A 129,179-nucleotide genomic window follows, 5' to 3' on the forward strand; every position below is an offset into this window, starting at 1 on the left:
TAATCATTAAATATAATTATTAAATATTAATTATTTATTATTACTATTATTGAATATTAATTATTTATTATTACTATTATTAAATATTAATTATTTTTTATTATTAAATATTAATTAATTATTATTATTATTAATTACTTAGTAATTATTGTCTTTAAATATTAGTTATTATCTTTAAATATTAATTTTTGTTATAAAAATCAATTATTATTTTTTTATTAATAATAATTATTATTATCATTATTATTATTATTAATTATTACTATTGTTATAACTATTAAATTTTAATTATTTATTATTATTATAATAATTCAATATTAATTATTATTTTTAAGTAGAGCAGGATAAAGCAAAGCAGAGCAGAGCAGAGCAGATTGAAGTAGAGCAGAGCAGAGCAAGACTCAACCGAGCAGAGCAGCTCTAAGGAACAGGGTCATAGCGTATTATAAATGGTTGCAAAAGTGTTATAAAAAATTGTAATGGTACTTAAATTATTACAGTGGTACACTAAAATTAGTGACAAAATGTAGTTTCATCACCTTTTATTATTGTATTAAATTACCATTCTATCTTTGTTATGTACAAACAAATTAAATACATAACAATACTTTCTTTATAATTCCCTGGAGGGTCGAAATAGATTAGTTGAGTATGTCACTTTATTTGAATAAGTTGAAAATCTCAACCTTAATAGCCCACTATTTTAGGGTTAGTACTCTATTAATTAATTAGATTGACCACTAAATTTGAACTTTTATATTACTCATACACCCTTTAAACCATTGTGATATGTAATTAAAGAAAAATATAGTTATATGAGATTATATTATATTCATCTTGATGCATAAAAATAAATATTAATCTTTTGTAACTTTCACTATAGATGATTAATAATATAAGTATATAACAGGTCAAAATTGTGCATTAACAAATTAAACAAAAATTCCATAGATATCACATGGATCACTTTAAATTAAAATTTTGGTGGCAGCTTGAAAAGTAAAACCTATCTATAACAAGTAATTAAGAAGAAGCTAAGGTAAATAACTTGTATTGCTAAAAACAATAGTTGAGTCGGTCTTGAGTGTAAGAAAGATCAAAGGAAAAGTATTACACCATGTTAAAGGGTGAAGTGAGTCAAATGGAGGGAGTGCCAATACTAATGATTAAGTAGCTTAGTTAAGTGGTAAAACAATTTGAAAATTCTTCCTTAGGAAGGTACATACGGCATTTCTCTACTAGAATTTTAGTATGCTATCAATCAAGTACTTCCCACCACTAATTTACCATTTTGGTCTAACACCACTAAACTGCCACATCACTTTATATCAAAAATAATAACTCGAAATATTATCTAGAAATTCTAACTTTCTTTCTTCCTTCCTTTCTTTTGTTCACGACTTGATTTGAGAACTGTGTAATTAGATATATAACTCCTTGTAATTTAGGTTGAAATGGACATATGCCTACAAGAAAATATGAAAAAAAATAAATTGGGTGAGTCGGACTCACATTGAGTCTAATATATTTGACAATCAATCAATAACTATATAATAAATGACACACAAAAAATGACACGTGTCATTTTCTGGTGTGTCCCTTAGTTTTTTTTTTTAGGAAACAAATCTTATACGAAGTACATAAATAAAATATTTAAAAAGATTTAATGTATCCTTCCACAGTATATGTTAATATCATAAAGTAAGTTTAAAAAAATCAAATTCTTAACAAAAATTGTGACATATATAGTGTTATGTCCTACTTTACCATTAATAAAACAAGGATTTTTGAAAAGATTTAATGTATCATTCGGTCCTTCCACAATATATGTTGATACCATAAAGTAAGGCCCTATTCTCTTCACCTTAATTTTACTGAATTGAAATTATTTTTACTGCACTGAAATTATTTTTGCTGAACTTAAATTAATTTTACTGAACTGAAATTATTTTTGCTGAACTGAAATTATTTTTACTGATATTATAATTCTTCTTTAAGAAAACTGAATTTTATTGAACTGGACTTATTTTTACTGAACTGAAATTATTTTTACTGAACTGAAATTAATTTTACTCAACTGAACTTATTTTTACTGAACTGAAATTATTTTTACTTAATATTATTTTTTTTAAGGTGAATAGAACAGGGCCTAAGTTTAAAAAAATCAAATTCTTAACAAAAATTGTGACATATATAGTGTTATGAACTACTTTACCATTAATAAAACAAAGATATTTTTTTTTAAAAAAAAAAGGGATTTTGTATTTAATTGTGTATGAAAAACTTGCCCATAAAGATTTTAAAAAATACTTTAAGTCATTTGATTATTGGGAAAAAAAATAACTACATAAGAGAGAATGAATAATATATAGTGTGCAAAAAAGAAATCTATTTACGGGTTACATACAAAGAAAAAAGAAATTTATTTACGGGGTAAATACATATTGTGAAAATATTTATTTAATTAACAAAAAGAAAATGATATAAATTTGTTGGTAAAATATTATATATAAATATACATACATATGTATTCAAAATATTTATTTTGCTAATAATAGACTTTTTATAATTAACTCATTATACAAATTAATAACTTAATTTTTTTTTTAATGATTAAATATAGTGTTAATTATAGAATAGCTATTAAAAGTTATCGTGCATGGCACGGGACCTAACCTAGTAATAATATAATATCTGACAATAATATTATAATATATGACATTGATATATATTCAAATATCTGAGATTAATAATCTATTATCTGACATTAGATTATTAATGTCAGATATTAGATTATTAATATCATATATTGAATATAATTGTCAGATATTAGAATATTAATGCCATATATTAAAATATTATTGTCAGGTATATGGACTCACGGTGATGAATCCGGTCATATGCAAAAGCTTATCAGAAAATATAAAGAGTCACCGAGATATGGGTTTAAATCTTATCTCTTCATGCGTAGTTCTTTGTGACTAAATTATGGGCGTGTTCGGCGCAAGCTTTTGAATAGCTTTTAGTGGTTTGACCAAGTCAAATCACTACTTGACAAAAAATGTGAGTGTTTGGCAAATTAGTGGTTAGGGTAGCTTTTAGTGGTGGAGGTAGCTTTTATGAAAAGTTAGAAAGATTAGCTTTTGAAATAAGAGGTAGCTGTTGAAAATTTAGTCTATAGTTTTAAAAATAAAATGTTGATTTATATATGTAACAACTAGTCAACCGCTACTTTACCGAACCCTCATATCTAAATTATTTATCTTCACAACTAACAGCTTGTTGACAGCTAACAGCTACATACACAGCTCACAACTATCTCTACAGCTACAGCTACCTTCACAGCTATATTTTGTCGAACATACCCTATATTGAAAGAAATCAATATTTGTTAACATGCTCGTGTAAAATGTCCTTAATTTTTTTTAGGGAAATTCTACATGGTGGCCTCAAGGATTTAGTTTTTCTACGTGGAAGACGAAGTTTTTTCCAACTCTCTTAAGTGGCCCAAGGTTTTGAAGAATTATGAATAGTGTCCAATTTTTAATATTTTGGCTAACTTTTTAAATTTTTGGTTAACCATACTAATTAAAAAAAAATTTTAAAAAATTATTTAAAAAAAAAAAAAAAGAAACACCAGCCAGCAGCCACCCACGGCAGTAGGCACCTGCCGAACCCACCACCCCGTCCATACCCCCTCCCCCAGTGTCGGCAACCCTTGCCGACGACCTTACCCCCTCATTTCCCTAGCAGCCCGACACCCCCACACTCATTTTTCCCCCACCACCACCACGACCCTATCTCCTCTCCTTCACTTTCTTCTTCTCTCTCATTCGCCCTACGCCTCCCTCGTTCCACCCCTTCATCGTCGTCGGCTATCAATTTGGGCTAGGGTTAGGGTTTCAAGGGTGGTGGTTGGGTTTCAAAAGGTTAATCTGGGTTTTCGAGTGGTTGGGTTTCAGAAGGTGGCTAAGTTTTGGGTGGTGGGTATTTTACAGGTGGCTAGGGTGTCGGTGTTGGCTGGCAGGGAGGAGGGGGTACTGGTTGGCGTTAGGGTTTCGAGTGTTTGGGGAGGGGCTGAATGTTACGGTGGTTTGAGAAGGGGAAGTGCGGGAGTTCGGGGTGGCGTCAGACACTTTGGAGGGGTCTTGGCCGCGCCGACACCGGGGGAGGGAGTTTGGGCGCGCTGGCGATGGGGGAAGCGGGTCCGGCAAGTGCTGGCTAGTGGCTACCATGGTGGGCGGTGGCTGTTGGCTGGTAGTTATTTATTTATTATTTTTTTTAATTACATGTGGTTAACCAAAAATTAAAAAAGTTAGCCAAAAAATAAAAAATTGGGCATTATGCATAATTCTTCAAAACCTTGAGGCCACTTAAGAGAGTTGGAAAAAACTTCGTCTCCCACGTAGAAAAACTGAATCCTTGAGGCCACCATGTAGAATTTCCCTTTTTTTTATTGTTCGACGGAAATTAGACATGCCTCTTATATACAAGTGCAATATATATAGTTATAAGCAAGAGCCCTTTTAATAATATTGGAAAACACGCAAATTCCCAAAATACAGCCGATCTTTTTTTTAATTCCCACTGTACCGTTCACATCATCTAAGGAAAACAAACCGTTTTTTTTTTTTTTTTTTTCTCGGTCCAGCAACAAACCGCTACTTCAAGTAGCGGTGTTAAGAAAATAAACCGCTACTTGAAGTAGCGGTTTTAATTTCATACACCGCTACTTGAAGTGGCGGTTTTCCTCAAAACACCGCTACTTGAAGTAGCGGTTATGATTTTGCTGAATAATTTTACAAGGGAAAAGGGGAAAGTGATTTTGTTAAAAAAAAAAATACTTAGTAAATACAAACCACTACTTCAAGCAGCGGAAGTGGCGGTTTTTTATAGCACACCGCTACTTGAAGTAGCGGTTTTCTAATGAACCCGTTTTAAAACAAACTTCTCACTGAACCGGTGACGTGGACGGTACGGTGAGAATTAAAAAAAAGATTAGCTGTAATTTGGGAATTAGATAATTTCCCAACATTATTTAGGGAAAGGGCTCTATAAGCAAATGTAGAATATATTTGTTCTAAGGGTGAATCGGTTTTTGAGAAAATATGGTGACTTTAATTTAATTTAATGAGTTATTATTATGTCAACAAATATCTCTCATGAGATTTTCTTTCAATAGATCTTATAATGAGAAATTAGTGTTGTGCGTGACTCAATGTCTCAGATTTTTACTAAATTTTTTTTAAAATAAATTATATTTGAGTTTGAAAATAAAAAACTACGCCATGAAAATTAGCAAGCTATACCTTGAGAACTTTTTTTTATTTATTATTTTTTTTTAAAAAAAAGGCAGAATATGAACACCATACCCTTAATCCATGTTGGGTTATTTGAATTGAGTATGAAATAATGAAAGCATAATAAAAAGTATCAAATGGTGATATATATGTGTCGTATACATTCTCTTTTCGGTATATTAGTATAGATATTGTTAATTAGATATAGTGACTTTAGCGGTCTTATTAAAAAATGACTTGATAAAATTTGTGTAACATATGCCACCCTTGATGATACGTTTTAAAAATCCTCTACTATTTGTTCGATATTCTGCTTGACTGCCTTTTGATGTCATGAAAATGAGTTAAGATTCAAATGCATGTGTACAGAATATTAAGCAAAGCTTTCAAAACATATAAGCATTCAGCTCATTTGGACACAATTTTTTAGTTGTCTTTAGTCATTAGTCACTGGTCAGCACCAGTCAAAAAGTCTTTACAGCCTAACATTGCATCTTATATTAGCGACATCTTCTAACTTTTTATGGAGTTTTATCAAAGGGAAAAACTAGCTAACACATGCTCTATATAATAATACGGCTAAAAATAAATTAATTAATTATAATATAAATAAGATAAGCTCTTCTAGAAAGTAAAATTATAATATATATGATAATAATAAGTGTGCTTGTGTGAATAATTATATATAATATATAATGATATGCGAAGTATGTTATATTATGTATGTATTTTGAGTTTTAAAGTGTTGTATTAGTTGACAAGCTAGCTTATGTTGGAGCTTTATCTAGTGCCTTTAATAATGTAATAAACTTAATTGTTAACTCATGTTTTTAGTAGTTAAAGAGAAACTTTAAGTTTGATTCACTTCATTTAATTTTCTCTTTTTTTAAGAACAAGTTTAGATAAAAGGTAGTTAATTTAAATAAGCTTAGAGAAAGAAAAAAAAAAATCAATAAAAGTTGATAAGGACAAAACAATTTACTACTATTTTTTTTTAGAGGAACAATTTACTACTTAAATAAACTCAATAAGCTCAAATAAGCAAAATTTAGGTGAATAAAAAGCACTCTCTTCTAACTTTGTGCTATATTTGATTATTTTTCGTTTAAATTTACTTCATATACTATTTGTATTATTTTAAATTTATAATTATTAAGGATGACATGAAGTTTTAAATACAATCCTGTACTTGTATTGTATGTAATACTTTGTAAAAAAAAATTCATGATGAAATTTGAAATCAAATGTTTAAAAAATTTACACATTTTTTTAATTGATCAATACAATATTAAACTAAAACTAACTTCAACGTGCAATTTCTTTATTTGATTTCTCAGCAAGTTTTTGTTTTTGAAAAAAAAAAAAATTTAAATTACAACATTTTGAAGTTCAAACGATCACAGAAATAATTCATAACTTATGAATTTTTTTTAATTATAAAAAATTAATTAATCTAACAATATCTCACATAAATTCAGAGGGGTTACTAATCTTACTATATATATACTTTAGAGGGAGGGAGGATAATAAGCTTATTATCACTTTATCATTTAAATGCAGCTGAAATCAGTTACTGCCTATTTCAACAACTACAACTCTACAAATGCAAAAAGGCATGCTGCTTTTTAATAAGTTATAGTCGTATTTTTGATAATGCATAGTAGACCTTATATTAATACGCATAAGCTAAGAAACTACCATAACTATAAATATAAATAAGATCTTCATATCATATATATAATCACAATTAAAGAATTTGACTTGTATTCCTCCCTTGGTGGACGGGTTGGTCTAAGCACATCCACTCAAATAAAATTATAAATAAATAATTCTCCCGTTTTTGAATACTTGCAATAATTTTACCATACTTTCCATTACATAAATTTTACTTTATATGTATAAAATTTAGTATTAGCAAACGTTATACATAGTTTATAAAGAAAGTATTCATTGAAACCAATTCATCAACGACATACTACAGAGTAACATTTGATTTTTATAAACCAATAAGAAAATATAGTCAAAGCTAAATTTCTTCATATTCATATCTATATCCTATACTAAATTAAATTTTTTTTTTTTGGAGGGAGTTTTCCTTTTTTTTTTTTTTTTTTTGGGCAAAATCATTAATTTATTTATAAACTTAATTATTTATTTATTTATGGTTGACTATTGACTTAGATTAAATAGAGACTTTTATAAATATAGAGACCTCTATAATTCAATTACTACTCTGTAATTTTTAAAACCGAGCATAATTGAAGCATTATCTAGTATAAATATAAATATTATAAAAGTCTAATTGTCGTAGGAATTCGAAAATTTTGAAAGTACGTCACGAAATCAACCCCGAAAATATTATTAAACCAAAGTCTACTCACAAGTCATCCATAGCAAAATGGTATGTCCCATCTAGATCTATGATTCTCTGGCCTTCCCTTTCTATGTCATCAGTCCTTTTCCCTTTCAAATATAAAACTTTTACCATTGCACACTTCAACAGGCCCCCCTTAGTTACTTTCCTATATAGCCATCACTTAATCCAGAGAACCAACATATGAAACTTCCCTTGTAACTTAAATGTCAATGGAAGCTCCTAGGAAGGTTTCACTGATGTATTAAGCGCGAATATCTTGCACATTATATGTATGCTGCTACTTCTGTTATTTGACAATGGCAAGCAACGTATACGTTTCGTGTTTCGTTCCTTATCCGACCCTCCCATCCCTTGCATACCTCAACAACAACAACAACAACAACAACAACAACAACCTTATGACAACTACTACTAACACTTTCAGTTCACTAGAGTCCTCAGGAAGTGATCATTTTTTCGAGCAGAGTACTGATTTCGAGGTTTCAGACTTCTTTTCCTTTGAAGGTTGGGGGAACGAGCAGCAATCCATGGATTTTGGTTCACAGGGTACTCAGAATTATGGGTATCAAGGAACTGAGTTTTATGATATTGGGGGAAGCAGCAACATCCAAAATGAGGGAGAGAACAGCAGTAAGCAAGTTCAACTATACCGCCTTTTCCCTCTTTTTATGATTGCTTGGCTATACTTGGATGATATAGCATGCATAAATATATTCATTCTGAATTTTAATTTTTCCACTCACTATTATTAGCAGGATCGGTTAGAAATGGCAAAGAGAAGAAGGAAAGGGTTGCATTCAGAATGAAATCGGAGATTGATGTCGTTGATGATGGTTACAAATGGAGAAAGTATGGCAAGAAGATGGTCAAAAACAGTCCAAACCCAAGGTAACTTAACTCCCACAAAGCCTATTTTCAGCATAATAATATGAACAACACATTACCAAGTTTAATGTACTAGTTTACTGCTACTAGCCTACTACTGCAGCTGATCTTTCTTCGAAACATATGTATATGCAGGAACTACTACAGGTGTGCTGTAGACAGTTGTCCTGTAAAGAAGAGAGTAGAGCGAGACAGGGATGACATGAAATACGTAATAACAACATATGAAGGCAATCATATCCATGACGCCCCAAAGTAGTTAACTTCGAGGATGTTGTCAGAGCTCTATGCTCTGCAAGTACTTGTCAGCTGCAAGGAATTTCAGTTTCCTCCTTCAGAGCTTGGTGGGTTGGTTGCAGACCACATGGGATCAGCAAAAGTTTTTTCTCCACATACTGTCATGTGTTTCACTTTTGTCAGGAGACCCGAGATCTGTAAATTAATACTGCAGTAACAAATTGAACACAATAAACACTAGTCATCTTAGGCTTGTTAGATGTAGTGTGCCATTTTCTGTTTTAACAGCAGTAGTATATAAAGAGTTTACTTTATTTCATATATATTTTTCAGTCACAAATATTATGGTGATGTCTTGACTGTAAAGAGAAAAATAAACAGTGAGGCAACCCCATTGAACTATGTAAATCAGAAACTACAGCTGAATCTGGCAGTCTGAAATCATATTTCTAGTCCGGAACAGCTTGTAAGATAATTATCCATTTGAATGAAGTCGAATATTCAGATACATATCATTTGAATGTAGCAGAACAAGTACTTATAATTGGACCTATTTTGACAGAATAATTGCATGTTGTCAAGACTGTGTACTCAGTACCATTCTTTCTATTAGGCTAACCTAACAATATACGCCAATTATCCCAGGGTGAGGAGTCTATCATACCCTCCTTTCCTTAAGCAAAAGCTAGATGTAGTTTGGTTCATAGAGGAATATTTGGTAAATACATCCCTTGTTCAAAGCGCAACTTGTTAGACAAACACGACGTAAACATCAGGTACATGATTCAGTTTTGGGAACAGAGAAAAACATTTGACTAGATGTACTCAGAAAGATGATCAGGAATCAGAAACCAAGAACTAAGTTAACCAAGTTAATTCTATACAAGCAGCAGAATCAATTGCCTGACATACGTTTGAAAGTTTGAATAACTGTTAGGATAAGCAATGAGTGAACAATTAAGGCATTCTTCATTGTAAAGAAGATGATAGGTTTGGAATTCGCGGAAAATTACAGCTTCTACCTAGGAAGGAAGTTTCTTTCCCACTGCAAATAAGATGGTCTTCAAAGTATGACATGATAAACATGACAGCAAAGTTCTACAACTTTTCTGCCAGATAATAAGCCGTCTGAAGTCTAATATAAGCACATCAGCTTATACAAAATTACCTGGCAAACTTCCGTTTCTAAGCTACTACTTCTGCCCAAAAATATTTCTGATACTGTAGCAATTACCAAGCCTCATACTAAGAACTTGCCATGATTTCACCAACATACCCATGAAAATAGTCGTTGACTAGCTGTCTCATTCCCATCCTCAATCACTTGTCAGTTTTCGTAAAAATATGTTAGTAATATTTTAGTAAAACCGTGCATGATTTATTCCTAATTTTAGGAAGTGTGAGACAACCTACCCTGAAATTCTAATTTCTTAACAGCTCCAACATAGTGTACATCACTATTATTTTCGAACCGAGGGACTACTACTGTCATTAGTATAGCAACCCTGCCTTCAAGTTTAGGTAAGCTGAAAGCCACTGTAGTAAACAGAACAACCAAAAAACAGAACAGCCAGTGTTAGCACGAAAACTCACCTAGCCACCTAAGAGGCTGGGTCCCTTAAGAATGAGATTCTGAGAAACTTAACTTTTCTTATTCCTTAAGTATGATTTAAGCTTAAGCAGTGAAACATTACAAAGCGTTGTTACATCATCAACAAAAAATGAGTGTACGTCATGTAGGTTAAAATAAGTTACATTTACATCCACAAAACAAAAATCTTATCTTATTTAGTCACAAAAAAGCTATATGATTGGCCTAAAAAGAATTCAAAAGACACTCCAATATGTACCACTAATATTTCATTGACTAATTGACTAATTACAAACCATTACCCTGTTTAGAGCAAAAACAAGTCAGAAGTCACCATCCTTAAGCAATATACAGCAAAAACAGTTGAACAAATTGTAATTCTAGTATCATATCATAGTTACAAAACAACTGTAAAAGACGCAAAAATATGATTTGATATACTTGCGCTTCAAGTTCCTAAAGGAGGGAATAGTAGTCTCTTCAAGGTAACATGTTTCTTATCATGGGATTCAAACAGTCATTTGAGGGAATATAACGTCAGCGTTGCGAGTGAGTGGGTTCAGAGGGTCAGCTTCAACTTCATGAATGGGGTGTGAAAGACTCCAAATGAAGTTTCGTGTCCATGGTTTTCTAAGCACTTGTGAGGAGATTCTTATTATTGACTTTGACTTTGAAAACCGAGAATTACAGTTCTTGGTCAAACCACTAGCAAGCAACCACCGAGATCCTGATTGTTTGTGTCTCCTAGAAGACCATGTTTCTAGATTGTCGGATTCAATATTCAATCCTGCAACATGAGCTTCGTCTAATCTGAACCTGGAAACCCTGCCTTCTCCCACTTTGTCATCTTCCAGTGCTAGAGTCACAGGTTCAATTAGTCTCTTGACTTGAATTAGACAGAGCATTGGGCCACCAACTGGTTCATAGTTTCGGAGTGGATCTCTGAGCTGCATCATCATAACTAGTGTAAGATTATCTCCCAAAATCCCGCAATTTCTCGATTCATTCTCTGTGTTATTTTCTCCTGCTGATTTGTTGTTAAAATAGCTACACTTGGCATGATGAGCTCTTAGCACATTCATTGTACTCTTATCATCCTGATTTTCATCACCTGACATTCCAGCATCCAGCCTTAACCACTCAGCTAATGAAATAGAAAGATCCAACAATCCATTAACATAGTCGGAAGAGTCATCAAAGTAGTCAATCCCGGGTTGATATCTGACCTCTTTTACAGATTTTACCCTGATGCTGGAAGGTGCATTGTGATCAGGCATGCCTGACTGTATTTTCAACCCTTCAATCATGAGGGCTTCTATCCTGTCAAGTGTCAACAAGGCCAGATCTTTAGCGGCCACATATTCTGACCTGATATCACTGCCAGTTGACCTTGAACTAAAGTAATTACAACCCTGAACATATGGAGGACTCTCTACCTCAATCTTGACATTAGATTCATACTGAGGAGAGGCAGACCTATGGCAGCAATTGGAAACAAGTTAGCAATTAAAACAAGATAAGATAGCATTTCTAGGCCTTGTGTGGCTTAATCCCAGTAGTAAGAATAAATGTAAATCCATCAAACTTGTTTTTTCCATCCCCTACCAACAAGTTAAGTATACTGAAATAAAAATTCATGTATCATAGATGTGTAGCTTCATGAAAAGTCATGTCACAAAGTAGATTCGTTTGGTTCATAAAACAACTTCCACATTATAAATGTAAAAGACTAATTAATTATTGGCAAAAAAAAAGGGTATCAATTTTGAGGGGAAAAACTTTTGTTAAGAGATATCATGGGAAGTCCACCAACCCTCTCTTGGTAAGCAGCTTTCCATGTTCTAAAGCAACTAACTTCAGAAACACAAGAATCATTAAGTTCCATGGAAGCTAACCAAACAAATGAACTTGAAGTTTTATGGGAATTTCACAAGCCTCCCAAACCAAACAAGGCCTAGATACATGTAATGAGCAAGCAAAGCATCAACAAGCATTTCACAAACCTTTCAGACACCTCAGCATAGCACGAAGCCTCCCATGCTATTTGCTGCATAATTTTTCCAGAGAGATCTTCCATAGGCAGTAAATTATGCATTTTCTTGGACAGTCTCTCATAGCCAACTGATGCCAGATACTGCAATATCTCCATGATATCAGAACCCAATTCTGTGGGTAGCACGAGAGTCTTTGAGGTTTGCATGATCAAGCTCCCACAATTATTAGCATTTTTGAAAAGCAAAGGGCTCATAGAACGCAAATAACCCCCATCCTTTAAGTGAAGCAATGATTCCAAGCCTTCTGCAAGAGGAGGCAATCCTATTGGTTCTTCAGCTGGTACAAAAACAGGACTCCCAAATCCACCAGTGCTATAATAAGGGGAGCTCTGGAAGGCTTCCTCATTCAAACCCCATCTTTGCATCAAGGTCTGAGTTTCCAAGCGTTCAAGGCTTTTTGCTTTCAGTTTATTTCTCAATGACTGTTGAAAACTTTCATTCGCTTCAAGTCCTGCAGTATCAATGAAAGGCGAGAGATCTACACTCTCAACATTATATTCTAAAGAGGATACACCAGAAGCTGCAAAGTCATAATCAGACACATCATCTTGTACATCAGCACCCAAGAAGAGGCTACCTGAAGTCATCATATCTTCTTCAAACTGTTTTAAAAGGCGTTCTCGAGGAGATTCAAGCCCGCCATTGAAACTCCGGTTTGAGGGAGTACGCAAGTCTTGCAACAGATTACAGAAATCATCTGCCACAGTTCTTTCAAAGTCATTTAAGCTCAATGATTTGACCAGATTACTTCCTTTATGCTTGGCCTTAATCTCAACAGACATATCATCCTCTGACATTTCTAATTCATCAGACTGTGAAATAAACATCTTAAGCAAATCTAAAGCCTCTTCTTCAAGATCTGACTCTTTAGTATCAACACTGTATTTATCTATAGGAGCCTCTTCTGAAACACAATTCAAGGCTTCATCCCAATGATCAACCTTTGTCTCCTCCTCTGAGCATATCTCTTCACCCTTGAAAATGTCAGCCACATCAATTATTTCTACAGCTGAGGCTTCCAAATCTGCAGGGATACATTCATCCAACTTTTTTGCTTCCTTGGGGGAGCACTCTGATTCTACTCCCTTTTCTATCACTGTAAACTCTGCATCATCATGTTTGGTTCCACAAAAATCTTTTACAGAACTAGATAATGAGTTTGGACTCAACTGAATCGACTCCAACTGTTCAAGAACCTTGTCAAACTTTGTCAGACTATCAACCCTCCCTTCCTCAAGCTTACCATATAGCATATCAATGGAATTTGAGAAATCATATTCATCCTTCGGCCCACCAATCTTTGCATCCAAACATTGAGATGAATAACAAGAAGCATTATTTAAGCTACTCGGAACACTCCCCACCCGCCTAAGTGAGGTATTGCCTCTGACAGAACCAGAATCAACAGAGCTCGTCCTGTTCAATTCATTTCCCTCCAAGCTAAGAGCAAGCTGTGGTTTTATGCAACTACCTGATTCAGCTAATCCATCCTTTGTAACCAAAAACCCAAAACTAACATGCAAAGTAGCACCATTCGCCTTGCCTGCAAGCTTAAAGCTCGTCGACCATTTCCCTGAACATCTATCTTGCTCCAACTCCTCCAAAGTAAGAGGAAGCAATCTTGTAAGATCAACCCAATGCTTTCCAATTTCTAACCCTTCTGCCCCAACAATCGACACATATAGCAAAAAATGCTTAGGTTCATACTTCACAAAACCCCCATGCCCATTTTTAGAACCACTAACAGTACATTTACTCATCAATGTCTCCTCAAACTCAACCATTCCATTCGAAACCCTCGACGGACGGGTCTTAAGCACAACATCCTTCCTCTTCCAATGCACACTCATACAAACATCCTTAAATTCCAGCATCAAATTCTCAATACAATGAACATGACAAAAGAAATAGCAAGTAAATTTCCTCTGCCTAATAATGTGGGACAATGCTTTAAAGGGTTTCCAACCCCAAATAGATGAATGCTGCTTATGCTCCTCTTTCAACCATTCTTCCTCCCTATCAAACCCCGGTTTTGGGTTCGGTTTTGGTACACTAAAATGCGATTTAGGTCCATAATTAGAGTAAGAAATCACAGAATTTTCATGGGTTTTGTTCATTGAATAAAGGGCATTACTAATCTCTTCAATATCACGCAACAATTCACCATCACTTGAATCATTATGTATAGAAAACCCAGATTCAAACATCTCTTCTCCCATGAAACAAAATCTTTAAACTACCCAGAAAAGCATACATGTAATTATCAATCAAATCTTCAAAGTACCACAAAAAATATGTACCAAAACTTTGGATTATACAGTGAAAAAGAGAGAAAAAGATGCTTACTTGAAATGGGTCCAAATTTGAGAGCAAATTTAGAATGAGAGAGACTTTTTTGGAGTAAGGTAGGTGGAAGGTTCCGATTCTTCTAGCTTTGGGGGCTTTAATCTAGGTGGATGATTAATTTATTGAAGAAGCTTTAATGTCATGTTTTATGTGATTAAATCCAGGAATTAGTGCTTAAGTTCATAGAATTAATTATTTTTTTTGCAAAGTAGCAAGATCAGTGATTCAGTATACTGCTAGAGAATAGAAGTTTTGTCTTTGCTTTAGCTTTTATTTCTTTCTTTATAATGAATATTATTATATAATTTTGAAAGTTTTTTGATTAATTAATTAGGAGTAATTTGATAGTTTTTGGTAAAAGTAAGTGGATGGTCGGCAATCAACACCTACTTTTTATTTCTTTTCCTTTTTATTTGGGACATGAAAATGTCAATAGTCGATATTAATTTACTTAATCAAGCTTTAAAACATCCAAATTAAACTAACATCATACCTAATACCTTATGGCACCTCTTAAATCCAAATTCTCACTCAATCAATAGTGAATTACGGATTCCTCAAAAAAAAAAAAAAAAAAAAAAAAAGTGAATTACGGAGTACTAATTGAGTAATTGGTTCTCTTATAATCGTTTAAAGAAATGTCAAGTTCATAGCAATTAGTTTAAGGACGATTTGGTATGTAGGAAACTAAGGGCCTGTTCTCTTCAGTTCATTTCAGTTCAGTTCATCTCTTAATTTACGTCTAATGATATTGCTAATGATATAAAGCCAAATTTCATTCTTTTAAGCTCTTATTATTACAACGACGACGACGACGACAACAACAACAACAACAACAACAACAATAATAATAATAATATTAACAACAACAACAACAACAATAATAATAATAATAATAATAATAATAATCAATAAGTAATAAATAATAATAATAATAATAACCAATAAATAATAATAATAATAATAACAATAATAATTGAAATAATAATAATCAATAAATAATAATAATAATCATCAATAAATAATAATAATAATAATAATAATAATAATAGTAATAATAATAATAATAATAATAACAATAATAATAATAATAATACTAATAATAGTAATCAATAAATAATAATAATAATAATAATAATCAATAATTAATAATAATAATAATAATAATAATAATAATATTATTATTATTATTATGTACATTTGTATATATACATATGTATAGTAATAAATAATCAAAGATCACTAATCCGTAGTTAAAAATCACTAATTAATAAGTTCAGTTCAGCTGAGTTCAGTCAATCGGAACATGCCCTAAGAATTTGGTGGGAGTGGGGGGTTGGAAAGTAGTATAATTATAATCCTTAATTCCTTATTAATTGCAATTATGGCACAACTCATGTTTATTACTTGTACAAAATATGTAGTAAGAGTTTCAAATTTTATTTCAAACTTGACCAAAAGCAATTATTATGCATTTATGGAATTTCCTCATTAAAAAAAAAAAAAAAAATTATTATGGTATTTGGGTTTATGATTTTAACTTTATGATCTCCCGACTAGTCTAATCCAAAACGTTTTAAAATCGAATTGATTTTTGGGCGGGCCCAAAACAAGGGCTAGAAAGGGGAGTTTAGTACATTGACAAAAGCCAATAACGTGGCCTGGTACATCACCACACTTATCTATCCAAACACCACAATTCTAAATTTCAATTCAGGCAACAAAAGATAAGAGATACAGAGAAACAAAGCAGTGAAAATACAAGAGAAAAAAAAAATGGAGGAAATGAAGCAAATGGCATACAAAGCAACTGCCAAGCTAATGCTAGGCGCACATGAAAGAAACTTGTTGCCTGATGCTCTTATTAGACGCCTTACTCGCCTTCTCTTAGCCAGTCGCCTTCGTTCTTCCTACAAATCTTCTTCTCAACTTCAACTCTCTGATCTTCTACACTTTGTTCATTGTAATGTTTTCTTACCACTTTTTTATTTATAATTTTGTAATAGCGGTTTAAATTACACTGTCAACGTGACTATTAATGATAGACGGAACGAAAAAAATGAAAAATGGCTGTCTAGCATATGTTTTTTTATACTGGTACATTTTCCAAATGATGGAGCTTTTGGTTATCTAACTGTAATTTGGAATGTGGGTGTTATGGATCTTTGGATGGTTAATCATGTAATAGAGGTAGTTAACAATTTTTGGATGATTGAATGTCTAACTATGAAAATAATATCCTCATTCTTGTATAGAGATAAGGCTAATGTGTAATGTCCATTAATCTCGTCTTTGCATTGCTTAGAGAAGAGTCTCAATTCCTCTATTGAGTCTGTTCGATTTTAATAGTCACATATACTATCCTTGCATTTTCTAATATGATGTGAGTTAAATGTTAATGAGGTGATATGTAACACACAAATTGACAAATTATGCTTGACTGAGGCTGCTAGGAATCTGATTAAATGACATTGAAGTTCAGATTATCTTTTGTAACACAATGTACCAATTTTGAAGGCAGGGTGTAGCTTTAAAAGAAGACTGCCCTAGCCTTCTTGTAGTTCTGCTTCCACCAATTTCGCAAAGTATGTGTCGAATTGCTGATCAATTAGGCAGTAATTAATCAACTATATCTCCTCTTGCAGCTTTAAGAGAAATGCCAATAGCAATTCAGACTGATAAGGCAAAAACTCAACACTATGAGCTCCCTACTTCCTTCTTCAAGCTTGTTCTAGGAAAGCATCTCAAATACAGGTAAAAATAATCAGTTTGCAATTTTGTATTCTTTTTTACATTGTAGTATTACTAGTATGGTAGTAGAACTACAATAATGTGCATCTTTGAATTGTTGATTATCGGTATTAATCTTTTCTGTTCTGCATTAATTTGTTCCGCCTCTTGTTTGCAGTTGCTGTTATTTTTCTGACAAGCAGACAAACCTAGATGATGCAGAGAAAGCAATGTTAGAATTATATTGTGAGAGGTCAGGGATACAAGATGGTCATACTGTTCTTGATGTTGGATGTGGCTGGGGATCGCTTGCTTTGTATATTGCACAAAAGTACAGTAACTGCAGGGTTACCGGAATTTGCAATTCAGTAACGCAGAAAGCACACATTGAGGATAGGTGCAGGTGCGTCTTTCATTCATCTTCATCTCACATACACATTTTCCTTGCAAATCTTTGTCCTGCAATTAAGTTAACATCTCTAAATAGTACAGATTAGATGTTAACAGGACGGAGGAGGGTATTTAACTAGAACAAGTTCTAAGGTGTGCATATTCTTATGTTTCAGGGATCTTCAGCTGGAAAACGTTGAGATCATAGTAGCAGATATAAGCACATTTGACATGGAGGGATCTTATGATCTGATACTGTCTATCGAAATGTTTGAGGTATGACTATAACAGTATTACCTAGGAATACTAGTACTATTCATCAGGAAGTTGGATATTTCTGAATAGCAAAGAATTGATATGATTTGTTGATGATTAATTCTACAGCACATGAAGAATTACAGAGATCTTCTAAAGAAGATATCCAATTGGATGAAACCTGATGGCCTTCTATTTGTGCATTATTTCTGTCATAAAGCTTTTGCATACCACTTTGAGGTATTTTCTTCTTGTCTAGACAGACTGTACTTTCCTGTATATACTTGCTGAGTTTCGATGACCTACTGCATGTTTGAGTCGGCTATGAAGTATTGAGAACTTTGTTCACACACTTGTATGCAGGATATTAATGATGATGACTGGATCACTCGGTACTTCTTCACCGGAGGCACAATGCCTGCTGCAAATCTGCTCCTGTACTTTCAGGTTAGCCTGTAAAAGCATCATAACTTACTGTTACTGCAACACAAATTATACTACCTTATTTGCAACATTTCTTTCGTTTAGATGCTCATTAGTTTCATTACTACTCGTATCATACTACCTTCCAGATTTTATCGTCAGATTGCTTAGTTGCCAACTTATATTACACTGTTATAACCGAGGGAACAATGATTTTCGGGAAAAGAGAGTATTAAGCATGAACTGATCTGTCTGATTAATGCCAATCCCTTGTCTCTCAATTGGAAATTATAATCAAATTACTGTTCGTCATTCAAACACCTCAATTTGTTTGGTTTCTGTCTGAAATTGCCATTTACCATCCTTTTAGCAACAGCAACCACCTAATACAGAGCTGTGCAGTCTTGAGACTTTGCAAACAACCCATTATGAATTCCAATATCCCATAGTCTCATCTTTATAAAACATTACACTGAGTCAATTATGTCTAGTTGCTTATGGGTGATCTCATTGCAGGATGATGTCTCTATTGTCAACCACTGGCTTGTAAATGGGAAACATTACGCGCAAACAAGGTGAGAAAGCAAGATTGATAATATTTAACCGCAGCTTAAGCCTACCAAACAATTTAACATGCCAAGTTTCATCACAAGTTGGCTTAGATTTATTAATTAAGATAAGTTGCATGTTGATAGACATTTTTATCCTTTTTTTCAGCGAGGAGTGGCTTAAAAGAATGGACCATAACTTGGCTTACATAAGGCCAATAATGGAGTCGACTTATGGCAGGGACTCAGCTCTAAAGTGGATAGTATATTGGAGAACCTTCTTCATAGCAGTGGCTGAGTTATTTGGGTACGACAATGGGGAAGAATGGATGGTTGCTCATTTCCTATTTAAGAAGAAATGAGGTTGATCATGCAGCTTTTATTCTCATCCCAGCAGCATCAATGAGCAATCATGGGAAACAGAAGAGAAAGCTGATTTTTTTTTTTTTTTTTTTCCTTAACATTGTAGTAAGATTTAACTTTTCTAAGAGTTTTCACATTGATTAGTTGCTATGTATGGGGGCTGGGAAAGGACCGGGGGTAGAAACAAGCGACTGGGGATGCATCCAATCAACTGACTTTATAAAGTATGGGGCTGCAAGATTGTAACAGGTGTTAGTAATGCTGCTCACTGTCAATGATTACCCTCTTGAATCTTGATTAGTGAATTAATCTCATTCTTCATCTACTCTGTTAATTGTTTTATTTATCGTTTCTGAATAAAAAGAATGCAGACGATTGGTAGACACAATTGAGTTGTTTGGCAGATTAATGCCACAGATTTGAATTGTGACAGCCCATGCTTTTGAATAATGATTGAATCAACTCAAATGAAGCGAATGGTAGCTTTTAGCTATAACTCAGTTCCTGTAAATGCAATTTATAGGATGATTAACAGAGAATATAGAACGATGTATGACTCCAGCATATGAATGTAGAACAAACACCAATTTCAGTATGTTCAGTATAATTTTCCAAGATCCAGTAAAAAAGTATATAGAACAAAGTCGGATCATAGCTAATGAAATAATATAAGACATCTATCTTCCAGAATTCCATAATGAATATAATGAATAACCAAATTAAAAGAAGCGATTTCATCTTCAGAAATCCCCTTAACATCTAATCTACTACCATCTGCAGATCTGAATAGCTGCTTATGCCCCTCCATAGACAATCAAACAGTATAAAATAATTGATATCCCAGTGATAAAATACCCTCAGAAAAGAGCAGCAGCAAATAATTCTAATCAAGGAATGAATTTTTTTTACTGCTCCCTATCTGCAAGTCATGCACCTCACATTCATCAGTCTTCCGCGTCTACCAAAAATGTACAGGCCACTTGTGCCAAAACAAGGAATCAGAAATCTGTCAAAACATTCTTTGCACCTTCAATCCTTCACAAAGATGAACTCTGTTTGATTGCAGCTTCACAATTCCCAAGAATTTCAAGAAAGCATTTGTTCATATTGCAATGGAGCACATACCTAATCATACCAGGCCTCTAAAGACCCAAATCACAGACAGACATAGACCCTGTGTATCGAAGTAATAGTTCTGCTTAACTAGCTGGTTAGTCTAGCCATCAACATAGAATCATATCGTCTTTTGTTAAAGCTTCTTAGAATTATTCCAGCCCAAGATTTCTCATCAACAAGCACATGCATAATTGACAAACATTGGAAATTAAGCTCAAGTAGATTATCAATGGGAAAAGAGAATTGTTGACACATACTTTTCTCTTTGAAATGAGGCAATGCATACAATATAGAATACTGTTGTGATTCACATCCTTGTGCCAAATCCTATTACCATGATTGAGCCCACCTCAAACTCCTAGACCAAAACACTGCTAAAGTGCCTAAGAAACACAGAAAAGAAAGTATTATTTCTGCCTACCTCAAACTTCTCGAATAAAAGGCCAGAACCCAAATATATGTAGAAGACTTGCTTCGCCAAGGCTACACTCTAACATGACATATGGTGGTTAGAAAATGCAATTGCTTCTCTATCCACACATTAGACTTTGACAAGCTCTGGATGAAAAATGAGCTTAAGAACATACACAGGTTGGAGAAAGTGGACAAAGAATTTTCTAGTCCCAAATCCACTGGTGATTACTGGATTCCATAAACATAATCTTAGATGAAAAGGAATTAATATGCTTCTCCAAATGTAGGACTTGATAGTGCAAGACTGTTAACTCAAAAGTTACACTATTACCATCAGTTATCTCTTTCAAGATTATGATATTTGTCCGTCAGAATTTTTCTACTACGTAAGTCACTTCATTAATGTGTAGTATCATCCTCAACATGTGGGATTGTTTTGGTCAGGTTATTTTTTTACCAAGGCTAATCTCTTGGAAAACATACAATAAAACAACAATATAACAAGAACAAGATTCCATAATTGGGAAATTAGAAGTGTATCACATATATTTTCTCGGAAAAACAACAGGTATAATAAAAGTTGACTATCAAAGTTGTTAGCAACTGCATCAGTATATACAACAAGAAATTACAACATTACTTGGTGCTGGCACCACCCATTGAAGCACCATCAACTGAACTCTTTCTATTGATTCGATCCATCGAAAACGGATTTTTATTAGCTTCAACTTCCAGAAACCTACTTAACTGCTTATCTTCCAAGTGTTGCTGTCAATTAACAATACAAACATCAAACCCCTAGACTAGCTATCACATTTCATGAGCAAAAACAGTCTAAAAATCAACATAAATTTGAACAATTTCTCCAAAAACAATATCATAAACTCAACCATGTAATAAAGATGATAAGATCAAATGAACATACAGAAAGGCATTCCCTGTATTTCTCCCACTCAACAACACATTCTTCCTTTTGCCATTGACCCTTGACAAATTTCTCTGCATACCACCTGAAAATTTTACATACCCACATCATAAAAACTGGAAATTAATTGAAATAAAGCAAATTTTATCATTCATTTTAATAAATATGTAAAGGGGTTCTAAAATTGACCCCAATTTGATTAGCTAATATACAGTTATACACTTAAATTGTTCTATATTAGGTAATTAGAAGAAATAGATGAGCAAGAAAATCACCTGTTGAAGCAGTTGTTGTAGGCGTTTCTGAGATCAGCACACGGAGAAGTTGAAGTGGGAGAAGAAGATGGGGAAGTTCGCTTGTCTCTCAGAATCCCCATTTTTTTACAAGTTCTAAGCTCCTTCCAACAAAAACTTAGCAAAAACCCAGATGACTTGAAATCCAATGGGTTTGGGGCTTTGGGCCAATAACTCTGGATCTTGCCAGGTTTGGGCACATATTTTTCGCTTTTTTTTTTAAAGGAAAGATACAAGAAATTAGGCTAGCATTTTCTCAAGAGTCAAGATTATAACCGAACTTATACTCCCTCCGTTTTAAAATATTTGCTCCATTTGCACTATTTATTTGTCTTATTTTGACTAATGTATGTGATTTATACATAAGAAAAAATATAGTCTTGTGGGTACTTGTTGGAATTATCTCAATGAATAGATTATTAATTTTCAATTGTTATAATTTAGACTTATTGATAATTAAAGATATTAGTGACCAAAGATTAGCATCGGCATGCATATCCAAGAGAAATGGAGTAACTATTTAAAAACGGAGGGAGTATTAAATAATAAAATAAAATAAAAATACTATCTAAAAAAGGATCAATATCCTGGTGCGTTTGCCTGAAATGACCATCATAATATGTTGCTTTATTGCCCTCTCTAGGCGGAAGAGAAAAGACGACGAAGGAGCTCTCTAATATCTTTCAGCAGTACTTGAATCTTCCACGAGCATTGAGCTTTACCCTGCAAAATATTAATTATAAGCAAGTTATTCCCTTCAATAAAAATGTGGGACATGGCAAGAGGCATGTCATTGCGAAGGGCAATAGCCTCGACAATAAGAGGCGTACTTGTACCAATATTATAAGACCGACTACAGATATGATTACCCAAGTAGTCTCTAATGACCACACCTGCAACATCCCTGAGCCACCACACACATAGCCATCAAAATTTATCTTAACAACAACATGATGAGGAGGAGACTAGGAAATCTGAATGGTCCAAGTATTAGCTTAAGAAGGAGAAGGAGCTAACTAATTGTCCATATAATCCAACAAGAGCGCAACTCCCATTCGTGGAAGATTTTGGGCACGGGATAAGATAGCCATAGAAGAGAAATTCATGTGTTTGAAAGACAATTGAACCTTGCATTATTCTTTACTATACTAGTTTTAGGATTTCTTCAATAAATAAATAAATACTAGTTTAGGATGTCTGTCACGCAAGGTTATTTCTATAACTTTTTTTAAAAAAATAGTTATTCTAAAACTTCTTTTTTATACTGAGTAACATACTTCCTCTGTTGAGAGTGAGAGATAGCTCAGTTTGTTAGAACTTCTCTCTCAATTTCAGGAGATTTCGAGATCGATTCTCATACTCTTGTGGCTCTTTAAACACACACCCACCCAAAAAATAAAAAATAAATAAATAAATAAATAAAATAAAATAAAATAAAAAACCTTCCTCTGTTCATGGAAGTGTTTTAGTATGACTATCATTTTTTTTAATTATCAATATGTATAAACCATAAAAGGATGACATTCGATAAATGTACATTGAGACGAAATCTAACGAGTACTTACATGACTATGTTTAATCTTATATATAAATCACAAACCGTGATTAAGATGTTATATATGAATATTGTAAAAGTCAAAACGGGGCTCTTCAGAGTACCAAAACTAAATGTTACTTAGTAATCAATTTTATATAAAATATTTTTGATTATTCAAATGTTTATTTCAATCTATAAATTTTTATTTAATTTTTATTGAAAACGGTTAAAGATATTAATGGTCAAAGTGATTGAAAAACTTAAAAGTCAAAGTGGTGAACTATATCTAAACAGAGGATGTATAAAAATTGATGAGCAACTTTTCTTTTTATTTTTTAATTTAACCACAACCCTTAAAAGCTCAATTATGAATCACAATATTGAATTTTTTTAGAGTTGTGATTTAAAGCTATAAAATCACTCAATTTATAGGAAAAATATACTTTAATAATCTCAACTATGGACGATTTATCTACAATAATCCCAACTATTAGGTCAGTTTTCCTCCAGCAGTCCCAAAAACCGGTTACTTGCTGAAAAGGTAAACTTTTTTTTTTGTTTTTTAAATGCCACATGTCAACACATGATTGGCTTAATAAAAAAAAATAAAAACAAAAATCAGCCCAAGCACCCCTCCTCCCTTTAGCCACCACAGCCAACCCTTCATTCCCAAATCCGACCACCGGGACACCGTCCCCTTCCCCAACCCCGTCCCCTCCTCCCTATCCTTATCGGGAAACCATCCTCCTTCCCCGGCCACAAGCCTGCAACCGTCTATCCTCGCCGCAAGCCCGCAACCACCAACCCAAATCTGCACCAACACCACCGTTGGATTCTCTCTCCTCCGCCGCAACCACCAACCCAGATCACCCTTGTTAAATTCGTCGGTTTCGGTGGTGAGAGAAGGGAGGAGGGGCAGTTATAGCGGCGGATTCAAGTAGGGGTAGGTTTCGAGGGTTGTTGTAGCTTAGGTTGGTGGTTTTCGGGGTTGGCGTGAGCTAGGTTGGTGGTTTCGGAGGTCGGGGGTGGGTTAGATGGGTGCTGCTGGTGCGATTTGGGTGGTTTGGCCGGTTTTGGGGGTGCGGCTGGGGGTCGTGGGTGCGGCTGGGGGTTTCGGTGGTGCGGTTGGGGGTAGTGGGAGTCGTTTCCGGCAGGAGATGGAGGTGGAGGTTAGGGTTGGAGGTGGTGGTTGGGCGGCAGGAGGTGGAGGTGGTGGTTAGGGTTGGCTGCCAGATTTATTTTTTTGGTTTTCTCTTTTTTTTTTTTTTTTTTTTTTTTTTTTAGAACCACTTACACACTGACACGTGTCAAACAACCTACAATAATAGGTTGTTGACTTTTGTTGACCGGTTTGGGACTGCTGGGGGAAAACTGACCTAATAGTTGGGATTATTGTAGAATAAACGATAGTTGGGATTATTTTAGGTAAATCGCCCATAGTTGGGATTATTAAAGTGTATTTTTTCCATTTATATTAGGGTAATATGAAGCATATGATTTCTAAGCATGACTTTTTTGAAATAATTTTTATTTTAGTTGATAAATTGGTTTGGATTTACCTTGCTTGGCCAATTCTTTTGAGCAATAATTGATGCAATTAAAGTTTTGTCCAATCCAATTTATAATTCAAGCCCACTTTTCAAAGACCGGTTCGATAACCTCTCCTCGTGTGGGCTTACTCGACATTATAGGGAGTTGTCTAATTATTGAAGAGCCTAACAACATGTACATTGGTACTTTTAGAATAGCCCTTTTAGGAATGAAAACTCCAAGAGTCTAACTCTTGCCTAACAATTATTGCTTTTAAAGTTGAAAGTTACCAAAAGCCATTAAATTTGTTTTGGAAAGCTACATCTAACTTAAGATTATATGTGATGGTTTATATTAGAAAATAAAAGTTTATTTCCTTGATTGCTAAACAAAATTAAGTTATTAAGTAGAAAAATTGTAAATATATTGACAACTTTTGATTAGATATGGACATCATAACTATTGATTTATTCATGAATATGTCATGTTAATTGAGCATTTTTTTAAAATTTATTAACAGATTCCTCAAATCATTTTAATTATATTTAATATTGCTTTTTGATAACGAAATATATTAGTGTGTTTTATAATACTACATACTACCTTTAGATCGTATTATATGCAATTTTGAAGTATTATTTGTGAGATATAAAAAATTTCAAAATTACATATAATACGATCCGAAGATAGGCCCTGTTTTATTCACCTTAATTTTGCTGAACTGAAATTATTTTTACTGAACTGAACTTATTTTTACTGAACTAAACTTAATTTTACTGAAGTGAAATTATTTTTATTGAACTTAAATTATTTTTACTGAACTGAAATTATTTTTAGTGATTTTCTATTATAATTCTTCTTTAAAAAAACTAAATTTTACTGAACTGAACTTATTTTTATTGAACTAAAATTATTTTTACTGAACTGAACTTATTTTTACTGAACTGAAATTATTTTTACTTAATATCATTTTTTTAAGGTGAAGAGAACAGGGCAATAGTATTACTTATGATTAAAATAAGAATATTCAAGATATTCTAGATCCATGGCATAAAATTGAGACTATTGACTGAAAATGAAAAAAGTCTTAACATTCCAAAAAGAAATTGAGTGGTTTAATCAAATTAAATAAAGAAAGAAAGAAATGAATAAAATAGAATGAACAACTTTAGTACACTTTACTTTGGGCGTGGCCCAGGATGGTAAGCATGGAAAGGGCGGTTTGGTCGGTCCAAATAGGCCGGCATTTTTGAGACTCATAAAACGAATCTTCATGCCTTGGCCCCACCTTTTATTGTCAATACTCCATTTTTTATTTTCTTTTTGGCTGACGGCTCCTATATTTTTCTCCTTCTCATTGTACACCAATTTTAGAAAATGTTCTTTCTTTTCCATACTATACTTGTACAATAATAAAATAGAATGTATACTGTTTTTTTTCAAGTGTCTCATTTTGATCGGTATATGTGGTCAATGTGAATTTTTGACAATATCTTTAATTATCAGCATAAATAATATAAAGTTGATATTTAAAATTTATACTTGTATATTGAGATTTTGAGACGATTCTAACAAAACCTTTACTATTATGTTGAATCTTATGTATAAAATTCAAAGACAAGTCAAAGATGTATATAAATAGTGTAAAAGTTAAATCGAAATATTTGTAAATAAATGAAAAGAGTACTTGGTTATAAGCTTGAAATTGTTTTACAATTGCTGACCCGATAACCCAACATATAATGAATTCGAAGTTGCTGTGAGAAACTCAAACCCGGACAATCAAATTTGACTTGATCTACTAATTTTTCACCATAGTTATCATAGGAGTTGGGTTGGGTTGGGTTAGACTTGATTTGGGCCAACAAAGCGGCTTAAAATGAAGAGTCAAGTTAGGCTCGTTTGGACTTTTATCCTTTTGAGTCTAATCGGTATTTGTGAAAACATCTCAAATGCTAAATTTTAAGGACTAGCTAGTAATTTCCGTAAATATTCAAACAGCTAGCTAACCATTGGAGCAAAGATTGGAAATCATGCATTTTCAAGAAATTATGTTGAAAACCTAAAATTATATTTTTATGCAACCCAATCAAATAAAATTGATAGATTATGTAAAATTGTAAATCGAGTGTACTCGAAGTTTGTATTTCTTTATGAAGAAAAATCAATATTCACATGAGAACGCCACTCCCCTTTTCTGAGTTGAAAAATATTTTCAAACAAAATTGGAAAAGAAAATGATGTGTTTTGAGAAAGGTAGCATTAACTAGTCCTATATTATATATGATCCACCTAACATCTAAGCATAGTATTTTAACATACCTACTACCTAAATTCCTACCCCTCGTAGAGTATTAAAATGTTCTTAATAAAGTTAATCCCATCATGTGTTTTTTTTTATACCATCTCATTTAATGATCCAAATATTTACATATATCCTAACCTATATTAGAAAATATATCAGATAATAAAATGTTAATTTGAACTACAACATTAATAACATAATATCTATCCACTAATCTATGTTATACTCCGTATCAAACTATTGTATTTCAAAACCAAAATTAAAGAATGACAATTGAAATGGAAAATGAAACGGAAAATGAATCGGATAATAATACTCCGTAATAATTATTATACTAATAAAAGTGAGATGATATACTCCATAATAAATGTAAGAGATTTTTTTTTTTATGATAGGGTGAATGGGGAGGAGATGTAATAAGAGAAATTATACTCCATAATAAATGTAAGAGATTTTTTTTTTTTTTTTTAAAAAAAAAAACAATAAATGTAAGAGATTTGTGATATAACCAGTATTATATTGAGTAGAAAAATATATTTGTGTAATATATTTTCCATATATGGAATAAAAATTTTAAAAAATATCTTTAGAATAAGGTGTTACCATATTAGGATTATTTCTTATGAGTATCTCTTGTATAGATTGTTAATAATCCATTCAAATAAAAACACATTTGTCCATCCCTATAATTAGATTACCCTCTCTTAAAATCCACCTAAGCAGCGGCTTACACTTTAAAACCTCACTCTTTTCAGCTGTCAATCATGCTCTCGTGTGTATAATCTAATAATCGGCAAAATAAAGAAGAAATAACATCAACAATAAATCGGTGGGAGGAAACGCTAAGAAAAGAGAAAAAAAGACAGCTAAGAAAACGGCAGGCGAATATGCACATATCAGCAAAAAAGTGGGTCCCAATCCCATTCTCTTAAGTCCCACTTTCCACTCTGTTTTGCTCTTATATTTGACCTTCTTTCCTTTCTCTCTCCTCAATCTCTCTCTCTCTTTCTTTCTCTCTCCTCTTCATCAAATTTCATCACCATTTCTGATTCCCAATATTATTCCTACTCTTTTTTTCTCAGGCAAGAATTCTCCCCTCTTTTTTTTTTTAAGAATTATGATTCTGTTTATTACTATTTGTTCTATTCTCTCTGTCTCTAAAAGTTCTTGGGTTTTTGTTATCAAACAGGAATAACTTTTAGAGAGGGAGGGAATACAAAAAATACTACTGTTGTTATATCATGATCATGTATTTTTTTTTTTTATAACCTGTCTGTTTACTGTGAAATCATGATCATTCATGTGCTTATTTATTTTAATCTGTCTGCTTAACACTTGTAATTTATCGATTAGTACAATATGAAATAGTTGTTAGTTTTTTTTTTAGAATCCCTGAAATTTTGAAATTTTCGTCTATTAACATTGATTATCTTAAATTAGCTCTTAATTATCTAAAAACGCTAAAAAATTTGAAAATAGTTGAGTTTAATTTGGTGGAAAAAGAAAAAAAAAAGTTTATTGGAATGCTTTTTATAAAGATTGAAATATGAATTTATAATGTTTAAAGCAAATTATGTGTTTGATTATGATGGTAAAAAGAAGAGAAAAACAAATATTAGTGAATGAAAAAGAAAGATCACGCGTTTTAAAGATATTGATGATTAAGATTTATGAATTACTCGTATGTCGAGAGATTGGACCCTCTTACCAAACCAATCGTTTTCTTTTTCCTATTTTGTACGATTCTGTTCTTTTTATGTTTTTATGTAATTATGTATGTATCACTGTTCCGATATCTGTCTTAATTTAATTGTCGCGTTTGATAGGACTAGTAATGTGATAACTAAGTTCGAACGAATGCAAGTAATTAAGGTTCTTTTGGTGGTAAGGGGTTAGAATGTTAGATAGTTGGTACTTTAGTACTTCTGATGTTAGGTTAGAGTACCTTGTTTTGAAATCGATCGTTGTTGATGTCACGTAAGTTTTAGTCCACGAATAAAGTCGGGATTTTTATTATGGAGTATTATAATTTTTAAGCATTAGTCGATTTTGGAAACAACCTCTATTGTACACTCTAGTAGTCAAGTGTACCTAAACAAATTGACGAGGTTTATTGTACACATTCCTATTATGCAGTGTGTGGAAGTCTAGCTTTGATGTGCTCTCTGCAAAATCTGATTTGCTCTACTCTCCTCTGCCCAAAAGCTCAAAAGAACACGGCCTTAGACTAGCTTAGTATTTGATATCTCATCGTTTAAACGTTACTGGTATAGTGGTATGGTAGCTAACATAAGAAGCTCTATGTTAAGTACTAGTGTTGCTAACATAAAGTGTATTTCTTTTTTTGAGTTATTTTAAAGAGGGTTAAATTCTGCTCATGTTGCCTTGTGTTTAATTTTTATCCAACTTCTTAGTAGCTGGTGTAACTCAGACACTCAGTTGGGAGGTTGTTCTATCAATGTGTATGTTTTTCCCCTGTGCTTTATGATTTAGACCTTCGATTTTGGCTTTTTCTCTTACATGTACGAAGTATAAGTTAGAAAAAGAGTCATTGTCATGTATGGATTACTTTTGTTCCTAGAGTTTACTGATCGTCGGTGGTCACAACTAACAAGCAGTTTCGTTTTTTAGATTTGAACTGCCTTACCTTGTCTATCTACTGCTTTTGGTGGTCACTATTTTTGTGTTTTTCACATTGTAAAATACAAATAGATTTAGATTCTGCTTGTCTTCAATAATCTTGTTTTAACTTAACAGCAGGGGTGAAGTTGAGCATTAATTCGTAGGTAAGACAAATCTGTTAAATTTCGGCCTAAGATTTAGGAATTAACCATGGTAGGTAATGTAGATATATTAAATGAGAAACTATGATATTGAGATTTAGATCTAATACACTGAAGACAGATATAGATTCAGCATTACTCGTTGCTATTTTTTTAATACTGGTACTTTCAAATAAGACACTCTTGAGTTGCCCTTCTTACTTACCTGTCTCCTATGTCTTTTGTGCATTCACCAAACAAGAGTACGCAATACATAATAGTTTAAGCATAAAATTATTCTCATTATCAGACAAACTCTGTTAAGCTTTCTGATGGACAGCAAGAAAGCTTTAAAAAATTGTAGGCCTACTTTAGAGATTTATTTATGTGCATTGTACTTATTTGATTGCCTAGATTAAAGTATAATGTCCGTATTATTGTTTCAAATCGATTGTGAATCTGCTAATTGGTTTGTTGTTGCAAAATGCACGTTGATCAGTTGATGCTTAAAACAGCCGTCTCATGTTGCACACATGTGATATTTTTGGATAACTAATCATTGCTTTGAATTTAAGATATGTGTCTGAATCAATGTTGCTCCCGAAGTGTTCACGAAATCACTGAATTCTAACACAATAAGGAAAATAATCTCTTTTTAGAAATGTTATCATAAAATGGATATTTATATTGCAATCCATTGATAGTTCATATCATATTATACGGAATAAGATTACATTAAAGTGATGCTAGTCCTAGAGAAACTTTTTTGAAGTGCTGGTAGCCTGGTACTATTGACCAAAACCTGTCTACAAGAAGGATATGTAGGAAGTATAACAATACTGTAAGCTTGCTGCAGAAATCAAAATTTCTTCATATGTGCACTATTAGATAAATTTTTTTTTTTTTCCGCATATAAAAGTGAGTGCACTATGAAATCCAGTTGGATATATGGTATTTAAATTATTAGAGCATGTAGCCTTAGATCTGTTGCGCCAGGGCTCTGTTCAACCAACCTGTCTTTGTGCATATTTTAGTACCATGATAAGAAAAAAGATACCTCATGAAAGCTACTTTCTTGATGTTCAAAATGTGAAAAAAATGCAATTTACAACAACTTTTTCCTTTTTTTTTTTTTTTTTTTTTTTTTTTTTTGTTGTTAGAATTTTGTAGCCTCTTCTTTACATGTAGTGCAAGTGCAACAGTGCAAGTGCTTGGGTTGACCTGTATGCAATAAGGTAGAAGTAGTCGATTTGTGGTTTTAAGCTTGTACATTTGTCTACCTCAGGTTAGAGGTCTAGTATTGTGATTATCAATGGAAGAAGAAACTCAAACGAATGTAGAGGTGCCAGTGGTGGAAGTCAAGGAGAAGCTTGCTAGTGTTACGGAGCCAATTCAGGTAGATTCGTGTTAAATACAGCTTAAGTATCTGCAATACCATTATTTATTTATTATTATTATTTTTTTTATTTTGTATATCTAACACTTGAATTTTTGATTTGCCACAGGAAAATGGGAATAAAGAAGAAAAAGAAAGCTCTTTGGATGATGGAGAGTTCATTAAGGTCGAAAGAGAACCTGTGGAAGTGAAAGATAGTTCTCGGGATGTTGAAGTAAATGTGGAAGAAAGCAAATCATCTGTTAGTGAATCTAGCAGAGAAGTCCTTGAAGCACAGGAGAAGATAACCGAGCTTGAGACTGAATTAGAAAGGGTGGCTGCTGCATTAAAGGATTCTGAGTCACAGAATACAAATTTAAAAAATGAGGCCTTATCGACTGAAGAAAAGCTGCAAGAAAGTGGGAAGAAGTATGAAACTCTTGAACTGAATCACAAGAAATTGCAAGAGGAGATGGTAGAGGCCGAAAATAACTTCAATGAAAAGCTGAAGTCTTTGCAAGATGCTTTGGAAGATCATGAAACTAAGCACAAAGAGTTTTCTGGCATTAAAGAATCATTTGAAAGTCTTAGTCTTGAGTCCGAGAACTCAAAGAAGAAAATCGAGGAGTTGGAGCAAGAATTACAATCTCGTGCAGCAGAATTGGAAGATGCAGTAAAATCTTCTCACTCCAAAATTGAGGATGCTGAGAAAAAGATGGGTGACCTTGAATCACTGCTGGAAGAAAAGAAGCAGAAAATAGAAGAGCTTGAAGTGAATATAAGTTCATTGGAGTCAAAATGTGGGGATGCTGAAGCTGAATCAAAAAAATATTCGGGCATGGTGTCTGAACTCACTGGAGAAATTGAGAAGTTCCGATCTTTAATGTTGAACCTTGAAAGTGCACTTCAAACAGCAAGTGAAAAGGAAGCAGGGCTGATGGAATCTTTGAATGTAATGAAAGAGGAGAAACAAAGTTCAGAAGAAGCATTAGAAAATTCCACTAAAAAGCTTCAGGAAGCTGAAAATTTGCTTGAATCATTGCGTGGTGAATTGTCTCTTACACAGGAGAAACTAGAAAGCATTGAAAATGATCTTAAGGGTTCTGGACTAAGGGAGGGTGAAATTATGGAAAAGCTGAAAGCTGCTGAGAATCAATTGGAGGAGCAAGGGAGAGCGATAGAGGAAGCAACTGCGAGTAAAATGCATTTTGAATCTTTACACGAGTCTTCTACTAGGGACTTTGAGGTAAAAATGCAAGAGACAATGGCAAATATCAGCGAAAAGGAGTCTGAGGCTAACTCATTGTCTGAGAAACTGAAAATTCTTGAAGACAAGGTACAAAGTTATGAAGAACAGGTTGGTGAAGCAGCTCTGAAGGTTGCATCTCTAACAGAAGAATTGCATCAGAGTGCTGCTAAGGTAGTTTCCTTAGAAGGCTCTAATGAAGAGCTTAAAAAGATGATTGAGGAAGCTGAGGGTAAAGTGGCACAATCTCTTTCAGAGAAGGAACTTTTGGTGGAAACAAACTCGCAGCTGAAGAACAAGGTTGATGAGCTTCAGGAATTGCTTAATTCGGCTGATGCAGAAAAAGAAGCCACTTCTCTTCAACTTGCCTCTCACATGAATACCATCACTGAGTTAACTGAGCAACACTCAAGATCTTTTGAGCAGCACTCTGCTGCTGAAGCTCGTCATTCACAGGCTGAGGAACAGTTGAAGGAAACAAGTGGTAAACTAGCTGAGAAGGAAAAGGAAGTCGAGGAGTTGGGTGCAAGGTTGAGTGCCCTTGAAAGCCAAGTGAAAGCATACGAGGAGGAGGCTCGTGAAGCATCTGGGATAGCCGAGTCTAGAAAGGCAGAAATTGAACAGTTAAAGGAGACTGTTGCTACATTAGCTGTTAAAGAGGCCGAAATCAAAGAACTCAGTGAAAAACTTGTAGCTCTTGAAGGCCAAGTTAAAAAGTACGAAGAGGAGGCTCATGAAGCAGAGGGAATTGCTGAATCAAGCAAAGTTGAAATTAGAGAGATGGCTGAAAAATTATCTCAGAAAGAGCTTGAAGTTACAGAATTGAAGGAGAAACTTGCTTCCATTGAAGGCCAAGTAAAGGTTTATGAAGAAAAGGCTGGTCAAGTATCTGGGATCGCTGATTCTAGAAAAGTTCAAATTGAAGACCTGGTTGAAAAATTAAGTCAGAAGGAGATTGAAATGAAGGAGTTGAATGAAAAGCTTACTTCACTTGAAGAGCAGCTGACAGTACATAAAGAAGCAGCTCTTGAAGCTTCTGGGATCGCTGAATCAAGAAAATCTAAAATTGAACAGTTGCAAGGATCAGTTGAGGCATTGGCTCAAAAAGAGTTAGAGATCAAGGATTTGAACGAAAAGATAAGCTCTCTTGAAGACCAGCTGAAGAAACACCAGGAAGAGGCTTTAGAGGTTTCAGGGATTGTTGAGTCTAGGAAAGTTGAACTTGAAGGCTTGACTGAAAAATTAGGACAAAAGGAAATGGAAGTGAAGGAATTGAATGAAAAGGTTATTTCTCTTGAAGGGCAAGTAATAGTACACCAGGATTCAGCTCGTGAAGCCTCTGGTATCGCTGAATCAAGAAAAACTGAGATTGAACAGCTGCAGGTTGCAGTTGAGACGTTAGCTCAAAGGGAGTTGGAGATCAAGGAGTTAAATGAAAAGTTAAGTTCTCTCGAAGAGGAGTTGAAGAAGTACCAGGAAGAGGCCCTTGAGGTTTCAGGGATTGCTGAATCTCGAAAACTGGAAGTTGAAGCTATGCTTTTGAAATTACAGGAGCAGGAAAAATTGGCTGATGAACAGCAGGTTCAGTTGGGGCAAATTGAGACGCGTAATGAGGCCTTGGCTGAGGCCAATATGAAACTCACTCAGGATCTGGCTTTGGCTGAGACTGAACAAAGTGATCTCCAAGCTAAATTATCACATGCTCGTGATGAGAAGGAAGATATTGCTGCAAAATGTTTCTTATCAGAGAAGGCGAATGAGGAGTTACGCCAGGAGCTAACTTCTGAAAAGGAACGGCTTCAGTCTGAGGTTTGTACCTTAAAAAACTTCATGTTATGTTTTATTTTCTAGTTCTTTTATTCAACATTATGTAACAATAAATTACCTCCTACAGATATCTGCAATTTTAAAGGAGAGCAGCCAGCTTCATGAAACCATTAAAGAACATCAAGCTATTGTGGTCCAACTAGAAGAGCAGCTTAAAGAATATAGAGGAAAAGAAGATGCTTCAAAGGCCGAGATTGATAATCTTAAGGTTGAAATAACTGAGAAATCTACCCTGCAAGCAAGGTTGAAGGAACTTGAAGAGCAATATCAGGCAACCGAGGCTCAATTGAAAGAAGAGGTTGGTGTTAAATGAATTTTGAACCTGAATTAAATCTGTTTGCTTATTTTAGAAAATACAAATAATTTCGTATTTTTTGTAGGTTAAAAGTCTCCAAACATCTGCTACCACAAGAGAGGTTGATTTGACTTCTCAGTTGGAAGATCATGTGCAAAAACTCCAAGATCGAGATATACTGAATGAAAAGGTTTTGAAACTAAACGAAGAGCTGCAGCTTGCAGAGGCCAACTTAACTAAGCTGGTTAGTTATCAATCTCCTTCATTACCTCTTATTATGATGCTGTTATGACAACCGTTTCAGACTTAAATATCATAAATTTGGCTTATATATGCTTATCTACTTTGCTGGTCAAACAGAAAGAGGAAAGTTCAGCAAAGGTCTCTGAATTGGAAGCTGCCAAGAATCGTACGTCTGAAGAGCTTGATGCCAAAAACAAAGAAATCATGCTTCTTGGAAATAAAATTGAGGAAGTCGAGCAAAAACTTCAGAAGGTTGTAGAAGCATCTAAACCAAAGGTCAGTCTTTTTTCCCCTACTTTTTGAAGCTTTAAATACAAGCCCCCCTAAAAGTATCTTATGGAAAGGGTTGAAATTATGCTTGCATTCATTATTAAGATAATTTTACCAACTTGATTGATGTTGTAATAGTAAACTTTGTTCGGTGATAATCATAATTAGAAAGGCTGATTACAATCAACGTATCAAGGCCATCCTTGGGGGTACGACCCTGGTAAAAGGAGCCTGATGGTCATATCAGGTCACCTGGATCATACCCTTCTGGGGTGTGTACGTCGTACCTTTGTACCCTTCCTACTTCTCACACACATTGGCCTCAATGCCTCATCATCTTACCTTTTACCCAAAATAAGCTACTGCAAGCCTTTTTTTGTCTTTGCAATAAGAAATCAAAGCTAACATTAGTCAGTTAATACTCTATTTTGCCTCGACTGTAATGTATGAAGATTGCAGTAAATGAGTACAAAGTAGCATGTGTTGAGTGATCTGCCTTTATTATTTACAGGTTGACGAAAGCATTGCTGATACCAAAGGAGAGGGTGAAACAGAAGTGAGGTCCAGAGATATCGGATCAATGATTTCTAGCCCAACAAAGCGTAAGAGCAAGAAATCAGAAAAATTGTCTGCACAAACCTCACCATCATCCTCAGTGGTTCAGACTCCAACAGCCGAAGCTTCTTCCAGCATGAACATCAAGTTTATCCTGGGAGTTGCATTGGTGTCCATAGTTCTTGGTGTGATCCTAGGGAAAAGATATTAACTTTAGCCTTATTATTATCTGATTGAATTCTTGCTTTATTTATTCAAGCTTGATAAATTTATATTATTTTGCTGTAAGTTGTTTATATAACTCAAGTCTTCAAATTGGTGGCTGTTAAGTTTTAGTTTAATGTCCACCAAGAAGCAGTTTTTGGTTATGTAATTATTACTTGGTTATTTAATGGTGGTGATTTTATTTTTATATTATTATTTTGGGTTGTAAAATTGTGAATTTTGGGAGTTGGAAGTGATTATCACTAATTTTCATTATTGCTTACAGATGTTTATACCTTTTAAAATTTGTTTTTGTTGTCCGCATGATTCAATAATCAAATAATAGCATTGTATAATGAAGCCACTGAAGGTCTGAAGTGACACTAGATTCAGTAAGGCAATAATCTCCTCAACACTCAGCTCTTACAAGACTACTGACTAGATGTGATGTAGCAGGATTTGTTTTGTCATCCAAAATCTTATTGCATTATTTTTTATTTTTCGGAAATCCATTTAAAACACTTCTTGAAAGACTTTGGCAAGAAAAAAGAAAATATTGATGTGAGTTAAGTTCAGTTCATAATAAGCTCATAAGATTTCAAGTAGAGGATACACACCCTTAAGAAAAGCTTTTGGTTTCTTAATTACTTTAGGATGCCCACCCGGTTCACGGGAGCTTAGCTTCGACTACATCCGGATCCAACTCGGGCAGCACACCTAAAAATAGGCTAAGCTTCGGTGAACCGGGTGGGCATCCTAAAATAGGCTAAGCTCTGGTGGATTTTCCGTCTATGGGCCCCATCTAACGCTTATTTTGAACCTTTTGACTTATTTTCCCCGGTTTTTCTCTTTAAAAACGCTCTCTATACTTTAATTTATATTTCCTTCACCAAATCTACCAAATTTTAAAGAGAAAAATGTGAGTTGAAGTTAGGAGAGCGTTTTTAAAGAGAAAAATCGGGGGAAAAAATCAGTCAAAATGTTCAAAATAAGCGTTAGATGGGGCCCACAGACGGAAAATCCACCAGATTTTTAAAATGGGTGGTAATATGAGCATTTATTTAATTTAAGGGGTAATAATTTAAAATAAAAAATTAAATGGGTGGTTAGTTTGAAAATGGTTATATTTTTGGGTGGTAATATAAAATTTTCCAAAAATAAATCACAATTACTTAATTAAAGTTAATCAATAAATTATCCTTCAAAAAAAAAATGTTGTAAATTGAAAGGGTCTAACATTAAAATAAAATACCGAGTCTCGCTCTGGCGATTTAGGGTTTGCCTAATTGCGGAGGTCTGAGTTGTTTCTCTTGCCCGTTCAAGCTTTGCTCCACCTCTTTGGGGGGCGCGTGTTCCTATTTTCTTTTTCCCATGGCTGAGGACATTACCGAGAGATGGTCGAATCTAAAAATAACAGAGGAGGAGGACGAAATTGCTGATTTAGGTGTTAATAGTAGCGAACCTTGTGACAATAAATTGGCCCTTTCCGTTGTCGGAAAACTTTTGACGGTGAGGTCCTTTAATTTCGAAGCTTTCCAGAATACTATGAAACAAACATGGTCATTGAATAAAGGAGTGGCTTTCAGAAAAATTGAGAACGATCTCTTTATTATTCAATTCTTTCATTGGAGGGATAAGGAGAAGGTTCTTGACGGGGCTCCATGGAATTTTGACAATCAATTACTTTTAATGAAAGAAATTCAGGGCGAAGAACAACCGGAGACGATTGAATTGAAATTCTGTCCATTCTGGATTAGGATTTATAATTTACCCTTGGATTGTCGCTCTACGGCTGATGTTAGGACGGTGGCTAAGAAATTGGGTGTGGTTATGGAGGTGGAGGAGGATGAACTGGGATGGGATAAGTCCCGGCGTGTGCGTGTGATGATTGATACTTCAAAGCCTCTATGCAGGATTCAGCGTATTCGAAATAAGAAAGGGGTCGTAGCCACAATCCAGTTCAAGTATGAGAGGCTGCCCACTTTTTGCTTCTGCTGTGGCATATTAAGGCATACGGAAAGGGATTGCTCTAATGATTCGGATGAAGAGAAGGAGGAGGAAAGACCATGGGGGTTATGGTTAAGGGCTTCGCCTCGTAAAGGAAGAGCTAAATTGAAGGAAGAGGTGTCGAATTTGCGCTCGAAGAAGAAATCCCTGCTGTTTGTTTTGAAGCCTGATAAACCAAAATTAAAGCTTAATGCAGGGGAGGAAGGTGAGGCAGAGCAGAACCACAACAAGGCTTTGTCTATTGATGATAATGATGTGAGAAGTCCGATGGAGGAAGGTTACATTGTGTCTGATAATCAGGGTGTAGGGAGTGTGTTGGCAAGTAGTGGGTCTGATGGTATGGTACAGGGAAAGAAGGCGGAGGTGAACAGGAGGTGGAAGCTACTTCCGAGGACTTCTAAGTCAGGTGGGGAAGTAGATATGACTGAGAGGTTGGGGTCTAAACGAGAGCGTGGTTTGGAGTTGGAATTAGAGGAGGAGGATGGTAGAGGTGTGAAGAGAACTTTGACTAATGACAGCGTAGTTGCTTTGGCGGAGGTTGGATTAGACCAACCCCGCCCACTCCAATGAGTATTCTGAGCCTTAACTGTAGAGGGTTGGGCAGCCCCTCTGCAGTTAGTTGCCTCCGTGATCTTATTCGGAGGGAGGCCCTGTCTATGATTTTCTTATCAGAGACGAAATTGAGTAGTATGGAGTTTAGTCGTATACAAGGGAGTTTAGGTGATTTTCATGGCTTAGCGGTTGATAGTGTTGGAAGATCAGGTGGCTTGGCTTTTCTTTGGCGTAAGGACTGGAAACTTGTGTTGCGTTCCATGACTATCCATCACATGGATTTTTTGGTCGAGGAAGGTCTTGGTGCTGCTGCGTGGAGGGTGATTAGCTTCTATGGTTGGCCGGAAGTCCAAAATAGACATCTTTCTTGGAGCTTGCTTGTTGAGCTTTCGAATCAACTTCAAGGGGCTTGGGTGTGCTTGGGGGATTTTAATGAAATTTTGAGTGATACGGATAAGAATGGAGGGGTGGATAGAGCTATGTGGCAAATGACAAATTTTCGAGAAACGGTTGATTTATGTGGATTCCGTGACGTTCCATTTGAGGGTTATGGTTTTACATGTGATAATGGGAGGGAGGGGATTGAAAATGTGCAATGTAGGTTGGATAAAGCGCTAGTCACGGAAGAATGGATGGCAAGCTTTCCTAGTGCTAAGCTTATTCATATAGACCAAGAGTGGTCGGATCATAGCCCTATTAAGCTGGTCATCGAGGGTAATTCGAGTGTGCTGGAGCGTAAGGAGAAACTGTTCCGATTTGAGCAGCTTTGGGTGGGACATGAAGGCTGTGAGGATGTAATTCGTGATGCTTGGTGCTTAGGGGGTAATGCGGTGCAAAAAATTCAGTTTTGTGGGGAGAGTCTCAAGTCGTGGGGTGAGCAGAATTTTGGGAAGTTATTCAAGGAGATTCGAAAGAAGCGTGAGAAGATAAAAATCTCAATCGTGGTGGTCTCTCTGCTGCCCAACTGGATAGAAGACGACGATTAGTTCGTGAGATTGAGGGGTTGGTTAGACAAGAAGAAGTTGTTTGGCGGCAAAGGTCTCGCATTTTATGGCTTGAAGCAGGAGATCGGAACACATCTTTTTTCCATAGCCGTGCGTCTGGAAGAAGGAGGAAAAATTCTATTAAACACCTTATTGATGATTCGGGGCAGAAATGTGTTGGGAATGAGAATGTTGGCAGGGTTTCTATGGAGTATTTTTCGGGGCTGTTCACGTCTGGTGGTGTGGAGAGGCTCGAGGATGCTCTGTGTGGAGTGGAAAATCGTGTTACTCCTGCTATGAATGATATTCTTGGGGCTGAGTACAAGGGTGATGAGGTTCGTGTAGCTCTTAGCCAAATGCATCCGATAAAGGCTCCGGGGCCGGATGGTATGTGTCCACTTTTTTTCCAAACTTATTGGCATATTGTGGGTCCTTCTATATGCAATTTAGTTTTGAGTATTTTGCGGGGTGGTCAAGTTCCGGAGAGTATGAACAAAACCTTTATTGTGCTCATTCCTAAGATTAAAAATGCGGAGAAAATGAAGGATTTCCGTCCTATAAGTCTATGCAACGTGGTTTACAAGCTTGTATCAAAAGTTCTTGCTAATAGACTTAAAATGTTTCTTGATGAGGTGATCTCGGTTAATCAAAGTGCTTTTACTCCCGGGCGCTTGATAACGGACAATGTGTTGGTAGCTTTTGAGATGTTTCATCATATGAAGTCTTCGCAAGCTCGTAAGGGTAATGTGGCATTGAAGTTAGATATGGCGAAGGCGTATGATAGAGTAGAATGGGACTTCCTTGAGGCTATCTTGAGACGTATGAATTTTCATGAAGGGTGGAGTAATAGGGTGATGGAATGTGTTAGGTCTGTGAGTTTTTCGGTGCTTATTAATGGAACCCCCACCACGGAGTTTTCTCCATCCCGAGGCTTGCGTCAAGGGGACCCTATCTCCCCTTACCTCTTTATTCTTGTGACGGAGTCGCTCTCGGGGCTGTTAAGGAACGCAATGGAAAATGAAGTTATTCATGGCATTCGAGTGTGTAGTGTTGCTCCCCCCATTACGCATCTTTTATTTGCTGACGATTGTGTAATTTTTGCAAGAGCCACGGTGGAGGAGGCAAATGCCATAAAAGATGTGTTGCACACATATGGAAAAGCTTCGGGTCAATTGGTGAATTTTGACAAGACCACCGTCTCTTTTAGTAAGGGGTGACTGCGAGTAGAAGGCTTGAAGTGAGCTTGGCTTTGGGGGTTAGAGAAGTGGATGTCCATGATCGTTATTTAGGACTTCCAACGGTGGTGGGAAGGTCTAAGAAAGTGTTGACGAGGGGTGTGAAGGAGAAATTATGGAAGAAATTGCAAGGATGGAAGGGTATGAGTCTTTCAAAAGCGGGTAGGGAAACCTTGATAAAGGCGGTGGCCCAATCTATTCCTACCTATGTGATGAGCGTGTTTAGACTCCCTTCTTCTTTTTGTGATGAGGTCCACTCTCTTATTTCACATTTTTGGTGGGGCAAAAAACAAGGCGAGAGGAAGATACATTGGTTAGCTTGGAAGAAAATATGTCGGCCGAAAGGGGAAGGGGGACTTGGCTTTCGTGATATGAAAATGTTTAATTGGGCACTTCTTGGGAAACAAGCATGGCGTTTGAGGAATAATAAGGGTTCCCTCCTCTTTCGAATCCTAAAAGCTCGTTATTTCCCTGAGGGCGAGTTCCTAAGTGCTAGATTGGGGTCAAATCCGAGCTATGCGTGGCGTGGAATATAGGAAGCAAGGTGGGTTGTGGAGAAGGGGATGTGCTGGCGCATTGGTAATGGTAGGCAAGTGAGTGTGTGGAAGGATAGGTGGATTCCCGGGACTCAGACACATAGAGTACTCTCCTCATGCCCGCAAGGATGTGATGATCTTAAAGTGAGTGATTTGATCCTGGATGATGGTAGTGGCTGGAAAGTGGACCGAGTTCGAGAGCTTTGCTTACCCTTTGAGTGTGATAGAATTCTTTCTATTCCTTTGAGCTCTCGGCTTCCTGATGATAGTGTGTACTGGGACCATGAAAATGATGGTATGTACTCGGTTCGATCAGCTTACAAGCTGATCTTTGGGGAGAATTCTGATGCGGCTAATAGCTCAAGTGATCAGGAGATGCGCAAGACTTGGAATATGGTGTGGGATGTTAATGTTCTTCCTCGAACTAAAGTTTTTTTCTGGAGATCGTGCCATGAGGCTTTGCCAACGAATAAGGGGCTGAATATTCGAGTGAATACGGTGTCAAACATGTGTAATTTGTGTGGGGTTGAGGAGGAGAGTGTGACTCATGCTGTGTTAGAATGCCCAAGGGCTAGGAGCATTTGGGAAGTGAGTGGGTTCGATTGGGTAGTTGATGGAAAGTGGCGGTGTTTCTTGGATTGGGTCCAACTTGTGTTCAAAGGGCTCGATGAGGAAAACCGAAGATGGGTTATGGTGCTTTGTTGGGCTATTTGGGGTGCTAGAAATAGGGGTTTGTTTGAAGGGGACTGGGATGATCCGGGGGACGTATGGAAGTATGTACAGAAGGTGATGCGGGAGCTGGAATCGGTGAAGGTTGAAGCAAAACCGAGGAATAATGATGGGAGTCAGGCTTGCTGGTCTCCTCCTACGGGTGATTGCATCAAAGTAAACGTGGATGCGGGTCTTTTGGGTGTTGTGGGTCTTGGGGTTGGTGTGGTGGCGAGGGATGGAAATGGCAAGGCTGTTTGGTGCGCTTCTGTAGTGCTACCTGGTTCGTGTGAGCCCAAGTTTGCTGAAGCTAGAGCTATCTTGGAGGGCTTGAAGCTTGCGGGGGAGTTTGGGGTGAGTAATGTGGTGGTGGAAAGCGATTTTGAGGTGGTGATTAATGCGCTCAAGAGACAAGACAAGGGGGGCAGCCCGTTTCATTTGATTCTTGAAGACATTTCTGCTTTAGCTTGTAGTTTTTCTTCTGTTTCGTGGTCTTGGATTAGGAGAGGTGGCAATAAGGTTGCACATGAGCTTGCTCATGCTCCTCCTTGGGTGCCTGGTAGGAAAGTTTGGCATGATAACTTTCCCCCTTCTATTTGTAACTTGCTGCATTCTGATATTAATATAAGTCTCTAAGTCCTGTTCTGGGACTTGCTTTCAAAAAAAAAAAAAAATGTTGTAAAATAGAGAGAAATATAAGAGAGATTGATAGAGAATATACCAGTGCATTTCTATTCCATATAATGGGGTATATATAAATACAATATATTAGGGTTTGAATGGATAAGAATATAAACCCTAGATCTAGATTGTTCCGGAATGGTATAAAGGAGGATAATGGATATCCACAAATATTTCATAACACTCCCCCTTGGATGTCCATTATCGAAGATTATGCCTCATTAAAACCTTACTACGAAAAACCCTGTGGGATAAAAACATAGTGAAGGAAAAAGAGTACATCATTCTTTGTAATACGCTCGAGATGCTGCCTCATTAAAAACCTTACCAGGAAAACCCAATATGGGACAAAACCATGGTCAAGGGAAAAAGAGTGCAGCGCGTATTTTCTCCCCCTGATGAATACATAACTTGAGATCTTCTAGTGCCGCAACAATGAATCCAATATGTTGGATATCTTTTAATAAGTTGGTAAAATATCACTTGTTGATTTTCGACTCTCCTAAGCTGAAGTTGCATCTTCAATTCTTCAAGTCTTCACGTGAACATGTGAAGTGTCTTCATTTCACCATATATGTGTTTATCTCTAATATCACCATTCCAAATCTCTATTTAATAGTTGATTAAAAAGGTTAAACTCATGCGGTTATGACTTCTTCAGGAAGTCGTTAATAATAAATATTGGTGATCATTATTTGATTTAACATTCATTAATAATAATTTGATGACAAAACTTGATGTTATTAATGTCATTCTTCAATCTCATATGAATTATAATATAACATATGTAATTATGTACGCTAATCATGATTCTTCTGGACCATGAGAAAACATTCTCGCGCATAAGTATTCCATTGATATTATTTAGATGTTTCATGATTGACATGATATCTCTCTTGTAAATACAAATAGTAAATCTTACTAACTCTCATATGCTCAAACTTCAGGTTGAGATGTCAATAATGTAATCACATAGACTTTTCAAGAGTTTGATAACAATTGCAATATTCAAGACATAAAAAATTGTAGGGTTGGGCATTTAATACGTCGTATATAAGTTCTTCAGGAACTCCTTTTATATGATTCATAACATGTTATTAAATAAGTGTCATCAATAATTTCATTACAATTATAAGCCCATTGGAATATAAATATCTCTTTCTAATTTTTCATCAAAGTTGTAAATATGTCTTACTATACTTTGAATGAACATTCACATACACCACATTGTAAGAAATTAATCCATGCAATATAACATATTAAACAAATTATACAATGAGTAATGCATCTAATTTCCTACATATGCAATAAACCATTAACCTATGACTCACATGCACATGAATATAAGACTCAAAATGATGCAAGACACTGTACAATGTTGATTTAAAAATCCATATTTCATTGGACTTCGGGTCCATGATAAACTTATGATCATTATCATTATGTCGACATCAAAATGTACATATATTTCAGATCCCTTATTTATTAGTCCATTCCATTATGCATATGCATATTATTCATCGGTTCCATTATGTACCGGTATCATAAAATTCCTTTAACTTACATTCCGCATGCTATTTTATTATGATATCTGAATACATTTCTCATTGGTACCATAATAAATTCTTACATCATAGGCCATCTATTATAATTAGGGGTGTTCATAAATCGGTCCGGACCGAAAAATGGACCGGACCACCCCGGACCGAACCCGGACCGGACCAGACCGAATTAATCGGTCCGGTCTTCGGGTCTTGAAATTCATTTTTCCGGTCTTCGGTCCGGTCCGGTCCAAAACCCTATAAAAACTGGTTTTGGACCGGACCGATTTTTTTATAAAAAATATGTGTAAAACCTTAAATAACGTTTAAAATTATCCTTAATAAGCTTAGAATACTTTAACTTTATAAGTTTTTTTGCACTAAACATACAAAAAAAGACGCAAAAATGACGTTACAATATCGTTTTTCCAATATTTTTTTTGTGTTTTCCTTGACTTTATTAAAAATTAATATTCTTTTTTAAAAAAATTCTTAAATCGGTCCAAAACGGTCCGGTTTGGGTTTTGGACCGATTCTTTCGATCCGGTCCGGGTTCGGTCCTAACTTAATCGGTCCGGTCTTCGGTTCTTAAAATTCTAATTTTCGGTTTTCGGTCTTATCCGGGTTAGTCCGGTCCGGTCCGGTCCGGTCCGGTCTTGGACCAATGAACAGCCCTAATTATAATAATTCAGATATCTATACCACTTTTAGGGTATTTCATACACTATGGTATTTATATACTATTACACTATTAGTGTCAACTGCACTATCTTGCCAAATATCATATCTATTAAACAAATCTTTATTTTGGAACCGGTCATATACTACCTACACTTCAGGTGTAGTGATTCAAGTACAATTGGCAAGATTTTATCTCAATGTATAAACATAATTAATATGACCAAAATGTATCTTCAACGCTATGCAACATGAGTCATAACTGAATACAAATCAAATCATAAATGTGCAACATATCTTGATAATATATATATATACAAAATTTGGCATATATATATAACTTTTCAAACTACCATTATAGGGATCATAAATATTCTTTATTTATTTAATATTTTTTTTTCGATTTTTCCAACTTTTGCTATTTCTTCTCCCCCAAAGTTGGTAAAATATCTCTTTTATAGGGGCGTATAATTCTATACCAACTTAGTATATAAATTTGCATTAAAATTCATTTCATTGGGAGGATCACAATTAAAATTTATCTCTTCTGGAGAACAATTTTGATAAAATATCATTTATTCATTAACTTTATATTTCATGTGCATTTATTATTAAATTTTTAATAATATTTTCTCTTCTGGAGATCAATGTCAATGGGGAGGCATATGTTGTGCAGTTGTACGTTTTTCTTTCTTCTCCTATTTCATATGTGCTGACATATAATAGCCCCAATCAAAAGAATTGTTATACAAGCATAGATCACTTGCTTGTAATTCTATTAGGTGGTGATCTTCTAGATCTTTAAAGCTTAAAATAATGTATTTGGTGAGCTTCTGGTTCTCTGATAGTTTACAATAATATATACGTTATTTTGGTGAACTTATGGTCACCCATTACTCCTTTTTATAACCTATTAACTCTTGAAATTTTCATCAATACAAATTAGTATGAATCACAATCCAAATATATATAGCTCAATCTCAATGTTATGTCTTGCCATTCAATTCATTTCATACATCTAACATTGAGAGAACGTCAGCACAGTATCAAATGAAACTTTAGGTTTCCATTACGGGTAATTATTATTAAACCCGGATGGCCTAATTTAATTATCACATCCAATCACTTCTCTAAATTTGAACTCTGGCAGTTTTCAACACTAGTGATCACTTTATTAAACTTACTATATGCATGGCCATGAATGTGATGTGATTTTAGAACACCAACATGTGTTTCTTTATACAATTGGCAAGACAATCAATTAATATTTTATCCAATAATTACTCATACTCTACTGGAGTTTAAACTATAAACTTGATACATGTTAATCTTGTTGGATATTTCATACTCTTCTGGAGTCATTTATATAATCATGAAACATATGAACTTTGCTAAAAGTGATTTCTTCTAGAAATGTAATGATACTTACCACTTCCTCAAATTTGTCATTGTCAATAGTGACTCCTTTCCTTTTCAAAGATACTTAATTATCTTTAGAACCTATTGATTTATCACGCTTCAGGCATGTTATAAGTTCATCAACAATTGATGTTGTATTCTTAGGACATCAATTTTAAATTAGAGCATTTACAACTAGTATATGATAAATGTCATTTGTTTATATCCATCTTCAGGATGGTATCATTTCAAAATATTTAATGAACATGTGGTCATTTTTATTAAATAAATCGTTGATATTTAAGTTATTGTATGTATCAAACTGACCATCAATATATTTTATTATTTATATGCAAGGGTTACATACAATCTCCCCCTAATCCTTGCATATGAGGGTATGGAATGAATCAATCCAACAACCTTTAAAATCCTTGCAACTTTTAAGCCATAAATTCTTTTGGCAATGTCATGTAACATGTTCCTTTTAGCAAAAACATGTTTATATAAAATTATACTTATAGAACACTTATCATGTTCCTCATGCCCAATTACATTCATCTTAAAAAAAACAAAACCTCTTATATTTATGGGCATAATAAAACGTTGATTATGTATAGTTTCTCACAATGTCATGTTTAATTACTTAAACTCATAACACACTTTTTGCTATATATTTAATTAATTAAAGAACTTCAAGTCCATGTGTACGAGAATATATACCAATCCATCTAAATTTTTTTAGAAAGAGAAGGTAAAAATAAGACATGACATAATCCATTCGAGCTTTAATCAAAACATACCTTATTCGATCCACTCAACTATACTAGCCAAATTAAAATTAATCTTTGGAAACATAAGTAAACATGACATTGTGTCTATAGAATCACGTTACTATGTAATGGATATCTAAGCAATATGCTTTAGCTTTGTAGATCATACACATTTCTTTGTATTATCCTTTAAGGGTTTTGAGCCATTTATATGTTCAAGCTAGTGTGAATACTCTTTATAAATATAAGGAAATTCAGGTCCGCACATCATATTCAATTTACATTCATTCCAATAATCTAACTTCAAGTAGGTACATAATACTATAATTGAATGAGAAGGTAAAAATATGAAAACCTACTACTTCACGCTTTAATAAAAACATACCTGAATCGATTGAATCAACTATACTATCGGATCAATTATATCAATATATTGCCTGGTAAAGCTTTATTAGAAAATAGAAACAAGCACATAAGCAACCAAAACTAACACGTTCACGTCAGTCGAAAACCACATGTTTCATATCATACTTGAAATATAAAAACATAATTCAATACATAAATTATAAATAGTTTCACATGTACCTTAGGCTTACTTCGTACAATTTACAAACATTTAAGGCATTAGACATAGGATTTCACAAACAAATTATAAGGGTAAATAATTGCTAAATCAAACCATTCATATTTGCTATCAAGCATAGAGAAATAACTATGTAATACAATTTCATGAAAACCATAAGTTCATAAAATTAACCCCAATAATAATTCTAAATACCCTTTTAGATTCAAACTAAACAAAACTCATAGTCAAAACAAAACTACTAATTAGTTATTCTGCATCAAATCCAACTATTCCCAAATTGCTCATTGAACTCCAAGAATAATAAAAATACGAAAATTTGGGAAACAATATAAACAAATTATGTAAAGGTTTAAAATTAACAATAACAGGATAGTTGAGAATGAACTTTCCTGATATAAAAACCTTTCCCACTATAAAAACTAGCCTTATCGTCAACTTCATGTTGTCAACGTCATCTGCTAGCCTGTAACTCATGAAAACGTCAATGAAAAGAAAATAAAGTATAGCTCTTGATTAAGGCTAATCTATTATAAAGTAGTTCCTTGTACCAAATTAATTAATGAGGATTGGGAATGATATGACATTCTTGAAACGTGTGATTTCAATTTTAAAAGATCAAAACCCATAATCAAGATTAATCTCCTTCTAATTTCTTCCCAACATGCGACACAACAAGATAATAATGAGTATAATTTAGCACATTCAGTATACAACGAAATAATCATTAACCTAAGAAATCAATAATAAAATTTACATATTGATTAGAGCTTTGGTGCTGATAACGTGTTGTAAAATAGAGAGAAATATAAGAGAGATTGATAGAGAATATACCAGTGCATTTCTATTCCATATAATGGGGGTATATATAAATACAATATATTAGGGTTTGAATAAGAATATAAACCCTAGATCTAGATTGTTCCGGAATAGTATAAAGGAGGATAATGGATATCCACAAATATTTCATAACAAAAAAAAGTTAATCAAAAATTAAATTTCTAAAATTAATTATTTTTATTTTTTTACAAAAATTAATATTTAAACCAATTACTCGAAGACATATGTCAAGGGCAACCGGTTTAACAAGTTACAAGTTTTTGTCTTGTTTAAAATTAAGACCCTCCAAAGATTGTAATATTTAGGTATAATCCAAAAGTTGTACGGAGTATTATTTAAAAAGAACGGGTCAAAGATTGTATTATTTTTGACAAATTTTTCTAAATTTTATTTTAATTGGTTTGAAATTTGAATAAAGAAGTTTTTAGCTTTCAAAATTATTTGTTTTTGTTGTCCACACGATTTGCAATTTTGTCATTTATAATTCAAATAATAAAACCTTATAATGGAGCCACACAAGTAACAATAGATTCAGTAAGACAATAATCTCAACACTCGGCATTTTTTTTTATTATTATTATTATTATTTTTTTTTGAGGAAAACGGTACTCGGCACTTACATGACTACGGACTAGATGTGATGTAGCAGGATTTGCTTGTCATCCAAAATCTTATTGCACTATTTTTTCTTTTTCGGAAATTTATTTAATATACGACTTGGTTTTCTTTAGCATGGAAAAAGAAAATATCGGCATGAATTAAGTTCAGTTCATATAACCTCATATGATTTCTCTTAGAGGAAACACACTACACATCCTTATGAAAAAGCTTTTGTTTTCTTAAATGAATTTGCATGAAATATGAAAATTTGGAAGATACGTGATGCTCCAATAAAGTATTCAAAGAGTATTCATGTGAGAAATATGATAAAGTACCCCTCCTTAACTTAAGCTAAGGAATGTTGCTACTACGCTATCATCCAACAAGCATCCAAATAGATGCATAGCAAAAGAAGCCAAGTAAGGCAAAAATGGTCCATATTAAAAGCATATACTTTGGTGGTGGTAGATGGAGAAGTTCCGCCATTTTGAAAGCCACATCCGATCATACAAATGTACGATTTTCAAATAACATATGAATTATAGGTCGATTATCACATTAGCTAGATCAAATTCGGGTCATGTACTAATGATGATGCCTTTTATAAACAAACTTTGTTATTCCGCATTTGGACTTAACATCAACATGCATGTGTACAACAATTTTGACACACCGAAAATAAGTTTATTGAGTCGATCTCAAGTTAGATCAAGATTCACCGGTTCTAGTCTAGATAAAAATAGCTAAGAGTAAAAACATGAAATACCCTTGAAACAAAAATCACTATATGTTGTAGATAGATTTGTAGTCTTCAATCTTCATTATTAGATGACAGTTCAAGTACACCCCCACATTCCCAGTTTCCCACTATGCATGTACACATTCAAACAATACAATTCAATCGTACAGATAATCATATCCAAATAAAAAGCATGTTTCATTTGAGTTTTCCTAGATTACAACTATTGTAAAGAACGAGAAAGAATCTCCAATAAGAACATCACAATAATGGCAGACAGCTAAATCAGAAATTGTTCACAAAATGTGTAATCAATACTATTTGGAAGAATCAATAATGTGGCTTTATTACAAACAAACAATGATTACTAGAATTAGTCTAAGTGTGTGACCATACCAATTCTTCTAGAGTCATACACATATAGAACTATAGAAGTAGCCAAATTGGCCCCCTGTGTTTTGAGCTGAGAAAAAGAAAACAGTTTAACTCGAGTTCGTGGTGAATGTAGGCCAACGAGCTAACAAGGTCTAGTTAGCCCCGATATATAACTATTGAGAGTCAATGTATGATACATAAGTTACCAATAAAGAAAAAAACGTGAGTTTGTAAAATCACTATTTTACCTTTGAATATTTATCTCCAAGATGCTTCTCATACGAAGAAAATACAATTAAATTCAAACCAAGCTTGAAAAGTGTTACTAACTTTTGATCACAAACTTTTTTAATAGGAGTACTAAAAAAAGAATCCAATTTCTCAAAAAGTAACATGTACCTTTCCTTTACTTCACCCCTCAATTATTGTCGAAAGATTTACACAAACTTTTGATCATCTTTTACTTTATGTACTTCTTCTCTATCACCCAATATTCATCCGATCCAATAATGCATAATCGTTCCAAACTTCCAATCAAACTTTGTAATATGAAAATATAATCATACTCTAATTCCTCATAATATTACTATTATTAGTAACACAACTATAATTAGAAGGCTGCCAAGCTGAGGCAGTAAGCAAAGGCATACCCTTCCACCCTAACGTTTCTATAAACCTCTCCAAAAACGACCCCGTTTCGAAAATTTCAATGTTTTGAGTGACCATTGTAACCAACTTAGGCTTTACTATACTCAATAACCTCAACATTCCAAAATTAGACCCAATCATATCATACAAATTATGATGCATACAATGCACCACCGTAGCCTCGTTCGCTCTCAAATCAATTCGGGTCAACTCTAGCTCAGACATGTCCCCGAACTTACCCTCAATTGGGTTAAACTTAAAGGGCAACCCGAGCGAGGCGGCGAACTCAGCGAGGCGAGAGCCAGTCTGATTGAGCAACTCCGAAGAAGGACCAAACCCAGTGAGTCTTACGGAGCTAACCTTCTTAGAACGAGAGGCTAGGATGTGGAACAATCCAGGCCATTGAAGACCCTGCATAACATCAAGATCAATAATGTGTACTCGATCGTATCCATGAACGGACTCAAAGATGGCTTGATTAGCGGTAAAATGGGAGAATTTCACAAAGGGTGCGAGAGAGTTAAACGTTTGTAAAGCGGAATGAAAGGATTTAAGTTGGGAAGACAAAGTGATGGATTTGATAAGGGGGTGAGGTGGAGGAGAGAGAAAATGGAGGAGGAGACGAGAGTGGAGAGAGTGAGCGAAGAATGCCGCGATACGGTCGGCGGGAGAGGCGGCGAAAGGGGAGGAGAGGTGGAAGATTTCGGGGAGGAGATCGGTGGCGGAGGCGGTGTTGTTGGCGGAGATGAGATGGGCGCATTTGAGGAGGAGGGAGAGGAGGTGGAGGGAGGGGGAGGAGGAGTTTGGTGGGGTGAGTGTGAGCATGATGATGATGAGGGGGATTTTATTTGAGTGAGGAGTAATGGCATGATTGGTACTCCCTCCGTCCCTAAATTACATTCCTCCTTTCTATTTTGGGTATTCCAAAATTACATTCTCCCTTTCTATTTTTAGTAAGTTTTTTTTTTTTTCTAAATAACCCAAATATACTCTCTTTTTCTGATATACTATTAATGAATATGTTATGTTTTCCAAAATTAATCTACTGCTTCTTTCTCTCTCCACTTGTTTTTCTGGGTTCTTCCACCAAGCTCTCTCTCTCCTCTCTTCTTCATCCGTCACTCTATCTCCTTCATTTTCATGGTTTCTTTGCTTCAAATCTTACGAAATTAACATGAATCCATCTGAAAAAGTCCCCTCTACAAAAGCCCCTTATTAATTTTACGCAATTTGCTTTGCTTTTTCGTAGATCTGAACTTGAATGAGTGGTTGTTCATTTTCTCTCTCCTAAAAAACCACCAGATCTAGTGTGAGCTTGTTCAATTGCTGATTTTCGACTCAATCCCTAGATTATTTAGAGGTAATTTTCGACAATCTTTAGCAAATTCTTTTCAAAAAATTTTCAGCCCTTCTCCTTATTTTTTGGCGACATAATGTCTAAGAATTCGAGTACTTCTCTTCCAAAACAACCAAATCCTCCAGTTTGGGATGAAAGGTTTGGTCCAGATCCTGAAATTTTGTTTCGTTTCAACAGTGAGGAGGATGGTGGGGATGATCTGCCTTACGAGTGCTCGGATCCTCGCTGTCACTGTCCGATGGACTGCAATGGAGAGCATTCTTACAGCTTAGATGTGTGGAGGAGTCGCTATGGTCGTTACCTCTACACTAGGGAAGAATACGAGTATTTTGGGTGGTCTTTTGGTGACGGTGGTGGTAAAACCCTAAGTGGTGAGGAGGTGACATCTAAATTGGGTGAGAAAAAAATAGATGTTGAAGTTAACTCCTCTACTGTTACTGAGAAAAAGTCCCCTGATGTTGAAAAAAAATTCCCTCTTGATGACAAAAAGTCCCCTGTTTCTGGTTATGTTAGTAACTCAAGCAATACTGTGTCACCTTCATCTCCAGTTCCTAATCACATCGTGGGCTATGTGAGTAACTCCAGCAACACTAATTCACCTTCAGACGACGGTAATGTTGGCGGCTACGTAAGTGATTCATGTGAATCACATAGCTAAGTATTCTTCCTCCCTATAAATCTCATTATTAACGCATTCTTTATTAGGTTAGATGTTGATGGTGTATGCCAGCAAGTGTGATCTCTTGCTGGCCCGGGGAATTATGTGTGCTTGGTTGAGGAGAATTGTGTTTAGCAGCATGTTAGGACTGATGTTTTATTTTTATTTTTGTTGATTTTGTTGAACATTATTTTAATTTATGTTGTGTGAAATATGCTATTACCTTATTTGCTTATGATGATGAGGTGCCTATGGTTTGATTTGTTTGATTAATTAGATTATGTGATAATGCTATTACTAAGTTGGATATGTGTTTGATGATGCTATGATTTGAAATTCTGTTGATGCTATGGTTTGATGATATGATTTCTGATGATTTGAATTTGGCTAAGTAATTGCTGATTTCAGTCTTTAAGTCCTACATTTGACTTGGTAAATGATGTCTTATTGATAAATTTTCGGTGTAGTACTTTATAAGATTATGCTATGTGACTCTTATTGTTTGATTAATTAGATTATGTGATAATGCTGTTACTAAGTTGGATATGTTTTTGATGATGCTACGATTTGAAATTCTGATGATGCTATGGTTTGATGATATGATTTCTGATGATTTGAAATTGGTTATGTTGTGTTTGATTAATTAGATTATTTGATAATGCTATTAGTAAGTTGGAATTGGTTTTGATGATGCTATGGTTTGCTATTGTTTCTGATCATGTGCTTGTGATATGAGTGAGTTGGGTTTTTTTGTTTCTTGTTTCCAACAATGATGAGACTCCGTAAAAATGAGATTACATATGCGAAAACGTGTCATTATTTTTTGCCATTAGATTCCACCTTCACATATGGGTGTTGAGACTTTTAGGCAGCTAATTTTGTGCTACGTTTGTGTATATGATCAATGATAATTGGGGACTTCTGAGATGAAAATTTATTTGTACATTTTGATGCATATGTGATGCCATGTGTTGGTTTTTTTGTTTCTTGTTTTCATCAATGATGAGACTCCGTAAAAATGAGATTACATACGCAAAAACGTGTCATTTTTTTTTGCCATTAGATTCCACCTTCACATATGGGTGTTGAGACTTTTAGGCAGCTAATTATGTGCTACGTTTGTGTATATAATCAATGATTATTGGGGACTTCTGAGATGAAAACAAAAGCTTATACTTTGCCTTTAAAAAAAAAAAACAGTGCACCATTGATTTATATATGATGACATAAACGTTTCATTGCATTGAGTCATTAATATAGTTACAAAAAGTTAAAATCTGATAGCATCACATTACTTTTTCTTTGATGTGCCGGCCTCATGGTCATTGTTGCAAATTGGAGTGCCATACTTTGAAAAACCTTGTGACTCTAGAAATTCTTCATTGTTTATTAATGACACCCAATGATGTAGTTCTTCAGTGTACTCACTGTAGTCGAACCACCTTAAATCCATGTTATCTGCTTCTTCTTCATGAATTTCTGTGTTGTATTCTGCCTGAATACCTGCAACTGTTTCTGGTGGTAGTTGATGCTCTGATTGTGTTATGTTTTCTGTTTCTTCATCTGGTTCTTCAAAAGTTGGATCACCCACATCCCCATAAACTGCCTCCCATGCCTTCAAAACAGCCCATGATGGCGCATCCATTCGCTCCTGTAACTTGCCTTCCCTTAACAGTTTTTCTTTATTAATGTGAGGCACGGTGAAGTCATTGCCACCTCCAACCTTGAGTATCTCATTCATGACTGTTTGCAAAGTACACCACACAAAACATAGTGTTTGTGGCTCAATCTCATAATATGCAGCTTTAACGGCCTTGAGTAGCTCATCAATGTCTTTTGGCATTTTTTTGTGTTGCAATGATTGTATGCTTCTGAAAAATCCCAAATCTAATATGTTAAGATCAGGGCTGTTTGGTGGTTGTTGTACCAAAATGAATGTGAAATCATCTTGTTTGTAGACTTGTTGCCACTCGGGATCATCTTGATTAATGTGTGTTCTGCAATTATCTTGTTGAATGTAAATAATCTTTGGCTGCCCATCATTTGGCCAATTTGCTTTTATTGCTGGTACAATTTGATCTATGAGCATCCGTCTTGTAGTTTCTTTTGTGATCGATTCAATGATTTTGGTGACCATAGTCCCCTTCTCCCTGTTTTTTGAGTTTCGCTTGGCTGGTTCTTGCTTTGTGAATGGGAATATTCCATGTCTTCCATCAAAATAGCAGTCCCCATTTTCATCAAACCTTGGCCTTGAAGTTGCTGCCATGAACATCGCCTTTGGTATTCTTGTGCTAGATTTTGCTGCCCTATGTTTGCCCCTTTCAGACTTTGACAAGTAATACCTCTGACTTTTTCTTGTTAAGTTGAACCATTTTTCATCTATATGAACAAAATCGTACATCGGAAAATATTTGTTCTTTGTCCAAGCTGTTGATCCCATCAACAACCCTAGGACCCACTGCAATCTTGCCAATTTGTTAGCTTCTGTCATTTTTGGCTTTAAGGCATTAGTGTGTGCCTTCAACTCCCCTCTTTGGATCATTCTAAACACTGTGCTTTTAGAGACGTTCAGCATGTGTGCCAAATCTCTAATGCATGACCTCTGACCAATGCTCAACTTTGTTACGTCTTCTTCTTGAATTTGGATCCTTTTCCTTCCTGCCATGTAGTACTTTGGGACTGGATTGTAACCTCCAATTTCAGCTTTCTGTTTTTTTGCATCATGCCATATTTGACTGACAGACCTGTTGCATATGTTGAACTTTGCTGCTGCTGCTGTTATTGCTCCTTTGTGTGGTTTGTCCCCTTTAATATTTTTCATGAGATACATGAGGACATTAAACCTCCCTTCAGTGCTGAGCCGATTGGCCTTTTTTCTTTGCCTTTGTGGAGCTTGTTCTTGCTGCTCATTCATTTGGACTTGTTGTTGCTGACCATTCATTTGGACTTGTTGTTGCTGCCTATTCATATGGACATTAACATGAACCTCATCATGCTCTGAATCAGACACTTCTACTATTTCTGGCTGCGTGTTTAAGTCGAAGAAAAGTCCCCTAATACCCCCACCAATGTTAGCTTCAGCAGGTCCATCTTCGTCTGGCGGCATGTTCAAATCGATTCCCGAAGGCATGGCTCAATTTGGCAATGATGCGAAAAAGTCCCCTATTTTCTCTGTTTTTTTTTTGGGTGAACAATGCTGTAAACTTAAATTATGAACAGTAATTATGGTGGAATTTTTTTGGCTTCTTTTGTTTATATACTCAGCCAGAATCGTAGAATTGTGTAAAATGGAGGGAAACTGAAATTTTCAGTCATCCTTTAATTTTGTCAGAATCCATGTGCCAAATTTCATTGAATGTGATTGGTTGAAAATTTTAAATTAATAGCATGTGATTGACCCTTTTTTTTTCAAGGGATTGATGACATGTCATGCATTATCACATTCTCTTTTTGTTTTACTCAAGGACATTATTTAATGTCTTGTACTTCCCATGACATTATCTAATCATTGCAACTTTGTCTTACTCCCTCCTCCTTAATTCCCGTGTAAATTACCAAACAGGAATGTAATTTAGGGACGGAGGGAGTAAAGAGTTGAGAAAGAGAATGGTGTTTATTAGGAATAATAAGGAGGTGGCTTTTTGGAATTTGGAGAGGAGAATTGACTATACTAGAGGTAGAGACAAGATTACTCTGTTTTCATTTGGACTTTGAGTGGTGTTTTTCTACAACAAGAATATTTACGCTGGTTTAGAGCAAGTTTAGTCCCAAGTCTTAAGACTTGGATGTGACATTGTTTTTGGTGGTTCCCATTGAAAATGATGTCATCAAATTCTTGTTAAGACTCACTAAGACTTGCACAAATTTATCACTTTAGCCCTAAGACTTAAATATTTGACATATTATATGTAGAAAAGTGTTAAAAAAAAAAGTGAAGTGGGTGAAGTGGGTCCCAATCTCAAGTCTTAAGAGCAAAGCCAATGGTTGCCCATTTAAGGTGGGCATCAAGAGAGAGAAAGAAAAAAAATATTTAAAAATTCAAAAGATGATACTTTAGGAGAGAGAAATCTAATGACCAGGTCATGGCCATGACCATTGGCAAAGGGTATGAGTGGAGTATATTTTTTTATTATTATTTTCTTAGTTAGTGATGAATATTATGATCATAAAAAATTAGAGGGCAACCAATGGGTATATGTGGGCATAATTGGGCAAATAATTGGGCATAGATGAGATGGAAGAGAGAGATATTAATAAAAAAGTTGATGACCACCATTGATTTGGGCAACCATTGGCTTTGCTCTAAGTTGAGTCTTGAAATTTCAAGACTCGACTTGAGACTTGCTTGAGATTTTTGAAGAAAAATGGGAAAAGTCTTCAGTATAAATCTTAAGACTTGGGGCTAAACTTGCTCTTAGTACCCCCTCCGATTTTAAATACTTGTTCCATTTCTCTTGGACACGAATGCCGATGTTAATTTTTGATTAATAATATTTTTAATTATCAATAAGTATAAATTCTAACAATTGAAAGTTAATAATTTATTTATTGAGACAATTTCAATATTTTTTCTTATGTGTAAATCATAAACATTAGTCAAAGTAGGATGAATGAATAGGGTAAAAAATAGAAATGGAGCAAGTATTTAAAAACGGAGGGAGTATCAACTTTTATTACTCCCTCTATTTTATTTTTTATTTTTTTTAATTTGGAAATTTTAGTTATTTGAATTACTTGTATGTATTTTGCAAATTCTAGCTACTACGTATTTTTTTAAAAAAAAAAATTGCAAATTGCATCCCAAAAGTGCTACATGCTAGTCTGCTACTTCTTCCGTTTTTAAATATTTGCTCTATTTCTCCATGCGCGGTGTTTTAGGAGAAATTGGAAAAAGTAATAAAATATGAAGGTAATAGGATTGGTGGAAGAATAAAAAATTGTAAAAAACCAAAAGTAGAGGAGAAAATTGAAAGAGAGAGCATATGGAATATTATTGTTGGGTTCACTTATTGGGAGAAATTAATTAAATATTGTAAAGCTTTCCAAATAATGAAATAGAGCAAGTATTTAAAAACGGCCGGAAAAAAAAAAAAAAAAAAAAAAGTGGAGCCAAAATTTAAAAATGGCCGGAAAAAAAGTGGAGCAAGTATTTAATAAAAAGGCCAATTCTTTATCCTTTCTTAGATACACATATAATCACTAAATGTTCAAATTTAACTCTACAAATCCCACAGTCAAAACTTTGTTAATTTTCATTTTTCAACTTCTTTATTTAAGTAAGCCGGAGAACAAGACACCCATTTATACATTCTAGCCGATATTACTGATATATGTTTATACCAAATTATCTTATTAACAAGATACTTCAATCTTAACTAATGGGATGAAATTGTACAGTTATTTACCCCCAAAAAAATACAAGTAATTCATTTTTGTAAATGACATTGTGTTTTTTTTTTTTAAAAAAAAAAACAAATTTTTAATGACAAAATGCCTTACTATTATATTTTTTGTTTTTAGTTTTTGAATAAAATTAAAATAGAAAAAAAAAACCAAATTAATTGTGTAAAAAAAAAAAAAAAAAAAAAAAAAACCAAACTAAGAAACTTTTTTCATTCGTCAAAAAAAAAAACCCTTTTTCTATCGTCCAAAATTTTGATCTTTCTCTTTCCACCACCTAAGTTCTTCCACTAGCTCACTACCTTAGTTCTTCCACTGTTTCAGTCTCATTTCAATCTTCTCAATCTTCAAAACTAATCTATTCTTCTTTTACTGCTAAGAATTTGCATTGCTCTCTCAAAGCTTCTCGAATCTGCATGTGCTGCTAACTATTTGCTCGTGAGATTTTCAATATTCTACGGTATGGCACCTAAACCTAGATTAGTTGATCTTTGTCAGAAAAATCTTGAAACACCTTATAAATCTGAACATAATATAGAATTTGACACTGATTCAATTTTTAATAATATAGTATTTCAATTATTCTTAAAATTAAAGTTGATTTTTGCAAGAGATATATGGATGTGGTTTATTTTTTGAGATTGCGGCTAACGGATGATGGAAACGTTGTCTATATAGAAAATATTCTAAATTTAGGTGTGGAGAACCTCATGGCTACTCTAATGGATATTTTATGATTGTAAATGTTTTTCCTAAGAAAAAAACTGAGCTTAATCTTTTGATATTTAAGCCCAATTTGTATAAACTTGTTGTATGTGTAGAAAATTATTGGTAGTATACTAACGATTTTCATATTCCTACCAAATTGAACTTTTCGAAATGGAATTTAATTGACTATAATAGTAGGTACAACAAAGTTCCTGAACAGTTCAATTTTAACATTCTAAATAGTTGTATATGAGATTAGGTAAATAATAAAGAAGTCTATGAAAATAAGTAAAAAATTGTTTTAAAAAAAAAGAAAACTATGCGTTTTCTTCAGTGAAACTACAAGATGTGATGAAATTGTTTATAAAATAGTTCCAGTAATGAAAAATTAACCAAATATGATTATGCACAATAATTAAAAAAAATGGGTTATTTCAAAGTTGCACGTAACATTTAAAGAAGCTAGTATTAGTTATTATACGATATGCAATATAATATACAATATATACACATATTTTTATATAATTTGTTAATTATAAATTTATTTTAATATAATTTGTTTTTTGCAACGTTTTATATTTTATTAACTAATTTATACTGCAATAAAAGATTTTTGTTTGGTTTTTTTTTTTTTAATCATCTAAATTTATCTCAAAATACTTTAACAAGTTTGGCGAATATATCTTCAATTTTAACATTGTTTCCCTCTTTAATAATCTACTATTAAAATGGAACAAGATGAATTCTTGATAATAGGAACAAATTGGCATAATATTTCATCAAAACGAGTCAGTTCACAGAAAAATACACACAATTTCTTAAACGAATATTCGGTTTTTTTTTTTATAGGTTATTGATCGTTTGTAAAATCCAAAATACAACCTTTCAACATCTCAAAACTGAATTATATCGGAAAAATATGATACCCAAGCAAATCATTATTTACACAATTAAAAATAGTATACTTGCAGAAATATTAAACAATATCACCATTTTTTTAGCAATGTTGCAAGTTAATATTACTTTGGCTTATAAGTAATTTCCCCAATAAATACATCAACTATCACAAACAACTCACTATAATCACATGATTCCCCATATCTAAATTCGGATAATATTCTATCTAAACAAAACTTTCAACCATTATTTAAAACAACATACCTTAAGAAATGAATAAGAGCAATGTAATTCTTGAAAAAATCAATATCAATCTCAATCATAATTAATGTTCTATTATTATCCAAAGGTTATTCCAAAGTTGGACATAACGTTTAACGGAGGTAGTATTAGTTATTATATGATATGCAATATAATATACCATATTTTATATAATTTGTTAATTTAAAAATTTATTTTAATATAATTTGTTTCAAGTAACGTTTTATGTTTTATTAACTAATTTATATCATAATGAGAGATTTTTGTTTGGCTCTCTCTATTTTTTTTTTCATCATCTAATTTTGTTCAAAAGACTAATATACTTCTTGAAAAAATCGACTTTAAATATTTGTTCCATTTCTCTTGAATTTTTTGGCTAAACTTGCTCTTAGTACCCCCTCCGAATACTTCTTAGGAGATAACACTAATATACTTCTTGAAAAAATCGACATCAATTTCAAGATTGATAGAAATTCTACTGTTTTCACAAACTGAATTAGGATCAAAGTCCTTCAATTTTTTATCGTTTTTACTCGATTTTTCTAGAATTTTCGGACTAACCTTTGGATTAATTGGCTTAGGAGCCATTCAGATAAAATTGATGACCTCAGTGGACGAGCAGATAGCCTCTTCAATGGGAGAATCAACTGGCGAAAATAAGAACCCTAAAATTTTAGGGAAACTTTTGTGAAATTAAAAGTGTCGATACTCGCAATATCCTTCTACTGTAGTATTAATTACCCGTATATGCGGTTTGGGGCGGGTTTACTATCCATTTTCGCAATGTTGTTTAAAAAAGTGAATTACTTGCCCATTTTTTTTTTAAAAGGAAAATTACGTGTACATTTTAATTTTGTTTAAAAAATGAATTACTTGTCCAATTTATTTATTTTTTTAAAAAAGGAAAATTACGTGTACCTTTTAAACATGTAGGGATTTGGGGAAAAAAAAAAGTGCTAATGTGGGATGTTTCCCCAAACACATCAACAATCAATCAATTATATACAGCTCACTATAATCATAAACACTCGTCCTAGAATTTTTTTTAGCTAAATGTGACCTCAAAATAGAATCTTAAAGGTTTAAATAACCCTCAAAACCTAACTAGTCCATTTTTTCAACATGCAAACCAAGGCATGCAAATCAAGATGTTTATGGTAATTAATTGTCAATGTGAACTTCAAATTGAATCTTTAGAATCAACACGAACCCCTAACAATAATTGATAAATTTTATGAAAAAATTGAAAAAAAAAATAAGGGTTTTTGTACTTAGTACCCCTGAGGTATTCACTTTTCTAAGCTATGTCCACCCATTTTTAAAATTCCACACTGTAACCCCAAGGTACCTTTAGTGTCTACGATGTAACCCCCCACTAATCCTAAAGTTAACAACGTTAACTTTTGTTAAAAAAAAAAAATAAATAAATAAAACCTCCCTCCTGCAAAACCACCCACGCACCACCAACTCTTCCCTCCTCCAAACCCACCCACCCAGCGAACCACCCACCGGACTTCACCCAAGCCACCGCACCCACCTTATGAAACGCACCCACCCTGCGAACCGCACCCAGCACAACGCACCGCCGAAACAACAACAGCAATTCGTTGCCGATTCGACCACCAAAAAGTTGATGCATGAACCCTAAAGGACGAAAAACTCCAATCCTTTACCCTTTCACCCTAAAGCACACAAATTGAGACATTTATAGTTTTTTTTTTTTTTTTTTTTTTTTTTTTGCCCAATTTTACCTCAATTTGGATCTTTTAGAGTTTTAGGGTCAAACTAAGCTATTTTCTCAGTGCATAAATTGAGATAGAGTTTCAAACACACAAATCGAGAAATTTCTAAATCTTTTTCCAACTTTGGCCTTAAATTGGATGTTTAAGGGCTAAAATGACTCAAAATCTTAAACAAGTCATTCTAATAATGCAAATCGAGATAATTTCAAGAAACGCAAATTGAGACATTAATTATAATGGAAGTTAAGATTAATTGGTTAGATAATGGTTAACGGACATATTACGCAACTAATCATCTAACAAGAGCGAGGTCATGCTAGCATGTCTTGTTTTGTATAGATTATTGATTGATTGGTAATTGAGAAGAAAAAATTGAGGAAAAGTAGCTTTAAATTTTAATTAAAATGAAATGCTAACCATTAAAAACACTATTTATTTTTAATCACTTTAAGCTAAAGAAGCTCAACTTATACTAATATTTTTTTTAAAAAAAAAAAGTTAGACAAACACAAACCATGTTGGTCAAACAAACTCGGACTAGTAAATAAACTTATACTAATACAGGACCCCCAATGATCAAGCCATGGTCAAACAAGCTCGAACCCGTATGTTTCAATTACAATTTTATTCTTGGGGTACCTTCCACCACTCCACCTGTTCCTTTCAAGACCGGGAGGCTGGACCGGAGCTCATCAATTCCTATGTGACAGTTCCTGCACAACTTGTGCAAAGTAATTGTCATTCTGAACAGCCTGAACCCACCTTGCATTAATTTGAACTCTCTCAAGACTCTGCTTCAAGGTTCTTGCAATCGTAGGCTTCATTCGACTTGAGAAAAATTCCTCGACTTCCTTTGCCTTTTCAAGTGTGGAGAACTGTGGAATTCCAAAGTGAATACTCGTCAGCAAATAACCAAAGCAAAAATATAGCAAATGCTCTGAGTGTGCAATTCCAAATCATATAAAAGAGAAAGAAAGAGACATACTGGTGACACAATTGCACTGATAAAGCGGGTGATCAGATAACCAGAGCCCCATGTTTTTGAAATGTAATCCCAGTTATCCTGTAAGCAGCATTGGTGAAAAAAAAAATGAGCTAAACATTTGGTAAAAATAATACATACACCAACACTTTGTAACCAAAATCAGAATTTCCTTTTTTTTTTTTTTTTTTTAAAGCAACGACAATTGTGGATTGCATTATGCATGCATGACCGTTGTCTAAACTAAACGAAGCCGTTCATACATAGTCACCACTCATAAACATAATCAAAGCGATCTATCAAATATTTCACAAATACACTGATTAGGAATAAGATTTCCAGTACTGTAGTATAGGAATAACCTGAAGCCATTTCCAAGCAGTTTCACGCCCTTCCTTGCTGACTGAGAGTCCGAAAATAGCATCTTGACTTCGAACCTTCACAATTTATGTTAAAACAATCAAGATCAAGATATTGCATCATTTGGAATCAGACATCAAAAGTTTAGGTTTAGTTTACCTCAGGAGACAACAAAAAGTTGAGAACTTCAAGAACAATACTTGGGTCTGGACATGAAGCCAGTGAACCTATGTTTCCCCCATGCCAAAAAAAAAGAAAAGAGAGAAGTCAATGAGTGAACTAGGTAGCCTCAAAATTATGCAACGAGGTGATATTATTACCTATTATACGTCCCTTCTCCTGGCTCAGATCAGTCTCTTTGTATACTTTTAAAAGAGCTTCATAACCTGACTTATTTGATGCATTGACTTTCTGCATCACAGCAGTATATGTAGCCTACACAATTCACAAAACACACAACCATTATGAGATCTTGAGCTTTAAATAGTAAGGCCAGGATTGGCAAAGGACATATATGTGACAAACATGTTCTAATTTGGCCCTAAAGATCTGATTCACCAAATACCTAATATATAGCAGATGAGACACAGAGAGCTAAGTGTTCATAATACAAGGACCGGCCATAAATGCAGATGTAAGGTAGAGCTAGGAAGTCCTTTAATAAATAATGTGATTTGATATAGATATGTCAGTTGTATAACGGTGTGTCAAGAAAGAAAAACACTACTCCCTCCAATCCTATTTGTCAATCTATTTCCCAATCAGGAAGGTTAAAAAATTCTTCTAATTTGGAAATTTTCCATATATGGTTATACTATTCCATCAATTTTCCTTAATTTCTTTGGTGAATGTACAAAAATATACCACCCTTCTCCTTTCCATACAATCTCTTAAACAATTTTCCACTAAATTGAATTTCCCCATGCATCATTCCAACATTTCCAATTTTTAATCATCATTCTCTCCTTCCAATGCATCATTCCAGAATACTTTTGAAAAGTCACAGATTATTATAGAATTAGAATCCCTATTGTTTTATTAGTATCACATTGAGATTCACTTTCCCTAATATACTCTTCGATTACAAATGGAAGGAACAAATAGGATTGGCACAGTGCTCATTTGCTTACTGGTTTTTCTTTACTTTATGGCAACTATTGGGTCGATTATACAAACTACTGAATGATATAGGGCTTAATGACCTCTAATGGACTTAGAGTGTGTTTTATTCAGCCGATTTTCACATACTTGGACTATCCTAACTGTAAATTGAGCATGGGTAGCCCTTATTTCCTCTTGTAGTTTCACTTATAATTTTATTCCAATGCTTTATCTTTGGTAGCACAGTTGTCAGATCAGGGTAAAAAGTAGATATAGGTTTCCATGGGCTTCACTTCTTTTCACCAATGTAACCCTAAGTTTGCCACAGTTTTTGGTCTTGTGCATTCTCCCTCCCGTCCAGAATTTGCTTTTTTACCCAAAAATATATACTCAGATGAAGTGATGAAAAAGTAAACAATCATAAAGCATCTTTTTATAAAATCATGTAAATGTGTTATTTCAAGCATTGGACGAGAGAGAGAGAGAGAGAGAGAGAGAGAGAATTATGGATACATACAAAGAAGTCAATTTTATGAGATAAAATACCTTTCTTGCATCAGGTGGTAGAAGCGGTGAATCCCTGTCAGCACAGAATGCATCAAAGCGCCTAATGGCTTCATTCAGGGTACTTTCATGCCCAAGCTCAGCAAGCACAGTTAGTAGCTCCCCTCTCAACATAGCATCCAAGTGGCTCTCACCTGACTTGGGCTCCCAGCCAAGTTTCCTACAATTTTTTATTTATTTTCTTAATATAGAATAATCAAGAAGAAAATAAGCAAAGCCACAATGGCAAAGGCAGAGTCAAAATCAAACTGCCATTAGTTCCCAAGCATTGGCAAGTTGACTAACAGTAACAACTAACAAGCATGGCACAAGACATATAAACAGAAAAAGATAAAGTTACAAACTAACAACTTCATATCTCAACGCATAATACCCCACAGGCCCACACATGCCGAAAAAAATCTTAGCAACATAGTAAATATTTTTACATTTAAAATAAAATTTAAAAAAAAAATAAAATAAAAACTTCACCATGGTTGCTCCACGCGACCACGCCTCCACCTATAGGCTATGCTCAAAAAGCAGCATATTTGTGACAGAGCATCAGGGCTCAGGCGGACAAATATTTCTCACTCTAAAAGCTACATATTTGGTGATAAACCTCTAGGGCTCAGTGCGCACAAAAAATCTCACTCTAATATTCTAAATGCTACATATTGAAATCAAACTTCAAGTCTGAAGTTATTGTCCATAAATCCTAGAGATATCAAACACAAGAAGGAACTTTAGCATCTGTGTGTAAATCATCCCAGTGTTTGTTGCTACAAGGTAGCCTAATTAACTAATGCTCAAAGAAATATTTTTTCCCCTCTTTACTACTAGATAATACCAATGTCTACTACTCTTCTACAATTTCGTCATCCATTTAACATAGTTGTTTATTTTAGTTAATCTCTCTGTTTTATTTTCCTTTTTCTTAGCTAACATAGATCCTTGAAGTATTATATTCCAAAAGCATTGAAATGACTAAAGATTCTAAATAGGACAATCAATTAAAAACAGAGGGAGTGTAAAGTTTTCCAAATAATTACACTGATAAGTCAAAACTCTACTTGCTTATGCATCATTTAAATCCTCCGGTTCCAACATTTATAATTCTTTACCTTCTAGATCTCTCACATATCAGAAAAGAGGCAAGACTATCTCTAAGAACTTCTCGTAGAATCAATTTTAGGGAAGAATGAGCCAGAAGAGCAATTTAAGGTCACCAGCTAGGACTGTTTACATCCTTAATCCTAAGACAAATATATTATAACCTATAGAAAAACAAATGGATAGCACAAAACAGATACAGCTTGATTAAATAGCTCCAACCAAATGCATAAGATTGTCATAAATGTAACAGTTGTTACCTGCATAAATAAATATACTCATTTTGATCTCATATAAAAGACACTAACCTTGCTGGATACTCAAAAAGGTTGATGAAGAACTTTCTGAGGTTATCAACTAATTCAGGTGTAGCATCAGCAACTATTCTCATAACTTTGTAGCTTATCTAAGGAAACAGAAATACAAAATAAGGGTTTTGCACAATTGAGTTGCTTCAATCACAAATGACTGTGAACTTACATTTATTAAATTGGAAAGAACAGTATATTCAGTTTCCTCTCTGAATGATGCAATCAAAGTCAACAAAGTTATCAGAGATTGCTGACCACTCATACACAGGGCAAACAAGTCATCCAAAACACCTGTTGGCAAGAATTTAAATGTCAAACATTGCAAAATTACTTCATTACTAGAAATGGCAAAATCAGGCCAGAATTATAACAATATCATACCAAATCTATCTGTTGCAGACAATTGGCCACTCTCTATAGCATGTCGAAGCTTAGCTCCAAGTTCTTCATCATATTTCACTCTATAAAACCCTGTTTGGTCTACATTAAGCTTAACCCAACCACCGTCTTTGATAACGAGACTTCCAGACTTCCCTTTCAGGAGATAACTATAACGGTTATCGTAAGATCCACAACATAAAGTGATTGGGACAATCCATTGGCTGTCACTAGGAGAACCGCTCAACAAAAAGTGTGACTGTCATCAATTGCACAATGTTAGCTCTAAAACCAATGCAAGAACAAACTACCTAATGCAAAACCTACATACTTCCTCCCATTTTATTTATAAGTGCAACATGTAGAGGTTGTACAGAGAGAGAGATAGAGAGAGACAAAAAAAGTGGTCCAATGCAATTAAAAGAGAGATAAGAAGAGAGTCAAGAGACTGTAGCAAAAAGTAGAAATGTTAACACTTATTATACAACTATTTAAAAAGAGGAAACGTTGCACTTTACAAAAAGAGGAGGAAGTATGAGGCAAACAAAGTAAATTCCAAGTGTAACACTAAAGAATTATTTAATTGCAAGCATTGCACCTGTTCTACATCCAGCTTTTGGTTTTTGACCCCCACAGAAACAACAGGATATCCTTTCTGTTGTGTCCATGAATTCATTAGTTCCTTTACCGGGTCGCCTGATACCTCCTCAAGAACAGCCCATAAGTCTTCAGTCTTTGCATTTGAGCAAGCATACTTCTTTATGTAGCATGCAAGAGCTCTCTGGTAGAAGCAATTAAGATAAACTTAAGCCAAACCATCCAACATTGAGCAACAATGAAAGTTGAAGACATATGGTAGTATAAAGGGCATATCATAATGTCTAACCAAGCAGCCATGTAAAAGAGACCAAAGAATACTTTTGATAGAACAAAACCACATTAGAAGGTCATGCAATAGCGAGGCAAAGTATAACAATCAAATCAGGTCTCTAGCAATCATAATCACAATAATAGAATGTCAGAACTACCTAACTAATATGAAATTACTCCATAGAGCATGTGAAGACAAATGATTCTTCATTTCTTCTATGCCAATTAATGCAACCCTATACTATTTTGGGGACCCTTGAGACAGTTGATGAATAAAGTAGAAATTAAAACGGTTACAAAGACAACAAAGAAGTAGAATTCAGATTCTAGAAGCATGATGGTCTGAGGCAAAACAACATAAACAACAGAAAACAAGAATTCAAAACAACATAAACATGAAGCTGATAACAACATGCAGTTCCAAAAACAAGAGAAAACAAAATAGCAAATTCAGAAATTATGTGGACACAACAGGACTGAACCTGAAATGTATCTGCACCAATATAACTTTGCAGCATCCTGATGACAGACGCGCCTTTCCTGTAACTGATGGCATCAAATATTTCATCGATTTCACTAGCATGATTAATCTCCACCTGGAAGTAAGACACAGTTTAGCATTATATGTTGAATTTCCAGACACTGTTACACCTAGAAAAGCAAACAATAAGCAAAACAAAACCTCAATAGGATGTGATTCAGAAAGACCGTCCAGCCTAAGCCCATCAGTAGTCTGGTCAAGAAATTGAGTCCAAATATTCCATTCTGGAAATATAGCATCAGCTGCTAAGTAGGACACCTGAAGACAGCCAATAATAGTTCAATATAATTAATACTAAAAAAACAATTTGTATTGCAGTATAAATAGAAAATTGCTTTGATTAGTTACAAATTTAGAATACCCATGTTGCAAATCCCTCGTTCAGCCATAAATGAGTCCACCATTCCATAGTCACGAGATTTCCAAACCATTGATGAGCCAATTCATGAGCAACTACAATAGCAACCTTAAAAGAAAAGAACTCTATCACTGAATATACAAGGGAAGTAATGCAATGAACAAGATCAAGTTATAGTGAATCAGTGATCATCCAGCTAAACAAATAAGTTACCCTTTGCTTATTAGCAGCGGCAGAGTGTTTCTCATCATACAACAATGCATTCTCACGGTATGTGACCAAACCATAGTTCTCCATGGCCCCGGCGGCAAAATCAGGAATAGCAATCATATCCAATTTGGGTAGGGCGTACGGCACATCAAAATACCTTTAAAAATGTTAAAAGGTAAATTAACACTAAAACAGAAGAAACATGGGAATATACATAGCTTGGAACCATCAAAGAAAAGAGAGAGTAGGGGCAAGTTACTTTTTATATAATTCAAGTGTCTTAACAGCGACCTCCAGAGCAAACTTCCCTTGGTCTGACTTGCCAACTTGACAATAACATCTAACTTTTATACCTTCACAATATGAAAGAAACATGGTCATATATAAAGGTCCATTGAAATGTAATTCATCAAAATCACTAGCAACAAAATGTCAGGTGTAGTATACCATCAGATGTGTGACTTTCAACAAAATCAAACGAACCCACAACTACAGCAACCAAGTATGTCGACATAATTGGTGACTCCTCAAAGTAAACTGTCTTAAGATCTCCTTCTTTCTTTTCTTCAATGACAGGCATATTAGAGAGTGCAACAAGATCTGATGGAACATCCAAGGTAATCTTGAATGTAGCCTAAACAGATGAGAGATGGATAAAGTCAGATGACAAGCCAAAGGCCACGGACACAAGTGAAAGCAAGTTACAACATGTCAAAATTGTTAAGACTTAACATGTCTGACAACTTGGTGTTCACCTACCCAATTATATCACTCTCAGTATGCAAATAACCAAAAAAAAAGTTCACAACAACATCAACAAACAATTAAACGCATTATTCAAATTGAAGGCAGTCATGGCAAAATCTAACTCCAAGTGTCAAAACAAGCTACTTTAAGGAAACTTTTTCTGATTAACCAAAGTGTCAAATAACACTAAGAATATCACAAACAATGCTTCAAATCACAACGAAAACCTAGCATAACACGTAAACATAGCAAACAGATTCAGATGGTGGTAAAACAAATCTAAGCAACCCTAATTACATCAGCACCCTAATGAAACAGAAAGAAAAAACCTTGGCAGCTGGTTCATCCCAGCACGGAAAACATCGCCGTGCATCAGCCGGTTCAAATTGAGTAACTGCCATGTTCTTCTTCTCCCCATTGATCTCGTACACACTGAGCAATTGAACATAACAACATACATAAATAAACTAAATCAAAGAATCAAAATTTAGCAGCCCAAAACAAAAACTAACAGTTCATAAGAAGCTAATGCAGTTCAATGGGTTGCCTAATTCAAAGTTCATAATAAAGGCCAACTAATCAAACACTTTCCTTGATTAACTATTTTATGATTTTTTTTTATTTTTCTTTTTGCTCTCAAAATTAAACAATCAGTAATGCAATAACAAATAATAACCCATTAAAACCATTTTTAATCAAAAAAAAAAAAAAAAAAAAAAAACCACCTTCGATAAAAGCCCTTCATTTGATCGTTTAGGGTTCCTTGAAAAGAAATATTCAAAGCCCCAATTCCAAGAGGAAGCTCTTCCGCAAATTCAACAACCAATAACTCATCTTCTTCAATCAATCCAACCCCAGAAGATCGAAATTCCTAAATTCAAAAAAAATCAAATCTTTATTAGCCCAAAAACTGAAAAATCAAATCTTTCAAAAAAAAACAAAATTAAAATGAAGTGGGATTAGATTATAACCTGAGAAGATGACTTATGATTAAAGGAAACAGAGGAAGAATCAACATTGAGATCAGCAGCATTGAGAACGAGGAGTTTAGTGGGTGAAACGACATCAACATCGATTAAAACGACACCGTCGAATTTGCAGGATTGAAGGTTGGGTTTAAGGCGGATATCGTAGCGTTTTGGGGAAGCAAATTTGGGAAGACGAGGTTTGCCTTTGAAGTCTGAGTAGGATGAAGATGCCATTGTTGTTGTTTCTTGTTTTTTTCACTTTTCTCTCTCTCTCTTCTTCAAGTCATTAACTAAGTAGTAGAACAGAGGGATTCTACGAGGTTACTTTATTTATACACTTTTAGTGAGTACAAATATTTCGTACTGTACAATTTGTTTTTGTGGAAAAAGAAAAAGAATATATTCCCTTAAAGAGTTAAAGGCTCTATATTCTTCACCTTATTCGAGTATTGTAATAGGTAAAATTATTTAGTAAAATTTAAGTTTATCAAAATAATTTTAATTCAATAAAAATATGTAACTTCAAAAAATTAATATACGTATAAATATAAAATCAATAAAAATAATCAATTAAAAAATATTTTATTTTAACAAAGTAAATTTAATTTTATATATAGTTTCTGTTTCAAAAAAAATTAAGAGTAGAGAACAAAGCCTAATTTTTGTTAATTAGTTATAAAAACTAATCAACAAATATATTTTTACTGCAAATTTGGATCATGGTCTTCTCTGTTCTCCCTATTATAATAAGTTGATTTTGGTATTAAAAAAATAAATAAAATAATAATGATGATTTAAATTCAACAAATATAATTTGATTTCAATAAAAATAATTTAAGTTAAACAAAAAAAAAGAGCCTAGAGTCATCAGACCCTTAACACTTGTGCTCTCAATTAGCACGTTATAATTAATCAAAAGACAACAGATTAATTATATGTTTTCTCTTTGTCAAAAAAAATTATATGTTTTCTCTACAAAAAAAAATGTTGAGTTTTTTAAAGAAGCTCCGGTTTCTCAATTACTCAATTAGAGAAACGATGAATGATAGTGGAAATTACGGTAAATAATACTCCCTCCGCTTTTAATTATTTGTTTCATTTCTCCATGCACGGAGTTTTAAGACAATTTGTAAAAAATAAAATAAAATATAGAGGTACGGAGTTTTAAGACAAATTTGTGAAAATAATAAAATATAGATGTATTGGGGTTAGTGGAAATGTGGAATGTAAATTGGAGGGAAGAGAATCTAAAAGTAATAAAATTAGGTCACTTGTTGAGAAAAATGAATTAAATACTATAAAAACTTTCCAAAAAAGGAAAATATAGCAAGTATTTAAAAACAGTCGCAAAAGGAAAGTGGAGCAAGTATTTAAAAACGAGAGAGCAGCAAACTTATCAATATCTTATTCTTCTTTTGTTGTTGACTCACTTTCTTCCTCTGTACCCTTCCGTGAGTTCCGTCTTCTTCAAAATCCCTTCTTCCTTTCTCATCATCAATGGCGGATGAAACCCAACACCACAATAAACACTATACCTAACAAGCCAACACCACCATCTCATTTAACAAAAACCCTAAAAAATACTCCCTCCGTCCCCGAAAGAAAGACTCATTTGGGTTGATTTCGCGGGTATTAAGAAACTTAATTTGCAAGTACAAATGTATGGGAAAACACATGTCAACAATAATTTGCAATTAACACCTAGAAAGATGGCACAAAGATCTGAAAAAATATAAGGGTAAATAGGGAGAATGAGCTACATGACAAAAATATTTGTGGATATATTTGTAATTTTGTGATTTTAATAGATGTTGGGAAAACAAATGGGTCAATTTTTTGGGACTAAATAAAATTAGCCTAAATGGATCGTTCTTACAGGGATGGAGGGAGTACATAAATTAAGAGCATGTTCCGATTTACTAAACTGAACTTATTGGGGTTGAACTGAACTGAATAAAGTTGAAATGAAACGTTTATGAGAGAAGGAATTTAGGAACTGAATAGAGCTAAAATGAATTATTTATGAAAGAAGGAAATTAGGAACTTAACTGAATTAAGCTAAATTGAACAGACCCTAAAGGCATAGTTTATCCTAATGGTAGGAGTTTATGAGCTTAACCTCCTCAGTTGATTTCCTTGACTTTATTTATTGAAGAATTCTCATGCTCCATTATTGAGTAGAGAAAATGGTGGGAAAGTAGGTTAACAATGTCTATCGATCTTCTATTTTCCTGAAATAACACAAATAACTCGACTTGTTTAGGAAAATGAAGATAAGATGGAAATTTTAAATTAGCGGTTATTAAATACCTTTTTTTTTTTTTTTTTTTTTTTTTTTTTTAACTCTGTATGTAATAAGTGAAAACGTTTTTTCGGAGTACGAATGCCAATACAAAACTTTGATTGATTGATAAGTATTAAAATCATAAATTAGTTGAGGAATAATAAAGGTATGTGATAGGTTGATTTGGTATTTGAATTTTTTTAATTGTAACTTTTAATACACAACTTAAACAAAAGTAGACAAAAAATCTTTTTTATTTTTTTTATTTTTTATTTTTTGCTGTAAAATAGGTCATAAATTATTTTAAGTAAATAATTCTGGTTTATAGTTGACAGATTTTTTTAGAAATATTTGTGAAATGTTTTTATTTTTAATACAATGATTATATTAATAATTATTATTAATATGATATTTATATAAAAAAAATACAAAGTATTAATTTTGTAAATGATTTGTTTCTTTATTAATTAACAGATTTACTTAATTAAAAAAAATAACTAAGGATATATCAGGAGATGACACGTTTCATTGCTGGTATGTTTTTCAGTTACATACTAGTTTTGGTCCCGTGCAATGCACGGATTTATAAAGTATGATTGATAATAATAATAGTAAATTGAAATAGAATTAATCAAAAAGAAAATTAAATGACTTATGTAACATTTTTTTTCTAAAAAAAAAAAAAAAAAAAAAAAAAAAAAAAAAAAAAAATTAGTCAGCCACGATTCCACGTAGTCCACATTCATCAAACATTTTACAATTTTTTCTTTGTAGCATAACTGTACTCCAATTCCATCTTAAAAAAACAGGTAAAAAATTCATAGTCCACATACACAAAAGTAACTCTATATCTTCAATCATTTTATACTTAAAACTAAACCTATATTTTTGAGGTTTAGGTACAAGATGTCTACGCCATATGCTCCTTTTATATATTTTACATCCATATTATTCTCGAAAGTGGAATGTGAAAGCCCGCATTATCAGATCGTTTGACATTCAAAATACGAGACACGGTCGAAAAATATGGAAACTAATTTTAATTGATGTTACTATAACCAATATTGGTTAATAAATTTGACTTTTCCCAAAATGCCCTTCTCAATTTCCAAATTTCTAATTCACATTTTTTAAAAATAAAATTATTCACAATTTTTTTTTATAACACTTTATTTGTTCTTTTTTTCCTCCCTAAAATAAAGTAAAATGTTTTTTTTAAAAAAAATCATAACTGCTATAATTAAATATTATATATTTTCCTAAATAACTACCCTTATTCCTGTAAAAAAAAACCACCCTTAAAACTAATTACTCATGCCAAAGAGAAAAAAAATAACCACCAATAAAAACTATATATCAATGTACAAACACTGTTTTTTTTTTTTTGTTAAAATTAAATTGTTTTTTTAAATTAAAAAATAATAATAACTATTCTCTTTAATCATACATATATCTTAGGAACAAATATAAAATGGTTCATAATAAAAAGGAACATGGATGATCTTTTAGCCATATTTAATTTTTAATTTTTATTATAAAAAAAGTTATTAATTTCTTTTTATATAGGCACTATTATTTACAGAAATAAAATTATAAAATAACGGTAAATAAAATTAATAAATTTTTATATTGTACGCGCGTAGCGTGTACCTCTTAACTTGTATAAGTTAAAATAATTTGATTTTTCTATCTTATCTTTTATAACGAATTATTATTTATTTTTTATGAAAAAAATGACAACAAAAAGAAATGTTTTTGGAGCGAAAATTTTTAATATGATGTTGACACGTGTAATCTAAGAATTATTTTGGGATTACTTTAGTATATCAGTATAGATAGATTAGTACGTACCTCGGGCGATGCCCCGAGTTCCCTCCATAATATATTTCCATAGGTTTTAAAAATCCTATATTAATTGACTACTTATATTTTACTAATGTTTTGTGGCTTTAAATGTTTATAAGTGGACGAATAATTTAATTTTACGATTTTTATTGTTATTTTAACAATTTTAGTACTCATATAATTTATTCAAAACCCATAGTTCGAAAGTAAGTCTTCAGCTTCTAGAATATTGGGATTTTTTTTTGAAACACGATTGCTTATTTGGAATTTTAACTCTGGTGGTGATGCCCGATTTGTTTAGAATTTTAAAATAAAATTTTATCTATGTGCCAAATTTTAAAACATATCATTGATATAAATATTATTATGTGAGAGGTGTATCCCTTTTGATTAAGGATATTCTGACGTAGGATATCATTAATTTTTGTAAGAGCGCGATTCATATTATATATAGAACTATACAGTTTTAAATTTTATTGAAAATAAAACTCTAAACTAAATTTTTATCTTATGAAATCTATTTAAATTTATCCCACACTTTTATCATACGTGTCATACTAATAAATGATTGTTACTACGTAGTAAAAAATTAAAATGCCAAGTATCTCTGTTCGTTGTCGGTTTAAAAGTTTAGCTTAACTAGTTTTGTGCTCCGTGCGATGCCCGGGTTGTTTATGGAATCATATAACTAATATATAAAGCTAAACTTTTAGCCAGACGACGAGATGGCGACACTTGACGTTCCAATTTTTCGCCAAGTGTCGCGCCACGTAAGATAGACTTATATAGAATTCAATTTGTAGGATAAAAAATTTAATTTTAGAATTCTATTTTCAATCAAATTTGGATAAAATTTTAGGATAAAATTTTTAATTTAGAATTTTATTTTCGATAAAATACCAATATTTCATATGTACAAATTAAATTATAATTTTATTAATCATAGTATTTTTTTGGAGCGAAGGAACTAACTCAAAATGCACCACATCCATTATTTATAATATATTATAATCAATTAAAACAATATACTCCAATCTAATATAATTTTATTACTGTGTGTAGACCTGTCAATCGGGTCGGGTCACGAGTCATTTCGGACAGGGTCATTATTTCAGGTTACGGGTCAAGAAATGTTTTTCACCAATGTTATTATTATTAGTCATTACATACTATATAGTTTAAATCATCACAAAAACACATCAATTCCTAACTAATTTTGTATCAATGATATGTTTTAAAATTTGACATGTAGATTAAAAATTTATCTTATTCAATAAACAACCCGGGCATCGCACGGGCACAAAACTAGTTTTAAGATAAAATTATATTATAATTCAATTTAATTGATTGAAAATAGAATTCTAAATTAACTTTTTTTTTTAAAAATGTTTATCTATATTTATCCAACGTGGTACGACACTTGGCGAAAAGTTAAAATACTATACGATGTTGTCTTGTGACCTAATTATAAGTTTATTATTTGGTATTTTATTGACTAAAATTCTATCTAATTTGATTGAAAAAAGAATTTTTAACTACCTTTTTTATTTTATGAATCTATTTAAATCTATTCAAGGTGGCGCGACACTTGACGAAAAGTTAGAATGCCAAGTGTCACCATTTCGTGACCTTGCTAAAAGTTTAGCTTTATATATTAGTTATATGATGATATGATATTAGTTATATGATACATTAGTTATAGTTATATGATATAATTATTGATGAGTATTGATATGTAAAAAAAATATGGTTTTATATATGTAAAAAAAATAAATAAATAAAAATACAACAATTAAATATTGAAAAAATCAATTTATAAAAGTAGACAATTATGATAAATCCAACAACATATCATAGGATCATATTTATATTTTTTTTGTTGGTAAAAAAAATTAAGTCAATGATGACATTTTAATAATAAAGTTCTCAAATCTAATGCCCTGTTTGATTTTCCTTAATTTTGCTGAACTAAAATTATTTTTACTGAACTGAACTTATTTTTATTGAACTGAACTTAATTTTACTGAACTGAAATTATTTTTTATTGAAATTAAATTATTTTTACTGAACTGAAATTATTTTTACTGAACTTAAATTATTTTTACTGATTTTCTATACTAATTTTTCTTTAAGAAAACTGAATTTTACTGAACTGAACTTATTTTTACTAAACTAAAATTATTTTTACTGAACTGAAATTAATTTTGCTGAACTGAACTTATTTTTACTGAACTGAAATTATTTTTACTTAATATTATTTTTTTAAGATGAAGAGAACAGGGCCTAACTTTTAAAAAATACGGAGAGAATACTCCGTAATATACTACGTATTATTCATTGATACGAGTACAATTTTAACAATTAACCACGATACTTGGATACTAAATCAAAACATTTCGCTTAACAAAACGGGGGGAGTATTACTGTATTAGGAGGGCCTTAAACAAAAGCAACACAAATTACAACAAGCTGCAAAATCCTCTCTCCTAAATTGATCGGAGTTAGCCGGAAACATGTCGACGATATACGTATTGGAGCCGCCGACGAAAGGGAAGGTCGTAATACACACAACATATGGACCCATTGACATCGAGCTTTGGCCTAAAGAAGCTCCTAAAGCTGTTCGAAACTTTGTTCAGCTTTGCCTTGAAGGTTACTATGATTCCACCATTTTTCATCGCATTATTAAGGGTTTTCTCATTCAGGGTGGAGACCCCACTTCAACTGGCCTCGGTATTTTGTCTTTTCTCCCTCTTTGTCTTCTTAATTTTTCAATTTCAACTTGTAATCATTGAATTAGGGGTTTATTGTTGTTTAGAGTAGTGTAACTGAGATGGGTTTTCAATTTTGTTGTTGATTATGAGAAAATGAGGTTTAATTTTGAATGGGTACCTGAAACTTGAGGGTTTTTGTGATTTTTGATCAAATTTACTTATTTTGAGCATGTAATGATTGAATTTGAGCTTTAAATTTGTTTATGTAGTAATACTGTGATGGGTTATTATTTGATCCAATTTACTTGTTTTGAGCATGTAAATATTGAATTAGGTGTTTAATTTTGTTTTGGTGGCAAAACTGTGATGGGGTTTCAATTGGATTGGTGGATATGAAGTTATCAGGCATTTGTTTGTAATGGGTACTCATAAAGTAGAGTGATTTTGGAGGATTTTGAATTCTTTAAGAGTGCATTTGAATCAGAGATCCACTTTGATGGTTGGATTGGAGAAATATTTGTACTGGGTAGCCTAAAATTTTGAACTTTATTATTTAAATTGTTTGCTTTTAGGGTTTGTGAATTTCAATATGATGTACTTCATGATCTTATAATTGCAGTATGCTTTCCTTTTTTTTTTTTATATTTATTTTATATTTATTTATTTTATTTATTTTTTTATTTTACGAGCAAGAACAAGCTGGTTTTAGTTCATGTTTGATGGTTTTAGGGGTAGAATAATATTTTCTTTTTTTGCTTGTTTAGGATGGAAATTGAAATTAGGAAAAATAAGTGCTACTTGTGTTTTTGTGAACTTGTGATTTCATTGTTTATATTCTTACTGGTTCTGCATTCAACATACTTGCCATTTTACTTCTTTTGGGCTCGCCATAAAGACGATTGCACCTTTAGAGAAGTATCAGAGCTTAAGCTGATATGTAAGTGAGCTGGCTTAAAAAAAAAGTTCAGACTACTTAAAATAATCTGTCATTACATCAAGGACTTGGCTTATAAAGTTATAATGAAAGTAGATTTTGGATAAATATGCCATGCAAAACATTCTCTTACATAATAAACTTCAGTTGCTGCATTGAGGATGTTGAGTTGCGTTCTTTATACATCTTAAAACAAATACTGTTAAGATACTGGCTCCAATAATGATGTTAAGATATGGAAATTATAAGGATTTTCATTTTCTTAAAATAATGGATGTTCCATCTATATGCTGTATATATCTATTAGTAGTGCTTAGTAAACGATTACTTGCTGTGTGCAGCTCTTGGATTTAATTTTGTATCATGCTGATTATCAATATCTTGATCAGCAATTTATTGTGGTTAGGTGGTGAAAGCATATATGGTGCAGCATTTTCTGATGAATTCCATTCTCGTCTACGTTTCAACCATAGGGGCTTGGTTGCGTGCGCAAATGCTGGTTCTCCACATACAAATGGAAGTCAATTTTTTATGACATTGGACCGTTGTGATTGGCTTGATAAGAAAAATACGATTTTTGGAAAGGTATGGTAATCTTTGCCTTTAATATTGTTATATTTATACTCGTAATTACGAAGAGACCGTTCTTGAGCACTGAGCCGCATTTTCTTCTTTATACAAATATTTCTTTTCCTCATTTGGTTGCCCTGGTTGTGGTTGGTTGGACACAAGGGAAGACGTATATTCAAAAAATAAAAAAAGGAAGAGATATCTGTTATTCTGTTGATACTTGATACTCCTACTTTTGAAGGAACTTGTGAGTTGAATTAAATGGAAACTTAGATGTAGGTTTTGTAGCATCTAGATAATCAACATATTGTACATTGATAACTTTAGGAGATGCAAGCATGATGCAGGAATAAAGTTATAAGCAACCTTTACAAAGATCAGATCTGAATTTAGTGGGTGACACCTGAAGTTGATATGCTGCATATATTTATGTTTTTTCTGGCTCTAGGGCCTCTAGCTGATGAGTCATTTGATAGCACACCCTTAATTTATCGATCTTAAATTATTAGAATGTCCCATGTTTGAATTTTGAATAGATCACTCCTTTAAATCTCTAGATTCCAGTTTCTTGGTACAAAGCAGATTATTTCTTGGCTGCCTTGCTTTGGCTATTTTAGTTTTTATGATTATCTCATTTAAGTACATGTCAATTAATTTTCTTACTGTTCATAGATCTAGTGACATGGTTCACTTGTTTTAACCTTAGGGGATAGTTATTCAATAAAAACAGCAGTAGTGTATGTTCCATCCTTGTGTTGGTTTTCAGAGCTCAAGAAGTATGATAATTACGCCATCTAATCAAGCCTAATAAAGAGGCTAAGTCATGTAAAAAAAAAGCATGTTAATTGAATGTTAGTCAGGCAGTCAGGGTGGCTTTTGAAGTTGGGAAGATAATTAGAAAAAAGATTTGCAACTGTTACCCTTGTGATTATATACCTTCATGCATCAGTTATTAATTGACAATAAGAGTTTTTTTGCATTAGAATGCTAGTCAGTCAAAAGTGACCAAATTTGTGGCTTTAAATGAGTTTCTTGGAGAAGAAATTATAGTGGTTTTTATATTGTACTTTATTACTACCATTCGACCCAATTGGAGATTTACTAGAGGTCCACTTAGAACATGCACAAAGTAAACAATTCATAGTCCATTTGCATGCTTTGTCAGAGAATTGAGAAGATACAAACCTACTAAGTTATAAGCTCATTTGGTCTTGTGATGCTTCATATATTTCATACACACCCCTGTAACCTATATATATCTATCTTGTTACCATCATGAAAAAGCCTTATGTCAGAAATTGCATAATCTTGTTTAACAAGAGAAGTGAATGATATCCTTGGTATTCCCAATTGTGAAATACTGACAGAGGTGTTGATCTGGAATGAAGTTGTTTTGCTTTGCAACTAGGTCTTGCCTGGAAGTTTAAATGGTGTAATGGTAGCTCTTACTGAAGGAAGAAGGGGGTATTCTTCTTTCTGCTGAGGACTCTTGAGATGTGTCTTGTCTTATATTCTTGCCAGCAAATAGCAATTCATGTTCCTTAATACTATGATTGTTGATTTTAACTCAAGCATGTAAGTGGTTACCACAGATAAGATCAAGAAACTAAAATTGGCTATGAAAATGGGTGACAGATTTATAAGAAAAGGCTAAGCTATATTTCCCTTGACGGTGTCGCATAATGTATTCTATATTTCTCTTTTCATGTTTTCTTGCAAGTTACATTGGTATGTCGTGTTGCAGGTTACTGGAGATTCTATATACAATCTTCTCCGGATAGGAGAAGTTGAAACTGATAAGGATGACAGACCCTTGGACCCTGCTCCAAAGATAACATCTGTTGAGGTTTGGTTCTGCTCATGCATGCCATCTGTTTCTTTTTATCCGCTTGTCTTCAGAACCTCAAGGTTGAACATAATCTCTCACATTTTTAAGCTAAAACTATGGTAGCTTCGTTGTATTCAAAGTCTGAGGCCATGTGAATTCCTTGATTTCTCTCTCTCTTTCTCACATGCGCACACTGTCACACATTTTTTTTTTTGACTCACGTTGTCACACGCAATTTGAATACCCTTTTATTTATGTCTAATTATACCTCGACATTATGTTTGAGGGTAGTTGCTGAGACAAACAGCAAGTGTATGATCTCCCACTGTATCCCTTTATCTGATAAAGAAAAAGCCTCCTTCAAACTATTAATTTTTCTTAACTGGCATCGGTTGTTGAAGATCAAAAAGGAAATGGTTGAAATTCGGACATTTATTTATTTTTTTTCTTATGGGATTTAGGCTTTGATTGATTGATTGGTTGATTGATTGATTGTAAGTAGGTTATATGGAATCCCTTTGAAGATATTGTCCCAAGAGAAATATCTAAGAAGTTGCCTCAGTTGGAAACTGACAAAGAGAACAAAGATTTGAAGAAGAAACCCGTGAAGTGAGTTTTCCTGGATGTTGACAATTTTCTTTCATATCTATGCATATATGTATCATTTAACCATTCAAGTTGTAATTTTCTGATGCAGAAAGCTGAACTTACTTTCATTTGGTGAGGAAGCCGAAGAAGATGAGAGGGATTTGACAGCTGTGAAGCAGAAAATTAAGAGCAGTCATGATGTGTTGGATGATCCTCGTCTACTGAAAGAACACAATCTCACTGAAGAAATGGTACTACTATACCTTGGTATCTTCTTGAATTGTGAACATATGTCCATTTTTACCTACATGTCCTTGAGACTACTGCCTTTTGAAGAACTAAATTGTTTATTGAAGTCAGCTTGCCAGCGTATCATTTTTATAGTGAATTTTTAAACAATGACATATTATTTATACATGTGCCCACATGGAGATAGAGAAGAATAGATTTTCCCTTTCTTTGTTTGGTTTTTAGGAATGCAATAAAGCTTTTAATCGGAGAAGAAAATTATTATGGCCCATGTCAAAGATTTAGGAAAATGAAAAAAAGTAATGCTGTAGCGTAAACAGGAGTATTGGACTAAGGTCTAAGGGGACTTCATTCATTCAATCTTTGTAATAAACTTCAGGTAATAAAGTAAAGAAAACAAAAAAAAAAAAAATAAGTCCTGACTCCTTAGATAGTGAAATATAATTCTTTACAGGACATATATTAGCCAAGTTTTGTCTTTATGTTGTTATTAACAATAGAACAAGTTTCATGGGCTTGCTTTTTCGGACTTGAAGTATGGTTGATATGTTTAATTGATCAATTCTAAATCTAAATAGGGATATTACTTGCTTGGCAAATACTTCTCTTGGGGATTCAAATAATGTTCTATATATCGAAAATGTGACCATTGCACAAATATACATTATTGTTTTGGCCTTTTGGTGGTCTTAACTTTGGCTCAGCTAATAATTGTTGTCTTTGCTAAACTTTTGTCTATCAGAATGCAGATAAACTCAAGAGTGCAAGGGATTTGCAATTATCTGTGAGAGAAGCTTTGAATTCGAAAAATCAGGAGTCACTTAAAGGGAAACCTGATGAGTTATCTGGTTCTCGTGCTTTAAGTGACAGTGATGAAGATGAAATAAGTTTTGATGGACGAATGCGTGAGCAGATTTTGAGGAAAAGAATGGAGATTGGTGATCTCCCTACTAATACTAAGCAAAAGTCTCAAAGTGGTATGGCTACTTTATTATCTAAATTATTCACTCATGGTGGCCTTGGACTGAGTCATTTTAGTCTCAAACCTACTTACAATTGCAGATATTGATGTGCATGTAGGCATAGCCTGATTAGAAATGAGAAAAGTGGGTAGAAGTGGATAGGGATTCCCCCTCTATGTTGTTGTCCAGATTACTTTCACTGTTCAATTGTACTCCCTGATGAATGTGATGATAGATAATCATGCTCAAATTTTCAACTTTCTTTTCATAGTTCCAGTTTATTATTCACATTCCTTGTCAGTGATTGGTAATTTGCATTTGCCTAAGCATCATCCATCAAAACTTTGAAGTTGGGAGATACCCTGCCTCTTATCCCTCCTCCCTTCCCAAATTAGTTTTACCTTGTAATTTTGTATATGTTCATGCAGTTGTACAATTCCTGATTTGCAACTGTACTGCTATGTTCTAATATTCACCGTGTCAGCATCTTTAACTTAGTTTCTTTGTCTTCTGTTCTTTATATTAGAGAGATCAAAGTCCACGGATCAGCAGAAGTCAGCCTCAAGGTAAAAACTAAAAGCCTTACCCTGATTATGTACCTAATTTCATTCTAATTTTTTCTTGATGCTGCACGTCATTTTCTTTGCTGCATCTAAGATGCCTAGTGCCCTAGTGATGAGAGCTTGGTAAAATATTAGGCCATATAACAGACATAAAAATGCGCCTAACACATTGTCATAGAACTGAGAGACATAAAAGTGCTTCTAGAATAGAAATTATATGCAAGAGAGGAAGTGAGTGAGAAAGAGGGCTTTGGAGGATGTAGATGGGGAGAGTAACAGAAAATTCTTTAATTTTGATAGTTCAATATTTTTGGTCGACAATTTGAAGTTCACTTTATTTTATAGGTTACCTACTTGGAATCTCTGTTATTCAAGGAACTGAATTATTGGTCAGCTAGTGTGCTATCTTTGGAAGTCCTGTGCCTCATGGGATTTTTTTTAAGTGTGATAAAATGACCAGGTAGCCATCGCCCAAAGATTGAACTAAGAAAGATAATTACTCACCATTTTTGGCTTTGTTGTTATAATTTATCTTGCTGTTGCCCGAGAGGGATCTCTTAACTATTGGTTTTTTTTTACAAATCTCTAATAACTTTATAAGTTACTGTTTAGTTTCTGAGATCTGTGGTTGCTTAATATCAATTTCAACCTGCAGATATTAACTTACAGTGATATTTCTGGGGTTGCCAAGTTTTTCCTTAGAAACAGCAGATTGGTGAGATAACATTTATGTAGGTGGCGCATTCAGCAGTAAAACCCTTTTCTCTGCTTGTTTAAAGTGGGGCGTATAATTTTAATTCTTGGTCGTTGGACTCTCTATTCGTTAATGCTGAGATCTTGCAAGAAAAGGGATAGTTTCACTTATTATTGTGCTAATTAGGTTGACTTGTCTAGTAAATTTTTAAGCTCACATGCTTTAAGTTGTTTGAAGTATGATGACGGAGACTACATTAATTGCTGTTTGATAATTTCACAATGTTGTTTCAGAAATCAACTGTGTTTCTGGGTTAATCTCATGAATTTAATGTTTTAGTAGTCATGTTCACAAAATTTCAATTGTGTTGTGAGCTCTTTGACATGCGGCATTGTTGCCTACTTCGTAGCTTAAAACTTTCTAGTTTGTGACAGAACACTCTTCTGGTGTTATATCCAGCAGGTCAGATCCTGAAAGTTCAGATGACCAAAGAAAAGTGGGAAAATTGTCTATCAGGAAAAAGGGAATTGGATCTGAAGCTAGGGCAGTGCGTATAGTTAATGCTGACACGGACCTGCAGCTGTTAAATAATTCTGAGCGAGAAAGATTGTTGCAGAAACAGAAGAAGCGGAGACTGAAGGGACGTGAAGATGATGTATGTTATCATTTCTCTTATCCTTCAGTTCCTATCCTTGCACTATTTCTTTCTTGCACCTTTATTTATGCAGCTTGGTATTGTAAAGAAAGTGTTAGCAGCTCTGCACCTATAATTGTCCTCAATATAGTAAAGGTCTGCTGAAAACACTAGCACATGAAATTTGTGTCTATGAAAGTATTGCTGCCTCCATTTTCACATGATGTTTTTGTTTGTGACTTTGTTCTACCCACTTACTGTAGATTCACCAAACAAGGACATATTGATAAAGGTGGGTGGTTGTGAGAAAAAAATGAGTTGTGGGGTGAAGGGCAAGATTGTCAAAAGTTTTATGTCAAAAGGAATAAAGTAGAAGTGGGTATAACAAAAAACACCTGAAATGAAAGTGGGTAGAATAAAAGGACGGAGGTGGTATATCCTTGTGCGTATGATAAATGTTGCTTCACTCTCTTAGATCATTAAGATTTTGACTTAAGAAATGAGTAGCATGACTGACAAACTAATTATATGCAAGCATGTATCCAAAATATGGGCAGTCTTATGTAGTTATTCAATGTAAACATAAATACATAATTATTCGAATAATCCTATGTATCATAGATACTCTTCATTAAAGCACCACTTATGCTGCTATTGATGCCTTTTAGCTCTTTCCCCCTCTCCCCTTTTTTTGTCAATGACTGGAATTATTAACTTTAAATGGAAAAGATGAACCATATTTTTATACCATGTATAACATCATTGAAGCTCCTTAGTACTCTCCAATGAGACAAAAGACAGGGCAAAGAGGGGTAGAAATATGTCTCTGGTCCTGTTTCTTTTTCTTCTCTACTTATACCTTGTATCTTTCTTTGTTCTGGCTTTGCAATTGCTTCACAGCTGCCTGGTCATGGCTGGTCTTTCTTTCAAAAATATCTGGAAAATTGACACTGTTCGGTGGTTTGCATATGTGCTGTCCAGGTACTTGCCAAACTTGAGCGGTTCAAAAATTCGATGGCCAAAAAGCATGTTGAACCGAGTGGCAAATCCGAAAGTGGAATTGATGAAGATCTATCTGACTGGAAAACTGTCCACCTGAAGTTTGCACCTGAACCTGGAAAGGTTATCTTCCCTCTCCCCTTGTGTTATTACTAGAATTTTTTTTGTCTGGTGTTCAAATTTTCCAATATTGCCATTTTCAAATTGAAACTCAGAAAACAAACTTCTCTAAAGTAAACATCTGAAATAACGCTATACAATTCTTACTTGGATAAAGTTGTGATGCAGATTCCTTAATAAATAAAAATGTACTGCATTTCCACCTAGAACAGGAGCTCCCTTTAGAAGTTGTTATGTACATGATGTTCAGTTATGAATCTTATGATTATACTTGAAAAAGTTTGATGATCCAGGATTCCAGGATGACTTTCTCATTGCTGATTAAATACCATTTACCTTGGAATCCTAAGAAATGCATCATATTCATATTTCTTTTTTCTTTTTGTTTGGGTGAAGGGGGAGAGGGGGGGGGGGGGGGGGGGGGGGGGGAATTGTAGAAGGGGGCAATACATTCGATAAACAATTATGAGAAATGAGTTTTGAAATCCTAGATTGTCTGCAGACCTAATCTTTTCTTTATACTACGTAAGAGACCAGATAATGACTGAAAATATGGGCTGTTTCATAGGCTGCTTTGTGTTTAGCTTTGTAATGTGTTAACTTGCATATATTTGTAAGGATCTTTTATTTATTTATTTATTTATGTTTTTTAAACTTGATTACAAACATTTTATCATTTGCTTGAAATTTTAAAAAAATGGTATTACATGTGAGGAAAAAATACTGATGAATACTGACAGATGTAGGAGATTGTTCAACTGCCATTCTGTGCTTAGAAAGTAAGCTTGGATGTGATGATTGATGTAGGCTTTTTGTGTGTAAATCTGTGTGCAGAATAACATGTCACGGAGTGAAGATGCCAATGACTATGCTGTGATTGATCCTCTTTTGGAGAAAGGCAAACAGAAATTCAATAGGATGATAGCAAAGGAAAAGCGACGAGAACGTGAATGGGCTGGGAGATCCCTGACCTGATTCTTTAAACTTCCTCCAGAATATAGCCATGTGATTCACAAATTCCTATGATCCTGTTCTACACCTCTTCATGTTGAAGATGACGGCCAAGGGATGATCCTGCGCTCGAAATACTAAAAGATAAATGGAATGCTTTTCACAAGAATATTGCTTCCAGTCGCACATATTATGTCCTTGTATCTGATGAGCACAAAGTTGGAGTAAATGTCGATTTGTGAATGTATACAATCAGACTGTAATATAATCTCCCCTCTTCAATGATATTCTTGGTTCTGTACTTGATGGTTTACATTCATAATTTTCCATTTAAATAAATTATTTATATTTTCTATGATTTCCCACAGTATAAAGAAATTCACTTTTGAAGGAAAAATGACTTTAAATACTTCCTGACTTGGGCTGAGCCATAACATTCAGGGTACCAAGCCCAATAAGCCCAAACCCAAAGATCATTGGGAGCAAATCATAACCAATGACAAAAAGAGTTTCTTTCAAAGTATAAAATTCTATACTCTGTACTTTTTTTTTTTTGAATAGCTATACTCTGAACTTGTATTAACTTACTACATCAACGCAATAACTTTTCCTTAATATACAGTAATATCTCCTCATGTCAAATTTGAGAAAATAATACGGAGTAATAATAATAATAACAATAATTAATACTTCTCCGTTTTTAAATACTTGCTTCATTTATCTGAGACACGTATTTTGATCAATAATATCTTTAATTATTAATAAGTATAAATTCTAACAATTGAACATTAATAATCTATTCAATGAGACGATTATAACAAGTACCTGCAAGACTCTAAAAAATAGAAATGAAGTAAGTATTTAAAAACGAAGGGGGTATATTTTGTATTTTAAGGTTTTAACATAGATATATTCTAAATTCGTATTAATTTAAATTCGTATTCAAAATGTGATTATGCTCGTCACCTCGTGTATTATTCAAAAGTAATTTTGTAAATAGCGTCAAAAATTAATACGAGTATGACACTACTACATAATATAGGAGGGGACTAATTACACTCTTTTCTTCTCTACTTTCTTAATTACACAGTAGAGAGAGAAAGAGAAAAGGTTAGAGAGAGAAAGAAGATGGAGAATCATCAAGGAGGAGAAGTGATGGGGTCAGCTTTGACCATGGAGAAAGCCAAGGCTGCTAAGAAGTTTATCGAGAATCACTACCGAGCTCAGACGAAGAACATTCAAGAAAGAAAAGAGAGGTTTTCATTCTCAATTTTCATTTTTGTGTAAATTTATTTTTATATTTAATTTCATTTGATTTTTACGCGTTAATTTCAAGCTAATTTCTAACTGATTAAGATTTCAATTAATTATACTTTTACAAAAGTTAAATTTAATTCGAGAGCAAAATGTTTAAATTTAATTTCATTGTGCTGAATTCCATCACATCTTCTTTAGATGGGCTGAGTTTTCTTAATTCATGGTTCTGATAATTTCATATTATTTGCAACGATTTAATGTATTATTTGCAACGACTTAACATAAAGTGTGAGTAGAATATGTTTAATCATTGCAAAAAAAAAAATATATGAAATAGTGGTAGTATATTATTTTTTCAATTTTTCATTTATAATGAAAGAGTTATCTGGCTGGTTCATGATCAGCAGAAGTACTTGAACTCATTTGATTTGTTTTTGTATTAAGTGGAAAAACTGGCATCACACTAATGAGTAATGACTGTTATTATTCTGGTGCATTATTTAAAATTTGGGTTAGAATGTGCCTTTTAAGTGGCTTAATGCATAATACCTTATTGTTGTAGACGCTGGGTACTAGAAAAACAGCTAGCTTCTTCGGACGTGCCCGAAGAAGAGAGAATGAGCTTGATTAAGGATTTGGAGCAAAAAGAGACAGAGTTTATGCGACTGAAAAGGAATAGGATGTGCGTGAATGACTTTGAACTACTCACCATCATTGGGAGAGGAGCTTATGGTGAGGTGAGCGTCGATAGTATTAGAAAAATTGTGATACTTGTGTGTTGGTTGTTGTCTTTGTTCATATTGTTTTAAACTGTCATTCTGCAGGTCCATCTGTGCCGGGAAAAGAAATCTGGAAATATATATGCCATGAAAAAATTGAAGAAATCTGAAATGCTTAGTAAAGGACAGGTACAATATTACATATGTTGATTTTTGATGCAAGTCCTTAAAGTTAAGTTTATCCTAGAATTGGGAATATCTGTTGCCTGCGACGTATATTTGAGCTAATTAGTTGGTTCATGTTGTGTATGTTGTACACTTGTACTATTTGATCTCATCGAGATATGCAAATTTGTAATCCCCCCCCCCCCCCCCCCCCCTCCAAATCTCCTACAAGTGTTCCATATTCGTCAATGGGATATTAAGGTTGTCTCTGCTTTTGTGAATGGTGCTAATGTCTGAATCTCTTCATTTGTTTAGTGGGGCTATTGAAAAAACAGATGAGCACAATAGCCTTGTAACACTGGAAATAACAGCTTGTGGTGGCTATCCCTATCCTCATCTATCAGCAGTTCTTGCCTCCAATTGTTTTTGCGTGGATTCTGCATCATGGCAAAGAATTATTTTCATCTACTGATATTACTGATGTGTAATTTGTTCTTTTTAACATGTCATCTTTTCTCGGTTCACGCATCATGCTCTGTGTTTTCCTTGCAGGGATGTCATTGTCTTATTCATTACTTTTTTTAACTGAATCACCTCTGTAAAAGCTATACTTTTACCATGAGAATCCAGATTTTTATTGCCTCTGTAGTATGAATTCTCACTTAATGGCCTTGTAAAGAAGTTTGTTTCATCTCAAATTCTTCTTCTTTCCTAGGTGGAACATGTTAGAGCTGAAAGGAATTTGCTTGCAGAAGTTGACAGTCACTGCATTGTAAAACTATATTACTCCTTTCAAGATGCTGAACATTTGTATCTGATTATGGAATATCTTTCTGGCGGTGACATGATGACCCTTCTGATGAGGGAGGATATCTTAACTGAAAAGGTTGCAAAATTTTACATAGCACAGAGTGTCTTGGCAGTAGAATCTATTCACAAGCACAACTATATCCACAGGTTTGAATTGCATCATTTTCTGAGTTGTGAAGCTCATAAATCATCAACATCGTTATTGATTATTGATTTTAATGCTTGTATCCTCTATTAATCTGTGAGCAGCTGCTGAGGTTATTTTTACTGAACTCTTTATCCAGGGATATCAAACCTGACAACCTTCTTCTTGATAAGAGTGGTCATATGAAACTTTCAGATTTTGGCCTTTGTAAACCTCTTGATTGTGCAACATTGTCTACTATCAATGAAAATGAATCCATGGATGATACTTCTAGAGATTCAATGGATATAGATGCTACCTTTCCTGATGCTGGTAATGGTCACAGTTGGAGAAGTGCTCGTGAGCAACTTCAGCACTGGCAAAGGAATAGGAGAAGCTTGGTAAGCTATGTGTATCCATTTCCAGGGATATTCTGACAGTGGTTGCTTAAGTCTTGAGGAATAGTTTCTATAAATTTTTTTTAGTGCAATGGAGTAGTTTCCATATCAATAAAGAATGTTATCAATCTTCCTGTAACCAATAGTAAAAGGTCATATGCAGTGGTCAGTTGGCTCCGATTTTCAGATAGTAAATGCTGAAATTCTTTCTATCTATAGTGAGTCATTGCAAAACTAATATGAAAAATGCAGTTTTTCTTTCTGCATAGAGTTATACGATCTTCTTGAGTTGATGCTCTATGACTTATAAAATTCTTCAGGGTTGCTTTGAGCATGCTTTAACTTAGAAAAGTGGAGTAAATTGTTGTTATTGTTTTGTTTTTGGGTTTCAAATTAAATGCAAGGAGCCTTTATGCTTGAGGCTAAGGCATGCAATTGTTTATCTGAATAGGGTCATATCCTACATTAAGTTCATATTTTTCTCTCTGTGAAGCAGATGTTCGTAATTAATGGTTTTAGAATCTTAATTAGTCAATTAATATATTTCTCAGTTGAATGTATGAAAGCTAATCTATAATCTACTGGTACACTCTTGTTGCATCGATAACTGAAAGGCAGAGGGCTGATGTATTGCTGATGTGCATTTCTGGATCTGAAGGATCTGATTGACTTAGTTTACATGCTACTGTCAAATGTTTAAGCATAGCTGAGATAATAATCACCTTTGCCTTACAAATCGAAGCTTAGCTTCATACCATTATTTTTTTTATTATTATTTATTTTTGGGTGAAATTCAACAGGCATTTTCAACTGTGGGTACACCTGATTATATTGCTCCTGAAGTTTTACTGAAGAAAGGATATGCAATGGAATGTGACTGGTATGCTTTATCATTTAATTCATTAAATGTTTGGGATGGTTGCGTTAAAATATTACATTGTATGTATCATGAGTGTTTATGATATGACGTAATTCATTGAAGTTTCAAACATGTGATTACCATTTTTTCCGTTGTTAGAATAGAGTTCCTAGGACTATGTTGTGTTGCCAACTGGTCATTTGTTAAAAGGAAAATGCTAGACATAGCCCTTAGGGCTACATATAAGCATTAAATACACACTAGAAAATCGTAATAAGTTAGGAAATCATAAAAATATAAACACTAATTACACTGATTTACGCGTGTTTTTGTCATAAATTCCTAATTTTATACAATTTTCAATAGAGTATTTAATGCTTAATTGCTTATACATAGCCTTTAGAGCTACATATAGCATTACCCTTGTTTAAAATCAATACTCTTTTTTTTTTTTTTGAGGGATGAAAATCAATACTCTAGTTTTGTATATTATGATAATGTCACAGCCACAATTTTTACGGTCTGCGGCATACCTAGACTATGTTATTGCCATGAAATTTTTATGTACCTTTATGTAAGAAAAATCACGGGTCAACTAAAACAATAAAAAAGAAAGTCAATATTTAAAAAAGTCCTCTCTCCCCCATGCGCCCTGTATATTAGCCCTATCTGCAGTTACGTTATTTGGACTTAGTGGATAGTAGTTAATGAAGATTTAGTCCATATTTTCCTCTCCAATAATGATGCTTGTATGTTGGGGGTACTGAATTTTCTAGCTGTATGCCTATACATCTTATGAATTTTTAAGCAATCAAAAGAGTCCAAGTTTTCAATCTTTAGCATGTAGATCTCTCATTCATGGGGCTTAATCTCCAAAATGCAAATTATGCATGGATGGAAGGGTAAATGAATGTGAAAAAAAGTCAAGGAATAATTGGTTAAAATACATAGCGAACTTAATCACCTGTGACTTGTGAGATTGAAGCTGCAGATGCACACAGCCTACATAATGTGTATGCTCTAGCTATCCTGCTCTGGCTGAAGTCCAGAACGAAGCCTGTTTTTTTGCTGGAACTGATTGAGCTGACCTCAAATGGCTATGATGGGTAGTGTTTCTACTGTCAATACTCTTCTGACTGCCTCTTTAACTCTGTTAATTCATCTACCTAATGTTAAAAGCCTGGAAGAGCTCTTAAGTTTGATACTTGTATCACCAACTTAATAATGACATATATTTGTACATAAGTAATATAGTTGCCAGAATCGAGTATTATTATATATAATGGTCATATTCAATCTCTAAAAATTATACCTATGAACTGCTTGTCTGTTTGATATGGTTGGTGTTTGCTAAATGAGTGTTTATCTTATTTGGTCTGCTTATGTTTGTCCACCATGCTTATCCGTCAAGATTCTATGCAGGTGGTCATTAGGTGCAATCATGTATGAAATGCTAGTTGGTTATCCTCCCTTCTACTCTGATGATACAATGACAACATGCAGAAAGGTATGCTTTACTTTTGTTTTAGATGTGTTGAAAGGACTATAGTCTATAGATCATTGTTAACTACCCCATAGCTGATAATGCTTTTTTCATTTGCCAAGCTCTAGAAAATCCTGAATACATGTTTAAATTTATGGATAAATGCACCACATATGCACGTAGATAATTCCACTTAGCGAATTCATTGTTATCTGGTCAGTATGAGTAGGGCACTGCTTTTTTTCTACCTAATGCAATCTCTGAACATGTGTGATAGATTGTACGCTGGAGGCACTATCTAAAATTTCCCGAGGATGCAAAGTTGACATTTGAGGCAAAAGATCTTATTTGTAAGTTGCTTTGTGACGTTGATCATCGATTAGGCACTGGAGGGGCAGAGCAAATTAAGGTGTGATACTGGTTGTAACCTAGTTAAATATCTTTATCTTCGACTTACAGATTTTTATATTCTCTAAAGCTAATAAGCATTGTCAGGCACATCCTTGGTTTAAAGATGTTGAGTGGGATAAATTATATGAGATGGAGGCAGCTTATAAGCCACAAATAAATGGGGAGCTTGATACTCAGAACTTTATGAAATTTGATGAGGTATGCCTAGTACTGTCACTAGCTTCTTTATTTTGACAAAAGTTACTCCTTCTAACTTTGATATTAATCTAAAAGGCCATGTCATAATTTTTTAAAACCTGTTGAGGTAGTGCAAATGTCAATAATTCTAATAATCCTTATTTCTGGCTGGAAAGAGAATGTATGTGTGTGTGTGTGTGTGTCGGAGTGGGGGGGGGGGGGGGGGGGAGAGGGTTATGTCATGGCGATTTGATTGGCACAAGGGTTAGTTGGTGATCTTCAAGGTTATTTGCCAGTAAATCATTATCAAGGCATTCAACTGAGGGAGATCGTACCCTCACTGCCTTATAGGAGGGGTTCATACTTGAAATACTGTATGTGCTTCTCTTTAATATCAGGGATCAAGCAATGCAAGACAACTATATTTTAGCAAGCAGTATAGAAATGGGGGAGAACTTATAGCACGTGATAGAGGAGAGTAGGGTATTGCAATGAGCAGCCACCATCTATGTATTTGATATGCTAACTTTTAGATGAACTTATAGCACGTGATCATGTAGAACTGTGGTGTTTCTCTCTTTAGTGAACCTGCTAATGAGATGGGTACCATGGGGATAGCATTGTAATACTGTAAGAGAGTAGCATAAGGGAAAATGTAGAGACTAGAGAGTTAGCTAGATTCCTTAGAGGGGGGAGAGGAAGAGGAAACCATAAATTCTATTTATAGAGGAGAGTAGGGAGATAAAATCATGGAATTTTTATTATTATTTTTTTTTGGTAAAGATCATGCCTCTTGATGCTTGAAGATTGTACAATTCATATCTTTACCGTTATTTATTTCTCAAGTTTCCAGTTGCTAGCAATCTTTTCTGGAAGGCCTTCTGATTTTTTTCCCTCTTGTCCAATAATATAACAAAATGATATCATCTTTTCAGTTTTCTAATTCTTGGTACTTTCTTGCGGGAAGACCTTCTCTTTTCTTTTTTTTTTCCCCTCACTTTCTAACTAAGGGTTCAAAAGTATTCAGTATACACACACATGCATGCAGACAAGTGCACACATCTGGTTGCATACTATTAATGTACTGAAGGCTTCTGCTTTGTTTTCAGGCAAACAATGCAACACCATCAAGATCTGGATCAGGACCCTCGAGAATGGTAACTTACTCTAACAACATTATATATTGAATTTGCGATATGATAGCAGAAAAAGGAGAGCTTTTGTAATTTTACTCATCCTGACATTCTCTGTACAACAGTATCGACATGTCATTTAGTTTTGGGTGGTACATATTTGCATAGATTTTGCAGCTTTACCTGCTGAAACAAGAAGAGCCGCTATCGTAACAAGACTTGCGAATCATTTTCGCAGAAGGAAAATAATAAGAAAACAACAGAAAAATTATACTCCCTTTATCCCTAAATAAAAAACTCTAATTCCTGTTGCACCCATTTTTTTTTAAGGTGAATAAAAAAATAAAATAGTGGGGTTTGGTTGTTTAGGAAATGCCATGGTATACCATGGAACATATAAAAAAAAGTTCTTTTTTTTCATTTTTTTTTTGGATGGGGTGGGTTGGGGTGGGGGGGGGGGGGGGGGGAGCGTGCCGCGGTGTGCGTGTGTTTGTGTGTATATTTGGAGGTGCATATGCAGCTTAGGATGCTGTGGATCAAGTGTAAGGTAAAAGAGCCAGCTATATCTTTGTGAAAGTAGCCATTTAAGGACAGTGAACACAGCAAATCAAGGCCAATTACCAACCTCATTGTAAAGACATAAAATTTTTGTTCTCCTAGCGTGTGGGCTAATTTGTTCTTTATCATAATACAAAATTACAAATTGAATTTGCTTGCATGAAACGCTACAACTTGTATGTTGGATTATCGATTGTACATCATAAAATTTCTAGAAAACTGCAATGTGCTAATAATCATTTCATCTTGTTTCATTCTAATAAGTTGTACATTCTGTACTCTCTATTGATAAATTCAATCTATCTATTGTTCCTTCTGTTCACTTCTTTTGTGTCTGATGTAATTTTCAGTTCACAATGGCAATGTTTGTTGTTTATATAACAATACCCTTTTTCTTGTTTCCATCCTTATTTCTCTCTTTAGATGTGTTTTTTTTCTCTCTAATCTGGTTTCATATGATGCTTATTTTGTAATTTTGTTTATCCTCCCAACACCATTGCAGATGCTGATGCCAAATGATCTAAGTTTTGTTGGATATACCTACAAAAACTTTGATGCTGTTAAGGGGCTACGCCATTCTTATGGTATTTCTTTTCACCTTTAACTCATGATGCTATGATTTTCTAGTAGATATTGCATATGCTTCGTTATTCAACACCTTTGTTGTTTCATTTGTGGATGTTGAAAGAGTCTATACTGTGTGCACTCTGTGCAGATGTTGAGGGAAAAGATGACTATATTTGCTTAGGTATCTGACTTTTCATACACGAGTTACCTTGCCCAAGCTCGTGCAAGAACTGAGATTCCTAAGGCTTAAGTATCGAGGGAGGGAAGGGGGAGGAGAAGGAAAAGGGAGACACCCTTAATTGAATGTCATACATCTCAATGCAAGGTAAAAAAGCATATATTAAGGAGAGGAGAGAGAGTGAGAGAGAATGAAAAAGCAAGTGGGGTAGCTTCTAAACACAAGGTAAAAAAGTTACCCTAAATGGAAACGTGTCAACTAAAAAAAACTTCCTAAAAAGGAATACGTGTCAACTAAAAAAAACGGAGGTAGTATAATATATTTATAATGTATATTTTGATGTATCTACAATGTATTTTTATGTATCTCTATGTTTCACTTTCTAATGATAAACATACTTCTCACCAGGTTCCAACTCTATATATATGTGATGAGTCGTTGCGTTGGTTGATGTGAAACTCCTATCCTGAAGGGCCTATGGGTCCAATACTATCCAGAAAAGATATTACAGCACAAGGGTTTCATCAAAAAATTGCATCGATGCCTCCGTACTTGAAAAGTCAAGCTTCACCTTCCAAGGTTTCCAAGACTTTGGACTTCTAAGATTTCTAACAAGTGTTCATCTAGTGCTTGACTAGTTAATTCAGAACGAGGTGTGCAAGGATTCATAGAAAAACTGAGCTAATTATTTATACTAAGCTAAAAATAACTTGTTTATAATAATAATAATAATAATAATAATAATAATAATAATATATCTTTATTCGCCTTCAACCTCTCACCCAAAAGTGTATATGTATAAGAATAGCGTGTTAATTAAGGGACAAGCCAGTGAATACAATTACGCACTCAATTTCATCAAAATTTTGTTTTCAAATCAGTAATATTTATCCACCACACTGATTTTCTTTGATTAAATTCCTTATTCAATTCAGTAGTCTTGAGAACACCATATTTACAATTTTGGCATTGTTGTCTTTTGTTAGATTCTAGGAAAGACTTTGATAGATTGAATATTAACATTACAATTTTGACCAACTAAAGACTACAAAAAGGGTAAATTGCTAAAAAGTGGAAAAAAGGTTCATTGTTGTATTCTTACAAAATATTATGTATCTTTTGTAAATTATAGGTTAGGAAAAATATAGTCAATAAAGGTCTATTTTTCTTGATTTAATTGATTATAATGAACATTGGCAAATGAGAAAACTCAAACATTGCAATTAAAATAGAACGGAAAAAGTAAATGATTTAGTATAGTAGTATAAGAGTTTGTTCTGATTTACTGAAATGAATTGAATGAACTAAATTGTTTATAAGAGTAGGAAATTGGGAATTAAATTGAACTGAACTGAAATTAAGCTGAAGAAAACCGGGCCTAAGTTTATTATTTTTTTAAAAAAAATACTCCCTCCCTTTCTTTTTACTCGCAACAAATAATATAAATGGCCGTTACACATTACTTGCAACAAACTATTTTCTTTCCTTTTGTAGTAAGTTTTTTTGTATTATTTTACAAAATTACCCTTACTTTTGTTTTTAAACACCCTAATTAAACTATTGATTTTATCTCATTAACATTAACATTACATTAATTAACTTAACCATTTCCACCAAAATCATTCTCCTCCCAAATAAATTCATCATCACTTTCAATTGCCAACCACTACCATCACTACCACCACCACCACCACCATACCCAGAATTTCTCTCTTTTTCTTCATCGATCTCCCCTCAATACAACCGCAGCACCTCGCATGAAGTCTCTTCGTTGTCCCCTCGCTTGTCTCCGACTCTGTTTTCTCTTCTTTCCTTTCTTCCTTGTCGCCGTCTTCGTGGTTGTTTCGTCATTGTTGCTAAAACTCAAATTTTAAGGCTTTATGGACAAAGTTAAACCATCAAAACTCTAGATCTAGAGTTTTGATAGTTTAATTTAACTATAAAACCTTTAATTTTCCAGATATGTCTTTGTTCTAGGTTAGAATTTCGTGGGTTCATTGGTGGTTGGTGGTTCGACTTTGTTGGGTGGTTCGAAATTCTGGGCGGTTCGAATTTCTGGACTCTTCAAAGTTGGTAGGTGGTTCGAATTTCTGGTGGGTGGTTCGAATTTGGTTGGTTGGTGGGTGGGTGGTTCAAAATCGGTGGTGGGTTTTAGGGCTCGAAATCGATGGTGGGTTTTGTGGGTAGAAATTGGTGGTGGGTCGAAATATGTGGTAGGTTTTGTGGGTCGAAATCGGTGGTAGGTTTTGTGGGTCGAAATCGGTGGTGGGTTCTGGGCGAAATAGGTGGTGGGTTTTGATCGGGGTTGTGGGCGAAATGGGTGGTGGGTTGTGGGCGAAATGGGTGGTGGGTTGTGGGCGAAATAGTTGGTGGTGCTTCAAGGTGGTGGTGGTGATACTGCTAGCCTGCTAGGTGGTGCTGCTGCTGGGTGCTAGTGGTTGTGTTTGAATTTGTTTTTTTTTAAAAAAAAAATAATAAAATTGGGTTGGATTAATACTAAACACATGCCCTTATTTTTTGTTAATTACACTTACCATCTTTTGCCTAGGAGTCCACAAACTACTAGTTTGTTGCGAGTAAAAAGAAACGGAGGGTGTATATAAAATTATTTGCTATGTTTCAAAATTGTTTTATTTATGTGCGTAATAAATTGAAGATTAAGGCCCCGTTCTTTAGAGCTGCTTTGCTTTGCTCTGCTAAAATCTGCTTTGCTCTGCCCTGCTCTGCTTAAAAATAGTACTTAAAAATAGTTGCTTCAATCTGCTCTGCTGTGCCCTGCCCTGCTCTGCTCTGCCCTGCTCTGCTTCAATCTGCTCTGCTCTGCTGAAATCTGCTTTGCTCTGCTCTGCTCTGCTCTGCCCAGAAGCTCAAAAGAATAGGGCCTAAGTAGCTCATTATCGGCAAAATGGCCTAGTTTGTGATAACTTGGGACTACTTGGTTAATGTAATAATTGTAATTTTATTGAGCTTGGGATGATTAAGGCCTTGTTTTTTTGACGTTGTATTGTTGTATTGTTGTGTACTACTATGCTGACAACTACTATGAGATTACTCGGTTAATGTTACAGGGGTTAGTTTGTTGATGTTATAGGGGTTAGTTTGTTACACCTTATAAGTGTTGCAGACACTGGCGGATCTACATTGAAACCCGGGGGGGCACGTGCTACCCCCGGGAAAGAGAGGGGAAAAAAATTGTATGAAAAAACCTTCCTCCTAAATACTTGATAACTATTAAACAATGCATATATTACATGAATATTGAATTTGCTTCAGCGGTACAAAGCAGGTAATTAACGCTTTGTTTGGATAGCAAAGAAGGAAGGAAAAGAGGGGGAGGGAAAATGGAGGAAGGGAAGGGAAAAGAAAGGGAGGGGGAGGTGAGCTCCATTTTCCCTCCAAATCTCTCCAATTTTGGAGAGATTATGGTTATTAAAGAGAGAGGGAAAATGGATCCCTCTCCTTCCCCTTCCTTCACCCAATCTATTACCCAAATAAGAGATTTTGTCCCCCTCCATTTCTCTTCTCTTTTTTTCCTTCCATTTCTTCCTATCCAAACAGAGTGTAAAGCTTCCTTTGAGGTGCCTTGGAGTCAGCGGTTCGATTCTCTCCCCATGCACTTTTTTTTTTCTTTAATTACAAAGCAAGTAATTAAAGCTTCCATATTTTCGCTCTCAATATTTTGCTCATTTTTTTTCTCATTTTTTTTCTCATTTTTTTTTTGACAACAAACACTTTCTTTTTGGTTTATTATAAGTCTATATTTTTTTTTATTTTTTTGAAAAAAAAAATCACTATCAATGCTTTTTTTTCCCCCAAATAATTTTCCTCTTTCTTGACATTTAAATAGATAAGATAAAATTGACTTCCAGCAAATTTTGATTCTTTTCCAAATTACTTTGTACTTTCTTAACATTCATTCTAAAGTACATTACATAAAAATAACTTCCATTAAGTTTTGTTCAACAATAATAATAGTATGAAATATATATAGATTATTTGTCCGTGAAGAAAATTAGTAATATCTGATAAGTTGACTAATTTTATTTTATTGTAATATGAAATATATATTTTGATAGCTATTATGTTGTACATGCATAATTTTATCCGCAATAATAACTCATAGCAAAATGTATAGATAGTTGAAATTATTTAACTTGATGTGTTATCACCATCTTAATTATGCAAAATCACAATTATGCAAAAACTTTAAATTGATGTGTTATTACCATCTTAATTAAATTTAGTTTGAGTTTCATGTTCATAGGTGTATATTGGTTAATTCGTCCCTTTAAATTTTTTACTATGCGTTTAGTGCTACCCCTAGTCCGGAATCCTGGATCCGCCACTGGTTGCAGAGGTTAATTAGTTTTTTTAAAACTACTCAATATGTAGGTACAATAAGGGGTTACTCTATCAGTATTATAAGAGCTGTTTCGTTTTTTTTACAAGTGACCACATAATGTGACCAATCGCATAGAAAACTGCACTTCAAAACTAATTTTATAAATATCGTAATCAACCGTCAAGGGGAAATAATTTTTTTTTAAAAAAAATAGTAAAAGTGGAACAACTAATGAAAACTGAAGGGAGTATTACTCTCTTCATCCCTTTATTATATGCCTTTTTTTTTCTTTTTTTTTTCTTTCTTTTTTTTTTTTTTTACGAAAATTAAGGAGAATATGGCATGTTCTCATTGATTGAACTGAACTTATTAGAGGTGAACTGAACTGAACTGAACTGAACCTGAAATGAAATGAAAATTTTATTAGAGAAGGAAATTAGGAGATGAACTAAACTGAATTGAACTGAACTTATTAGAGTTGAACTGAACTGAAAATAATCGTATGAGAACAAGCCCTAAGTGTATATTACATACTGGAAATATATATATATATATATATTTTTTTTTCTGAGAAAATATGTTGGAAAGATAAAAAGTAGATAATATTTTATGAGAAAGATAAAAAGTAAGTAAAAGTATATATGTATTTTATTAAATGGAAAATGTTAAAAAAATATTTAATAGCAGAGAAATTTATGGTTGTATAAGAGAATATATGAGAATTGTAAAAAATTGTAGTTCAACTGTTTCATAATATTTGCAATACTTTCATTTAACATCCGTTTCATAATAATTGCAACACTTTCTTATTTGGTATTTCGTAGTGACGTATTACAGTATTATTTTGTTATTTTTAATTTCTCTCGTACCAATCCCACTTACAGTTTTTATAATCATTATTTCTCTCTCCTAAAAACAATTAAATGTATCTCTACGAATTATACTATAGAGTATTTCGTATTTTATAAAATTCACTTTTGCACCCTACTAAGTTTGTGCATCACCTAATGTAACCATTATTATAAAATAGAGGATGTATGGATTATATAGAATTATTTGATATTTTTATAAACAATCACAATATTTTATGTCCGCAAAAATAAAAAACACACATGAGGGCCTGTTCAGAGTTGAACTAATCTAAACTGAGTTGAACTAATCTGAACTGAATTGAACCGATTGAATCTAAATTGAACTGAATTAAACTGAATAGAGCTGAAATGAATTGTTTATGAGAGAAAGAAATTTGAAGTAGAATTGAAATAAACTAAACTGAACTGATTGGATCTGAATTAAACTAAATTGAAATTAAGCCTAAAATAATAGACTTGTAGTAAAGGGATAAAGAGAGTAGAAATATACTTCACTTCATAGAATCATAGGTGGATTTTAGGATGACTAAGGGGGATGGGTAGAGGCTAGAGGACTAATAAAACCAATAAAAAAAATAAAATAATTATGATACACTTGTAAGAAACAATATAAAATTAAAAAATAATAAAAAATTATAGAAAAGGAAAACAATGTTGGTATAGTTGGGTTGGCGCTGATGAGGTGAACAGTAAAGGTCCAGGTAAGGTTTCTGCAATCCTTCGTTGTTTTTGTTTGCCAATTGGATTCATTTTTATAATAATAATAAAATTAATTCATTATTACATAGCCTAAACATTTTAGCATTTATTGTCAAATATATTCCATTTTTCCTAATTTATACCCGTACTCCATATTTTGTACTCCGTATTAACATGATAAAAATACGTCTGTACAACGGTATATGTGTAATTAATTTTTTGTTACACTGTTATGTGTAATTATTTTTCAGATAAAAAAAGTTATTGATAGTGTCAAATGTTAAATCGAGTAAAAAAATACAATTTTTTTTTTAAAAAGAATTCATGGCAAAATACAAGTCCATCTATATTACCGAGTATTAATATTAAAGTTTTCTACTATATATCATACTATTATACGGAGTACTTAAGTACACATATAATTTTTAAAAACGAAGTAAATTTATATATAGTGTTAAAAGTTAATATGACGAGTATTAAAAAAAACCGAGGGAGTATAAAAAATACAGTACTTTGAAGAAAGAGAAAATAACAGTAGGAGGGACTTAATTACAAAAGCTTAGAGTTTCACTCTTGTGTTCTCTTCTTTCTCTCTCCTTGGCAATTGGCACACAGTAGAGAGAGAAAGAGAAAAAGCTAGAGAGAGAAAGTTAGAGAGAGAAAGAAGATGGAGAATCATGAAGGAGGAGAGAGAGATGAAGAAGTGATGGGGTCAACTTTGACCATGGAGAAAGTCAAGGCTGCTAAGAAGTTTATCGAGAATCACTATCGAGCTCAGATGAAGAACATTCAAGAACGAAAAGAGAGGTTTTAATTCTTAATTCTTAATTTTTTGTAAATTTATTTTTAGATTTAATTTCATTTGATTTTTACGTGTTAATTTCAAGTTCATTTGTACTGATTTAGATCTCAATTGATTATTTGATTTTTATAAGAATTAAATTTAGCGGATTTTTTTCGAGTTTTTTTGATGTTTTTGTTTAAGGAATTGACTTTTGTTTGATTAATTGAGTGAGTGATTGATTTGGATGAGAATCAGAGAATTGCGACATTGTGTGTGAGTTGATGATAGTGTTGTAGGTGGAGTAGAAATGGGTTGAAGTTAGGGGTTTTGTTTGTTTTTGGCGTAAAATTCAATTTATGGCTTTAGATTGCAGAATTGGATTGAGTTAGATAGTTGAATGCTGAATTAATGTATCGAAAATCGAGTTGTGATAAATGAATGCGATCTCAGTTGGAGTTAGTGGAGAAAATGAGTGATTATATGAAACAAATTTTTGGGATTGCCTGTTTCAACTGCTATGTGTGATTGTAATCAGTGAAAAAGTGAAAATTTTGCTCTCGAGGGTGATGAGGAGTGTCGATACTCGATTATTTGAGGTGTAGAAAGAATTGGTGGAGGGGAAGGGGGATGGGAATGAGTTATCATTGTTTGTTCTGTTTTCGAGATCTATGTTGAGAAACGGGTGGAATTGGTTGTATAAGTGGACCAACTTTACTTGATAAGTTTTGAGATTTGAAGGAATTTGGTAGATCTACCTTTAGGCTGGTAGTGCAGGGAAATGACTTTGATTTTATTTGGGATTATTGAAGTATTAGAGATTTAGACTTTGTCTCTTTCAACTGTTATGTGTGATTGTAATTAGTGGGTGAAAAGATGGTTTATTTTTTTTAGAGAATGTGATTATATTATGTTATGTTAAGAGATTTGAAGATTCATTTTAGTGTATTAAGGGATTTTTGAGATGAGAGTGACTAAGATTACATTCTACTAGGGCATTGAATTGAAGGAGGAAGGCTTGGAACCTGTTGCATATGCGTTGAAACAGCCACTTTTCTGTTCTCTTCACTATTGTCACCTTTCAATGATATAATTCACCTGACGTAGATGTAATGAATGAAGTCTGATGTGGGTTCTTTAATGATCCAAAGATGCTTCTTAGCTTCCCTTGCAGGTTTCTTTATCAAGTTCTTATAAGGCAGGTAAAGTTGTGTTCTCGTAAATGTCTTCACTATATGTCCTTTTTGATGTTATTCTACTTAACATCTTATAAGGCAGGTTTCTTGCCATCTTGGATTGCATGAGCCGTGAATTTTAGTAAATGATGAAAATTTTCCCTCTATTTTTCTAGAAGTTCAACTTCAGAAACTTATGCATGTTTTAATTTAATATATTAATAAGATAAATTGCACATGACATTCATATATAGAATCTAGGTTTTTTTTGGAATTATTTACATTATGAATATTGCTTATTAAGCTTGTTCTTATCATGAGTTAAAAGGACCTAGATTAAGCTTGGTTTTATATGTACACATTATGTGGAGGTGAAAGAATGGATAAGGTAGCTTAATTGAACATTCCATCTAATCAAGTCCTCTTATTGGATAATGGCCTAGTTTTGGTTTGGTGGGGAAGGAGGAAGAGGAGGTTAGTTTAATATACACTTAGCATGGCTTTTTGGTCGAATGATTATGATCATTTTGTTGGGTTCCCCTTTGTCTTTATCTGTCTCACCAACTTTTCTATTTTGCTTTTTTTGGACTTATTATGTATATGCCGGCATTCGCTAGCCGTTATTATTCTTTTTGGAACTTTTCTATTGAAGAAGCGGTTTTTTCTCCCAACATTTAGTTTTCATGTATGCCATTTATCCCGTTATAGTATTTCTCTTTTATTGTCTAGTGTTAGTTCTTTTGCAAAAAAGAAACCATAGCAAAATGTTGTACTTGGATTAGACTATCTTAATTACTTTCAGATAATCAGATAGGATCTCACTTATTCTTTGTGATATTTTCTTTTAAAGTTTGCTCTTTATGATGTTATCTTATGTTATAAATATTATCGTGACCCTTCTGCATCCTTTTGCTTAAATAGCGGTGACAATCTCCATTGTGCTTCCTTATCAAACAACCCATAATGTATTTGATAATTTTAGCCATTATATTGACTTGCTCATAACATCTTCTATAAATGGGATGAGTTTTCTTGATTCATGGTTCTGATAAACTTTGTTTATTTCTTTGATTTTTCTCTTAAAATGAAAGTGTTATCTGGCTGGTTCATGATCAGCAGCAGTACTTTGTGCTCATTTCATTTGTTTTTGGATTAGGTGGAAAAACATCACACTAATGACTGTTATTATTCTGGTGCATTATATTAATTTTGGGTTAGATTGTGCCTTTTAAGTGGCTTAAATGCTTACTACCTTATTGTTGTAGACGCTGGGTTCTAGAAAAACAGCTAGCTTCTTCGGACGTGCCCAAAGAAGAACAAATGAGCTTGATTAAAGATTTGGAGCGAAAAGAGACAGAGTTTATGCGACTGAAAAGGAATAGGATATGCGTGAATGACTTTGAACTATTGACCATCATTGGGAGAGGAGCTTATGGTGAGGTGAGTGTCGATAGTGTTATGTTGATGATGCATTTGATGTATTTTTCCTCTCATATCCTGGTTGTGCTGGTGATCTGCATGCAGTGCTCATCCTTTTTGGCATTTTGCAAATCTGCATTTGAAGTCCCCCCACCCCACCCCACCCCAATCCTCCAAATAATAAGTGGATTTATTATTGTTATCAGATTTAAATCTAAAGTGTCCTGTAAAACCTTAGTTGAAGGGGTTTGTTTAGGATCTGTTTGATTAGAACCATCTATTTGTTTTATTTGCTGTAGAACATTTCTTACTGTGCTCTTTTGCGACCTTGTCAAGCTGCGTAATGTAAGAATCTGAAAAGCAAGTATTTTGAAGTAAACTGTTGCTGCCTTGTTTGTTAACTTGCTTAGTACCCTTCGAGGCTGAGTGTTTATTGTTTTTGTGCTATTCCTCCTGATCTATTCAGTTATGACACTGCCTTGCAATCTTTCTGGTCATTGCCTTTTTAACTTGCCTGGTAAAACCCCCCACCCTAAAGGAAATAAAAAGAAGAAAAAATAAATCAACTATTTTGAAGTACCTTTGCTGTTGCCAGGTGGAATAATTCATTCACCTCGGTCAGCTCTTCTTTCATCTGGTCTCTCCTTGTTTTCAAATAGTTATCCCATTCCTTTTTAAAGCCCGATCTCTCATCAAGAAGAGCCGGGTGTGTGCTTCACTTATGATGAGATTCGCAGACTAGAAGATCCATTACATCTTCCTCTGTTTGTTTTCAGATGCAGCACTTTTATTTGCACACTTGCTGATGCATGACTTCAACCATAAATACATTATCTTTAGTTACTATACAGAAAAATGTATAATAATTTGATATTTTGAAAGTATAAAAATGAGACGAATCTAACAAGATCCCGCATGAATGTTCACTTTATAATAAATCACCAAAAATAGTCAAAGTAAGATGTGTAAATAGTATAAAATGCAAAATGCTGCATAGTGCATTCATAACTGAGGAGGTATTTGTCAAGGCATTGGGAACTGTGTTGGCTGTTGTAAGTAAATCTTAAATTGAGTCATTATTAATGAGCTATATGTTCTGTGATTCTGAGTAAACTAGCATTCTTTTTTGGCTGAATTTGACCCAGAGGCCCAAAGCCACTGATTTGCTCCTGCATTAATGTACTTTTGGTTATTGATATTCCGTTTCATGTTTTTTGCCTATTTAGAAAACTTCTGTTGCCTTACAGATAAAGAATTATAATGTTATTACATTATTCATACTGTTTTAATTCTTCATTCTGCAGGTCCAGCTGTGCCGAGAAAAGAAATCTGGAAATATATATGCCATGAAAAAGTTGAAGAAATCTGAAATGCTTAGTCGAGGACAGGTACTATTTTACATATGTTGATTTTGATGCAAGTCCTTAAAGTTTATCCTTGAATTGGGAATACATGTTTCCTAAGATGTATATTTGAGCTAAATAGTTCGCTCGTGTTGTGTATGTTGTACACTTTTACTACTTGATCTCATCAAAACATCATTAGATATGCAAAAATTGTAATATTTTCCCCTAATCTATCACTAGTGTTCTACATTCTTTAATTGGATGTTGAGGCTGTCTCCAATTTTATGAATGGTGCTAATGTCTGAAATCTAAATCTCTTCATTTGTTTTGCATTTTTAGATTTACAGGACTGATACTATTTTCTTAGTGGGGCTATTGAAAAAATTGATTTTTTTTTGGTGTTCCATCCGGTTCACCCTTTGGGCTAATCCGGATTTGGGGATCAATTCTTGGTGGTTAGGTTCTAGTTCCCTCCCAATTGTTGTTGCGGGGGATCGAACACAAGTTCTCCCTACTAAGTGTAGTTCCAAACACCACTACACCAAAATCCAATTGGTATTGAAAAAATTGATGGTATAGTGGCCCTATAACACTGGAAATATCAGCTTGTGGTGGTTGCCACTTTCCTCATCTATCGCCAGTTCTTGCCTCCAATTGTTTTTGACTGGACTCTGGATCATGGCAAAGAATTAGTTTCATCTACTGATATTACTGATGTGTAATTTGTTCTTATTAACATTTCATCTTTTCTGTTCACGCATCATGCTCAATGTTTTCCATGCGGGGTTGCATTTTCTTATACATGACTTCTTGAACTGAATCACCTCTGTAAAAGATATCCATTTACAATGAGAATCCAGAATTTTTTTTTTTGCCCCTGATATATATTTTTTTCCCTGAATACTGATTTCCATGTAGTGTTTATTCTGATTTAATGGACTAGTAGAGAAGTTTGTTTCACCTCAAATTCTTTTTCTTTCCTAGGTGGAACATGTTAGAGCTGAAAGGAACTTGCTTGCAGAAGTTGACAGTCACTGCATTGTAAAACTGTATTACTCCTTTCAAGATGCTGAATATTTGTATCTAATTATGGAATATCTGCCTGGCGGTGACATGATGACCCTTCTGATGAGGGAGGATATCTTAACTGAAAAGGTTGCAAAATTTTACATAGCACAGAGTGTCTTGGCAATAGAATCTATTCACAAGCACCACTATATCCACAGGTTTGAATTGCATCATTTTCTGAGATATGAAGCTCAAAATCCATCATCTTTATTGATAATCAATTTTAATGCTTGTATTATTTTGTGAATAGCTGCTGAAGTTATTTTTACTGAACTCTTTATCCAGGGACATTAAACCAGACAACCTTCTTCTTGATAAGAGTGGTCATATGAAACTTTCAGATTTTGGCCTTTGTAAACCTCTTGATTGTGCTACTTTGTCTACTATCCGAGAAAATGAATCCATGGATGACGCTTCGAAAGATTCAATGGATATAGATGCTACCCTTCCTGATGCTGGTAATGGTCACAGTTGGAGAAGTGCTCGTGAGCAACTTCAGCACTGGCAAAGGAATAGGAGAAAGTTGGTAAGCTATGTGCATCCATTTCCAGGAATATTCTGATGGTGGTTGCTTGAGTCTGAGGAGTAGTTTCCTTATATTTTTTTTGGTGCAATGGAATAGTTACCATATTAATTATGAATGTTATTAATCTTCCTGTAACCAATACTAAAAGGTCATATGTAGTGGCCAATAGGCTCCGACATCCAAATAATAATTGCTGAAATCTTTTCTATCTATAGTGCTTCATTGCACAACTTATATGAAAAATGCAGTTTTTCTTTCTGCATAGATTTATACAAGCTTCTTGGATGATGATATGTGACTTAGAAAGTTCTTAAGGGTTGCTTTGAGAATGCTTCAACTTGCTAGAAATAAAATGCTTTTATTGTTTTAGTGTTTTGGGTTCCAAAATTAATGTGAGGAGCCTCTTTGCTTGTAAACATAAGCATGCAGTTGTTTATCTAAATTGGGTCATATTGTACATTTTCTCTCTGTGAAGCAGATGTTCGTGCTCAATGGTTTTAAAATCTTATTTAGTCAATTAATATATTGCTTGTTGCATACTTGCATGTACGGTAGGCAATCTATAATCTACTGGTAGATGTTGTTGCATCGATGATTGAAAGGCATAGTGCTGATGTATGCTGATGTGAATTTCTGAGTTTACATGCTACTGCCAAATATTTTTTTTTATAATTTATTTTTGGGTGAAATTCAACAGGCATTTTCAACTGTGGGTACCCCTGATTATATTGCTCCTGAAGTTTTACTGAAGAAAGGATATGGAATGGAATGTGACTGGTATGATTTATCATCTAATTCATTAAATGTTAGGGATGGTTGCATTAAAATATTACATTGCAATTATCATGAGTGTTTATGTCTTTATGATATGACGTAAATCATTGAAGTTTCAAACATGTGATAACTATTTTTTCGTTGTTAGAATAGAGTACCCAGGACCATGTTGCGTTGCCAACTGCTCATTTGTTCAAAATCAATACTCTAGTTTTGTATATTATGATAATGTCACTGCCATAATTTTTCGGGCAACCAGCATACCTAGATTAAGTTATTGCCATGAAAAATTTATGTACCTTTGTGTGAATAAATAACGGGTCAACTAAAACAATAAAAAAAGAAATTCAATAACCACACACCCCCCCCCCCCCCCCCCCCCAATGTGCCCTGTATTCATATTAACCCTATCTGCAGTTACTTTATTTGGACTTAGTGAATAATAGATAAATGAAGATTTAGTCCATATTTGTATGTTGGGAATACTGAATTTTCTAGCTGTACGCCTGTACATCTTCTGAATTTTTAAGCAATCAAAGGAGTCCAAGTTTTCAATCTTTGGCATGTAGATCTTTCATTCATGGGGCTCAATCTCCAAAATGTAAATTATGCACTTATGGAAGGGTTAATGTAATTTGAGAATGAAAAGTCTATAATTGGTTAAAAACCATAGGGAACTTAATTACATGAGACTACTGAGATTGAAGCTGCAGATGCCCAGTTGCCCACAGCACATAATGTGCATGCTCTAGCTATCCTGCTCTGTCTGAATTCCAGAACAAAGCCTGTTTCTTTGCTGGTACTGATCGAGCTGACCTCATCTGGCTATAATGTGTAGTGTTTCTACTGTCAATAATCTCCTGACTGCCTCATTAACTATGTTAATTCATTGACATAATGTTGAAAGCCTGGAAGAGCTCTTAAGTTTGATACTTGTATCACCAACTTAACAAGGACATACTTCGTATTTTTGTACATAAGTAATATAATTGCTAGAACTTTGAGTTTGTTTATGATGAATAATTGTCATATTCATGTATATCTCTATATAAAGTATACCTATGAACTGCTTGATATGGTTGGTGTTTGCAAAATGAGGGTATATCTTATATGTTCTGCTTTTGTTTGTCCGCCATGCTTATCCGTTAAGATTCTATGCAGGTGGTCATTAGGTGCAATCATGTACGAAATGCTAGTTGGTTATCCTCCTTTTTACTCTGATGATCCAATAACAACATGCAGAAAGGTATGCTTTACTTTTATTTTAGATGTGTTGAAACGACTATAGATCATTGTTAACTACCCCATAGCTGATAATGCTTTTTTCATGTGCCAAGTTCTAGAAAATCTTGAGTACATGTTTAAGTTTATGGGGAAATGCACCACTTATGCACGTAGATAATTCCACTTAGCGAATTCATTGGTATCTGGTCAGTATGAGTAGGACATTGCTTTTTTTCTACCTAATGCAATCTCTGAACATGTGTGATAGATTGTACACTGGAGGCACTATCTAAAATTTCCCGAGGATGCAAAGTTGACATTTGAGGCAAAAGATCTTATTTGTAAGTTGCTTTGTGACGTTGATCATCGATTAGGCACTGGAGGGGCAGAGCAAATTAAGGTGTGATACTGGTTGTAACCTCGTTAAATGTCCTTATCTTTGACCTTCAGGTTTTGTTATTCTCTAAAGTTTATAAGCATTGTCAGGCACATCCTTGGTTTAAAGATGTTGAGTGGGATAGATTATATGAGATGGAGGCAGCTTATAAGCCACAAGTTAATGGGGAGCTGGATACTCAGAACTTTATGAAATTTGATGAGGTATGCCTATTTCTATCACTAACTTCTTTATTTTGACAAAAGTTAATCCCTTTTGACTTCGATTTTAATCTAAAAGGCCAAGTCAGAATTTTCTTGCTTGTAAAACCTTTTAGCAAGTAGTATAGAAATTGGGGAAAAAAAAAACTCATTGCAATGAGCAGCCACCATCCTTGTATTTGATATGCTAACTTATAGATGAACTTATAGCACATTATCATGTATAACTGTGGTGTTTCTCTCTTTAGTGAACAGGCTTAAGGGATGGGTACTGGGTACCATGGGGATAGCATTGTAATACTGTAAGAGAGTAGCATAAGGGAAAAGGTTGAGAGTTAGCTAGATTCCTTGTAGGGGGAGGAAACCAGAAATACTATTAATAGAGGAGTAGGGAGAGAAAATTATGGAAAAAATTTGAAGTTTTTTTAGGTTTGTTTTTATTTTGGTAGAGATCATGCCTCTTGATGATTGAAGATTGTATCAATATTCTCTGATGAATCATATCTCTATCGTTTATTATTTCTCAAGTTTCCAGCATTTAGCACTGGGTTATGGAAAACCTTCTGATTTTTTTCCGTCCCGTCCCTAAATAATATAACAAGATTATATGCTACACATCTTTTCAATTTTCTAGTTCTTGGCACTTTCTTGCGAGAAGACCTTTTGTGTGTTTTTTATTTCCTTCTAAGTCTAACTAAAGGCTCAAATGTATTCAGTGTACACACATGCACACACACACAAGCACACAAGTGCGCGCATCTGGTTGCATACTATAGCGCTGAATGCATCTTTATGAGTTCTTCTTTGTTTTCAGGCAAACAATGCAACACCATCAAGATCTGGATCAGGACCTTCAAGAAAGGTAGCTTACTCTGACAGCATTATGTATTGATTTTACTATAGGATTACAGAAAAAGAGAGCTTTTGTATTTTTATTCAACCTGACACTCTCTGTACAACATTATCGGCCTATTGTTTAGTTTTGGGTGGTGTGTTTGTGTATAGATTTTGCAGCTTAAACTGCTGAAGAAAGTAGAGCCGCTATCTCAACAAGACTTGCGAATCATTTTTGCAGAAGGATAACAATAAGAGAACAACAGAATAATAATGTTCCCTTTGTCTTCAAATTTAAATCTCATTTTCCTTTTGCACACGTTTTTTCCAAGGTGATTTAAAAAAAATATAGTGGGGTTTGGTTGATTAAAATCTAATGGTTTTTGGTTGATTAAAAGTGAATAAAAAATAAAAGAGAGATAGTGGGGTTTGGTTGATTACAATGAATAAAAAAATTAGATAGTGAGGTTTGGATGATAGGTGAAGGTGATTGATTGAAAGAGAATAAATAGTTTGTGAAAGTGAAAAATAAAATTGGTGAAAGGAAATGTGATTTTATTTAGGGACAAGGTGAAATGAGACTCTTATTTAGGGTAAATGAGACTTTTGTTTGAGGATGGAGGGATTAGTCATCTTAAAAATATAATTGTGCAATGAAAGGTTATAAATTTAATGAAAATTGTCTGGTTGGTAAGGAAATGCCACGGTAGCTATATCTTTGTGAAAGTAACCATATGAGGACAGTGGGAACACATCAATGAGGGCTAGAAAACTTCAAATCTTGATAAATTAAATTTAACTGTCAGCACTTAGCAAAAGTATATTGGCTATATGGATTTTGTTCACTGTAACATGTGCAGTCATTGTGATGCCTCTTATGAAGCCTATAAGGTATGGCTATGAATAATAGGGTAGGTCAGAGTTTGGGCCTTGCTTTTGTAAGGTAAGTGAAAGTATGTGAAAAAGCTAGTAGAAGAATTCATTGATAAGCTCCGTGAAGCTTCTAATATATGAATTGTATATAGTTTAACACTTGGCTCATGTTCTTCTAGTGTGTTGAATTCCTAGTTTTACAATTGTAACTCTTTGAACTGAGAACTTTGCTAATGTTGACTCTACCAACTGCCAATTACCAACCTTATTGAAAGACACAAAATTTTTATTCTCCTAGTGTGTGGGCTAATTTGTTCCAAATCATGATAAAACTTGAATTTGCTTGCATGAAACACTGCTCCTTGTATTTTGGATGGTCGGTTGTACATCATAAAATTTCTAGAAAACTGGAATATGCTAATAGGGAATGGAGTACCAACCCCATCACACACACACACACACACACACACAAGATTTAACCTAAAGTGATAAGGAATTTATTGGCTGGATGCATATTGGAAGCAGGTGGGGTTTATGAGTGTAGTCATTGCCCTTTGTCTTACCGTCTAGGAACAGTTCTATAAAGATGCAAGTCATGTAACTATTCCAAGAGAGCTATAATTAGTGGAAGATGGACTGTTTGTTAGATTGTTCGTCTCTTGCTGTGGACACTGAAAGAATAAAGTTCCAAAAATGCATGGAGAAGATGAAATTAGTTTTGTTGGCGATTTCATCTTTTTTCACTCTAATTAGTTATACATTCTATTGATAAATTCAATCAATCTATTGTTCCTTCTGTTCACTTCTTTGGTGTGTGATGTAATTTTCAGTTTTCACCAGCAGTGTTTATTGTTTATATAACAACACCTTTGTTCTTGTTTCCATCCTTATTTTCTCTGTTTAGACATATTTTTTCTCTAACCTGGTTTCAAATCATGCTTAATTTATTATTTTTGTTTATCCTCCCTACACCATTGCAGATGTTGACATCAAAAGATCTAAGTTTTGTGGGATATACGTACAAAAACTTCGATGCTGTTAAGGGGCTACATCATTCTTATGGTATTTTTTTTTTCATCCCTAGCTCATGATGCTATGATTTTCTAGTAGATATTGCATATGCTTACTTATTCAATACCTTTGTTGTGTCATGTGTGGATGTTGCAAGGGTCTATACTGTTTGCACTCTGTGCAGATATTCAGGGAGAATATGAATATTTTTGCATAGGTATCTGACTTCTCATACATGAGATACCTTGCCTGAGCTGGTGCAAGAACTGAGATTCCTAAGTCTTAAGTATTGAGGGAAGGGAAGCGGGAGGGGAAGGAAAAGGGAGACACCCTTAACAAAATGTCATTCATCTTAATTCTCAGTCATCATACACTCAGTCTTTCTCTCTGCTTCTCCGTCTAACACCATACCCACATCAAAACAACAATATAATTAGAGGTTCAGCATGGTGGTTTCACTTAATGTGCCCTTTATGTCTTCCTCCATTAGCAGCAGCAAGCTGCACTGATTTTTCTCCAGAACTGTCTTCCTCAGGGTCTTCCCTTTTTTAATTTGGAATTCCTTTCATTTAAAGTGTCTGCTATAGTTGGCGTTGTAGGCGAATTTAGTGATGTTTGGATATTTATATTTTGATGGAAAGGATAGAAATTCATGGCTACTTTTCTTTATTTTATATAGATGGGGGAAGGGTGTTAGGTTGGCTTTGTGGTTGCAGCAAGTTGTATATTAGGTTGGGCCAACAACAGTGCTTGTTTGTAGGAGGATATGGAGAAGGGACTGAGTTTTAGTTTTTTTTCCCCTTGTTTTCCCATTTTTCTGAGAAATTATTTTTTCAATATTTTAAAGAATTTAGTAACTTAATTGCACCCTTGATGGAAAGGTCACAGTAATGCTAGTCAACATTGAATGTGCACATCGATATGGCGATATACCATGTACATTTGAAAGAAATTAGTTTACCAAATCTATTTTCAATAAACCAATGGAGGTGGGTAGAGGAGATGAAAGAGAGGAAGAGGGAAAGGGATCGCATAAATTTTGCAATTACATTCTGGACAATTGTTCGTTGTATGAAGTGAATCTGTTATCTTGCTAGAATAAGCTAAACTGGGGATACAGGCTGTGTGGAATAAGGTCATTTTGAGTAGTTTCTTCCTCATGATTGATTGCTAGTACTTGTCCATGGAAAATTCTTATATAATTTGGAAGGCTTATGCCATTTCTTGATTTGCTTTGGTATCACAGATCGTAAGGGAGGCAATTCACCTAAACGCCCGTCTCTGGATTCTATGTTCAGTAATAATTCTTCATCCTGATGACTATACCTAAACTTTGCTTTCATGTATTCTTTTTTATTTTTTTTAAATCTCCAATTACATGTTATGGCGTTTAACTTACCAAGATGTTTGCAGATGAAAATGGGATTGACTTTGCAACAAAGCATGCAGACGAAATGGATATACAGATGCTTACAACAGCTGACGATTGTATGTCCCAGTGAAGAATATGCGTGAAAAAAGTGGCAGTCTTGTAGAGTTTGTGGCATGAATGCGGGGCTTTACCAAAATGTGATGCTTTGTATTATTTGGCTTCTGAGCGTTCTGCAGCTTCACTGTCATTAAGATTTAAGTGTACAGCATTGAAAAACATCAGGTAGAGCCCGATGGCGGGTAGATTTGGCTGAAGTTGAATTTGATATCTAGAAGGGGTTTGTGTAATAGAGACTTTTGTCCCCCTCGTTCTTCATCTCTTTTTTGTTTAAATTTATTTTCTAATTTTCCCCAGTTATCTTTTGGCTAATTTGATTAGAAAAATATAAAAGTAGAATTTGGTCCTGGCTGCCCAGGTTGGCTAGTGTAGGGATTAGTGAAACGCCTTCTCTAGTGGCAGTTTCTGGTCGCTGTTTTTGAACTGGTTTGGGGACTAGAAACAAACTTTGTAACATTTGTAACAAAATTATGATATTTTAATGGGGAACCTGGAAGTCTTAATTGAGCTTCTAATTTACTATATATATGTAATGTAAGGTATTTGATACTTCTTTTTCGTATGGCCTTTTTTGGGGCATTTTATAAAATTATAGATTATTGTACAATTCACGTCATATTTTTTCATATGAATCCTTTGGTGGACAGTGGTGTAAACGGGATGAATAATTTTAGTCACGCATTGCTTGGTTTAAAGTAGTCTTGGACAAAATACGTTAAAAGAACTTGTGTTAGATGCTCATTTTTTGAAATTATACTTCATCCTAATCAGCGGTTGGTCTGTTGGGGGGAAAACCCAAGTTGCTCTTCTTGAGAAACAAGAAGTGTTTCTCATGAGGGTGAATTGGGAATTTCCCATGAGCAGGTAAGGGTATGACCGACTATTTGCAAACTCTAGAATAGACAGGCGTTAACTCAATAATTTGACGGAAGAAACCCAAATTCTTGAAAACGTTATGTCACTGTTCCCGTAGCTACCCCCTTCTCTCAACTTTCATCCTTCTCTTCAATGGAGTTTCAAAAGCTCAAAGGCTACTTCAATGGAGGAAGATGACACCCTTACCCTTAGGGGTTGATCTTGCCCTTTTTTTCTCCCCTTTATATTAGGGTTTTCGTTTAATTCGGCGGCGAAGCCGCCGAAAATTGCGGTGTGGTGGGGGATGGGTGAAGATGAAAGTTCGAGCTCCATTAATGGAGCTTGATTTGAGAAAAGGAGGAAGAAGAAGAATAGCATAATTGTATTGTTAGGCTGCCGATCGTGGTGTTGTTGGAAAAACAGAACTGACGGAAGTTTTTGCTACGAGTTAACTCCGTCTTCCCAAGGCCCACATCAGCAACTTCAGTGTTTATTACAATCAGCAGAGAATAATATTTGTTTACAATTCCCAAAGCACAAATATTACACAACTGCTACCGGAGAAACACTTCTTGTTTCTTAAGAAGAGCAACTGGGGGACGCCCCTGTTGAGGTGTTATATTTGTAGTTTTGTACTAATAAAATCTTGTCAATGCTTACAAAGTGTTGTTTCAACAATATGTTAAAAACATTAGTTTAGCAAATACCATTTCCTATAAAGCTCGATTACAATGTACAAGTATGGAAGTCGTTAAAGGGAAAGTTAATGCACCACTGTAACAAGGTTTGGGATAATATACAATTAAGAGTTAACAATAATCCTACGAAATCAAGGGCGATGAGATTTTTTTGCCCAATATTCATGTGGAAAACACTTTAATTTTGGCAAATGTGTCTAGAAATTGTGCATAGAAAAAGATAACCCCATGTACGTTCACAAAGATAGTGAAGGTGACATTCAAGAGATAGCGAAGGATTAAATGATGGAAGATTGAGCCCCACAACAACAATCATGCATACGACTTTTACTGTAGCCACGTTTTAAAAGAGTTTGTGTGATATAAAAATGAACCAACGACATTGAAAACAATACCAACCTAGAGCTGCTAAAAATGTCGGTTATTAGAGTCATCAAAGACTTCAAGACTAAAGATTAAAAAATCCTCTTATAGATAAGAGCAACTCCAATGGTTGTAGCTAGGGACTTGCATGTAATTACAATAATTCCCTAGCTATTAGCTTGACCATTGGAGCTAGAAAACTCAATTAGCTTGGCTGGAAATTAAACTAGCCAAAATGAAAATATTATTGCACCAATTAAGCTCTTTCTATTTATTTTCTATCCAACAACTACTACTAAGCTAATAGCTAGCCATTGGAGCAAAAAGTAGTTAAAATGATAATTAGCTTAAAAGCATATGTGACATGACAAACTAATTGTCAAATTAGCTTGTCATTGAAGTTGCTCTAAACAGTCATAATACCGTATCACGTCAAGTAACAAAATCAAACTTTACCAATAATCAAAACCATCGAGTTAAAGCTAACCATAACGACTTATTCGTATTAGTCGTTTCACTTAGGTTAATTGACTACTCTTGCGCAATTGCGCATAGACTAGCACGGTGCTGGGTTGAGCCAAACTCGAGAAAACAAAAGGTCTTAATAAACACACAAAAGCAGCACATAACCCCAAAGGCCGAACCCTGATACTATCACCGGCGACACAAGCAGAGGAAAGGGCGGCGAAGATGGCGACGAGACTGCATGTTGGTGGTTTAGGAGAGAGAGTGAAAGAGGAGGATCTCCGCAACACATTTTCTCATCTGGGTTCCATTCAAACTGTTGAGATTATTCGAACTAAAGGTCGTAGCTTTGCTTACATTAACTTTCTTCCTTCTTCAGAAAATTCCCTTGCCAAACTCTTCAGCACGGTATATCAATCACTTCCCCCCCTTTTTTTATATTTTTTTTTTCAATTTCTTTTCAATATTTTGTTGTTTTTTTTAGTGATGGGTGTTTTTGCTATATGGGGTTTTTTGTTTGTTGTGTTTATCGTTTGTTTTAAGTTGTTTCTTTTATTATGATTTACTCTGCAATTATGTTTATTGGTAATTCTAGATTGGCTCCTTTTGTCAAATTTGATTGAGGAAATGTGTGACAAATTTTGTATGAATTAGCTTATTAAGATCAATCAAATTTTGGTTGTCTTTCAAATTTGATTAGAGAAATGTGTGCAATAATTTGTGCTATTAACAATTAATTTGGTTCCCTTTCGAATATGGTTTGGGAAATGTGTAATAGAATTTTCACGGAACAGTGTATGAATATTTTTTTTTCTTTTTTTTAATCAGTGTATGAATATCAAGTAAAGTAAAGTAATTTTGGTGTGTCTTTCGAGTGATAGAATTTTCATGAAATAGTTTATGAATAGCAAGTAATTTTGAGGTATCTTTCAAATTTGATCGGGGAAATGTGTGAAATAATTTGTATGAATAACAATTTATTTGGTTGTCTTTCGAATTTGATTGGGGAAACATGCATTTCACTTTTTGTTTCCATTCGAATCTTAATCGTGACAAGTCGTTACTACTAGCAATGACTTCCTCTAGCTTCTTTGTGGCTCATACGAGTGCGAGATAAAGCTTTTCTAGTGTAGAAGATTCTTTCAATTGGCTAGAATCCGTTACTACTCTCAGGGAGAGGCGCGAGAGAATGGTTCCCTTATAAGTCTGATTTGCAGGTGAGCGAGATGCCGCTTCTCCCCCGTGGGGTTGGGGGGTCGCGTTCCTTCTATTGTGTTTGGCGGTGTCCATTAATTTATTTATTATTGGATCATGCAGTCTCTTGAGATTAATTTCGAGTTTATTGATATTTAGGTTGTCCATTTTAATTTCTTCAACTGTTATTTTACACTATTTCCACTTTATCCTAGCACAGTTCTGTCTTGTTTTGCTCACATAAGCGCACTGATAATACCCGTCCCTTTTGATACATTTTCAGATGGTGATATTTTCGGCTTATGGGTATGGTCTTATATTTCATATAATTGTCCCTTTGTCTTGATTGAATTGCTTGATATTTTTGCACTCTTTTATCCCCTGTTTTGTTTGTAGATTCTGGGATGAAATTGCTTAGTTGTTTTGGAGCGATGGTTTTCAGTTGACCAAGGAATGAGGGATCAAGGAGGGGATGGGGTTGGAAGTCAATTGATTGGACAATACATTTATGGCTTTTGTGTTGGTTTTCCAATTTACTGTAATCTGTTCCAATAGGGAAGATGGCAAAAGGTTAGGAAGGGCAAGTATTCGATTCTATCTATTAAAATATAGTTTACCAACTGAGTTAAAATCTGTTTGTTTTAGGATGTAGTACAATCATTCAGGCAATCAAGATTCAAGAAGGTCCTATTTTAGCACTATGATTAAATTTCAAAAATTATTAGGTGTCAAACTATAAAGATTTGGCTGAGTATATCTAACGGACTTCAGATATAGTTTTGAAGGAGCTGCTCCCTTGTTTTTGATTGGCAAGCATTTTCTGGAGTTGAAGGCTGAGGCAAATTCCAATTTCTAGCTCATCACATTGTGCAAATATTTTTGAAAAGTGATGGACTTCCTTTGTGATTGTGCTGATTTTTGCTAATTTCCGTGCAATCGTGTGAATCCACATGCTATTGCATATTTTTTCTCGTTGTCTCTAATTAACTTCAAATTGCTACTAGGATCCTATGTGATATAGTCATGTCACATAAATTGAAAGGAAAATGTACTGCACGACAAGTGTTGGGCCATGAAACATTGTCACATTCATAAGATTAATGTGTTGGAGATGCGTATGATGTAATAGACGTGTGGTCATACTAGAAAGGATCAGCTAGGAATGAGGTAATTGAAGAAAATAGGGGTTGCACAGCTTACACTTATTGAGTATAAGATGAGGGAAAATCACTTAAGGTTTTGGCATGTAAGATGGAGACCAAATGATGCAATGGTTAGGAGGCTCGAAGAGTGGCAAAGTGATGGGGTTGTAAGGGGTAGGGGACTTGGGGTAGACTGTAGAGTAAGGTTATTTAGGGCTACGTGAGTTTATTGGGAATTGAGGAATCTATGCATTGGATAGGGTGGAGTAGAAGGAGAGTATATTTGTCAAGTATAAGACATGATGTTTCTTATACTAACTGTTTATTCTCACAAATATTTTATTTATTCTTTGTCTATCTCCAAACCTTTTCATTTGTTCACTTTACATTAAATTACTTTTCAAATTTAATTTTCTTATCAATACTAATTATAATTGTATATGTTTGTATAATTTATTATAATTATAATTTCTCAGTTTTTATTTTATACCCTTCTTTTTTGAGATATAGTTGTCGACCTCATCTTTTTATTTTATTTATATTTTTTAAAACCATGTTTTCTCTATTATAACTTGCCCTACTTTCAATTTTGTACTCTACTTTGTTTACAACCTCAACTAATTTTTCCTAAACTTTTCACGGATCATTTCGAATGATGATTCATGTTAGCCGACCAGATACTTTTGGGATCAAGGCTTTATTGTTTTTGTTGCTGTGCTGCTGCTTTTAGTAATGTAGGAAGTTAGTAATACTGAAGTATGGCTTTAGTGGGAGCATTTTAGAGAAAGGGGATTATGCTGAGTTTTATTCTGAGTTTTCTGTTAGTTTGTTTTACAGTAGGAGAAACAAGCCTCTTGAATGCTTCTATCCTTTATCATTGCTGTTTACTAGTACATCATCAATCAAATGTCATCTTCTACCTTAAGTCCCACATATCTTTTAATTTCTGTTCAAAGCTAAGTTGATTCTTAAAAACATGTGCTGTTTTTGGGGTTAATGTGTATTTTATTAAGGGTCAATTGGAAATAAATTTTTTTGTTATTGCAAATATGTAGGCTAACAAGCAATAGACCCCTTACCTATCCATCTATCACATTCCATATCCCTCTTCAGTTGATTGCCTTCTTCTGTCTCTAATACTTGTGCACTCTACGCACTGTGCTGGTTAAGCCTTCTTCCAGGGATAAATCTTAGAAATTTCAGAAAGAGGAGATAAATCTTAGAAATTTCAGAAAGAGAGAGATTGACCAATGCTTCTCAAAGATAGAAATTGTATTTGTTTTGTCTTTTATAGATCTTGGAAGGAAGCAGGAACACTGGTCTTTGCTGAGTGGTTACTCGATGCATAGAATCTGACACCTGCTAGGAAGTATCTCATTAAGCTGATTGGACTCTAAAAAAGTTCCCTTATGACAAACAGCCTATATTCCTTTGGCCTTCCAGAAGTTCAAAGATAACATTTTGCTGTATCAGATATTATTTAGTTACTATCATATGAAGGCCCCCTGCCCATAGACAGAAAGCACAGGGGCCTGCATTTTTATTACCAACCTCTGCCCCTGGGGAAGGGGTGGTTATATGCTGTTAGTAAAAATTATTTTGATACTTTAGGTTGCTAATATGTTTTCTGATATGTGTTTCAGTATAACGGGTGTTTGTGGAAGGGAGGAAAATTAAAGCTGGAAAAGGCGAAAGAACATTATATTGACCGGTTGAAACAAGAATGGGCAGAAGATGCTGAACTTGTAAATAGTGAAAATATTGATTCCAGTCTTAATGATCTTGATGAAAATGTGGCTGGTACTCTAGAGCCCAAGAGCACCCTTGATTCTGAAAAGATGCAGATCCGGGTGTTCTTTCCCAAACTAAGGAAGGTAATGCATTACCTTATGTAAAATTGTGTTGAGTTAGGTAATTATGGCATGCACCCCCCCCCCCCCCCCCCCCCCCCCCCCCCCACCAAAAGCTGTGTTTAATAGATATTGTGTCCATGTATGTTGGCCTGTTGGATACTTCAGTACAGTCTTTCCTTTTGAGCATCATATTTTCTGAATGCAGGTGAAAGCATTACCTTTTCGTGGAACTGGTAAACACAAATACAGTTTCCAGCGTGTTGCAGTACCACCTCTTCCAGTTCATTTCTGTGATTGCCCAGAGCATTATGTTGACATACAAAGTGACAAGATGAATGACAGAGATATGACAAATCCAGTGATGAACAAGCTTCTGAACAAGGGAACTTCTCTGAAATCTGGATGTGCTCAGCCCATAAGAGGAATGCAAGTACGTGATACGATAATACAAGATGATGGCCTGAATGAAGAAGAGATTAATGTCATGAATTCTGTGATGAAAAAACTCTTAGATAGGGAGAGTGCCAAAACTGAGCGAAGGGACCGTCATAATACTCCACAGATTGCTGCCCCAACTGTTGAGTCGCAAGAGGATAATAACGAAATAGATGAAGAAACAGATGATGATGATGATGATGATATTAAAATCAATACGGGGGCTGGACAGGATTTTGGACCAGAAAGTTGGGAGCTACAAACAAGCCTGCTTAATAAGGTGTGATTTTTGTTTTATGTGATTTGAAATAGTTAAGTTTTATAACAAATCTCTGTTTGACTTAGTTTTGATGACTCGTGATGCAGATGGCGAGGTCAAATGAGACTTCTATTGAACCTTCCAAAAGTAAGCTTGGTACGCAGATTATAAAGGAAAAACTTTCCAATAAGAAAAGGAAATCAGTTTCCAATGAAAGCAATAAAAAGGATCCTGCATCTCCTATCCATGGAAAAAAGGCCCGTTTTCAAACTCAAATAATGGACTCAGAGGAGCATTCGGAATTGATAAGTGTAACAGGGTCCAATACCAATAAATCAATTATAAGTGGCATGCCGACTCAGAAGGCTTCATGGAAAAAACTGATTGGTGAAGGCAGTAGCAGATCATTCTACTTGTCACAGGCTACACCTGGTGGTGGGACTAAGATTGATGAAAAGCCTATATCTGGTGGAGAAACATCAACCGACCGCAAGAAACACAAAAGGAATCATGATGTTGAGAATGAAGAGCATAAACCTAGCAATACGATACTTTCTGTGAACAAAGAACTTGAAAGGGTCAGCAACTCTGTGCCTGAAAACGTGGATGACGAGACTAACATTGATGAACAGCCTATGTCCGGTGGAGAAGCGTCAACTGACAGCAAGAAACACAAGAGGGATATTGATGTTGTGAATGAAGAGCATAAACCTAGTAATTTAATATTATCTGTCAACAAAGAACCTGAAACGGTCAGCTGCGCTGTGCCTGAAAACAAGGATGGCCTAGCTTCCCAGTCAAAAGAAGCTACAGAGGGACACCAGGCAGCTCAACCGGCCGGAGCAAGTGCAAGTTTAAATGTAGCAACTAGAGGCAGTACTTGGCTGCAAAAATCATCTTGGAGTCAGCTTGTAGGCGGTGAAAAGAGTAGCTCCTTCAGCATTTCACAAATCTTGCCAAAAGATCTACTTGAGAAGCAACAGTCAAACAAACCAAATAATAATGGCACTTCAAACAACTTTTTTAGTAGTGTAACTGCTTTTGGTGGCAGTAGAAGATCAAGGTCTGGCGTAGATGGGGAAGATAATAAAAAAGAAGCCCAAAAAATTGCTGGTACAGGTATTCATCCTAGTACAACTCCAAAGGCAAATGATTGCTCTGATGTAACTACTGCCAAGAAGTCTGATTCAGAGGTGAAGGTGTCCAATCCACGTCCGGGAGTTCGAATCAGTGAAACTTGCCCTTTTATGAGTAGTGCTGAATCATTGAAAGACTGGCAAACTGCTAAAACAACACTTACTAGCTCCCATAAAAAGAGAAACAACAACAAACAGGGTTTTGCATAGTAACTTTCGTCTATTTTTGGTTTCATGAATTGTCATTACCTATACTTTTATAGTTGGGATCAATCAGTATCTCAAACTTTTTTCACTAGACTAGTATTATTGTGCAAATTCCATGTAGCAATTTTGCAGAGAATGCTATCGTCTATTTTCTTGATGGGTTGTGAATTTTTGTATCTTTGGGTGAGAAATGAAAGACCTGATTTCCTTTTATAGTTCTGTCTTCTGTGTATCATTGAATTAACAATTGGGGAGATTATACAGGGATTTAGTTTTGATGAAATTTACTGCGGCTATTGCAGGTCTGCTGACTGCTGAGTTCCTGAGTCTTGACCTGATATCTTTTGACGGTGTCTGAACATATCAACATAATACAGTACAGTATCATTTCTGGAATCAGGTGTTTTTAAGACTTGTATTTATGTTCAAAACCTCCCCAATTCTTTCAGTTGTTCGGTTTACAAAGGCGTGCTACTTCAAGTCTTCAACTACAGCTTTCTAAGATCTAACAGAGTATCACAGTCCACCAAAGCAGCTAAGCAATTCACCCAAAATCTGGAGTTTACAGAGTACTTCAACTCAACATATCAAATTATCAATCACATTCTTGCAGTCTGAAGCAATAATTAACTCGTTGCAGGCTTTCACACCCTGCAGTCTCTAGATCTGTCCTTCCTAAAAGAACAAGGTGCATACAGCTTACTTTTCTATTTTGGTATTCGAGATCCAATCTCTTTTCCAATCCCTATTAACACTTGTATTACCTCCGTTTTTTATTAGTTGACACGTTTTGACTTTAACACTATTCACACACCTCCCTTTGACCATGTTTTGTGATTTATATATAAGAAAAAACATAGTCAAGTGAGATCTTGTTAGATTTGTCACAATTTCAGCAATGTCAAACGAACCCTTAATGATTTAATTTGTGTATTGGCAAACGTGACTAAAGAAACGTGTAACTAAAAAGAAGCGGAGTAAGTATATACTTGTATTAATTTAAATACAAATGGAAAAAAGTAAAATCTAAAAAGGATATATATGGAGCAATTAAATTTGTGTAATGAATTTCATAAAATGCTAACATACAATAAAAATAACAGAAAAAATGTGAATATTTCTGTACTTGATCAATCTATATCAATTGTGATTATGTAATAAATGACTATAAATAGAAAATGATTGAGTCATTGAAATATCTTTTAACATGAAATCGGTGTCATTATTAGATACAAGTATTTTTAGCCTAATTAAAAGGTGATTAACTATTAAAAACCCAAATTCCCGCGTCAAAATCTTTAGTTAACAACAAAGAGAGGGAGAGATATGGGGTAAGAGAGAAAAAAGAGGCAAAGATATTTATTTCTTTTTCTTTGTTTCTTTTATTTACTCTCTTCCTTCTCTCTAAAGAGAGAGAGGTGGGGATGAATTCATCATTGGATGATATGGAGCCGCTGCCGGTTAACTGTACCGCGGCGGCGATTGATAAGGACAAGCATAGTCAATATGCCGTGAAATGGGCAGTTGATCATCTTTTGTCTAGCACCCATTTCCTCATCTTGATCCATGTCAAGCAGAAAAACCGTGGGTATTCTTTTTTTTTTTTTTTCGGGTACATGATTGATGTCGAATGTGATAAGATTTGAGCGATCAATTAAAGATATTAGTGGTTAAAAGTATGTAGGGTCGTGTTACTTTCCTTGAATATTCGTGTTACAGAAAGTAGTGTATGTTGACATGTGTGGAAGTTAAAGCAAACGTAATTGTTTATGACCAAAGATTTTGGTCGTATCAAACAAAGTACTTTGTATACTCATACATTTCGCATTTTTTATCTTTATTTTGGATTTTGTTTGCTTTTAGCCAGTGGAATTGATGGACCTATGGAGGGCATTGAATCCGATCCACAAAGTATATTCATTCCATATCGTGGATTTTGTGCTCGAAAATCGGTATTTACTTGACACTTTAATGTATAGCTTTTTATTTAGTTGCACACCTTCTTTAAAATGAAAACGTACTAATAGTTAAATTTCATAAGGCTAGTCCACCTTTGTAAACTAGAGACATCTAGGTAGATGACGAGTCATATATATGCATTGACATAAAAGATATACGCCGTTAATGAGCTTATTATCAGGTACAAGTAAGAGAGGTTGTTCTAGAAGATTCCGACGTAGCTAAAGCTATTCTGGACTATATAAACAACAACTACATCACTAACATTGTTATGGGCGCATCTTCACGAAATGCTCTTAAGAAGTTAGTTTTACATACTTTCTTTTTACATATAAATTGAAGCTCTAGTACGTGTACTCGGAAACAAGTAAGAATTTATACTAACGTACGAGCCTAGCTTAGTTCGATTGATCTCAAAACTATGTTGTTGCTAATTTCAGAACCTTTAAAAAGGCTGATGTACCAAGTCATGTGACCAAATATGCACCAGAGTTTTGTTCTGTTTACGTGATTGCTAAGTCGAAATTGTCCAATTTACGATCTGCTCAACGTCCTTTTGGAAATACTCCATCTTCGCCTAAGCTTCCATCTTCATCACTCGGACATCAGCTTTTAGCGGAACATCCTCCTATAGATGATTTGAACACGAGGTAATAAATAAATCGTTCATCAATACACATTTATGTCGTTTTGTTTTTAACTGGTTAAAATAAGTACTCCCTCTGTTCCTTTTTGTAATGTATGTGCCCATTCAACAGGATCTTCCTAGACGGAAGCTCGAAATGGGTCAAAGTTACACCTGTTGCTGTAATCCTCCCAAAATATCCGAAATAAGAATTTCGGACACATTAACCAATTCTGGAAGACCATATTACAAGTGTAGATTTTGTGGATACTTTGCCTGGATGAATGAGGATGATATAGTCCGGTCGGCCGAGGAAGTGGTTGCGGAGCAAAGGATGATTGTCATTGTAAAGGAAACATTGGATGAATTTGTTAAGTACATTAAAATTGTTGTCAAGGTTGCTGTGATAATGTACTTTGTTCATTTCGTTTTTGTTGTATCAATGTGATGTATGTACGTACCTACTCCATAATTCGTTTATACTTCCTTGAAATTGTACTCACTTGATGGATTTTCCTGATCAATGTATAAAAATGAAGAAATTACAATATAATATTGCTTCCATTTGTTTTTTCAAATCAGCATAACACAGAGATTATAAACAAGAAATAAATCGAGAAAGCAATTAAACTGGCATGAAAAGTATTAAGTTATGAATTGAGACCCATAAATGCATCCCCAAGCCTCTTCATCGACTCTTCGAGGTCACACTCCTATCTCTCCTACTCGACCACCATCACTCTCACCCCAAATGCAAACACGGTCAAAATACGACATCTTTAAACCGAACCCAAAATTCGGTTTAACCGTGTCTATTCGCTCCCCGGTTCCCAAAAATCACAAACAAGCCCTTTCCACCCCAAATTGGAATGCTGCGATGCGTGATGAATATAGTGCTTTAATTGAGACGGGGACTTGGGAATTGGTTCCTAGACCTACGGGGGTGAATATTGTTAATTGTATGTGGTTGTTTCGTTATAAATTGAATGCTAATGGTGATCTTGAACGACACAAAGCACGTTTGGTTTGTGATAGGTCGAAGGTGTTGATTGTGATGAAACTTTCAGTCCGGCTGTTAAGCCGATCGACCACTATTCGAATTGTTTTAAGCCTGGCTATGGCTCGTAAGTGGTCAATTCACCAACTCGATGTGAAAAATGCATTTTTGCATGGTGATTTGAATGAGTGTTTGTACATGCATCAACCTCTTGGGTTTGTTGACAAGAGGTTCCCGGGTCATGTTTGCAGGCTTCGAAAGGCTCTGTATGGCCTAAAACAAGCTCCAAGAGCTTGGTATCAGCGATTTGCTAACTTTCTTTAATTTGCAGATGGGTTTATCATTGCCAAGATGGACAATTCTTTATTCATTTTCAGACATGGGAATGCTATGGCATATTTGTTATAATATGCTGATGATATTGTGTTGGTTACATCCTCTGATATGTTACGTGATCTCATCATCTTTCACTTACGTACTGGATTTCCTATGACTGATTTAGGTCATCTGAATTTTTTTTGGGTATTGTTGTCACTCATACTCCTTCATATATGCTTCTGTCTCAGCAGAAGTATGCTCAGAAAATTTTAGAGCACGCAGGAATGGGTAGTTGCAAGCCTGCAACGACTCCGGTGGATACTCTCCAAGCTCGCAGAGACTGGTCCAAAATTCAAAGATCCAACACTTTATCGCAGTCTCGCAGGTGCATTATAGTACCTAACTTTTACTCGCCATGATATAGCTTATGCAATTCAACAGGTCTGTTTATTCACGCACGATCCCAGAGAGGCTCATTACAATTCATTGAAACGCATCCCGCGATATACTCAAGGCACCATTGATCACGAGTTACATTTATATCCTTCATCTCCTACAAACTTGATTACTTATACTGATGCAGATTGGGGCGGGTGTCTGGACACTCGTCGATCGACCTCGGGTTATTGTTGCTTTCTAGGGGACAATCTTGTTTCCCGGTCTTCTAAGTGTCAGCCTACTCTTTCATAATCAAGTGCAGAGGCAGATTACAGGGCCGTCACAAATGTTGTTGCTGAGGCATGTTGGATTCGAAATTTACTTTTGGAGTTACATTATCCTCTTCGCCAGGCCACTGTTGTTTATTGTGATGATGTCAGTACAATCTATTTATCTCATAATCTCGTACAGTACCAACGCACCAAGCACATCGAAATGAATATTCATTTCATTTCGTTCGAGAAAAGGTGGCGTTGGGGCATGTACGAGTCGCACGTTCCTTCATGTTATCAGTTTGCAGACATTTTAATGAAAGACCTACCTCGACAACTATTTTTGGAATTCAAATCCAGTCTCAGCGTCCCTCCTCCTCCCTATGACTGTGGGGGTGTGTTAGAATATGATAAATATTCTAGATATTATTCAGTATAGAAGGATATAGCAGTTTTGTGAAAATTCTGGAAATATCTTTTGAGATTTACTAACGTGATTAGGACTCATCGTTGTAACCCTGTATATATATATGATTAATGGAATACACTCAAACTCAAGGAGTTTTATATTATCTTACAAAGAGTAATAAGTATATACTCTATAAATCCGTTCAAAAAAAAATTATATACTTAGGGTCGTCTTCGTCAATTTGATGGCCCTGTTTTAACTATTAAAATTGGGCCCTTTAATTTTTAGAGGACTATTTTTAAAGGTTAAAAATATCATTATTATAAAATGGCTTTAGTACAGTACTACAAATTATTATAGAGCTTAAATATTCATATTACTAAGTTTAATAGTAATTCAATAAAACAACAAACAAAAACTTTTTATTTAAAAAGTGTCATCCTTTTAATATTTTTGAAGCAAAATCCTTAATGATATCTTCATAATCAAAGATGAATTTTTAGGTTTTAGTTTGGAAATGGTGGTCTTTTACGAGGAATAAGGTGAATATGTAAGGTTATAATTTTTATTTTTCTAAATTATGGGCCCCTGATTTTTGGGGCCCTGTTCTGTGTTCCATGTGTGAGAAAAAACATGTCTAAAGACAAGCTTGTATATACTCTGCAAATGCTGACTGCCACTAACACTGATTCAACAATGGAGGACGTCGGGGAAGTAATTCAAACTCGCCTTTGTATAATCAGTTCTGGGCCGGCGGCCCATACCGCAGCAATCTACGCATCACGGGCCAACTCAAGCCCATTCTCTTTGAATGGTGCATGGCCAATGGGGTTGCACCAGGGGACGATGAAGACGAGTGTGAAGGGTGTTTTTGCTGCTGGTGATGCGCAGGATAGCAAGTATAGGCAGGCTATCACGGCTGTTGGCACCGGTTAGCGTTCTACTTCTTCCTTTACGAATTACTCACAACAAAGGGATATTATTTGTGAGACATAAAATATTCCTTTGTTGCGAGTAATATGTAACGGAGGGAGT

At 34.2% G+C, this 129,179-nt stretch overlaps 13 protein-coding genes and 1 pseudogene across 18 annotated transcripts; 10 read left to right on the plus strand and 4 right to left on the minus strand.

The window, feature by feature from the left end:
* The first annotated feature begins 7,779 nt into the window (after positions 1 to 7,779).
* Positions 7,780 to 9,324, plus strand: LOC145556324 (uncharacterized). 2 transcript variants are annotated; one of them, XM_081617975.1, is made up of 3 exons: positions 7,780 to 8,307; positions 8,430 to 8,565; positions 8,698 to 9,324. In XM_081617975.1, the coding sequence occupies exons 1-3, from the start codon at positions 7,974 to 7,976 to the stop codon at positions 8,819 to 8,821; spliced, it is 594 nt and encodes a 197-aa protein (XP_081474101.1). In that variant the 5' UTR covers positions 7,780 to 7,973; the 3' UTR covers positions 8,822 to 9,324. The 2 variants fall into 2 exon arrangements, with proteins under 2 accessions (XP_081474101.1, XP_081474102.1); XM_081617976.1 differs by having other exon boundaries at positions 8,433 to 8,565.
* A 1,244-nt stretch (positions 9,325 to 10,568) lies between these two features.
* LOC145556325 (protein PLASTID MOVEMENT IMPAIRED 1-RELATED 1-like) lies at positions 10,569 to 14,987 on the minus strand. The gene is made up of 2 exons (XM_081617977.1): positions 12,394 to 14,987; positions 10,569 to 11,866 (listed from the first exon to the last, which is right to left on the minus strand). Exons 1-2 carry the CDS (start codon positions 14,661 to 14,663, stop codon positions 10,900 to 10,902), a joined length of 3,237 nt encoding a protein of 1,078 aa, XP_081474103.1. The 5' UTR covers positions 14,664 to 14,987; the 3' UTR covers positions 10,569 to 10,899.
* Positions 14,988 to 16,489: 1,502 nt separating this feature from the next.
* LOC145556326 ((S)-coclaurine N-methyltransferase-like) lies at positions 16,490 to 19,931 on the plus strand. Its single transcript, XM_081617979.1, has 8 exons — positions 16,490 to 16,753; positions 17,436 to 17,544; positions 17,699 to 17,923; positions 18,087 to 18,186; positions 18,295 to 18,405; positions 18,529 to 18,612; positions 19,105 to 19,163; positions 19,306 to 19,931. The coding sequence occupies exons 1-8, from the start codon at positions 16,567 to 16,569 to the stop codon at positions 19,496 to 19,498; spliced, it is 1,068 nt and encodes a 355-aa protein (XP_081474105.1). The 5' UTR covers positions 16,490 to 16,566; the 3' UTR covers positions 19,499 to 19,931.
* A 1,585-nt stretch (positions 19,932 to 21,516) lies between these two features.
* Positions 21,517 to 22,408, minus strand: LOC145556327 (uncharacterized protein At4g33100-like). Its single transcript, XM_081617980.1, has 3 exons — positions 22,230 to 22,408; positions 21,955 to 22,039; positions 21,517 to 21,797 (listed from the first exon to the last, which is right to left on the minus strand). The coding sequence occupies exons 1-3, from the start codon at positions 22,328 to 22,330 to the stop codon at positions 21,666 to 21,668; spliced, it is 318 nt and encodes a 105-aa protein (XP_081474106.1). The 5' UTR covers positions 22,331 to 22,408; the 3' UTR covers positions 21,517 to 21,665.
* An 8,948-nt stretch (positions 22,409 to 31,356) lies between these two features.
* Positions 31,357 to 36,610, plus strand: LOC145642041 (uncharacterized). Its single transcript, XM_081693112.1, has 6 exons — positions 31,357 to 31,777; positions 31,887 to 34,811; positions 34,897 to 35,127; positions 35,210 to 35,368; positions 35,485 to 35,643; positions 36,149 to 36,610. The coding sequence occupies exons 1-6, from the start codon at positions 31,694 to 31,696 to the stop codon at positions 36,401 to 36,403; spliced, it is 3,813 nt and encodes a 1,270-aa protein (XP_081549238.1). The 5' UTR covers positions 31,357 to 31,693; the 3' UTR covers positions 36,404 to 36,610.
* A 2,359-nt stretch (positions 36,611 to 38,969) lies between these two features.
* LOC145555364 (uncharacterized) lies at positions 38,970 to 39,941 on the plus strand. The gene has a single exon (XM_081617110.1). The coding sequence runs from the start codon at positions 38,970 to 38,972 to the stop codon at positions 39,939 to 39,941; it is 972 nt and encodes a 323-aa protein (XP_081473236.1).
* Positions 39,942 to 50,823: 10,882 nt separating this feature from the next.
* LOC145642042 (scarecrow-like protein 23 pseudogene) lies at positions 50,824 to 52,095 on the minus strand (annotated as a pseudogene).
* A 74-nt stretch (positions 52,096 to 52,169) lies between these two features.
* Positions 52,170 to 56,641, plus strand: LOC145642043 (uncharacterized). The gene is made up of 2 exons (XM_081693113.1): positions 52,170 to 53,285; positions 56,292 to 56,641. The coding sequence occupies exon 1, from the start codon at positions 52,704 to 52,706 to the stop codon at positions 53,283 to 53,285; it is 582 nt and encodes a 193-aa protein (XP_081549239.1). The 5' UTR covers positions 52,170 to 52,703; the 3' UTR covers positions 56,292 to 56,641.
* Positions 56,642 to 62,665: 6,024 nt separating this feature from the next.
* On the minus strand, positions 62,666 to 71,067 carry LOC145642044 (aminopeptidase M1-like). Its single transcript, XM_081693114.1, has 19 exons — positions 70,779 to 71,067; positions 70,533 to 70,678; positions 70,137 to 70,239; positions 69,508 to 69,694; positions 69,320 to 69,413; positions 69,064 to 69,217; positions 68,854 to 68,958; positions 68,634 to 68,750; positions 68,434 to 68,547; positions 67,680 to 67,862; positions 67,085 to 67,340; positions 66,873 to 66,994; positions 66,701 to 66,798; positions 65,283 to 65,460; positions 63,956 to 64,070; positions 63,795 to 63,862; positions 63,638 to 63,712; positions 63,279 to 63,356; positions 62,666 to 63,168 (listed from the first exon to the last, which is right to left on the minus strand). The coding sequence occupies exons 1-19, from the start codon at positions 71,007 to 71,009 to the stop codon at positions 62,986 to 62,988; spliced, it is 2,607 nt and encodes an 868-aa protein (XP_081549240.1). The 5' UTR covers positions 71,010 to 71,067; the 3' UTR covers positions 62,666 to 62,985.
* Positions 71,068 to 77,327: 6,260 nt separating this feature from the next.
* Positions 77,328 to 87,068, plus strand: LOC145642045 (peptidyl-prolyl cis-trans isomerase CYP57-like). 2 transcript variants are annotated; one of them, XM_081693115.1, is made up of 10 exons: positions 77,328 to 77,637; positions 78,959 to 79,137; positions 80,867 to 80,968; positions 81,453 to 81,559; positions 81,648 to 81,789; positions 82,530 to 82,764; positions 83,276 to 83,315; positions 84,466 to 84,661; positions 85,622 to 85,762; positions 86,594 to 87,068. In XM_081693115.1, the coding sequence occupies exons 1-10, from the start codon at positions 77,418 to 77,420 to the stop codon at positions 86,732 to 86,734; spliced, it is 1,503 nt and encodes a 500-aa protein (XP_081549241.1). In that variant the 5' UTR covers positions 77,328 to 77,417; the 3' UTR covers positions 86,735 to 87,068. The 2 variants fall into 2 exon arrangements, with proteins under 2 accessions (XP_081549241.1, XP_081549242.1); XM_081693116.1 differs by having other exon boundaries at positions 84,469 to 84,661.
* A 727-nt stretch (positions 87,069 to 87,795) lies between these two features.
* Positions 87,796 to 96,323, plus strand: LOC145556328 (uncharacterized). Of its 3 annotated transcripts, XR_014091833.1 has the most exons (13): positions 87,796 to 87,966; positions 88,530 to 88,704; positions 88,792 to 88,875; positions 89,567 to 89,808; positions 89,946 to 90,186; positions 90,984 to 91,063; positions 92,465 to 92,549; positions 92,803 to 92,934; positions 93,021 to 93,134; positions 94,223 to 94,270; positions 95,307 to 95,388; positions 95,520 to 95,696; positions 95,958 to 96,323. XR_014091833.1 is itself a non-coding variant. In XM_081617981.1 (12 exons), exons 1-12 carry the CDS (start codon positions 87,839 to 87,841, stop codon positions 95,558 to 95,560), a joined length of 1,452 nt encoding a protein of 483 aa, XP_081474107.1. In that variant the 5' UTR covers positions 87,796 to 87,838; the 3' UTR covers positions 95,561 to 96,323. The 3 variants fall into 3 exon arrangements, 2 of the variants coding, with proteins under 2 accessions (XP_081474107.1, XP_081474108.1); XM_081617981.1 differs by having other exon boundaries at positions 95,520 to 96,323; XM_081617982.1 differs by lacking the exon at positions 95,520 to 95,696.
* Positions 96,324 to 101,994: 5,671 nt separating this feature from the next.
* Positions 101,995 to 115,101, plus strand: LOC145642046 (uncharacterized). The gene is made up of 13 exons (XM_081693117.1): positions 101,995 to 102,269; positions 104,684 to 104,858; positions 106,142 to 106,225; positions 107,168 to 107,409; positions 107,537 to 107,777; positions 108,475 to 108,554; positions 109,713 to 109,797; positions 110,044 to 110,175; positions 110,262 to 110,375; positions 111,187 to 111,234; positions 113,060 to 113,141; positions 114,337 to 114,387; positions 114,504 to 115,101. The coding sequence occupies exons 1-13, from the start codon at positions 102,130 to 102,132 to the stop codon at positions 114,590 to 114,592; spliced, it is 1,563 nt and encodes a 520-aa protein (XP_081549243.1). The 5' UTR covers positions 101,995 to 102,129; the 3' UTR covers positions 114,593 to 115,101.
* Positions 115,102 to 117,062: 1,961 nt separating this feature from the next.
* Positions 117,063 to 123,414, plus strand: LOC145642049 (uncharacterized). Of its 2 annotated transcripts, none has more exons than XM_081693121.1 (4): positions 117,063 to 117,368; positions 120,940 to 121,170; positions 121,355 to 121,864; positions 121,951 to 123,414. In XM_081693121.1, the coding sequence occupies exons 1-4, from the start codon at positions 117,186 to 117,188 to the stop codon at positions 123,187 to 123,189; spliced, it is 2,163 nt and encodes a 720-aa protein (XP_081549247.1). In that variant the 5' UTR covers positions 117,063 to 117,185; the 3' UTR covers positions 123,190 to 123,414. The 2 variants fall into 2 exon arrangements, with proteins under 2 accessions (XP_081549247.1, XP_081549248.1); XM_081693122.1 differs by lacking the exon at positions 117,063 to 117,368 and adding an exon at positions 118,037 to 118,177.
* A 1,196-nt stretch (positions 123,415 to 124,610) lies between these two features.
* LOC145555365 (U-box domain-containing protein 51-like) lies at positions 124,611 to 126,232 on the plus strand. The gene is made up of 5 exons (XM_081617111.1): positions 124,611 to 124,770; positions 125,050 to 125,138; positions 125,327 to 125,448; positions 125,586 to 125,795; positions 125,904 to 126,232. Exons 1-5 carry the CDS (start codon positions 124,611 to 124,613, stop codon positions 125,977 to 125,979), a joined length of 657 nt encoding a protein of 218 aa, XP_081473237.1. The 3' UTR covers positions 125,980 to 126,232.
* The last annotated feature ends 2,947 nt before the right edge of the window (positions 126,233 to 129,179 follow it).

This window comes from Chenopodium album, chromosome 8 (assembly GCF_948465745.1).
Source record: "Chenopodium album chromosome 8, dcCheAlbu1.1, whole genome shotgun sequence".
In the NCBI taxonomy this organism is placed as follows: Eukaryota; Viridiplantae; Streptophyta; class Magnoliopsida; order Caryophyllales; family Amaranthaceae; genus Chenopodium; species Chenopodium album.

Coding starts and splice junctions, on each gene's coding strand:
- LOC145556324 (XM_081617975.1), top strand. CDS start 7,974: ATGGCAAGCAACGTATACGTTTCGTGTTTCGTTCCTTATCCGACCCTC. Junction 8,308..8,429: donor AAATGAGGGAGAGAACAGCA/GTAAGCAAGTTC, acceptor CACTATTATTAG/CAGGATCGGTTAGAAATGGC. Junction 8,566..8,697: donor AAAAACAGTCCAAACCCAAG/GTAACTTAACTC, acceptor ATGTATATGCAG/GAACTACTACAGGTGTGCTG.
- LOC145556325 (XM_081617977.1), bottom strand. CDS start 14,663: ATGGGAGAAGAGATGTTTGAATCTGGGTTTTCTATACATAATGATTCA. Junction 11,867..12,393: donor TATGCTGAGGTGTCTGAAAG/GTTTGTGAAATG, acceptor TTGCTGCCATAG/GTCTGCCTCTCCTCAGTATG.
- LOC145556326 (XM_081617979.1), top strand. CDS start 16,567: ATGGAGGAAATGAAGCAAATGGCATACAAAGCAACTGCCAAGCTAATG. Junction 18,187..18,294: donor TGTCTATCGAAATGTTTGAG/GTATGACTATAA, acceptor TTAATTCTACAG/CACATGAAGAATTACAGAGA. Junction 18,613..19,104: donor ATCTGCTCCTGTACTTTCAG/GTTAGCCTGTAA, acceptor ATCTCATTGCAG/GATGATGTCTCTATTGTCAA.
- LOC145556327 (XM_081617980.1), bottom strand. CDS start 22,330: ATGGGGATTCTGAGAGACAAGCGAACTTCCCCATCTTCTTCTCCCACT. Junction 22,040..22,229: donor TACAACAACTGCTTCAACAG/GTGATTTTCTTG, acceptor TAAAATTTTCAG/GTGGTATGCAGAGAAATTTG. Junction 21,798..21,954: donor AATACAGGGAATGCCTTTCT/GTATGTTCATTT, acceptor GTTAATTGACAG/CAACACTTGGAAGATAAGCA.
- LOC145642041 (XM_081693112.1), top strand. CDS start 31,694: ATGGAAGAAGAAACTCAAACGAATGTAGAGGTGCCAGTGGTGGAAGTC. Junction 35,369..35,484: donor AGGCCAACTTAACTAAGCTG/GTTAGTTATCAA, acceptor CTGGTCAAACAG/AAAGAGGAAAGTTCAGCAAA. Junction 35,644..36,148: donor TAGAAGCATCTAAACCAAAG/GTCAGTCTTTTT, acceptor TATTATTTACAG/GTTGACGAAAGCATTGCTGA.
- LOC145555364 (XM_081617110.1), top strand. CDS start 38,970: ATGAGTATTCTGAGCCTTAACTGTAGAGGGTTGGGCAGCCCCTCTGCA.
- LOC145642043 (XM_081693113.1), top strand. CDS start 52,704: ATGTCTAAGAATTCGAGTACTTCTCTTCCAAAACAACCAAATCCTCCA.
- LOC145642044 (XM_081693114.1), bottom strand. CDS start 71,009: ATGGCATCTTCATCCTACTCAGACTTCAAAGGCAAACCTCGTCTTCCC. Junction 68,548..68,633: donor CTGAATCACATCCTATTGAG/GTTTTGTTTTGC, acceptor TCTTACTTCCAG/GTGGAGATTAATCATGCTAG. Junction 63,357..63,637: donor CTGCTTGGAAATGGCTTCAG/GTTATTCCTATA, acceptor TGCTGCTTACAG/GATAACTGGGATTACATTTC.
- LOC145642045 (XM_081693115.1), top strand. CDS start 77,418: ATGTCGACGATATACGTATTGGAGCCGCCGACGAAAGGGAAGGTCGTA. Junction 77,638..78,958: donor CCCCACTTCAACTGGCCTCG/GTATTTTGTCTT, acceptor TATTGTGGTTAG/GTGGTGAAAGCATATATGGT. Junction 83,316..84,465: donor CAGCAGAAGTCAGCCTCAAG/GTAAAAACTAAA, acceptor TGTTATATCCAG/CAGGTCAGATCCTGAAAGTT.
- LOC145556328 (XM_081617981.1), top strand. CDS start 87,839: ATGGAGAATCATCAAGGAGGAGAAGTGATGGGGTCAGCTTTGACCATG. Junction 88,705..88,791: donor GGAGAGGAGCTTATGGTGAG/GTGAGCGTCGAT, acceptor GTCATTCTGCAG/GTCCATCTGTGCCGGGAAAA. Junction 95,389..95,519: donor GGGGCTACGCCATTCTTATG/GTATTTCTTTTC, acceptor CACTCTGTGCAG/ATGTTGAGGGAAAAGATGAC.
- LOC145642046 (XM_081693117.1), top strand. CDS start 102,130: ATGGAGAATCATGAAGGAGGAGAGAGAGATGAAGAAGTGATGGGGTCA. Junction 102,270..104,683: donor ATTCAAGAACGAAAAGAGAG/GTTTTAATTCTT, acceptor TTATTGTTGTAG/ACGCTGGGTTCTAGAAAAAC. Junction 114,388..114,503: donor GTCTCTGGATTCTATGTTCA/GTAATAATTCTT, acceptor AGATGTTTGCAG/ATGAAAATGGGATTGACTTT.
- LOC145642049 (XM_081693121.1), top strand. CDS start 117,186: ATGGCGACGAGACTGCATGTTGGTGGTTTAGGAGAGAGAGTGAAAGAG. Junction 121,171..121,354: donor TCTTTCCCAAACTAAGGAAG/GTAATGCATTAC, acceptor TTCTGAATGCAG/GTGAAAGCATTACCTTTTCG. Junction 121,865..121,950: donor AAACAAGCCTGCTTAATAAG/GTGTGATTTTTG, acceptor CTCGTGATGCAG/ATGGCGAGGTCAAATGAGAC.
- LOC145555365 (XM_081617111.1), top strand. CDS start 124,611: ATGAATTCATCATTGGATGATATGGAGCCGCTGCCGGTTAACTGTACC. Junction 124,771..125,049: donor CCATGTCAAGCAGAAAAACC/GTGGGTATTCTT, acceptor GTTTGCTTTTAG/CCAGTGGAATTGATGGACCT. Junction 125,449..125,585: donor TCACGAAATGCTCTTAAGAA/GTTAGTTTTACA, acceptor TGCTAATTTCAG/AACCTTTAAAAAGGCTGATG.